The sequence below is a fragment of the Protomyctophum parallelum genome (genome assembly GCF_964188405.1).
Source record: "Protomyctophum parallelum genome assembly, chromosome: 19".
Lineage (NCBI taxonomy): Eukaryota > Metazoa > Chordata > Actinopteri > Myctophiformes > Myctophidae > Protomyctophum > Protomyctophum parallelum.
In genome coordinates this window covers 36,789,793-36,906,922 of record NC_139717.1, presented here as the reverse complement: position 1 = coordinate 36,906,922, position 117,130 = coordinate 36,789,793, and the positions used below count along the sequence as shown (strand labels likewise).

The 117,130-nt window shown below is 44.3% G+C and overlaps 2 protein-coding genes across 3 annotated transcripts; both read right to left on the bottom strand.

Annotated features, from left to right (window-relative positions):
* Positions 1-1,199: 1,199 nt before the first annotated feature.
* LOC310877255 (pleckstrin homology domain-containing family G member 1) lies at positions 1,200-53,961 on the bottom strand. 2 transcript variants are annotated; one of them, XM_083791058.1, is made up of 16 exons: positions 53,751-53,961; positions 30,752-31,371; positions 21,540-21,640; positions 19,526-19,595; positions 14,633-14,679; positions 12,501-12,651; positions 11,098-11,229; positions 9,676-9,858; positions 9,005-9,100; positions 8,180-8,266; positions 7,474-7,594; positions 7,318-7,379; positions 6,909-7,097; positions 6,407-6,526; positions 4,462-6,307; positions 1,200-4,270 (listed from the first exon to the last, which is right to left on the bottom strand). In XM_083791058.1, exons 2-16 carry the CDS (start codon positions 31,214-31,216, stop codon positions 3,312-3,314), a joined length of 4,629 nt encoding a protein of 1,542 aa, XP_083647184.1. In that variant the 5' UTR covers positions 31,217-31,371; positions 53,751-53,961; the 3' UTR covers positions 1,200-3,311. The 2 variants fall into 2 exon arrangements, with proteins under 2 accessions (XP_083647184.1, XP_083647183.1); XM_083791057.1 differs by lacking the exon at positions 53,751-53,961 and adding an exon at positions 43,100-43,554.
* A 48,499-nt stretch (positions 53,962-102,460) lies between these two features.
* On the bottom strand, positions 102,461-109,929 carry ostm1 (osteoclastogenesis associated transmembrane protein 1). Its single transcript, XM_083789919.1, has 6 exons — positions 109,463-109,929; positions 106,811-106,925; positions 106,247-106,362; positions 105,463-105,573; positions 104,903-105,068; positions 102,461-103,809 (listed from the first exon to the last, which is right to left on the bottom strand). Exons 1-6 carry the CDS (start codon positions 109,853-109,855, stop codon positions 103,754-103,756), a joined length of 957 nt encoding a protein of 318 aa, XP_083646045.1. The 5' UTR covers positions 109,856-109,929; the 3' UTR covers positions 102,461-103,753.
* Positions 109,930-117,130: the final 7,201 nt, after the last annotated feature.

Sequence of the window (117,130 nt, the reverse complement as noted above, 5' to 3'; positions counted from 1 at the left end):
TGGTGGACCCTATTGTAAACAAGTGTAATGCTTTATGGTGTCGTCCATAGTTAACAGTTTTTGTATTGAGTTGTGCTTGAAATGTACTGTAATTCTGCAAACTGTTAATAAATACTTCAATCAATCAATCAATCCCTACCTAGTAGGCTACCTACCTGGACTGCTCCATTACAGTCCCTACAGCCGTTACACTGCCACCTTTGAATGCTTATAGGATGCAACAAGAATATAGTTTTCAACAGTCCCTGAGTCAGACAAGATTTCATTATTAAATGTGTGCAAAACCATACCTATAATCAATTGTTTATAGCCTGAGGGGTCAATATAAGTAAATTAATATAACCCTTCCACAGGAGTAGCTTTTTCATATTTTGTTATCACACATTTTGTTATTTTCACGTATACTGTACAATGTACATAGGTGAATAGAAAAATAAGAAAAATAAGAAATAGTTATCACCATGAGACTTTCGCAGTTGATTACTTACATGAAGGGTGCCCTTTCCATATACATTTCCACATAACTAATTCATCTTACTTGATGAAACAAACTCATATGTTAATTTTCACTTTGGCTACCAAAACGTTTTTCCTGTATGCCTGCTCACAGTATTTTCTTATTTATGGAGTGATACATATATTTAATATTCCCTCGTATGAAACCTTTTGACTCCAACATGTAATCAATATGAAATAAGATGGGTGACTTATCCATCTACGCTTATTGACGCATTGACACTTTATCCAATTTTCTGATTTCGATTCTAGAAGGTTATGCAAATTCAGGCACACTTTCCTTATATAATGCCTAATTTGCATATTTAAATGTACAATTTCAGAAAACTTGTAATACAATAAATCATTGTCTTCAAGTTAAGTAATCAACTGCAGACTTTTCATAACTATTTCTTAAATTCTTTCATCCTATTCACCTATAATGTATATAGGTGAAGATAAATATGAAAAAGCTATTCCTGTGTAAGGGTTATCATACATTAATTTACTTATATTGACCCTATAAACTAAATAATATGATATGTCTTTGCCCTCTCATTTGAAAATCATGGCTCACTTTTGGAGCTCTGGCAATGTGTCACCTGTGACATCTAGAAGAAAAAATTATAAATGGTGGCAGTTGGATGCTCCATCAGATGCAATATTTACAAGAACTTTCATAATCAATGGCAACATAATCTGACAATGATTTTAAACTTGAATTTATTTATTACCTCCAATACATTGTGTACTTGAGCAATGACAACTAGGCAGTTAAAAAAATACAGTACACTTAACTTAAATTTAAAGCATTATAAAGCATACCTATGGCATACAAGAATAACTTTCCTAAAATGTACATCTTTACAAAGTGTTTACAGGTAAAATGTAAATTAAAAAAAGAAAGAAAAGTGCAAAAAAAAGAGTCAATGAAGACCGACAATCCCCACCAGTGAAACAGAGGACCAACATGTACAATGAAAATATAAAAAGAAACATACTTCATATTCTTAAGTTGTCTTTGATGCATATTTCTTGAACTGAACATTAGACGGTGAATTGTGCATTTCCAACTTTGCAGTGTGTGATATAAAACATTTTTGATAATATTCACAGTATTTTAATTAAATTTGGCAAGTGCCCCGGCATCCAAATAAAAACAGCCTTTTTTTAATAAATAGATTTTACTTTCATTTACAAACTGTCTGTGACTTGTGCTAACAGTGAAATGGGGCTGGGATCCGTTCTTTCAAATAAATAAGATGTTTTAAGTGACTTGTTCAACATGAACTAGTGTTGGTTGTAAATACTGGGTTTACTTCAAGGGGAAAAATGAAACAACTAACGTGTTTATGTGAACACCATTTAATTTAATTTAATTGAAAACCAAACTGTGACTTTGTTCAGAATTCGAACATAATTCGGTCAATCAGGGATAGTGTGCATGCAGTATCAGTAGTGTGACAGTAGGGAGTGTCCCATTAAGTAAACAAAAGTAAACAAAGCATAAAGTCTATTTGTTTGAGTTTGGAAAAAACTAAACAAAAACAAAAGTACACCAAATACAGTACTGTGGTTTAACTTATACTCCTTAATGTGCTCCTCTGTGGTCCCTGTTGAAGGTCAACTTTGCCGACAATGTCACAATGTTAAATAAAATGTGTCATTTTACATACACTGTTGGTGGCATTTTACCAGCGTCTAGAGACTCTCAAGACACAAAACACATTGAGTGCTTTTATGACAAATGTTCACATGTCCTCCTCACAATAGACAGGTTAAACAAGAATAGGTGAAATGATCTGAAATCACACTTTAACAACAAAGTAAAAAAGAAACATTCTCATGTTGAGATACACATTTCATTTTTTTGACGGAAGCCCGGGACCGATTCATCTTAAAACAAAAACGAGTTACTCGATTCAAAATAAATATGAAGTCCTACCTCGCTTACCAGATCTGAAATATCAACATCTTGTATCCATTTTAAAGCATGACACCCTATGGATGGTGGAGGTGTTGGAGCGCAATACCATTGACAACAAATAGCACAACTTTGTACATGCCCATTATTAGTTATATTCAATCGAGAGGATCTCATAATAACCTAAATGTTGTTGTTTTTTTAAGTTGCATTGGTTGTTTTACCATTATTGCTGAGCTGTAAAATAGATTTTTGCTACATTTCTATCCTGAGTAGCAAACTGCAGATTTCTCAAGCTGCCTGTTTGAATTGTTTGACAGTGTTATAACATTTAAAATGCTAGCTACCACTGAAAATTAGACACAAGGAGCATCTCTCTTATACAGGTTAAGATTAACTAGCAGCGTAAAAATGCTTAAAATAATCTCAATGGTAATTAAAGGGTTTGTTTCAAAATCGAGGTTCACTGGGGTCAAACTTCGTAAAGGAGACAACATGATCCAACATCAGTTGAAGAGGACTGCATAAACCTTTTCCACCTGTTATTTAACCCTTACGGTAAATCACACAGAAGATAGTCGATGTTGGAAGTGCTAAGGCAGCTCACATGCAGGATTTGGCATGTGCTACTCTGACCGTGTGAAGGTCAGGCAGTAACTGTATTGCATGTAACAGCAAGGATATGTAACAATGCAGGCTTCTACATATAATCTGGCAGCACTCAAAGGAATTGCAGGGGAAGCATCACATTTGTGCAGTATCAGTAATTAGTAAGTCTTTTGTATTCTGCTGTGTTAGTAATGGCACAGGCATCCAGGCAGAGCTGCAGAGTCCCTTTTTTGTAATTTATTGTATTATTGCTTAAGCTGATACAGGTTTGGCTTTCACTTGGTCAGGCGAAGCTGCTGGAGCTCAGACAATGGAACTTGTCCCTCAGTGATTGGACGATATTGGGCTGGCTCTGCTGGGGCTCGCTCCATAAGTATTTCTCCAGTTGCTTCCGCTCCAGAGAGCTCAGCGGGTGACAGGAGTGCGCTGGCGTGCACGGCAGACTCTGGGACTGCAGAACGAGCCCCCGGCTCTGATCCAACGTGGCCAGCCCGCTCGGCTCCCTCTCGTCCTCGGAGCGGATCTCCACGTAGTCATCGTCGTCGTCGTTGTCCCTGAAGTTGGCCAGGTAATTGTTTGTGGCCGTCAGCACAGCAGAGGCCCTGTTCAACACCACCACCTGCCGACTGTCCTGCAAGGTGAGCTCAGGCTGCCCGTGGCTGGACCGCTCCGGGAGGCTGCTCTGCCGTCCGGCCTGGCCCAGACTGGGGGTGTGGAGTCTCTCGCGGGACAGTGCGGGAGCAGTTGCAGTGGTGATCGAGACAAACAAGCCGCTGTTGTCCATGTCCTGCTGCCGGTCGCCCAGAGCATTGACTGACTTACAACGACTGGGGGAAGTCTTTGAGTTGGAGGAGGAGGAGGGGGCATTAAAGGTCGGATGTCTTTTTATGGAACTGTACACGTGATCCTCTTTGTCGCTGGGCGTCGGCACGCAGGCGCTCCACCTCTGGGTCGGTGGCGTGGTGGGAGGGGGAGGGAGGGTCTTGAAGGCAGGGTCGGAAGAGGAGGGTGTGAGTTTGCGCTGGGGGGTGGAAGAGGCACAGGCTTCCCCAGCCTCACTGGTCAACGACATGAAGCTGGCAAGCTCTCCGTTGCTGTAGGTGGAATGGAGCCAGTCGTCCTCCAGGAAGGACTCTGGCATGGAGGTAGAGGAGGGCAGGCCTGAGTGGCTGTCCTGTAGAGCTGAGGAGGTCTGGAACCCCACCTGGTCATAGAGCTGGGAATACTCTGCTATCCTGGCACCTGGAGAAGCAAGAATCACTTTAATTCTTAAATATTAAAATACATTTTATTCTCAAACAATTTAGTTAAGCCATGTCTTAATCCCTCAAACATAACACCGATCATTTAATTTGGAGAACCAAACACACGTCATAATAAGAAGTTAAAATGTGTACATTATTGTTAGAAACCATAACATTTTTTAAATCTACCTATGGCTGCGCCTCCCTGCTTCTTCTCTTCTAAAATGTCTGCCAGGTCTTTCTGCTTCTTCTCAGCCCTGGACCGACTGCAAGGGTCACCTGGGTCCATACTCCTCATGCGCAGCAGCTGGTTGGTTGGCTCCATACTCTTCATGCGCAGCAGGTGGTTGGCTTTTTTGATCTTCTGGCTGTACTGCCGCGCCATGTTGAACACACGGTTTTTGGACTTATCCATGAGCTCCTGGTCCACGGACTCACCCAGGAGGAGAGAGGAGGAAGCCAGGGGTGAGTGCAGGCCCGCCAGTTCCCCAGGAAACAGGCTATGGAAGTCCCCGAGGGAGTTCTCGTTCTGTGGGGCGACCGGGGAACTCTGGGGGAGCTCTACCAGATCTTCGTCCTCCAGGCGGAAACTGCCGCTGCTCAGACGGGCCAGTCTGGTGCGCATGCTCTTCACAGTACCAGGTGTGACGGGCAGCGGAGGGGCAGGGAGACCGCTGTCCTCTCCTTCTACAGTGCCTTTTAGGGGCTCAGGGAAATTGATGACTGGGATGTTGAAAGTGGGCATTGTAGAGATGGGCGGGGGAGCAGGTTGATGTGACGGAAGACTCTTGGTAGGGGACGAACGCGCCTGGGGGAAAACTTCAGAAGGTTTCTTTTTAGGGCTGCTCTTGGCTGCAGGTGCCTTCTTCGGCGACTCCCGACTGCTGACGGGGAAGGCGGCAGGCAGTCGGTCTGCTTTCTTCTCGTTGACCTTGATGTAGTTTTCCAGGTCGTTCCAGATCTCGTCGACCTGCTCCGACATCTTGTCGCCGGCGTGTGAGCGCTGAGAAAATGTCTCTGAAGCAGACGAGGAGGAATAGTCTGGTTCTGACGAACACGTGACAGGATGAGAGGGGTCCGTTTCTTCAAAGTCCCCGAAATGGAGGCTCTCCTCAGACACGAACCCTCCGAGGCTTTCAGTCAGGTCTGGCTCAGAAGCCAGCAGACTGTCCCTCTGTTGTTCCTGTTTGTTCCCGTCACTAATTCCCTTCAGATCTTTTGGTGGTGGTTCCCTGAAACATATGGTGTCGTAGATGTTTTCCTCCTCCACTATCTTGAGCTCACATGTCCCAAACGGTTCTGTCTCCTGCGTGGAGGACCGGTTGCTCTCTGAGGAAGTGTCCGGTTCTATCCTAGATTCTGCTGCCTGGACCCCTGGAACATCATGTACCCCTCCTGTCTTGACCTTGGCACCCTGTGTGTCTTTAGAGGCCTCATGGTCCCTCCTGATGAGCCCCATGCTCTTTAGGTCCTCATAGCTGATGTTGTCGTAAACGTTCTCAATGTCATCCATCGTGAGCTGTTCTGCAGAGGACGACCCAGAGATTTCATTGCTGGATGATTCGGTGTGGATCACTTCAAGGTCGGCGAGATGGGGCTGTCCGTCGCCAGGGCTCTGTCGGCCCTCGGTGGCCTTCTCCCCCGCGCTGCTCGCCCTCCGCAGAACTCTGCCCCCGCTGGGCGGTGGGTCTACCTGCACGGTGGGCACTTGCTCCACGTGCCAGCTGCAGGGCCTGGCCGACCTGGCCGGCGAGGAGGTGGCCTCCGATGGCGCCGGGGGCGTCTCCGGCTCCATCACACTGTGCTCGGTGGGCACAAACATCTGGTAGATATCCTCTTCCTCGTCGTCGGGTTGCATGGTGAGCTGGCGCGTGGGGAACATGGCCCTGCGTGCGCTGTGGTCAGCCCAGATGTTCCTGACCGACTGCTCGCCTCCTGGGACCATTAGCGGGGTACGTGGGGACTCAGGAACGTCCTCCATCACGTGAGGAGTCCTGATGAGTGGCGGGTGGTTCACCAGAGTCTCTCTCGCTCTCTGAAAGGAAGAGTGAAGAGCATCAGAATGAATTCTAAAAGGTAGAACTACTAGTATATTTTGCCTAGTAATGATCAGGCATACAGTATACCAGTATACCTGTAGGTCTGAGGTACTCATATTGAAGGTCTTCCATTGGTCTATGCTATCGACAGATGCCTGAGGATTCAGTCTCTTCCTGCTGCCCTTACCAGGGACTCGCAGCCTCTTCCCTCCTCCCTGAAAAACAGACTTACATTCTTAACAGAAGCACTCAATTTAAGAGACGTTACTTTATTAATGTTAATTTGGTCAGGACAATGCACATTCAAGTTTATTTATGTAGGACATATACAGTACACATGATTAAGTGTAAATATACCGGATTTAGCGTAAGCTCATTTCCATCCGTAGGACCTCTCCAAAACATTAAAACAGACAGACTTACAAAGCTTAACTAGAGTATAACTACTCTATAAAATGTTATAAGTGGTCTGGTTACTTTTTTAACCACTGTTTTAATTGACCCTTGGATGTTGTGGGGGTGGGGCTTTCCCTTAGTATAACTGGACTTGGTCAGTCTAATTGAGTCACAATCATTGTGGACACAGGCCTCACTCACCAGGCCACTGTCGTCTTCATCGTCAGCGTCCTGCTGATGTGGCTCCTCCCCTTCTCTGTCACTGTGGTCATAGTGGTCACCAGGGTCCAGGGACTCCTGTGATTGGTTGATAAGGCTGCGACTACGACCAATAGTGCCCAGAGCCAGCTGGGACACCGGAGACAGCAGGGTGGCACCAAGACTCGTCCGCTGTAGAGGAATGAGTTTACAGCATTTTGAGAGTTATTATATGATACTGTATACACAATATATATTACATGCCGTCTGCTAAATGCCTATATTGAAATGATATAATATGAGTGTGTGTGTGTGTGTGTGTGTGTGTGTGTGTGTGCTGTACATGTGTGTGTGGTACATGTGTGTTTGCGTGCATGAGTGCAAATGTAGCAGACTCTAACTCACAACTCACCTTTTGACCGTCTGCGTTGGCACCGCTTTGTTTTGGACCCTTCAGTAATTTGGACAGAGGTTCTGGAGGAAGGAGTTGAGAAATGTAATGAGTGATCATTGATCAATGGACAAAAAGTGTTCTGTTCTTCTGTCGGAATGAAAGCCGGCGTCTCACCTTTCCTGCGGGTCCTACGCGGAGTAGGGCCCTCTTTTGTTTGAAGGGAGCCCTTTTTGTCACCATCAGGGCTGTATTGAAAACCTGGCATGGCATCCATCTCCAGAATGGCTCGTTTGGCCTAGGGTTTAAGATAACAGAAGAGGGCATAAGACAGAAGTGGTGAACATGCGGAATGCCTCTGCACTTCAACACTAGAGGGCACCAGAGTACAGTCTTCAGTCAGCCAAATAATGATGAATTAGTTTTCATGCATCTGTGTTCATGTTTTGACACTGTAAAGCCTTTAATGCGCTGTACAATGAGCCGCCTCAACAACTTGCTTTGGGCCAAAGTGATCATATTTCCACCTTTCCAAAAAACAAAGACAACAGCTGCGCAAACATTACACTACTAATAATGTACTTGTAATGGAGAGTGGAAAAAAGGAAGGAAAAAAGGACAGAAAAACAGTAGCAGAGAGGAAACAAAACAGCGGGCAACATTCTACGATAGTTCCAAAATATCCCACTATCAGTGGCGTAGTCTACCGTTATACCCTATATACGTAGTACACCATGCCGAGGTTTCGGAAAAAAGGCATATCCTGTCTGCTAATCATTTCATAGATTGACCACGTGCGAGCGTCTGAGAAAACCTAGGCTCTACAGCACTTCCCACTATGTAACTGTTCACATCATCAGAGATGGAAAGCACCGGCGCTGACCTTGGCTGGGATTTTGGCCGGATGGTTTTCAAGTATCAGCCTCTTCAGGTGTAAGATCCACATGCGCTTATCCTGCTGTGATTTGGCCTGGGGGAGCGGAGAAAAGAAAAGAGACCACCACGACACAACACAGATGAGAAGACGATAAGACGTTGAGAACGATCATGAGGAGATTAGCCTGAGAAACATTTGGAACATGCCCTTCTTGTGCTCCGCTCTCTTCTAAGGCTTCCTTATGTAACACAGATTACTTCTTCGGGCGCTTCTGCAGAACCCTGTGGTTACGAGACAAGGGCTGACATTAGACCCTAAACACGTCGACGTGTCTGAGCACTTGGCCGGTCTACTCAACAAAGACACACCTGTGAACTCTTGTTCACTTCGGCTTTGCAGCTATCCATCTTACACACTAGACCACTGTTTCCCAAACAGAGGGTTGGCATGTTTGACCCATTTGTATGGGTCACGGCATTATAAAAATATATATTATATATTTTCAAAAAAGTAAAAAAAAGAATTATAATAATAATAATTAAAAAGACATTTCAAAACTTTTGTCAAGAGAATTTCATGAATTAAAAAAACAAATCAAAGAAATGCCATTAATAAAAAATAATAACTTAAGTAGTGAAAATAGGTGATTTACGAGCCAATCAGAAATTTTCACTATAATTTGGTTCCCATGGAGACATCAGGTTTGTGAGCCCTTGCAGTAGACTACTGTACAGGGAATGACAGTAAGTTGACTGACTTTTGTGATGCTGTGTGCGCTTGCTTTGTAAATCTATTATGCACACTGTATATTTAAATATGTGTTTACTGTACCTGTACTGTGTGCTGTAGTTTGGGGTTTTTGTAATGGAACACGCTAAAACTCAGTGGCTCTTTAGGGATGACCTCCACCAGCATCAGGTTACAACACTGCAGAAACAGAGAGGACAGGTTGACAGGGTGAGAAAAACAAGTCAATAAGAGCATATTTTCGCTGTCGTGCGGAAATGTCCAAAAACGCTACTTTTCAAGAAATGCTCCAATGTAATTATTATTTACTCGCAACACAAGCTCTTGTTAATACTTTGCATTGGTGAAATATTTATAAATCCCATATACACACTTTCAAAAAAAGAAAAAAAAGAAAAGAAGAAATCACACCTGTGTGAACTGAGTGCAACTCCCCTCTCCCCCTGCCTCCCTCTCTCTCTCTCTCTCTCTCTCTGTAATTATCACTAGGCAACAGTGCAACACTATCTCTCTCTCTCTCTCTGTTTCTGGCACAACAGCGCCACTTTTGTCCCTACTGGTACTCGTAGCCACACACATAGGTTAACACATAGGTTAACACTTAATCGGACATTGCTGTTCCTTGGAGTGGTTGCACCACTCAAAAACTGCATAATGTTTTGATCTTGGAGATCTCTCTAGGTTCCTGCTGGACATCAACGATGTATAAAGTGCTCATGGTGCGTAATGTTGTCCAGTGAAGTGAGTGAACTGACCAGGATGTGAGCCTTGTATGTGTAGGACTCCTCGCGCTTCTTGGTGATGAGCAGCAGCTTGTCGAACAGGAACAGGCTCCTCTCATTCTTGGCCCTCTGCAGCCGGAACGTCCCCTCCAGAACCAGCTCTCCGTAGCCGATCAGATCAGGGCCCTTCCAGTTGGTCAGCAGGCTCTGGATCTCCTACAGAGAAGAATAGGAGAGAGGGGAGAGAGAGAGAGAGATACAAATGAAAAGAAAGTAACAGATGCTTATAAGTTTCTAACTTAATTGTAAAACCAAGTAATTCAATTTGATTGGACAGAAATTACATGGAAACAATAAATTGAACGGCAGAAAAAAGAACAATGTCAAAGGTAAATGTACAAGGCAAAATAAAAGTGAAAATACCCAAAAACTAGACAAAAACACAAAAACATTTAGCCCCACCCATTTTTCCAGACAGTCTGAGTAAATGCTTCCACAGAATCCACACACATTCCTGTAGCATTTGGCCATTCTGGCTCCCAGCTGATAAAAGAAACAAGTTTCCCTTTTATGTGTCGTCCTTATGCAAGGCCTTCATTAGCCCTGGTGGAAAACGCAAGGTCGTTGCACAAGATGTGGGGAGGATCAGAGGGACAGGCTCATTTAAACCCGTTGTTCTTTGTGAGGCTGTATAAAAATGTTTTGCAAAGACTTTTGTTTCATCACAGAGATAATTTGAGCCACAGCAAATCTCTGAGATACAAAATGAGGGTATTGCTAGTACACACTTCTCTTGCCGTACAGAGCTTAAGTTTCTTTTCAGTTGGAAGTTTAGCTCCACCAGTGATAAGGCTTGGCAAGTTAAAGGAGAACTCCGGGGTCGCTGATTTCTTATGATGATAACTTAATCATTAACATCTCTAGCGTGTTGAAGCTCTGTTTGCTAGCCCCCCCCCCCCCCCCCCTCTCTCTCTCTCATATTAGCAAACAACAGTGCAGCACTATCTCTCTCTCTGTAGTCATACTGGTGCTCACAGTCACATAGGTGCATGGGTGGGTTAACGTCACATAGGCGGACACATAGGTGAACACGGACATTGCTGTTCCTTGGAGTGGTTGCACCACTAAAAAACAGAGAGATGTGTTGTGTAAGCGGCGACCACCGTTGAGTGACGTCATGTTGTAGTTTTCGGTGGTCACCTCTTCAAAAACTGGACTATCAATAGGCCTTTAGATGGAAGCCCACTTGGGACACATTTTTATGACTTTTTAAAAAATAGCAGATCTACAAGCTCGTAGCGCTATTTTTTCAATAGTTAAGGTATAACCTAATGCTTAAAAACGCCAAAAGGGGTTCCCGTACAGAATGGGTCAATGATGGAATGGAACTGACTGAACCACAACACACCAACCATTATGATTGGTTCTGGGTGTCTTAAAGACGGATTTCAGTACCTGTAGTCTAACGGCGTGCTCGTGCTTTCTCTTCATGTCGTTGATGTGCCAGGCCACTCTCTGCATGGTGTCAATGGCCTCCTGCACCACCTCGTATGTCTCTGTGTCCTTCTCCATGCGGTTGGCTATCTCCTGCACGGCACACACACACACACACACACACACACACACACACACACACACACACACACACACACACACACACACACACACACACACACACACACACACACACACACACACACACACACACACACACACACACACACACACACACACACACACACACACACACACACACACACACACACACACACACACACACACACACTCAAAGTTAACACTTTCCTTTATGATTAGGACAAAAAGACAAAAAGGCAGACATGTAAATCAGGAGCTTATGTGTCTGTACATTGTGCACGCACGCACACACACACGCACACACACACACACAGTACAAGCACAGACAGGGCACCAAATATTGTCTAAGCAATTTGGCCTCTCCACTGTAATCATGCCATGTCCTCGATTGCCTTGCAAACCATCTCCTGTGTTTAGTAGGGTGCGGGCAGCAACCAGAGGCCAGTGAGGGGAACGCAAAATGGGGGCGACGTGAATATTTTGGGAGATTGAATGCATGCAAGTGTGCACATGTGTCCTTTAAAACTAATTTACTGCCACCCGTGATTCAGTGTAATGTCCATCACCGCTGCCCGTAGCAGCAGGTTCTTTTAAAACCCCAAAATTCACCCCAAATGAACTGAATGAACAAAATCGCCTACGGCTAATTTGGCGATCGTAACTTTAAAAGTAATCACAAGCGTTAATATTGTAACCACGAGGTAGATCTTTGTAATGATGTTCTGTTCAATCACCTCAATCTGAGCCTCAATTCAGATAAAAACGCGGCCAAAGATCGCACTTATAATGGAAGTGGACGGCGGGGAAACATTTAATTGACGGACCACAGCGGAAGAGAGTGTCGCCTGGTGTCGGAGAAGCTACTATACGGTAGATATAAGAGGCAATTCTGAAAAAAAGAACGAAAAAAGAAAACCTGACGTCAATGGCAGCGAGCGCCATTGGCAAAAAAGACGTCATCGGCAGTAAATGAGTTGTGTGAGTTGAGTTGGTCACTTGGGAATCGGAAGGTTGCCATGTTCGATCTACTACCCCCCCTATACTGAGTTAGTGTTGTCCTTGAGCAAGGCATTGAACCCCTTAAGGCTACTGATGAGCAGGTCGGAGCCTTGCATGGTTGCACGGTTTCCCCCCCGAATGAATGTGTGTGCGAATAAGTGCAGTGCAGTACATTGCAAAGTGCTTTGGATAAAGACGCCATATAAAAACCTTTTGGCATGTACGTGCGTCAGACAGACAGACAGACAGACAGACAGACATACGTGTAGCAGTAGGTGGTACTTGAGAATCCTCTGCACTGGCTTGAGCAGGTAGGAGCCCAGGGGTAAGGAGTGCCTCAGAGACTCCTGGCGCTCGCGGAAGAACTTGGCCAACGCCTTGTTCCTCATGCACTCTGTTAACACAGCCACTGACCTGGGAGACGCAGGGAAGAAAAGGGAGATGTGTCAAGACAGACAAAAACAAACCCACTGAAAGCAGTACATGCTGTACTGAAACTATTTGATTTCATCCCCATAGAAACCTTGGACTTTAAAAGAAGAAAATGTAACCGATGAAGCATGAAAGGCCACACACACACGCACGCGCACACACACACACACACACACACACACACACACACGGTCCAACAGAGCGTGGTGTTTTGATGCTCTATTGAGACTCTATAGTATAGAGCCTTGTAAGATCAGAGTATTTAGTGGTCAGTGGATCTGCGTTACTGTGACCTACTGGGGAAGAAAGAGCCTTTTTTACTGGACAGGGGAGGCAGGTCAAGAGTGACCGTAGCGTTGTGTGAGTGTAGAAATGTGACTGCAGGAAAAAAAGAGAAGTTTGAGAACGAAAGTTGTGAGCTGTCCAAAAGTTGTCTGCGTGCGCGAGTGTGTGTGTGTGTGTGTGTGTGTGTGTGTGTGTGTGTGTGTGTGTGTGTGTGTGTGCACGCATGTCTAAATTCCATCAGGCTCCACACAGGCCTCACATTGTTCTGGAGGAAACCCGACCTTAAGAGCTCAGTGTGACCAAGATACATCTGCAGCCCTGGCTTCTGCGGTGGCGTGCACGTGTGTGTGTGTGTGTGTGTACACTCATGTGCATGTCCTTATGTGTGTGTCTGTCGTGTGTGACCTTGGTGGGGGTCAGCAGCTGTGCGAGGGTGTGGGAGAGGGTCTATCTCAACCCGTTGACAATGGCCCCTTTACACACGTGCACACACGTGCACACATGCGCACACACACACACACACACACACACACACACACACACACGCACAAACACACACACACACACACACACACACGATCTGCGCTCAATTAGTCATCATTAAGTTGTAAATAATGACTTGTATGTTTTGTCAAACTGCCTACAGAGCCGATCTACTTCAAAGTAGCCCGAAGGGAAGGTGTGTTCTCTGCTGATCAGTCAGCATTGTTGTGAAATACAGTGGGAGCATTAAACCGGAGTTATTGATTGAGTTATTGAATACTTTATTAGAAATGTCAGACATGTAAACAGCACGGGGTACAGTCAGACATTTAGCCTAAAAGATAACACAAAAAAGTCCTGGGGACTTGTTTCCATTATATACTCCATATATACTTTATATACTGTATATACGTTTGCACAACAAAACTGCCGATCTGTAAAATCACAAGGCAAAGGCAAATCAGGCATTATGTGCTAGCGCAAAGAATATTTTTTTACTGTGTGGGCACTTGTGCACATACAGTACATACATACAGGTACACAAACAAAGTATGCACGCACGCACGCACACACACACACAGTAAAACACACACACACACACACACACACACACACATCAGGCTGAGACACCCACACAGGTGGCCCACAATGCTGCGTTATTCAGACGACGTGAAATAAAACATTAAGGCCTTGAGGTACGATAAAGTGTCAACTATAATACCCATCTGTCAGTGTGTACGTTGTAACTCTGTCAATGGGTCCTGTATAAAAGAAGAGACAGGAATAGAGATAGAGAGGGAGGGAGGGAGGTAGAGAGACCCTGGGGCATAATTGTCAGTAGACACTTTGACTCCTGTGGAGGTGGCCTCTATAGCATGTGTCAGTCCTAGGGTAGGGAGCGTTTGACTGTGTAGGGAAGGGTAATGCCGTGGCTCAGTCAGTGTACACAATAGGCCTATAATGTGAGACGCTGGGAATGAGGAGATATCGGGATAGGGTGACAGGGAAGACGCAAGGATTGGGTATTATGCAGCGACAGGGCACCATGTACAGTATTGCCCTGTCTAGAGTGACAGGGCAATATAGCAATAAATGAATGTGCAAAGGAGTACAGTACACATTGTCCAATGCAGAGAGTGAGAGACAGTCAGGCTTCATGTGTGAGATAGACATACGCTATAGGTTGCCGTCTTACCGTGGATAGTTGGTGCAGTACTGCGTATAGATGTGGAATTCTTCACTCTGACAAACGATAAGCATAGAATTAGTCTGTGCATGCCTATAAATAAACAGCAAACACATAATAAATAAATAAACTACAACTGAAGAGTTGAGGCCTTTCAAAAAGTTGAGTGGGGAAAGCAAGATGACAGTGTGTTACATCCACTTGTGGTAAATCATTGCATGTTTGAGCTTGCAAGTGTGTCTTGCTCTGTGTGTGTGTGTGTGTGTGTGTGTGTGTGTGTGTGCGTGTGTGCGTGTGTGTGTGTGATTGTGTGCGTGCGTGCGTGCATCCACTTGTGGTAAATCATTGCGTTTGCAAGTGTGTCTTGCTCTGTGTGTCTGTGCGTGCGTGCGTGCGTGCGTGAGTAAGTGTGTGCGGTTGTACATAATGTCATGTGCTGAAAATGTTAAAGGTTAGAAGTTGTATGCTTTCACGTGTGTGTGTGTTCAAGCATGTGCGCACTACCTTAAATACTGTGTGTAAGCCCATGCATCTGTGGTCTATTTGGCTGAGCGTTGCTTTGGTGAATGGTCCATTTTGTTTTGTTTACAGGTCCACACAGTTCCGAGCCGGCAGACAAAGCCACCTCTCTCTAGCATCGGTAATTGAAAGTCCACCCTACAGTATAAGCTTATGATTAGCCCGTACGTCCCTACCTTTAAGGTTATGTTGCTACCAATAGTCCAGAGAGCTGGGATTAAATATCCCCACGTAATCCGCCCCTTTAATTGACCCCCTTTTCACCTTGCATGCCTGCCTCCCTGAACATCAAAGACATCAGGGACCGCACGACTTATCAAAGCTGGAATGAACGACGTGTCTCCTCTGTTCTCCCCCCCCCCCCCATCCATCCATTCTCCTTTTCATTTACTCCTTCCATCTGGATATTTACCTACCCATCACGATCACGTCATCTCTGGATCTTTTACCCATAAATATCCCGTATTCCTGCCTTATTCTAAATGCCTTTCCCTATACATTTTCCTTGAAGTTTTCTCCCACATCTGTTTGTGTTAAATCGCCTGTCCTTTCACAGCCCCCCCGGGCCCCGGCCCCACACACAACCTCCTGCAGGGCCTCCGCACAGGGTGCCCAGGGATGTCGCCCCCATGTGTTGCGTAACACAGGGAGTAAAATTGAACTTGTGTGTCTAAAAATACAACAGGCTTGGTCTGACACAGGAAGTGGTTGCTGGTTATCACAGGAAAACGGCATTATGAACACCCAGGTCAGATGATGGAAGACTGTCCTGATTCACCTTCACCCCCCCACCCCACACACACAGCCTATGGGTCCGATGCATGTGTTTATACATTTCTATTTAAACCGCAGCAAACAATCGCGTAGTTAATAATGGAGCAAAAATAGTGCTTCCGGCCACAAGATAGAACGAACACACACACACGTTGCATCTCTGAGGTGCTCCATGGGAACCGTTCTAAACATCTCTGAGGTTCTCCATGGGAACCGTTCTAAACATCTCTGAGGTGCTCCATGGGAACCGTTCTAAACATCTCTGAGGTTCTCCATGGGAACCGTTCTAAACATCTCTGAGGTGCTCCATGGGAACCGTTCTAAATTGAAGAGCAGAGCTCTCTCTTCGTCTCCAGCAGTCTGCTACCACAGACCAGGCCTAAACACAACCAGATGTGCCACCATTGATTTCTGATGACACACGCACACGCACACACGCCACACACACACACACACACTCTCTAATACCCCTAAAGGCATCCAAAACCACAGCAGGACTGCAAATTTGTACCCAGCATGCATGCAGGCACAGACTATTTACACACATGTGCGCCCACGCTTTGAACCCGGAGCTTTGAAACCAACCAGAAATAACCCACATCTTTAATATAAATCCCTTGTAAAATGACATGAACTTATAGGCGAGCTGCTGTATCCAAACACTGCATGAAAGCGTTCTTTTGCATCGTTCTTTGCATCTACATTCTAAACGTTTATGAAGATTGATGACCTAACCTTGAGTCCACTCTAGAAAATGGAGCCAAGAACAGCTCCGGATATGACTTTCTTAATGGCTTGGCTTTGATTGGTGGGGGACAAATCCCTTAAATGTTATGACATTGCACAGAAATAGATTTCTTCATGGTCATCACAGCAATAGGTTTTGCTGGTATATGGATTTGTCCCTAGAGTCTGGACATGGCGAATGAGTTTTAAAATTAAGTGCTGAAGCCATTTCATTTGTTGGTGCGATAAGGCCGTGATCTTGTTTTAATTGCGTTCTCCCTGCTTCAGTCAGCATGTAGCGACCCATAAAAGCCTTAGAGGCTTAGTCAACACATTTCACTGTAGGAGTGGAACTTGGGATCACCAGGATGGCCAATTATCTGAGAGGTGAGAGCAACAGATTTATGATCAGTATTCAGTACAATCTACTTCCCCTGCTTCAAACACTTTTCCTGCTCTGTGATTCTTGTCTGACTCCCAAGTCTGCTGAAGCAATTGCAGTTTGTGTGTGTGTGTGTGTGTGTGTGTGTGTGTGTGTGTGTGTGTGTGTGTGTGTGTGTGTGTGTGTGTGTGGTTTCTCTGGGTCTGTGTGACCATGACTAAGCTTCACAGAACACTATAGGTTCTCGTATAATTCAGCCCCTTTACCAGAAGTCAGGCTGATAAGAAGACTTCTGGTAAAAGGTAAAGAGTGAAAAGAAGACTGTTAACGCACGCATACGCACACACGCACACGCACACGCACACACACACACACACACACACACACACACACACACACACATGTCTCAGATTCACAAGGGCGTGATGGCCAGTGAAGACTACACAGATTTCCAGGCAGCGGTCTGGCTACTGACCTTACACAAGTGCATGACCTCATTAAACTCACTGACGCATCCATGCAAATACACACACACACACAGTCAGTCACACACATGTACACACACACACATACATACACACACACACACACACACAGAAAAATGCACACCCACACATACTCCGATGCGCAGAGATACCTTGAGCCAAGGTCTATCTACAGCTGTGTTATCAGAAAGGGCCCATAACATTTACTACTATTCCAAAAGCTAATCACGAAACCCACATGGGTCTCACAGTGCGTGTGCCAGATTAGCCCCAATAAAGTATTTCAGAACTTTATGACCACAACGTCAACACCATAATGACTTTTCACTCATTTGTATAGTAAATACCTAAAGATCACCAGCACCTCCAATAGGCCAGAGTAAAGCTAATTAAGCTAATTTAATATGGAAACGGATTGGCTGACTCACTGGTAGTAATCAAGCAAACAACTCATTAGTACCGTGGCCTTCTTTGCCCTTTACCAATTGGAAACATTCTCCCAAATTGGGTTTTAAATGGTGGCTTGCATCATTGTCTGCATCTTGTTTTGTTTATGGATTCCAGTTAATTGCGTAAGATGGCGGTGTGGTTAGCAGTAAAACAAGCATCTCGACAACAGCTACTGCATTTAGGAAGCCTGCATGACTGAACGACACTCACTTTATACGTGGCCAGACAGCTACAGTTACAGTGTGTTATTGTGTGTAATTGTGGTAGTAGAGAGTAGAGAGAGGGAGGGCAGTGTTTTAGAGGATGTGTTGGAATGTGGCTTGCGAGTTATCGTCATGGGACATGAATGATGATATAATAGTTTTTATGAGACTCGGAGGTGGCGAGACGCAGAAAGGGGAATTGGAGCCAGTGGGATATGTCAATATTTGGAACGCAAATATACGTATACGAATAATGGGGCAGCAGTGGATGGAGCAGCCGCCTGGGAAAGGGAAGGTCATGGTCATGGCCGCGATATAATGACCTCAGCTGCCTGACTCAGTGGCGAAACACCTGACTCGGTGGCGAAACACTTATCTGCATAAGCATATCGATAATCATGATATGATGACTGTCCACTACTGTATCAGAGGGACTGACTGTGTGTGAGATGCATGCTTGCTCATTTTGTTCTTATCTTTGTTTCCATAATCTGTTAGGGGTGTCATAGATCCACTGGTCTTACTGTAGCCTATATATTCCTGTGTGTGTAATAAAATGTTGAATGTATGTGTAATACGTTGTTGTGTTGGTATATGTTCTGGAACATTCCTGAAGAAGATCTGTTGATCGAAACGTCGAGCGCCCAATAAAACCCAGTGGAGCATTTCTAGCCAGTGTGGGGACTTTATTTTAATTTTATGCCAACTGTTGTTTGTCCTGCACCTGGGCACGGCAGTGGGCGGATGTGCGTGCGCTATAGAAATGCAGACCATATAATCCAGTACACAAATACAGTATACAGAGAGAGGAAGAAGCTGTGATTGCCTGTGAGTCCATATTTTCCTTCTTGAAGAACTACTTAAAAGTATCCAGTAAAGGGAGATGATTATACATTTGGACAGTCCTTAAAATTCCTCTGAAATTCTCCTTTTCCCCCTGCCAGCCCTCCTGCACTCGAGAATCGCATTCCACTCGTGCGCCTGTCCACTGTAAAAACACAGACAACACGGCTGGGCCAGACAGCTTTCCCTGACCTTATGCAAGGTTAGACGCACTGAATTATGTGCCAGTAGCACCCATCAGTATCCATTCTACATTTGATTTAGGCAACCGATCATGTTAAAGTTTTACAATTGCACAGCCAGCCATTTTCTTTATCCTAGTGTGTGAGTGTGCGCGCGTGCGTGCGCGCCTGTGCGTGCGTGCGCGCGTGCGTGCGTATGTGTGTGTGTGTGTGTGTGTGTGTGTGTGTGTGTGTGTGTGTGTGTGTGTGTACCAGCTGTTAGGACAGGTCTCAACAGGCTGGGGAGGAGTGCGACTGTGTGAGCAGGAAGTAAAGACAAGGCAGATTTAGTTCCTCACCTTGGCTACGAAGCACTCTGCGATGGCCACAGGGTCCGAGTTGCACTTCTCAAGGTCATGGAGCAGGTCTCTGGAACACACATTGACATGATAAAACATCAGTATTAGAGGTAGTACCTGCATGCTTGAACACACAAGCACAAGCATAGAACTGCTAAACCATTAACATTTACAGCACATTATGTAGCTACAATCTCTCTCCCACACACACACACACACACACACACACACACACACACACACACACACCCAATTCATCTGTCAGATTCAATTGTGGAAATAATAAAAACTGTCAAAACGGTTTCCTCGTCGTTCATTGTTCCAAACAATGTCACTAAATGTCAGGGACAAGAGTCACCATGAGTATAGAAAGCAGGTCCTAGGGCATCTTGCTCTAAACAAATAAGTGACTTCCATGTATTGAAATCAGGAGAGAGAGAGTGTGTGTGTGTGTGTGTGTGTGTGTGTGTGTGTGTGTGTGTGTGTGTGTGTGTGTGTGTGTGTGTGTGTGTGTGTGTATGCGCGTGTGTGTGAGAGTGCGTGCGTGCGTGCGTGCGTGCGTGCGTGAGTGCGCATGCGCATCTGTGTGTTTGTTTGCCTTTCCTATGGAAAACAATTGTGAAGTTATTGTTTCATGGTTGTTACATGAGGTCATTGTGACCGCTTTAAACAGCCTTTTATGTTCCTCTTTTCCAGGTTCTCATTGTGCGCCAGCTGAGAAATGAATAGGGTAGCGAAAGAGTGCGCGTCTGGACCACCATGGCTGATACTACCGTAGCCACCCAGAATGAATACCTAGACTCACTGAACTCATGCAAAGTTCAGCGTGGTGCCGTGGAACCAAATATGCAGACCGAGCCCGCACAGACACACAGACCACACGTGCACACACACACACCTGACTGCAACAACAAAAAATGCCCACAGCTGAAATAAACAGGTGCTTTGACTGGGTTTCAATGGCAGGAAGGAAATTAGGATGCTGGAGTGAGGACAGACAGGAGGCCGCCGACAGGCGCCTACTTGTGATATACATTACAGGTCTTTTGCCTACTCACACTGCGCTCCTCATGTGAATAGAGGACTGTTCAGCACTGTGTAGAGAGGTGGTTCTGAAACCTTTTTATTTCATAACTGTGAGTGTACAAATGGAAAAGGGTTCCATTTGTATACTCCCAGAGTTACAGACATGTACTGTATGTGTTCATTTAGAACCAAACCCCCCCCCCCAAACCCCCCCCCCCCCCCCAAGGAACCACAAAGAACCACGACTGTAAGGGAAAAGTTCAACCAGGCAGAGATGGTATAAGTATGCCTAAATTCATATTTAGAACATTTCTCAGATGAACAAAAAGGAAAAGGGAACCTTCTGAGAGCTTCATGGGCAAAGATAATCAACTTCAAAATCTCAAAATGGGTCAGAAAGACCCCACAGACACTCGAGTGTCTCTTGGCGAAACCGGGCGGGACACCATCGAGAAGCCCAGCGCCTAAAAAAATTGGAAAATCGTCTTCTATTCTTGAAAACAAGCGAAGAAGTGGCCTACAGTACACATCCGACACGATAGCGAGGTCTCTCAGTGCGTTTCAACCTAATCAGGCGTTCGTTAACACGAGTTTCCCGAGATGGCTGACACTAAACTGTGTGTGGGGCGCCGATGGCCTACAGTGGTTAAGGCGCATACCACATAGGCTTTAATGCCCGACGACCTTTGCTGCGTGTCACTCCCCGTCACTCTCCACTGCACTATCCAAATAAATACAGAATATAGCCCGCAAAAATGTGTGTGAGACGAGCACGTCTTCACGGGGATCGTGCCCGCTTGTCGCTCCGCCTGTCATGTCGCCGTCCCCTCCCTCCCTGCCTGCCCCGCTCCCCCTGGTGAAAATGAACCTCTAGGTGTGTCAATTGCTCCGCCACGCACAAAGACTATTACGGCGATATTACCATTATGCTTGTGATACACTATACTGTACATTATGGTGATGCAGCATTAACGGGGCTGTGCTGTACCTGTTAAAGTGGTGGATGTCTCGGATGTTGCCGAATAGAGAGCCTTTATCCTCTGCGCTCAGGGCCAGGCGAGACTGGTTACTGATACATTCCAGATAGTCCTGCAGACAGAGGGGGGGGGGGGGGGGAGACGGTGTCAGGAGTGGTACACATCAAAGTATGAAGAAGGAAATCCAATCAGCAGTGATGTGTGAGCGACTGTACACAATAAAAAAAGCATTGGCGTTAACATAACTCTGAAGAGTGTACACGTGCAACGAAGCAGCAGCTGGAAAAAGTACACAATTCTTTTTACTTAAATGTAAAAGTATCAATACTCTAATGTAGTAGAGTATTGTAGTAGAAATATTCTGTTACATGTAAAAGTCAGGCATTTAAAATGCACTTGAGTAAAAGTACAAAAGTATTGGCATCAAATTAAAGGTATATTCAGTGATTTCACTCAAAAAACCTTAGGTTTCGTTTTTGGCTGTGGGACCCAGCCTTTCGTCCAATCAGGATAGAGTCAAAAACGAAACCTAAGGGTTTTTGACCCCCAGGGGTTAACTGGGGACAGGGAGGAACTCCTTATATGGCCAGCACACTCTATAGTAGGGAGGATTATCACAACAAAACAAAAAAAAAGTGATATTTGAATTAAGTGAAATCACTGAATATACCTTTAATGTACCAAATGTAAAAGTACTCATCATGCAGAATGTCCCCTTTTCAAAATATTTTGGAAAATAGCAGATCTACAAGCTCACTGTGAGCTTGTAGATCTGCTATTTTCAAATGGCCCCGAAATGTATTAGCCTGGCCGCAGCCAGACCTCATCTGCCGACTGCCCCTAATGCATAATTATGCATATTGCCCGAGGCAGCAGCGCAGTGGTATATTAGACTGAAACTTTGTGTATACATACAGTATAAAACGGTAGACTACAACAATGCCAACGAGACGGACGGTTTGCTGTGTTTCACGGGGGTGCTTATTTTTGTGGAAACAGATTTAACTCTCCGACTTATCTCTAGCAGATCACATGCTATACACGCCCAGCTTTCTCTCTGCGAGACAGAGACGGGTAGACGAGGCAGGTATTTCTGTATGTGGCATCATTTGCAGCTTTTTGGAGATAAAAGACAAAAAATGGAGAGGAAGGGAGAACGTTCCCCCCCCCCCCCCCGACAACTACCCTTTCCTTTTTCTCTTCCTCCGTCGTGTCTCTCTTTTCGTCTGTCTCGCTGACAGATGGGTTAAGTACTGATAGCATCTATACCTGCAGGCTATTAATTTAACAGTTACCAGGCGAGGTCCTGCCCCCAAAACACATCAACGCGCCAGAAACAAAGGTGCCATTGAACACAGCCACACATTGAGTATCAATCAATTCATTCACTATTCTTTACACTTTCAGATTTAAATTGGTACTCTGGATTTAGCTGTGCACACCCCAATCATGCAGTTGAGTTTCAAGCACAGTAATGGTTTTCAAACCACACAAACGTCTGCAGTTGGGCAGGACCAAGACATTACAACATAGAGAAAAGTACTGGGCTAGCCCACAACATGTACAAACACACACCCGCAGATCACTTAAACACGCACATGTCTGTCTGTCTCTGTGTGTGTCTGTCTGTCTGTGTGTCTGTGTGTGTGTGTGTGTGTGTGTGTGTGTGTGTGTGTGTGTGTGTGTGTGTGTGTGTGTGTGTGTAAAGGCAAAATAAAGAAAATGTGAGAGAGAAACTGAGTGCGTATGGCTGCACCTGAGTGGTATGTCTGCTGCTGTGGTTACGTTTCCCAGTCATGGTTTTTAGTTATTATTAGTCTTCATTATTAAGAGTGTGGAATATTGTGTGCCTCACCCTGGCACGCTGGCACTCAAATCACTGGATTGTGTTATTTGTTGGGTGATATTCCCACGAGCAGGGAGGGACAGACAACAAGAGAAAGGAAGGAGAGAAACAGAAAGACAATGAGAGGGAGACATATAGAGAATGACAGAGAGCATTGAGCAACAGAGACTACTCATAGTGTAATGTGGTCCCTGTTGCTGCCGAACCGTACCCCGTTGTCCCGCACAGGGTGAAGACAACCTCTCCTCCGAATCCTTTTCACTGGACAGCATGCCTTTCACTGAGAGAGTGCAAGCGTGCAGACTGCAGAGGTTCCTGCCATCTCCCTTCCCCACTGCACAAGGTGCACAAGGTGCCCTGACTGACTATAGTCTCGCGTAGCCAGCCTTCAACAGTCTCCGAACGCTATATAGAGACTGGAACTACACCTCCCGAAATCCGAGCAAGGAAGCTATAGCTATATCTAAGCTATAGCTAGCAAGGGGGTGCATACTTAGTTTAGACTAGTCATTGGTTAGACATGGGTTAAGGTTAGGTTTAGGTGTGCTGCCCCGTGGGAGGTTAGGTTTAGGGTGAGGGTTTGAGATAGGTTGTAGTTGTAGGACTAGTAATGACTGGTCTAACCAATGACTAGTCTAAACCAAAAACTGTCTAAACTAAGTACTGCACCCGCTAGCTCAAGCTATAGATGCTTAGATGATTTCGATTTATATTAGGATAGATTTGTGCGACTGTAAAGACAAAATGGAAGTGGGGAGGAGACTTCACTTCCGCTTTATCGGCTTGCTCATGATCAAAGCTTCCGTTCTCCAGACTGTATGATCGAGGCATTTGAAAATTGTCTTTGTTCCCCACTTAGAATAAACCTAAACCAGAAATCTAACCTAGTAATTTGAGTAATTCTAGTAAGTATTTTAGCAACTTAGTCTTACTTTTAGTAGCACATTCTGATTTAAGCTCAGTTTTTGAACAGTCCATTGAACTTTAGTTCTAAACTATCTAGTCTTAGCCAACAAAAAATTAACACTGGCATAAAATAAAACATAATTGCTCAGACTCTTCTTCAACAAAGATGGCAAAAGCAAACATTCTTTGTTCTGTACATACAGTTGTATGGTACAAAACACTGAAGTCCTTAAAACCTAACGCTAACCCTAAACCCTAAGGTAGGGTACATAGAACCTGGGGAACATAGGGATGACCCCTTGTGGTGGCCTAGTGTTTTAACTTTTAACCCCTACACCACCCAGACCATTCACATGCACATGTATTTCACATACTGATGGCGGCAGCAGCTATGCAAGGCACAAACAAGACACTTCAAATTGAAGGCTGTACTAAATAGCAGGGAGTTGACTGCAACACCCTCTGACGTCGAGTCTGCATTGACGCAGCGTTAACGCACACACACAACACTACCCCTAATGAACTTATCACACTGGCTTTAAACTAAACCACAGCGTGTGGTGACGTTAAAACTTTGTTTACTTTTTTATTAAATATGCTTGCTGTGTGAGGTTTTAAATGATTTGACATTTACTCATGCTCATCGTGACAACAGCTGGGCGAGAAAAAGCCTTCCTCAGAACAAAGATTTATGATGAGCCAAGTTGAAACTTGCAACAACTTGAAACAGAATTCCAAAAACTGTGGTTGGCAACATTATGAAACTGGACCGTCAACATCAAGGCACATTTTAATTCATCACCTCCATTATAGCAACAGTTAATTTCATGTTGTGTAATGTACTTCCTATTCTCCTGAATCTATTTAGCTGTATTCCGCTGCATTTATTTATATTAATATGTATTGTAGCTAATCAACTAGCAACTCTAGCACAGTCTCTGGGATATAAACAGCTGATGGGCCGTCCCTCCCAGATATGGGGATGAAAATGTTTGTGAAAAGTCTGACAGTAAATCCTGATAACATATCAATGTGCTTTGTTGTTTTCCTAACACTACATGAACTACAGTAAGGTGTTGTGATTCCATTGAACTACAGTAAGGTGTTGTGATTCCATTGAACTACAGTAAGGTGTTGTGATTCCATTGAACTACAGTAAGGTGTTGTGATTCCATTGAACTACAGTAAGGTGTTGTGATTCCATTGAACTACAGTAAGGTGTTGTGATTCCATTGAACTACAGTAAGGTGTTGTGATTCCATTTCGGACTTCAGTGCTCTGATTCTAAAAGGGCATCCCTGTGGCATATGGGAATATAACAGTTGCAAGAGCAACCGATAAACAAGATAAATGTGAATAGTGGTATTAGTGGTATCATAATACCCTCTGAAACTTAAGAGGGTAAGTGGAACATCATGAGACGCAATCAGCCTGCGTGAGACAAACTGCAACGGCCGACGGAATAATTCAGGCCGATTGTTCTCTATAACGGTCTAAGACGACTGTTGTCGTGGCTCGAGTGTCATGGCCGTCCATACCCTCCCCCTTGTTGAGGAGTGATCTCTAGAGACACTCTAGTAATGTGCTATAGCGGGAATGGACCCAAAACTGTCAGAAATATGTTTTATTTCACAACGTGACCAATTACAAAACAAATGCATATTTGCAGGTTAAGTATCGGGTTTGAAGTTTGGCCCTTTTTAGCAATGCTAGCGGTTACGTTTGAGGGTTGTGTCAGGGGGTCATGTTTAGGTTTTGGTTGGCCATCGGAGGTGATGCGTAAAGTGATGCTTTATTAGCCATGGGTCACCGGAGATGACCTGGCCTGCCCCTCTTCAATCAACACACTCAAGCAAGGGCCTGATGGGGGCATGACAATGAGCAGTGTTGTTCAGCTGCAGAGACACACACACACACACACACACACACACACACACACACACACACACACACACACACACACACACAACACAGGTGTGTGCAAGCGTGTGTGCAGCTTGCACACACAGCACACTCATGCAAAATCATGATAGATACTCACACACACTAGTCACACACACATGGGTACTGCACTCCCTGCTATAGTTATAGCCTAAGACGTAGCGTGAGTCTTTCACGTGTTAAACGTTAACCCTCTACAAAACAAATACACACTTTCTCCGATTCTGCCTTTCATTTCCTGCACATGCAAACATATTCCTCACTTCGCACCACAGTGGGAAGTCCATTCAGTCACACAATGCAAAGTTCAAACATCCCTCTCCCATTACTCAGAGCCCACAGACAGCCTCTCTCCCTCCCCGAAGCCCTCCTGCCCTAAACACTGTTTTGAGTATTCCTGCAAGGTCCATGGTGTTCCCACTTTAATCCCAAATTCCTGGTCAACATCAAACCGCCAGGGCAATGGGTTCCAGGTCTGAGAGGGTGAGGGAGGGGCTGGGTGGAGGGGAGAGAGAGAGGGAGATCAGAGAGGTTTGTCTCTGAGGTTGTTTGGAGAAGACTGATTGGACTCATTAGACACATTGATCCAGTCAGGGAGTGTGGGTGATCGCACTGAACTAACAAATAGCTAACAAAAGCCTGTATGTACAGTACACTACATTGGATCACTCTCACACACACACACACACACACACACACACACACACACACACACACACACACACACACACACACACATGAATAGACCATGTGATACATGCATGAAAGCCAATGTATATACATCAATACACACACAGATGTCCCGCCCATTGACAGATGGAACACAGGTGAGCCCACAGGAGTCTGGGTAAATATTTGTATTTTTGGTCGTCAGTCGTCACACCCTCTTCCCGCGTCCCCCGACTTTATGGGACGCAGTCTGTCGTGCAAGGGATTCTGGGAAAAGGGAGCAGGAGGAGGGTCAGCGCTAATATGGTATGGAGTGTAAAGTGCTTATTGTCATCATGGATATAAAGGGTTGATCCACTGCACCACACACCAGCAGCGCACAATGGCAGATTTATTGATAGCGCAGCCAAAGTGCAAATGTTAAAAGCTCCATTCATACAGATAAGTGGAACCGGTCCATCGCCGAGGGAGGCGTTCGTCTGGGAGGGCCATTCACGGTCATTAATAAAGGGCTAAAGAACAGCCAAATGGATGGGTCTGTCTCAAAGTATCCATGAAGAATGACTGGCATCAAAGTGTGCACAGTAAAATCCTCAGTGTTAGTTTAAGTCTGAGAGTTAACAGTTCACCCAAATTGACCGACCGGCCGAGTTAAATGAACACAAAGGATTTTAGCGTGTGGTGCAGGAGTGGGTGGTCTCCTCAGGCAGCTAATGGTGATTGAGAGGTGTGGGTTCTGGTTTAGGCAGACGAGCAGCGAGAGGGTATTATGTGCAGTTCCGCGGCTCTGCCCGATGTTTTGTTAACCCATTTTTAGACGGTGTTATCTAAATGTTAAATCCCTCTCCCATACATAGTAGGCCATCTGTAACTCTGTTGAGTGTCCAAATGGAGCCTTAAGTCTGTTCGGTTCCATTTGTACACTCTCAGAGGGAAATGAACACCGATGACTTTACTGCGTGACTGCGTCCTTGGCCCTGAACTGGGGGTGGGGTGGACAAGGGCAAGGACCAGGGGTGACAGGGGGGGAGGGGTGCATGCTGACACGGCCAGACCCCACCCCACCACCCCGAAGCCTCACTCCACTTCCTTATCCCCGTCCCCTGGGAGCCTGAGAGCTTCCTGCTAGCTGGGACCCCCTTTGACAGCAGCCGTTCTCGTTACAAACCTTTCCTAACCTACCACACGCACTCAACGCAGAGCACACAAAAAGCACGTGCGCACGCACACACACACAATCGCACCTTGGCCTGTGAACCCGCAGCCAAAAACTAGGAGAGGAAGCAACACAGAGCAGGGGATATGGGAAAAGTGCATGGGCTAAGTTCCAATGAGTGTGAAAGGTCACACACACACACGCACGCAAACACGCACACATCCGTCTTACATTGTCTTTTCACTGTCACACAAGAATAAATTAGAGTCATAATAGTGCACTGATGCTTGCATGGTGCGTTTCAGCAGAAGTGCATGGTAATACAATAAGAGAGGGGGGGGGGGGGGACAACAACCTTTGATACGAACCACTACACCCACTCTTTGACAAAAACCTTACAAAGCAACTAAAGCACTGAATGAAAGAAAATGTCTCTGTATAGTTCAAAGCTGACCTTAAACCGTGTGTGTGTGTGTGTATGTGTGTGTGTGTGTGTGTGTGTGTGTGCGTGCGTGCGCATGCAAGCGTGCATGTGGGTGCACAAGTGGATGTATGAAGGCGTGCCTACGCCCGCAGCACAAAGGCACTGGTGTTGTGTGTCTCGGCCTAACCCCGCCTGTGCGCGCAGGTGACCTTATTGTATCTAGAGGTCCCCACCGGCAGGCAGGCAGGCAACGAGCTGTGTCTGTCACGTGTGTGAGGTAAAGCCCTGCAGGGAGAAACATGAAGAGGTAAAAGCCTGTCTGTTATCTAGACGGTGATTTAAACCACCCCCCCCCCCCCCCCCCCCAGCCCTAAAACACGACCAGGGGTCAAACAGCTATCCTAAAAAACACATTCATGTCCTGCTACTCCATCCTGGCTCAAGTGGGTCATGGACTTCGGACATGAAGGCGTTGGTTTTTTGGAAACGTTTTAGTTAAAGTTTCACAACAACCATAGAGAGAGGGTATAGAATTGGAGTAAGGACAGGGGTTTGGTTTCCATAAAAAGGCCTTTGCATAACTTAAACCATGAACCTTTATTTTATTTTTATTTGCACACCACGCGTCGTACATGCTTTGGTCCGTTCGATTGATTAAAGTTTTATAATGTAAGGGTCTGTGTTCAATGTCCACCAAGATGTCTTTTCCTGTGCAGCGTATGTTTTAAAGGTTTTCAATGGGAGCGCCACATATTTACACTATGCTGGAAACGGCAGCAGCATGACGAGGCACTGGGCACCTATTCTGTGCGTTAACAGGTATTTTCAACTGTAGGCATTTTGGACGAAAGCGCCTTGTGTTTTCAGCTGGTAAAAATAAGCTTTGGATCAACACCCGTCTTAAAGCACGCTTCGTTTCATTTACACCTTTTCCAATTAAGCCTAATCAACACTACAAATGAGGCAGGCGTGAACTTTGAGTTTCTGCTTCTAGGTGTTCTGACAGCTGGCGAGATAGTAAAGTTACTATACTGTGTGTGTGGTCGCCTGGTAGCTCAGTCAGTCAGTGCAATGACCAGGTCCTCAGCGAGAGTTGAGAGGACTTGAATCCAACTCCTGTCGTCTCTCTCTCTCTCTGCCCTCAGCCGTCACTGTATGCGGCATGTGCAGTTTGTGAAGTGAACAGAATTAAAACACACGACACAATGCAGTGACAAAGCCACACTAGAAGGAAAACAATCGCACCCGTGTGAAGTGAGGGGCACTCCTATCATCACACGTCATCATACATCTCATTCTGGCCAATGTCAATTTGGGTCCTCACTTTTGTCTTCAATGTCTTTCGTCTTCAATGTTTGTGTTTACACAAACCCTCAAGGCTGGAAATAGGAGCCCCTCAAAAATCCAGATGGCATCCTCCTGACTCCCCGCACTCAAACTGGCTGCTTGAAGGCATTTTGAATAGTGGTGTAAACAGTGGTCTTCATAAATACCTCACCTCATCTCCTCTCCTTCAAAACCTCACTCAAAACACACCTTTTCAGAATAGCCTTCCCCAGTTGAGGTCTCGTTTATCCTTTTATCTTTTTAACCCTGTATCTGTTATGTTTTAGCTTTGATCTTTTTTTTTCTTAATAAAGTCTGTTCCTGGTGTTCCCATGTAAAGCGCTTTGGGTATTTAGAAAAGCGCTATATAAATCTGAGCTATTATTATTATTATTATTATTATTACACATACTGTGTAGGTAGTACAGAAAGTGCTTCTCAAGGACAACGTTGGTGTAACTAGTTTTTACATCCTACATGGATTATCAGCTATTATTACTTTCATTCTTTCATCCCTTTGCCAGGCATTTTGTGGTTGTACCATCTGTTCATGCTGTATTCCTTTATGTCCAAGAGGTGGGCTGTGATCTGTTATTGGTCTCCCCAGCGCAGCCTTCAGCCACACAGTGAAACTCTTGAAGCAAGCGTAATTATTAATAGTTTAACTCTTGAAGCAAGCGTCATTATTAATAGTTTAGAGTTAAGTAATCATCACATCATCAAAACACTTCCAGATTAATGATGAAACGCCTCATGCGGTTTGTTCAGTGTTCAAGCGTTATCACGTTGCGATCTGTAAAATCTTTTAAAAGCACAATTTCCTACGGGATTACATTACATCCCACCAGCTCCTCCGCATTGTGTGAGTTCCCAGTATAGAATGGGCATTCAACTGGATTTCACCCATGAGTGTGTGTGGGTGAAATGTACAGTGTAGGATGGAAGTGTTCCTCACCTGCACAATGCTACGCAGGTCCTGGACATACGTCCTCTCCGTGTCCAGTATCTCCCGCACCACCATGTCCACATACGTTCTTGGTCCCTGACCCGGTCCTCCGTCTGGGCTCAGTTCTGGCTCTGAGTGACCCGTCGAGGTCTGTCCGCTGCCCTGCTGCCTCCCAGATCCCCTCCCTGTGTCCGACTCTGGACTGACAACCCCTCCTCCTCCTCCTCCTCCGCCGTTCCTCTCCTCCTCCTCCCCCCCCCCACCCCCTAGCTGCCGGGCCGGGACCAGCTCCAGTCGAATGGCCCCGGAGTCCCGGTCCGAGGCCGGCGGCGGGTGGTGACAGTGGGGCGGCGCGGGGCCCAGCAGCGTGGTGCGGCTGCCCAGCGAGCAGTGGCTGTCCCGGGACGAGGCGGAGGACGACGTGGAGCTGTAGCTGATGGGCCTCTCGGCGGCGCTGTCGGGGGAGGAGTCCATGCTGAGGGCGGAGCAGTAGCGCGAGGGGGCGCGGCAGAAGGCGGGGTTGCGCAGGCAGCGGGCCGGAATGTCGGTGGTGGAGCTCAGGACCGAGCCGGAGTCGCCCGGGACTTCAGGGAGCGGAGGCAACGCATCGGGGGGGTAGTGATAATCGTCTGGAGGGAGAGAGAGAGAGAGAGAAGCTGTATTAACATTGTGTGTGCCATTGTGTTGCATGTCCAGGGTTTTCAGTCATGTTATTCAAAGCGTTCAATGGTTTTAAGTTCCACTTCTTGGCCGATTTCTAACAAATTGCAGAAATTATCCTAAAAAGGCTGACAGACAGTCCACAACGGAGCACCCTGCCCCCATCACCCTGCAGCTCTGAATCTCTCCCACTGTATCCTAGTGCTAAAAGGACTCACTGTGTCCAACCGGTTACAATACCACCTTCATGTTCTTTACAGTGTCCATCTGTTCATGGGCCCAATTCCTCACATTCCGCTTGACCACGGCAACACTGACCACCGGCCATGTGTGTGTACCACTCACTGTCCAGCAGCCTCCCAAACACTGACCACCGGCCATGTGTGTGTACCACTCACTGTCCAGCAGCCTCCCAAACACTGACCGCAGGTCTGTCCTCGGATCCACCCTGCGACACTTCTCACACAGAGCCCACATTTTGATTGACGGCACAGTGAAAGCCAAAGCTACATAAGCTGCATGTAACATAACACACACGTATGTGTATGTGTATGTGTATGTGTGTGTTAGAAGGAGAGAACAAGCCATATCGGATTTAATGTCCATATTAACAGTGTAATACTACATATTCCTCTCTGGAGCAATGAATGAAAGCCCTATTTCTGTGGAAGAGAGACAGGGTTGTGTGTGTGTGTGTGTGTGTGTGTGTGTGTGTGTGTGTGTACATGCACATGCGTTATAGTGACTACAGGAGTCTGTTGGGCGTCAAACTGGTGCCAACCCAGCACACAACCGTGTGTCTGTGATGTGAAGACGTGTGAATGTGTGATTACTCTCCCACTAGTTTTAGGAATGCAAAGGTGAAACCACACATGCAGTTTCAAACTGCACAGTTTGATACTTGAGTTACCCTTTTTCCCAGAGTTTCATTTCAAATGAAGCCCTGTGTATGTGTGTGTGTGTGTGTGTGTGTGTGTGTGTGTGTGTGTGTGTGTGTGTGGTTTCACACACACGTGCATCTATTGAACTGTGACTGCGCGTGCGAGAGAGACAGAGAAAATGAGGAGGAGAGAAGGAAAAGAGTTTGCCAGTGTAGTCAAGAGTTTGACACAAGTCTTTATTATCAAAGCCAATAATGCCAGTGACCCGGTGAGGCTGATGTTATGGCAACACTGAGATCAGATGCCCTGCCAGGAGCGCTAGCCCATCCTCATCCTGGCCCGTCTCACCATCAAAGCATCCCAGTAGATCACACACACATGTTCAAAAAAACATGAAATGTGAAACTGGGAACATGCTCAAAAGAATTCCCGACAACATCTTTGCTCTTTCGCCTTTCAAAAAACCACTGGAAGGTCTTTCTGGTTTGCACAATGCTCTGTGTGGCGGCAGGATGGCCTACTGAACACTGGCTTGTAACTGGAAGATCACACGTTTGATCCCTGACACAGTGTCGTTGAGCAAGGCAGCGACCGAGTGCCCCTCACCCTCTTAACTACAGAGGTTGTTGCAGGCGAGTTCAATTGACTCTTACTATTGTGTGTGTCTCAGTACTTGAGTGACAAAGAAAATACCTAATTAGCCAACACTGTGGCTACTATGGTGACTATCGCAGTATACATAAAAACATCCTCTGAGACGCCCGGAATCATCATTTCTTTACAATGTTTTTCTTCTTTCAAAGGTTTTTTGTTGTGCTAAGAATAGCAAGAGTGAAGTGAAGCATCCAAAACTGAAGTGACATGAAATGTCATTTGTCTCATACGTTTGGAACCGATCCATTTACCTTATACGTTTGGAACCGATCCATTGTGTGACTGTAATCGTGTGTCCAAATGTTTACACTCACATGTGTGACCCACTTTTTAACTATTCCAGATCTGTGAATTAGATGTAGCGTCCAAAACAACACAGAGAGAGCGCACTCTCACATGAGCGCGCACAGTCCGCGCACACACACACACACACACACACACACACACACACACACACACACACACACACACACACACACACACACACACACACACACACACACACACACACACACACACACACACACACACACACACACACACACACACCTTTAAAGCATCTACATCTATTCAAGTAACTATACACACACTGCACAAAGGCCTGCAGTGTGTCACAACATTAATGAGTAACTGCACAACTTCATATCTATTGACAAATAGTATATGCTTCCTTATCATATTAAGTAAGGTATATGCCACACTGTGGTCTGTTTATGCTTTAGTCTAAAAATGCATTAGCTTTATCACTCGTGAGATAAGCCTGTGATAATACTGCAGCTTAATGGTCCCGACGTTGGCGTGCGGACGAGTAACACACACACACACACACACACACACACACACACACACACACACACACACACACACACACACACACACACACACACACACACACACACACACACACACACACACACACACACACACACACACACAAACTGTAAATACAGAGCAGCCATATGTTTCCGTTTGCAATGAAACCCAACCATCAGAGAGAGAGCAAGTGAGAGAGAGAGCTACAGAGACAAAGCGGAACTGATCTAAAGTTTATAGAGCAATCTTTCTCTCTCACTCAGAACTTTAGAGAAAACTTCTGTTTGCGCACTGCCTGCTAAACATCAGAAGTTTCTTCTGTTTGACCACTGCTTGCTAAACGTCACTGCTTGCAAAACGTCAGAAGTTTCGAGTTTCGAGTCTAAACGTCTGTTTGCACAGCCTCTCCTTCCCACTTTCATGCTCCATGTTTGGGACACACCCTGGCAGCTTCCTGGGCAAAAACTGCCACGCGTGCACGGGTACGCGACACACGCGCACACGCACACACACACACACACACACACACACACACACACACACACACACACACACACACACACACACACACACACACACACACACACACACACACACACACACACACACACACACACACAGAGAGCGAGAGCGAGGAGAAACAGTCCCAACCTGCAGGCTTATAAGACCATAATTAGAGATCATTTACACGGATCAGGTTGAACATAATCTGGACAGAAGGTAACTAAAGCCCTGCTCTCTCTGTGTGTGTGTATGTGTGTGTGTGTGTGTGTGTGTGTGTGTATTTAGGGTATTAGGTGTGTGAGCTCTACCTTGGCTGCCAGAGCAGTGTGAGTGAATGAGAGTGCGGCTCTGCTCAAACTAGCCTCCATGTCTGGCCTTCATTTCACTTTAAAGAGACAAAGACCTGGGTCGCTGGGTGCGCGCATACCTCACCGAGTCACCGTGCACTTCACATATACCAGGCAGCAGGACCATAAGGTCCACAGCGAGCATGTACAGCGTAAATACAGCATGAGGACCATCTGCTCTTTTCCTGAAAGAGGATGGACGCAGCCAGGCCGTCGGGATCGGGCCCTAACCCACGACGTCAGGCTACAAGTGGCCGGACTGCTACGCCAGTGATCGGGGCCAGTAGTTGTTTCTTTTGGTATACGTTATAGAAGAGTTACAGAAAACAATGTATCTAACACCACATTACATTTCATACGTTTTTTTTGCCCCATATACAGTATATTTTTGCCAAACATGTTTTCAAAACATATTGCTGATTGAGCAAAAAAAACACACATTTTTGTACAATAAATTGATCTCTGCATCAGAAGCATCTAGGACTGAGGTCTGATTCCTCCGTTGCACCCTGCCACAGTTCATGACTCATGGTACACTTCAACCCCTCCACTTCATCCGCCACACACTTTATGGTCACCTGAAGTGCTCTTCACCCTGGAGTGGTCAGCAAACAGCCACGAGAAGCCGGTCTCTTTACGGCATCATCACCAGCGGCTCAAACAACTCTGCGAGTGGCGCTCAGTAGGCCTACAGTATAGGAGCTTGGAGAGCAGCGATTCAGGAGTCCCAATTCGGTGTTGGATTGACCGCACTCTCGCATTGCATGTTTAAATTGCTACTCTGAGGGCAGCTTTTGAATGCTGATCTCAGGGCAGCTCGAATGCTATACATAGTATTTGTATCCGGGAAGAAAAAAAACAGATTTGTACTCGTAGAGGCAATTCGTAACAAAGAGTTACGTAAGTGTACATCAGATTTGTACTGTGGCGTTCCAGACGGGTGGCTTTTCCTGAGTCAGGACACAAGAGTCACATGACAAAATCACAGGCACGCATACGAAATCAACTTACGCTTTGTCGACACGCTGTAGTTCACAGCATCACACCCCTACTGTATGTGCACCACAAAAGCCTGAGTGTTCATTTAACTCCTTTCATACTCGAGTATCAAAAATGGACCAGCAAGAGTCCATATTTGACACACTCTGTGCGAAATCAACACTCAGGACTGGAGTTTGCCGTGTGTGACCAAATAGGCCGAGACGAACCATAAGAGAATGATTCTCAACACTTACTGTAAACCTGTTCCGGTCACATGATGAGGTCTACGACGGGTTGCCACCGAGGCTACAGGACACAAATAAGATCAAGGCTAGCGGTGGCGCACAGAACAGCTGCTATGGCTCGTCCACTTTCTTTATCTCTCTGCCTCCCTCTCTCTCTGTTGGCCCCTGCCTCCTCCCCTCTTCCTTCTCACAATGCACCCTGAGTCAGCTTTCATCCATCAGATCTCACATAGTAGTAGTACAAAAGGAGCTACCCCCCAGACACACGCATTTGTGCACACACACAGCCCCACAGACTTAATACCACACACAAACAAACACACACGCACACACACACACACACAGCCCCACAGACTTAATACCACACACACACACACACACACACACACACACACACACAATCCCTCTTTAAAAAGGTTCTAATTGACCCATGTCATACAGCACAGTGAGCACACAGAGCAGGATATTGATATTGGATGATATTTAGGTAACTGAAGTGTAAACTGAGAACAAGGAATGGTCTCAATTATTGTTGCAGACTATAAATTACTTAATTTTTCAGAAAACTCAAGGTTCGACTCCGATGTTTGCGTTTCACATTCTATCCAGTTGCTGGGTCTTTATAAATCTTGATCCCACCCAAAAGAAGTATAATTAAACCACAAAAGCATTTGAGGACAGAGAAGAGAATGCAGTGGTGACTCAGCTTTCAACCAGATGGATGGGCATTGGGTAATGAAATGAAATGATAGGAATAAAGGAGAGGGGAAAAACTGTGATCATAGAACAGAGATGGAGAGATGGAATGAGCGCCCCCCCGCCCTCCCCTTTCTCTCTCTGACACTTGTTCTGAGCGTTAACTTACTGCTCCGAGAGTCACTCTTCAACATGACATCATTGAGCTGAGTGCAAGACAATAGATCGGCTTGTGAACCGTGCAATCCTCTCCCTCACCCCTCCCTGCTATCCTCCGTCCAATGTTCTTCCTTACTTCCCTCTCTCTCTCATTCTTTGTGTCCCACTCGTTCACTTATTTATTTGTCTATTTTTCTGGACATTTGTACATTTGACATTGTTCTGTCTCGAAGAAGCTTGGACTTCTTTGTCCACGGCCTGGCATTCTCCGTGTCCGTCTTCATATTGCCGACTTGCCTATCATGATTCTGACTGCCGTAATGCACAGCAAAAAGTACAATTATGTTTAGGGAAACCATATAATAATTCCACTCCAGCGCTTTGCCAAGTCTGATGTGTGTCGTCGTGCTTATAAGCTTCACAGGACATTCCTAAGCCTCAACAAGCTTATACTTAACTATATGAAAATATACACCCACTGGCCAGTGTGGCCAGTATATACAGTATGCCTACAGACCACTGGTCTGCACAATCTATGTAAAGCGCTTTGAATAAAGGTTGAACCAAGGCTCATTTGAGCATGACAGATGCATGTGTCCAAGACACCCCTTTTTTACGCCCGGGTGCTTCTGTGTTTATTCCTGCTTAGAACAAACTATATGTTTAAAGCAGTGGTTCTGAAAGATTCTGCTGATAGTAAAATCTGTTGTGAGAGATTAGCTCACAACAGACCGCGCTGCAACGTGTTGGGAGCTTGCAGATTCGCTATTTCCGATGCATGACATCCACGTATCCAAGTATAACTCAGGCTTTAGTCTTAAACTTGGACATGCATGTTACTCCCAAGTTTCCCAACCAAACACGAGTCTCCTGGAACAGTTTCAAGAGGACGGCCGCAATTATCACTTGTATATTATGACTCTATAAAAACTCTTATAATAGCGCTAGAGAATGGCCGTAAAATCGTAATGATACATGGACATAAAGCACAGTGGAAAACCTTTCCACGTTGGAATTAATGTGGGCTTCCCTTTTTCTGTGAACACACTGTCTGTGAACACACTGTCTGTGCTTCCTATGAATGTCTAAATGCAGTCTGTTTGATTGCTTTTTGTATGTGTGTGTCTGGTTGAATAATAACAGTAATACAACTTTAATTATATAAATATATAGCACCTTTCAATTCAGCCTGGAGGCCCTATTTGTCGACAAGAATTATGGAAGGGCTGCACCGATACCAGTGTGTCTGTGTGTGTGCGTGTGTGTGTGTGTGCGTGTGTCATAAGTGGAGGAGTTATTTGCCATATCATTGTCTGCTCCTTGATAGCTCATGGCAATGGTTTCAGCTGTGATTAAAAAGATAAGGGATCAAGCAAACTTGTCAGAGGGAGGACACACGCGATCATGAGAGAGAGAGACAGAGATACAGTGGGGTCAGTGGACTAATTCACTAATAGAATGAAAGTGGGAAGAAAGGAGAAGAGGAAAGGTCATGCGTCAAATGCCACCCCCTCCTCGACTACTGTCCCGTCTTTCAATCACCCACTCTCTTTCTGTCTCATCTCGAAGCCTCCCTTTGTCGGCATCCTGCCCTCCCGAAAAGACTCTCTATCTCAAATTGATCTTCCACGTCACCCTCAGCTGTTCTCCACTAGACCAGACATTGTACGTTAGCGCTAGGTGACAGAATCTCGTTTTCTCTGCCACGTGGAGAGCTTTTGTCCCCCTCACAAGCCGAGCGCCGCCTGAGCAGCTATCTATCCTGTCTGACTGGATGGTTTAGTTCCAGCTTCAGAAGCAGAGCCACACAGGCCCCAGTGTCCACTTTGAGGTCGACCTCGATCCATCTGATAGAGACGCAGGCTTGATCTCTGCTGACGCTAAGGACCTTAAAATGTCACGCAGGATTTCACACTCGAGGCGCCAACAACCTGGGAAGGAACAGAGAGACTCAAGGCTCCAATGACTGGGAAGAAAAAAAAAGAGAGAGAGAGAGAGAGAGAGAGAGAGAGAGAGAACTACAGGCAGAACATTTTGGGAAACCGATATGAATACATCAATCAAATGTTATTAAAACATCTGTTGTTTTCAGAACAATTTCAGAGGAGGAGGAGGAGGAGGAGCAGGTAAAGGTATGGGTGGAAAGAGGGAAAAGGCCAGAGAAGAGACATTGTTTACTTTAAAAGACCAAGTATTCCCTCATCTAATGCTTTAGCCGGGAACAAGGCTTAGCAGCACATGCTGCAACGATCACACAACCGTATTTCAACCTCCTGAAGGCAGGCGGTGAAAAGAGATACGCTCTTTAACAGAACCTCTGTGGGTTTCACTGGCCCATAGACAAGAGATACTTTCTTTAACAGAACCTCAGTGGGTTTCACTGGCCCATAGACAAGAGATACTTTCTTTAACAGAACCTCAGTGGGTTTCACTGGCCCATAGACAAGAGATACGCTCTTTAACAGAACCTCTGTGGGTTTCACTGGCCCATAGACAAGAGATACGCTCTTTAACAGAACCTCTGTGGGTTTCACTGGCCCATAGAAAATAGATACGCTCTTTAACAGAACCTATGATAAGATGACCCTTTAACACACACACACACACACACACACACACACACACTCTGCCTTTAACATTTATGAGATGTCAACCACAAAAGATATAGACCTTTATTGATCCCAAGGGAAATTCAATTCTCATAGAAGCACCACAATAGAGGGAAGAGTAAAACACACAATAGTAGTAGTACAATAACACAAATTAATTAGAAATAAGGCACCTTTTTCTCCCCAATTCAGTTGTTACCGCAATGATTTCCTCCCCTCACACATTTCTGTGCGGTGTCACTGCTGTTGTATCCTACTGACCATCTGTGTTCTTTCTTATATGTAGAGGCTCCATGGTGGATTCAAACCCCCAGTCTGTGGTGGTGGACAGCTACGTTACCACTGCGCCACCCGAGCGCCCATATAAATAGACTTAAGAACAGGCCTGGCCCTCTTATCTGCCCCTGGACTGATCCAGTCCAGTTTAGCATAAGGTAATATTGACCATTATAACTAGTTAGCCTAACTAGTTATAATGTTTAGCATAAGGTAATATGGACCATTATAACTAGCCTAACTAGTTATAACTAGTTATGGCCATTTTTTGCCAAACATGAGCCTATATTAAATTTAATGCGGCCATGATCCAAGGAAAAATACATTTTGATTGTGCAAAACTATGGTTCAAAGGTTATAAAGCCAAAATGCAAAGCTGGCTGGCATAGCGAAACCATGACTCAGGGAGATTTGAAAATGTTTTCCTTTAAATGCTCGACGCCGAACTGTCCGGCGATTTGCTAAATTAACTCCGGACTCACAGTGTTAGTCACTCACTCACACACACACGGACACTAGTGGCAAAATTATCACAACCTCCCGACATGGCAGAGATAAATGTACTAATATCTATGGCATAAGTATCATGCACAATCTATCACCAGTAAAATGGGCATATAGTAATAATAATATCTGGGACTTATATAGCGCTTTGCATAGGAACTCAAAGACGCTTTACATGTGTGGGGGGACCAGGGGAGGGAACAAAGATATGTAGGCCTACAGATCATCAACAGTAATATGGAATGGGTCAATATGTACATGTAGGCATGTAAATATAGGCATGTAAATGCTGCCTCTGTAATCCTATGGATTTTTTCATTGTGTTCCTACTTCCTAACACAATGTGTGATCAGCTGGGAATGTGCAGCATAGTTTAAGGGTTGGGGAGGTTGGGTGTTTGGGCTCTGTGGGAAACCCTCCATCCGTAAACTAACACCCCCTATTTTCAGACGCACGCACACACACACACACACACACACACACACACACACACACACACACACACACACACACAGAATCTCAGTCCCTGTGGGACACCCCCCACGACCCCTGCTGCACACACCCTGGCCCGCCCTCTGAGGGTGACACACTAGCCTCATTCTCCGACCTGATTGGATTTCAGCTTACAGAAAAAAAAACACACCACTAGACCTGAAATAGTTCTGCATCCACTTCTCCTTCACTGTCACTCTATAACCGCACGCGCACACACACTTTCTATCTATCTGTAGACTGCAGAGCAACCCCCTGCGTGACACATACACACACACACACTTCAATGGGCTTTATTGGCATGAGAAAACATACGTTTACATTGCCAAAGCAGAAAGCACAATACAACAATACAATCAAAACAAAAAAAGAAAGTCAGAATCTTCAATAGATCCATTTCTATGTACCAAGATCACTGGATGCAGGCATAGTGCAGGAATATACACAATGATTAGTCTTTAGGGTGGTTGTGTTCCGTTTGATAATGATATCCTTCTCCTATCACAGCAACTCACGAATCTTGCTGCTGTGTTTGCACATTGTTGTACTTCGCCCAGCAGATATGGGAGTTTTTTGTCATTGGTCATGTTTTCAAAATCTCTGTGTGTGGTTGTAATCTGTGGGAAGTATGTGTCCACACACACACACACACACACACACACACACACACACACACACACAGAGAGAGTAGACTTCCCCCATAGGCTGCCACCTCACAGCAGTTTGGGCTGTAGGTCTTATAGCGTGGCTCTTTTCAACTACCAATGGTAACCCAGAACCTTCCAGAACCAGTGACATTATAACCAGAACGGTACATCATAAAAAACTAAGTAAAGAAGCTAAAGTAGCCAATAAATTGGAAACAAATCCAGATTCCAGAACCTGAAAATAATACATTTCACGCCAAGGCTACGGTTCACTTCATTCTTGTTGTTTAACCACTCTAGCTGGGCGTGTGGAAAGTGGAAGAGGGTCCATTGTCTCCAGCATCTCCAAACCAAAGACTTCACTCAAACAGTAATTATCCCCCCCCCTCCCCCCACCTCCCAAGTTACCTACCACCCCATCCCCACCCCCCCCCCCCCAGTAACATCCCCCGGCCTTCAGGGCTCTAATTTGGGTCACAGGCTGCAGAGAGGCATCTTAGCACTCCCCAAACAGCAGTCAGTCAACGTGACACTCAGCGAGAGCAGACTGACACATGCGTTGACTAATGGCTTTCTGAGAAATGAGGAGGATTGAGCGCTTTAGTGATGCCGATGGAATACAAAAAACGTTATTAATTTTTTTTAAATAAATGTATGGTGATTGATTGTATTGTATTGTATTGATTGTATTGCTGTATTGTTGTACTGTTCTTTCTGCTTTGGCAATGTAAACGTATGTTTTCTCATGCCAATAAAGCCCTTTGAATTGAATTGAAATTGAATTGATTGGTGGCTAAATTGCAATTGCAATTATTTTTTTGTTGTTACTTCATATACAACTAGCAAAATTAGTTAGTATATGTATAACATGACCTTGTTACCTTTACATTTTATTTTACCTTATTTTATTGTCTGTTTTGGTCCTGTATTTCAGTCTTTAAAAAATATATATATATTATTTTATTTTTCTTAATGTATTGTATGCTTATGTGTAGTCTAGTTGTGTATGTGTGTATGTATGTTGGTGTGTGTTGAAAAATCAATAAAAACAATTTAATAATAATAATAATACTCTAATCTGCAATCATGTTGCATTTGCATTCATAACACAGCACAGTTATCAAAGATAATAATAATGTGTGGGCGCTGGACCCCCCTGGAGCCACAGCATCAGCAGGAAAACCTAACCTAACCCAGAGTCCTCAGCGAGAAAGCAAACACTTTCTGGTCAGTTGCAGCGGCGAGAAAACAAGCAGAAAACACAGTTCAACAGGAGAACGCTGCAAAGGCACTTCACACAACTCTGACAGCAGCAGGAACAATATCACAACGCCGCACAAAGGACCTAAAATACTCAACTGACAACTGTGAGGAGGGGGGGGGGGGGATTGGGGGGGCAAGACAAACACTACGTACTGTAGTACTGTAAAACCATCAGAGGCTATAGAAGGGACCTCGTCATTACCGGAGAGGGTCGATTAAGTCACTTTCTCAAGTTCTGACCGCAACAGGTAAACGTTTTCCACTACAATAGAACCAGTGTGTATAAAGCAACATCATATCCTCATGAATAAAATCCAACAAACTACATTCCTAACAGGATACTCAGCAAACAGCCTCCTAAACTCCAGTCCTTTCACCACAGAATATTTGAAACAATTACACTGTGAGGAAGAGTGGTTAAAAATCCCTTTGGTGAGGTTTGCGCAGACTTGCAACACTGTACCTTAAGCAAGATATGAACTGCCATCACCCGACATCACCACATTAATAAAAAACACCTTTCCTCTGTGAAACCCTAGATGAGAAGTGTCTACGCCTACGGCTTGCTGCAGAACAGGAGCTAAGTATCAAAAGCTGTGTAGAAGACGGTAGATGTTCCTGCTTACCAGTAGGCATTGCGGCTTGGCTCTCCTTCAACGAGAAATCAAACCGAGGGGAGGTCAGACGCTCAACAATCACATGCGGGGTTGGGAGGAAAACGGCACTCCTGAGGAGGTCACATTATCCAGGGTATAGTCCCGGGACTGCGGTAGGGATGCAGACCTCCCTCAGCAGACAGACAGACTCCCTGTGTTCCACTCAGCCAGTCCTCATTCTGATGTCCTACTCCTGGCAGTAAGCGTGCCATCCGCTGTACTCCCAAAACACAAACAAAAACGCGTGTGCGCGTTCCACTCACTCGTGGGAGTTGTGGAAAGTGACCCTTGCTTTCTTTCCTTTCTTCTATCTCTCTCTGTAGTTTACTGAGAAATCTGTTCCAACTGAGTTTCTGTCTGTTGCGCTGTGTCTCAGAATGCCTCAACGCCCCTCTCCCTCTCTCCTGCGACAACTCATCCACACTGTGCCGTCTTGTGTGTCTCAGAATGTGCATGTGTGTAGGTCCGAGTGTGTGCGTGCGTGCATGTGGGTGTGTATGTGTGTGTGTCACAGTGAATGGCCTATGCTCCCTCCCTGCTGGGCATTCCCCTCCCTCTGGCTCCTCCCTCCTCCCTTCTGCAGCAAATTAGAAGGAGCTGAAGACTTCCACAGTAAAGATCTCTCTCTCTCTCTCTCTCTCTCTCTCTCTCTCTCTGAAAAATAAACTTCTTAGGTTGTCTCACACACGTAGGCTGACAAGCATCAGATACATGTTAATAGAACTAGTGTGTGTGTGTGTGTGTGTGTGTGTGTGTGTGTGTGTGTGTCTGTCTGTCTGTCTATGTGCGCGCACACGCGCGCATGTGTGTGACTGTGTGTGTGTGTGTGTGTGTGTGTGTGACTGTGTGTGTGTGTGTGTGTGTGTGTGTGTGTGTGTGTGTGTGTGTGTGTGTGTGTGTGTGACTGTGTGTGTGCGTGTGTGCGCTGTGCACACAGCCCAGCAGGCAGCTGAAGTGCCACTGGTCCAGAGATCACACACATACATGCACTTTACAAGAAGGGGGATGAACGATCAGTATCTAAAAGGTGCCCCGCCTCCCCAAAACCCTCTGACCCGACTAACCCCAGATTTCTCAGACAAACCCGATTTTGCAATTTTAGAGCATTTTATTTTAATTATAAGCAAACAAAACAACACCCGTCCTTGGTTCTAATGCGTGAGGGGGCCGTGATTTGTCCATTACTTTTTTTCATTTATTTTTTATATATATATTTTGTTATGTTTATTTGATTTGAAAGTGAAATGTCCCTTAACTTTTCACTTTAATTAGGGATGTCCAGCATGTCCTGATCCATTTTTTTGCTCCCGATCCAATACGCACATACACACAAATCATCTCTGTGTTAAATCAGCACAGCACAGGATTTAGCCTCAGACTGTGAGCCATCACCAGGACGACAGTCTCTGTGACTCTGAGAGGACACACGTCACCAGGAGGACAGTCTGTGACTCTGAGAGGACACACGTCACCAGGAGGACAGTCTGTGACTCTGAGAGGACACACGTCACCAGGAGGACAGTCTGTGACTCTGAGAGGACACACGTCACCAGGAGGACAGTCTGTGACTCTGAGAGGACACACGTCACCAGGAGGACAGTCTCTGTGACTCAGAGGACACACGTCACCAGGACGACAGTCTCTGTGACTCTGAGAGGACACACGTCACCAGGAGGACAGTCTGTGACTCTGAGAGGACACACGTCACCAGGAGGACAGTCTGTGACTCTGAGAGGACACACGTCACCAGGAGGACAGTCTGTGACTCTGAGAGGGCACACGTCACCAGGAGGACAGTCTGTGACTCTGAGAGGACACACGTCACCAGGAGGACAGTCTGTGACTCTGAGAGGACATACGACACCAGGAGGACAGTCTGTGACTCTGAGAGGACACACGTCACCAGGAGGACAGTCTGTGACTCTGAGAGGACATACGACACCAGGAGGACAGTCTGTGACTCTGAGAGGACACACGTCACCAGGAGGACAGTCTGTGACTCTGAGAGGACATACGACACCAGGAGGACAGTCTGTGACTCTGAGAGGACATACGACACACCAGGACTACAGTCTCTGTGACTCAGAGAGGGAGAGAGGACACACGTCACCAGGAGGACAGTCTCTGTGACTCAGAGAGGGAGAGAGGACACACGTCACCAGGAGGACAGTCTCTGTGACTCAGAGAGGACACACGTCACCAGGAGGACAGTCTCTGTGACTCAGAGAGGACACACGCCAGGAGGACACCAGGAAATATTATTATTTAAAAACATAAAAATGTAAAGTAATTTCTTGTATGAATCAAAGAAAAATCTAAAAAACTCCAAACAACAACAAATAGTTGAAGATGTGGTGAAAACGTGCCGCGGAGCGACTCGTTGTGAGCTTGTAGATCTGCCGTTTTCACAAGTTTGGGTCCCGGCCGGGTAGACTAAAAAGTTTGGGAACCACAGTCCTAGAGCATACATGGGGCAACATGCGGCCCTCACCTTCACTTAATGTGGCCCGCAGGTTAATAGCAGAGTACTGATATATTATTGATTTCAGCTGTTACGATTCCAAACATGCAAACATGACCCGCTTTAATTACTAAATTAGTAGCTTAATGAGTGGTATTAACACAATCCCTGCAACAACAAAAAAACTGTTAATATGCAACGTGGCCCTCTGGAGTGAGTTGCCCACCACTGTCCTAGAGCAGTGGTTCCCAAAGTGGGGTCCGGAGAGTCGGAGACCCCCAGGGGTACCTGAGGGAGTTCCAGGGGGGACCCCAGCTAAATGATCATTTGGAACCAAATGGACTCTTATGGGTCTGTAACTCTGAGAGCGTACAAATGGAACCAAATGGACCCTAACCCTAATGGACCCTAATGGGTCCATTTGGTTCCATTTGTACGCTCTCAGATTAGCATTTAACTGGAGGTCCTTGAAATTAAACGGGTTGAAAATCACTGCTAGAGACATACAAATCTTATTTTATTGGGATCCCGGGCATATCTTTTCAAATGGGGGTCCGCGGGGTAATTAGTGTCAATTTGGGGGTCCTTGACATGAAAACGTTTGGGAACCACTGTCCTAGAGGACACACACCAGGAGGACAGTCTCTGTGACTCGGAGACGAGGACACACACCAGGACAGTAGTCTCCGTGACTCTGAGACGAGGACACACACCAGGAGGACAGTCTCCGTGACTCTGAGACGAGGACACACACCAGGAGGACAGTCTCTGTGACTCTGAGACGAGGACACACACCAGGAGGACCACACGCTCCACACAATGGGCCCCACAGACTCACGCATTGAAACCGACGTGTCGACTATTTGTCGCCCATCTTTGAAAGACACAGACCAGTCTCAGCAGCATGGGGTCTCCCTAGTCCCGCCCCCCACCTTCTGTCTGACCAATACAATGACGAAGACCCCCCCCCCCCCGGACTGGCTTGTGCGCGCGCACGCATACAAAGCAGCACACACACACACGCACACACACACACACACACACACACACACACACACACACAACAGATCCCAAGAAGCGTGACCCCTCTCTGCGGACTGAGGCTCCGCTGACCCACAAAGTCCTCCGTGCTCCTCTCCAGCCCTCCACACATCCCCCCCCAGCCCTTTTAACAGACTCCCACATCCCCGTAACGAGCACCTCTCTGACCAGGCAAACAAACAAACACAGACCTCATCCGAGCTCCGGGCTCAGCCAAGCGCGGCCCCTTTGATGACGGAAACCTGCAGCCGCGCTATCCGTCCTATCCGATGACCCACTTCACTGGTGCAGAAAGAAAAACAAGCATTGTTGCATTCTTCCGATTTACTTTGTAAATCCTTGCGATGTTGGGGCAGAAGCATTGTGTATCTTTTGTGGGGTCGTTTCATAAATGAACGCCCTATACTTGGTCAAATAACAGTGTTGCGCAAAAGTAGTAGAAATAGTCATGTACCATGTTGCGCAAAAGTAGTAGAAATTGTAGTAATACAAGTTCACAATGCAGCATGATGTGACATACTGTAGCTGTACCACAAATCTGCTATTCGAGGATTTGGCCCGCGGTATAATCACACACCCAGAATAAGGACGTGAACGTGCTTTAACAGCACCATTAACTCTTTTGCAACCAGATCTTATTTTAAGGATGTCTGGGAGACGCTTTCCTGAGGGTTTTTTATGTGGGTGATATGTGTTTTTTTAGATATTTTAGTATTTCAAAGTGTCCATGGACACTGGGCTCACTTCCTTCCTGGACTACAATTCACATAATGCTTTGGTGCACTGCTCCTCCTTGTGGATAGGGGGAGGGCTGTCTTACTGAGACAACATCTAAATCATCAGTTGATTTAGTCAACTAAAATGTATTTTGGCGAGCATTGATGCCGTCGTAATGGCTCATTTTACACTTGCTGAACATAGCCGATCTACATGCTTGTGAGCTTGTAGATCTGCTATTTCTAGCATGCAACCAAGTGTAAAATGACTTGTGACTTTTACTTGTACTGGATCTGTTGTCCACTAGTCCCTTCCTAACATTAATTAGTCTAGTTTTTATTTGTTGACGAAATTGTCAATATATTTAGTCTTAGCCATCATGGCATTTAGTTTTCGTCAGTCCTAAAAGTTATAGTCATAGTATTAGTCAACTCAATCAACACTGGCAGTGGTTGGCATGCTTAAGTCCGGGTTGCCTTCCTCTCTAAAACTGTACCAGCTGGGGATAAAAAACCCCCCACATATAATCACAAATAATCAATTTTTACGATTTTTATACTTTTCTGATTAGCTCTAGTCGCGCTCCCCCCTCCCCCCCCCCCCCCCCCCCCTGTGCCACTGCCAACCATTCTTCCTTTTCTCGTGTTCCGTCTCTATGTACTCGTCAACTTGGAGGACATTTCACCACAGGCCTCTCTCCACTTCAAGGCCAACGACAGGCTATGACAAGAGAGTAAGAGTTTAAGTACATACACAGAGAGGCGCGCGCACGCACACACACACACCAGGGGTCCTGAGGGTTTGTGGATTTTCCAAGATGATCAGGGCCATAGTACTGTGGTCACTATGACAACAGCCAAGCGCTCATCCCAGAGTGAACGAGAGGGAGAGAGAGAGAGAGAGAGATTGCACGCAAGAGAAAAACATTGGGTTAATACAGGGGTTCTCAACGCTTTTGGCCGGGGACCCCAGAAATGCTTTGGCCGTGTCTCGCGACCCCCGCCCCACTTCCAATACAAATTGACCACTACAATGACCTTAATAATAGCGAAAATACATCATAAATAAATACTGAAACCAGATATAACTAGACAAAGTGCCAATCGGCACAGGTCTCCACCAGGGCAGGTCAGGTTGTGGCCTCATGGTGGCGCTATAACAGGCTGTTGAGGAAGATTTGGGCCGGAGGTTCGTGTTGGAGGGATGCAGGTACAATGTTTTTCCATGTGTGCATACATAAGTTGTATACAGATCGATGCAGTTATAGCTAAAAACAGGAATTGGCCTGTTATAGCGCCACCGTGAGGCTGATTTGGATGAAAAAATGGTGGCATGTCGTCCTCGGCCTAGTGGGAATATGCGTGCACAGTTTCATCGCAATCGGACGCTGCGTTGAGGAGTTGTGGCGATTTGTACAAAGCGGGCTACTCCCGAAAAGTGTAGGAGCCAATCGTGGCCAACCAGGATGGAATATGAGAAATAAAAAAAACCTGTCTTGATCACATGACTATGGAGATCATGTGTACCGATTTGCGTGAAATTTGGATAAAATCTGAAGGAGTAATAAGAGAAAATGTGTTTTACATATGTCGGCCTCCTGGTGGCGCTATAAAGAGCAGATGTGAAAAATTCCAGACAAAGGTTTTTCCTTGGCCTCTAGGGAGTTGGCATACAAAGTTATCCACAGATCCGTGCAGTTAGAGGTAAAAACACTTTTCGGCCAGTTATAGCGCCACCTTGAGGCTGAGTTGAAATTGTTCATGTGGCATTTCGTCCTCGGCCTAGTGGGAATGTGGGTGCACAATTTCACGGAAATCACGCGATGTGTTCATGATTTGCAGCATTTTGTTTGAAACTGAGCACTCCTCTGAACTTTGGAAGCCAATCTTAACCAATCAGGATGGAGTCTGATAAATCTGAAAGACCCGTTTCGTTGAATGGCTCTAGAGAGACTGTGTACCAATTTGCGTGATGTTTGGACAAAATCTGTAGGTGTACTGTGCAAAAACTTGTTTTGCACAAAGCGGCCTCCTGGTGGCGCTATAACAGGCCGTTCTGGAAAGTTTGGGGCAGAGGTTCATCGTTGGCATCCAGGGAGTGTGTGTGCAAAATTTGGCATCGACCGGGTTAACGGTGGCCGAGATTAGCTGCTCACGGACACACGGACGGACGGACGGACACACACACGGACGGACACACGGACGGACGGAGTGCAAAACATACTCTCCCCACATGCCTTCGGCCTGGTGGAGACAATCATTAAGGAAAGTTTATGCATGCACTATGGCATAGTGTATGCATAGTGACTATTTGTACTGTGTAAACTCTTAATTTTGACACCCCACGGGTTGAGAACCTCTGGGTTAATATACAGACTCTGTCCTTTTTTAATGCAGAGTACACACACACACACACACACACACACACACTGTAAACTCAAACTGAAGTTCAGACAGATAGTTACTAACTGTACAGTACATCCCTGGATGGAACTATAACAATGGTTGTTATTGTGCGTATGTGCATGCGAGCGTGCGTGCGTGCGTCATTCTCCTCAGACAAGCCCGACAGCTTTTTCATTTTCCCAGATGCCCCCGTTAAAAATGAAGGCCCTATACGTGTCTATGGCAACCTCTGGGTGTCAGACGGCGGGTCCTTTAATGTAAATTGATGGACTAGAGTAGAAGACGGAGGGGAAAAGAACATGAAGAGAGCAACAGAGGAGAGTGAGGGCACGGCAGACGGAGGGGAAGAGAAAGACAGAGAGACTGTGAGTGATGGTGGAAGTGGGGGAGTCTTCCCCCTCCCTCTGAGAGCCTGTCTGTCCTTACCATTGCCAAGATGGATTATCAGTAGAACACACACACAGTCTCACTCACACAGGAAATACTACTACTTGTGAGGACATCAACGTAATTACAGTACTGTATATAAATGTTAAGGATTTGTATAGTCGGCTATGAGTGGCCAAATGTTGTCTAGAGTCGACTGGAACCGTAGTGGACACTTTTTCATGATTGGCTTCCTCTAGGCTGTCTCTAAGCCAATATGAGACATACCCATGAAACCCATAGTCTGAATGGCATAAAAACCCATACTCTGAACGCCGCAACGCAGAGCGAGTGGCAAAAGGAGCTAATGTTATGAGCTAACTGGAGCTAGAGGAAAGCCTTAACAAAACAGTGTAATATAACAAATTAGGCCAATCTCTAAGTCGAATCATGCAACAAAAAACAAGCCCAAATTGATGAAATCAATTAATTACCAGCTGCATTATTCGTTCCAATTTCTTCTCTGTATCGTTCCAATTTCTTCTCTGTATCGTTCCAATTTCACGCATGCGCACACCACTCGTGCAGGCTAATGATCTCCAGTGTCTACTGTCTACTACCAGTGTGTACTACCCGGTCGGATATATAGCAAGCTCTTATTGATCAGCTTGCAGCTGGTAAAAAGAACATTGACTAATTGACTAAGAGATTGGTAGTCGACTAATACTCCCTCAATCGATTAGTGGACTAATCGAGGCCTAACACTAAATGTTATAATAAATACATAATATTTCCGGTGCACAACTATGTATCAATCATAACTCCAAACCCCTAAAGCTAACCATCTAAATGCCAAATTCTAACCCAAACCTGAACCGTTTCCTAATAGTAAGCCTAACACATGCACACGCCCACACACAGTTTTTTGTGGCACACCAACATCTACTTCAAAGCCAATTGTTCTGCCTGCCCAACAGATTCCTGCCTGCCTGATGTTAGCAACATGTGCCAGTTGTAGATGCAACGCACGGCACTTCGCAGTTCCATTTCTCACAGTTGAAAAAGAGAATGAATCCTTAGTCAGACTACCAGTGATTGGCCAACAACTACAAATATGCCAATCTGCTGTTAAAATAAATCAATTATAGTCTAATTGAATGACTATTAACAACCATGGCTAAAAACTCCCCAATGTCACCGATTAACATTTCCTGTCATTAACTCTCTTCCAGTTTTATGAGATTTCTGGATTCCTGGACGGTATTCCCTGGGGCTGCAGAAGCCTGGCCTCAGTGCCGGGACAAGTCCAGGAATGTCTGGCTGGACAGAATTCTGACTGAGGAGGCATCAATTTAGCCTTATATAAGAAGAGGAATCCCTTGGAATTGGCCGGAGGAGTTGGGAGTAAAGTCCAGGCCTTCTCTCCCTTACGGCAGACAAAACAAGGACTGGAATAGCAACAGCTGTTACATCGACAACAACAACAACAGACAAGAAAAGCATCTTACCAAGGAGGCTAATGTTATGTTAGTATGCTAATTTTAGTAATGTGGTACAGTGTTAGTTAGTACGTGTTCAAATTAGCAGTACTGTGGAAGAGAAAGCTAAATGTAAGAGTTATAGGGTGTGATAAATGGCCAGAGGAGACGGAAGGGGAGAACAAAAGATTTCTTCTGACAAGAATCATGACTTTGGTTTGGGGATGAATTCTTGAATACTAAATAGCTGTGGAGTTGGTGTACAGCCAGATAGACCACAACTTATTTAGGAGACCTCACGCCAGCTAGCCCACACACACACAATGCGCGCACACACACACACACACACACACACACACACACACACACACACACACACACACACACACACACACACACACACACACACACACACACACACACACACACACACACACACACACACACACACACACACACACACAATACACTGTCATGACATTAACATGCAAATTCCTGACTCATGACATGTTTATATACATATTCAATTATCAGTCTAGTATTATATACATATTCAATTATCAGTCTAGTAAACAGCTCAATTTAAGAAACGACACTTACTGTATAATGAACTGAGACAACCATTTGGGGAGGTATACTATCTAGCAGTGACGAATACCTCCAATTTGTGTTTATTTTTATGAAATGACACATGCCGTTTTTTGGGGGGTTGTTCGTTGTGACTATGCAGGACAAATGCGTATGTGAGGCGGATGGACAGAGGAAGCTGTGTTTGGCCTCAGATTAAAATGCAAGACAAGGGTCGGACAGGAAAGGAGAAGTGTGGGGTGGGGCTGGGGTGGAGAGTGGGGAAGTTTTCCTCTGCCTTTGCAATAAGGAAATGTACAGTCTATGTATTGGAGAAAATAACGAGAGTGAGAGATGGTTAATTGGTTCCACGGACCTGTATACAGCAACATAAACGAATGGACTGTATATAGACTGTTTACATTACCATTTTGCTTGGCTTTTCTTTCAGAGGCCTTTACTGAACACATTCTAATAGTGATAGAAGACATGATTTTAACTTGTTTTATGTTTTGCTGCTTATATGTTTTGAACATACAAGCAGCAAATGGATGCTGCTTATACGTTAGTGATACCATAGCATGAGATTTTTGTGTGCTAAATACGTTGGATGCTAAAGGTGAACACGAGGTAAAGTCATGTCATTAAGCAGGAAATCTAAAAACAACTAGCCTAATACTATCCGACCAAAAACTAGTTTAATAACAAATGTGCTCTCTTTTCTCGTCTCCCTCTCTCCCTGCGTGACGCATTTAGACTGGGTGATCTAGTTAGGGCCAACAGAATGAGGACGAGACGAGCTCTCTCACACACACACACACACACACACATACACACGCGCGCACACACACAAGCCCACACACACTCAAAAGTATTTTGTTCTCTTGGGAGATCTTCATACTTTTTTTTATTGTTTGTTTTGTTTTTGTTTTCTTTTTATATGATGTACATTTTGTAAAATGAAAAAAAAAACAATCAATTTAAATGTAAATAATACAAAAACAAGTGTCAAAGCTATACCTCTGCCCTGCATTACTGCATGCTCCCAGAATAAAACACAAACAAAGTAGGAGGTATTACTGGCTGGTTATACCTCCCAGTAGACAGAAAAGAACATGCACGCACAACGCACATGCACACACAGCAACAAAGTAGTGGGCAAAGGCTCCCAAGCTCAAACATGAACTTGCAGTCTAATAGCAGTGGTCTCATGCCATCTAATTAGAGCGCAGGGCAGAGCTGCCATTAGCGTCACACTAAATTGAAACTCTGGACAGAATAATTGGAGGTCCGAGTGGCTCAGCACCATCAGCCACTACAATTATGATTAGACGGAGAGCTAGACTTTTAAAAAAAGCCCAAAAATCCCGAACAGTAGTGCTTTGTAAAGGGCTGAAGCACAAACCCTGACATCTACAATACACCCCGATTTACAGCAGATTAACCCTAATTACACTCCATAACCTGCTGGTTCACAAACCTCGGAAATGAGTTAAAGCATCGTATCTTGGAAGTGTATATAGCTGTGCATGATTGTCCCCGACTGGCACAAAAACAGAATCCATAACAGAAAACGTCCAACTCACCTTAGGGACCATTCCAGCGACTGTACTTTTCTTGCTCAATCATATCCAGTATCCTTTCGTTGGCAGGTTATTCCCATAGGCCCATAATAGGTTATCTTAGACAAGGAACTAGGAAGGCTCGCAAGCGCTCTAAAGACACCGCGTGGTGTGGTCTAGCGAGGGCTGATGTCTGGACGCCCCATGTCAGGACAGCGTCCGCACCTCTATGAGGTCAGTTCTAGAGCGAGAGAGTTAGAGAGACAGAGAGAGAGAGAGAGAGAGGAGTGGGGGGGAACAGATGGAAGCGGAACACAACAGAACTCGTTGCCCACTGGGAGGAGAGAGCGAGAGAGGGAGGGAGGGGGAGAGAGAGAGAAGGACGAGAGAGAGAGGAGCATGTACGTCGGAGCAGCCTAATCCTGACCAGTTACTGCTACAATACTACTCTGTAGTCTCTCAGCCTCTCTCTCTTACTGTAGGTCCCGACTGCCCCCACCTCGCCCCCATACACTACTACCAAATTAATCTCTCTTCTCTCTCACTTTGTGTTGTGGGATGATCACTGCAAAACTGGAGAGCAGCCAACACTGCAGGCGACGGCAAATGATAAAAAATGACGACAGAGAGGTGGGAAGAGAGAAGGGTGTCAGCAACACTATAAATGAGGCTGCAGAGTACCAGAGACCACTTCCGCTGATCATTTTCCTAGAACTTTTGCATTTTCAAAAACACGCTCACATCTTGTGACATCTTGTTCTTCTGGATCGGCTAATTTGAGCTATTTTTGAAAGAGGGCTTAAACAAAGAATTGTCGGTGACTACACAAAACAGAGGGTGGACAGTGTAGGAAAAACAGGGAGAGAAAATAATGCAGAATGTAAAGCCAGACAGAGTCAGCAAGAAATAGAAAGAGGAGGACGTCCCAAGGACAAGCCGTCTTGCCTCGCCTCGCAAAGCACACGGACAACTGGGTCACATTGCCCAGAGCCCAGGGACATGGCACCACATCATAGCCTCAGACCTGCTTCCCTTTTCCATCCCACGTTTACCAATCTGTCACTTCTAGTTCTAGTTCTAGTCTGGAATCCAGACCAATCTGCAACAGGAAAGGAAAGAAAATCCCTGGGGAGATTGGTCTGGCGCTCCTCGGTTTGAATTAGATTTCGCTCACCCCAGAGTTGCGGGTGAGCAATCAGAGCCCACTATTATTGCTGAGACGTTAGAATCTGTTTGTAACCACCCCTTGGAAATAAATCCTCCACACCGACGTTCCAGACTAATACCTACGCAGTGATATTAGTCTGGCAATGCCAGGCTAAGTTCTCGTGGCATTAGTTCATTGAACAGCGTGGTGTCCGAAAACAGACAGGAGCACACTCAGCACAGATCACAGGACGGAGACCTCAAAGCGCAACCTGCTGTGAGGGTGTACGTGTGTGTAAGTGTGTCTGAGTGTAAAGGCATGCCAGAGCCAGTGGTCATAGTCGTGTGTATTGTTCTGCATCCTAACTGTCAGGCAGAGGAAAGTCCCCTTAGCCGGGGCCAGTAGCCCTTGTTCCTGCCTCCTGGAGCAAAGGCTTCCTGGGATTGATACAGCAGCTCTTGGCTCCTGTCAGCAGACACCACTTTCTCACTTCCAGGTTACTTTTTCAACAGGACTCTGGATGCTACGGGGAATACGAGACTGCACATGAAACCGTGCGAATGTAGCCCGCCTTGGATAACGCTGACCTTTTATGAGACGGTTATCAAAGTGCAGAAACAAAGACAAAATGCTGACAAACAAGCTAACCTTAAAAGCTGCAGAGAGAAACACGCGCACACACACACGCGCACACACACACACACACACACACTCACACGCACGCACACGTCGATGCAACTCAAGAAGCTTTCGTTTCTTTGGTCAGTCGATATATGTGACCTACTGAGGTAGTGAGCAGTAGTGGAAATTAACATTTACATTACTTGAGTATGTCAATACTCAATGTACTTTTACTTCTACTACACTACATTTTCAGAGACATACATTATCAGACATAACATACATTAACCACTTCTCAGCCCTATATACATTTCGGCCATTTGAAAATAGCCGATCTACAAGTTCACAATGTGTCGTTGCAGATCTGCTATTTTCAAAAGTATACATTTAAAAACTTGAAATCGGTCATTCTGCTTTTGGTACTTTACAGTTTGATGCCGACAACTTTTTACTTTTACTCAATACATTTTGAATTCCGGACTTTTACTTGCAACAGAGTATTTCTACATTGCTGTATTGATACTTTTACCCAAGTAAAACACGTGAGCATGTTTTCCAACACTGGTAGTGAGTGACCATTGTACCAGTGGACTCTCAGCTATCAGGACAGGCCTGCTGTGGGTCAGCGGCCAGCTGCGTGGTTATCTTACAACCTGGAACGTTTAACCCACCATGCCCAGCCCTCGCAGAACAGCCCCTGAACAATAAATTCACAACACCTTCCACTTTCACAGAAACCAAACGGTGACAGTGACACAAGACACCGCCGTTTATCGTGTAAAACAAGTAGATAACCAACAGTATAGTCATTGTTATCCTGCTTGGAGAACCAGATGGGCGGAGACATTGGAGTTTATAACGTCGTACGAGGACTGCTCAGGTATTGTTGGGACGAGTTGCCAATAACAGAGCAAGCATAATAAATTGCACTTTCAAGCACTTCTCTGTGCTTGTCAAAATGTTCTTGGTGCTCGACACCTACAAAAGAGCACCTCCAAAAACATATTTTGATGTTTGTTTGTGGCTTTCGCCTTATTTTTATATTTTTTATAGAGGGATAGACAGTAGGCTGACCGGACATGGGGAGAGAGATGGGGCGTGACATGCAGCAAAGGCCGTCGGGATCGGGAGTCGAACCCGCGGCACACTGCCAGACTGGACAACTAGCCAGGGTGCCTGGACCGCTGAGCCACGGCCAATATCTAGGCCAGGTTTTATGGCCATAGCCTTTATTACAATTGCCTTGTGCATGGACCGTGGACATCACAACTAACATGCCCATATGAGACCACTTTAAACTAGATTTTTATGTGCAGAATAATATAAATGTGCATTTCTCAAAGCGGGCTGAAAATGGTCACAAACGTCCATATGCCCACATATAGACTATTCTGGAGCACAAATTCCCAAATATCCATAAATTGAGTATTCTCATGTCATCAATATGACGTCATAGTGCTGACGTCATAGAGTGGCCTGCATTCCATATGGGTTAAAAAAGGACACAGACAGACAGATATAGAAATCTCCATATATGGGCTTTAAAGGGACACGGACAGACAGACGGGTACATTTATATCGTTCCCAACTTTGTGTGGTCCGGTTTCTAGATGCACCGGTCTAGAAACTACTGTCTTACAAGATACATCATAAGACACAAGAGCAAAATTGTGTAATGCATGGCAATATCAAATAGCTATCTAAAGTTTATGGTATCACCTCACATAAATAGCTCAGTCTGTGCTCTGGATTTACAGTCTGTACACCCGTGAGGTCAAAGATATACAGTAAACAAACTGAGATGTATAGAGAGAGAGTTCCCTTGACGCTCTAAACACAATGGGAGAATCTCTAGAGGGAGCAGTTTGGAAAGTAATATGAGCTCTAATTGAGGCTGATACCGTCGCTATATATGATGCATTTAACACTGGATAAGATCTTTCCTGACATTCAGCGCAAACAAATGATCTGAAAAGTTATAGAAACTCTTGTCTCCAAAGTAGGTTAAGAAAACTGAGCTCGTAGGGAGCGGACGTCACAGCCTATATTCAGGATGACAGGAAAACATAGCGGGGAACGAGGAGAATAAATGGAAGGTCCTCCAATCTCCAACTAGAAATGAATAGAAGTTAATTTATGTGTCCACAAAAGAAAAGAGAAAACCAAAACACATGATTGGATGTGATGGAAAAAGGGGCCTTATTGTACCTGGGACTGGCAGTGATTGGTCAGTTCCATGAGGTCACCGACAATACACATTGATAGCGGATTTGAATGCCATCAATGCATTGAAAAAAAATCACGTTTAATCAGAGCACTCAAGGCTCCAGTAGACGCGTCTACTGACCTACCGGTACCGTCTCCAGCGCCAAACGTTATATTGTGACGTTTTGGAGACATTCACTGGGCTGCATTCTGCATTCATCACGGCTACCGTTTAGAAAGCGGTCGACCGCCGCACGTTGTCTGACATTACAAACCCTAACACCAAATCTAACCCCAACTCCAACCTTAACAACCATAACCTCAGTCTTAACCGGCCATGTAAGTCCCCTATAACCTCATATGAGTTTTAACCAGCCCACGCAGTCAGTTGATAACGCGCGTTGTCGCTGGTAGCTGTGATCAAGCGCACAGAACGCAGCCTACTGAGATCTGGTAGGTCAGTAGACACGTCTACTGGAGCATTCAATGCTCCGATTAAATGTGATTTTGTCCCTTTCAATGCATTGATGGCATTCGAAACAGGTGACATTGATTGGCAGGTAGATTCTCCAGCAGGAAGGTAAGGGGGTGGGAATAAAGGGTACGTGTTGCGAAGTGTGCTGCAGCCTCTCTACCTCCATGTGCTGCACCTCCCCCAACCAAGCAAACAGGAAGAAAACCTCCCAGCCATTTCCTGTGCAGCTCCACTTTGTTTACAGATAAAGCAATCACTCAGGATGTGACATCATTTGGGAAATGAATCATTGGCATTTAGTAGCTCCGTCACTCCAAAAGATCCAGGAATTACAATTCCAACTTTATCTCTGATAATCTATGTCACGGGGCAACCCGTGCCCTATATATATATATACACATGAAACTGTTTCCTATAACAGGCAAGGACTATTGTTTTAACCTTTATTGAAATTGTAATCACTGATTGGTTAGTTGTCTCTCCTGCACTGCTGGTGGCATTTCCCTTGATGAGGAAGGGGCCAAGTGCTATGCAGGAGAGGGGTGTTTCTCTTGATGCTTTGAGTAATTGTCATTGAGTGTTCATTCTGTTTTATACTTGTTTAATTGTAACACATTATTTAGAATGTTTAGGTTACTTGTATTCAAGGTGTTATTTATGGAAGTATTTATATTGAAAGTATTTATTGAGAAGAAATGGTGCTAATTGATTCTGTGTCCTGTGGTAGGATCCACTCCTATTTAAGGAAATAGGGGACAGAGAAGTTGTTTGGAAGTTGTTTGGATGTGGGCATTGACACAAATAACATCCCTGAGGGAGAGCTACAGGGCCTTGTGTGATCAGGGTACAGCCTGAAGAGAGCTCTCATCCTGTTTGGGTTTTGTTAAGGAGTGTTGCCTAAGTATTTATTTATCTTTTTGTCCTTTATTTCGTTGCCAGTATTACAGTTTGCTATTGATAATTATTGCACTGAACAATTCTGGACGACTGGACTTTTGGTGGAGGTGTTTGGGGAGAATAAACGCCCTTAACTACCATTCCTGACTGTTCTTGGAGCCTTGGCCGTTCGGGCAACTTTACAATCTAGTTTATTTCCAATTGTGAACTAGTGAGTCAGATTCTGATTAAGTTTGATTGCGTAGAATTAGAATGTCATCATCAACAGAATGAGTCCTTGAATGAGTAAGCACGATGTCATTATGCTGTAGATATTATGCACACACACACACACACAAACCAAAGTGCACATACACTATTACATTTATGGAACAATTTTCTAGTGCCGTCTAAAATACACTGAATCCCACTTAGGCCTATAAATATGAATGGAACATCCAAGTCTGTGTGCATATGTTTAGTATTAAGATTTAAACCCTCAAGTCTACATTATAGTTAGGAACAGAAGAGAGGCCACAACTCAACCGCCGGGGCTGCTCTCATGAAAGCAGCCTGCTCCACAGAGGCACCGGCCAGAATATTACTGATGCCCAGAATGAGATGATGAGAGGAGGATGGAGCTAAACTGTCTCCATTTGATTCTACTGTAGCAGCAGGGAAGGGAGTCTGTGTGTGGACTGATGTCTAAATGATCTGTGTGTGTGTGTATATGAGCACAGAGCAGTGTGTGTGTGTGTGTGTGTGTGTGTGTGTGTGTGTGTGTGTGTGTGTGTGTGTGTGTGTGTGTGTGTGTGTGTGTGAGCACAGAGCAAGTGTGTGTTCTGCAGTGTGAGTGCTGTGCTTGCGTCTGTGACGCATTAGTACGTCTGTCCTGCAGCACAAAGAGTCCATGACCCTTTGTGCTGCAGGACTTCAACGTGTGTGTGTGTGTGTGTGTGTGTGTGTGTGTGTGTGTGTGTGTGTGTGTGTGTGTGTGTGTGTGTGTGTGTGTGTGTGTGCGTGAGTGCATGAGGGGGTGTGTGTGTGTGTGTGTGTGTGTGTGCGTGTGTGTGCGTGTGTGCGCGTGTGTGTGTGTAGGATTCTAGTTTGTTTATTATTTTGTGTGTACGCACATGCATTTTGCACGTGTACAATTATACACGTGCGCATGTCAATGGTTCTGAGTAGGATAAGAGGGGGTGGGGGGGGGGGGGATTTGTCAGCTTCCCTTTGACCTGCGGTGGCTTTCTCTTCCACATATTCATATTGGGCTTAAATACTCTGCCTTTCCCATGGCAGTGAAAACCCTGGAAGCCAGGCCCGCTCAGCTCTTTAGGGAACCTAAGATGTCACTGGACACAAAAGGAGCCGTGAAAGCCGTCCAACTCAAACAGGGGCTATTATTTACAGTACCAAAAGAAAAATCGCTCTTCTCTCCAACGGCACCCACACACCCCCTCCTCCTCCATTCTCTCCTCTCCTCCTCCCTTCTCCTCCTCCCTTCTCCTCCTCTCTTCTCCTCCTCTCTTCTCTCCCTCCTTCCTACAGCTATCCATCCATCCCGCTGAAATGCCATTATTCTGCCATGTTTTTGTGTCTGCCATTTGGTTTCTAACCTCTTCCTCTCAGTATTTTATTCCCATCCCTCTTTAAATTTTTTTGTCTTGCTTGGTCGCATTCTCACAAAGAAAATAGTGTGGTTTTGTTACCAGAAAGCCCAAAATTTGGAAAAAGTCCTCAACTGTGTTTTTTGTAGACCCCGGGAGAGCTATTAAAAACATGCGGACTATGACATACCGAACATAATGCAAACAAATAGTATTTCTGAGAAAAGAAGGCAATTGGAGAGAAACTATAATTTGCGAACCTCAGAACAAACTCCTAAAACATAACCCTCCGCCCCCAAAAAGCAGACTCTGATATGGCAATATTACTAATTGATATGCTCTAGTCCACAGTGGGTCGGGACCCATTTGTGGGTCACGGAGCAATTTCTATGGGTCACGACTCAAGTATAAATCGCAGTTTCTTTTTCGCACTTTATTAAAAAAAACACTGTTGTAAGGAGATGTATAGAGCAGCTGCGCGAGTACACAGCATGTCTCTCAGCGCAGTGACATTCTGTGATTATTTGCCATAATATATATCTATATATCTATATATATATCATTTTCGGCCAAATACAACAAGATTTAGCGGTGGGGGGTGCATCAGCTAGGTCAGGAGGTAACAGGGGGTGCGCGGCCAAATGGTTTGGGGACCGCTGCACGGTCTAGTCTATAGTAGGCAGTAGCCTGATTATCAGACTGAATCTAGAAGCATTCCACTCAGTGAGTGGTCTGGATCCAGGCTAATGCTCTACACATTCCCTACTTCTACTGCAGCTAGTTTGACAGCAAAACCAGTAATCCCATTAATACTGGCAACATTTATGTTGTAAATCCAATTTACCTTGCTTGCCTTGAGTAGATTTGCTAAACTTACAATCAAATGATGCACTTTTCACATTTTCCACTGCCTGATTGTCTTCTCATATGTTCTCTAACAGCTGCCAAGGAAGCCAAGAAAATCAATGTATTGTTGCCGTTGTCTGCTGACTATATACAGCAGTCTGAACTGCAGTTCCAGTTGACGGGCTGACATCACTACTGCCCAAATGACCGTGGCGGCCAGCATTTATATAGTGCCTTACAATGTGAATGACATTCACCCTTTCACACACCGAAGGTGGAGGAAACCATACACGGCACCAACGTGCTCATCAAGAGTCAGTGTTGCTCAAAGACACTTCAACATAAACACAATGGGAAGTGTACACATACAGTACGCACGCAGTATCTAGTACAACAATGCACAGAATGCATTATGGTAATGACTGTTCAAAGGAAATCCATGCAGCTCCGGAACTGCATAAACTGCATTGCTTTACACCCACATGCTTACAGCAAACGTAGATACTAGTATTAGTGACAGCTCTTAACCAGGCCCAGATGTGCAGGAGGATGGGCCCCTATAATCGCTTCAACACACACAGATGAAGAGATGAATTCTGTACTATGCATTAATTGCTTTAGCACATCCATCGTGGATGCGCTAAAGAAAATGCTGATGCACACAAGTTGGCCACATGTATGGAGACTCGAGATGACTAGGGACGCCGTGGGGGGCTCGTCTGAGGACAACGTAGACAGTGAACCCCCACGTTGTCTGAATTTTGCAGGGTTGCATTGGTGTGGTTAGACCTTAAAACGGTTTCGTCCCAAGGAGTCCCTACTGACTGTGACACTTGTGACTGTGACGCGTGACATTTTCAATGGCAGTAATCAATCAGTATCACAGCAAACCATGGGCCTGGTCTGACAGCTACTGTGGAAGGACACGGGCAGCACCAGGAGATCCGGTATACAGAGGGGAAACGGTGAGTAGTGGTGTGTGTGTGTGTGTGTGTGTGTGTGTGTGTGTGTGTGTGGAATCCCCCATTTTCACTAATGAATGGGTTACATGAGCCCTCACCCCACGACACAGTGCACATCCATCTTCAGACAGACAGCACACACACACACACACACACACTACTGGGGTCATGCTAGCCTACAGTAGACGTCCTCATATAGCTATTACACACTGACTACTGGGGTCATGCTAGCCTACAGTAGACGTCATCATATAGCTTATTACACTTTTGCACACTGCTGACTTGTGGTTTATCATGGCCTATCTATCAACAGTCAAAATCAGTGCTCGATATCATTTTCTTCAAACTTTCTGGAATGTGGAAAAATCCCAGTCTAATCATCTCTATCATTAGTATGATAGAACATTGGATGAATTCACGTTGGATCGACTACAACCAAAATCCGATCCACTGTCTGAATCATCTTGGTTCTTGTTCTTCACTGAAACATGCGCCCTTGTCCTACCTCCTTCTCCACCCTCTCATTATTTCCATCGCTATCTTTATCTTTCATTAGGTGCTCTGCAGTGCTAGCCACCTGTATTAAGTTTCAGCTGAAGTGTGCTGCTAATGTAGGGCATCACTGACTTCGATGGCGACAGCCAGCCTCTTAGACCCTCCAGGCCAGTCCCCACGGTGCTGTAACGGAACGCAGGATCTAGGACGACGAGCCAGAGGGAGAGAGAATCTAGAGCTAAGATGCGATGTTGATGTCAGACCTCTCTGTTCTGTTATCAAAGAAATGTTGAACCAAGCCTTTTCTAACCTGTTATGCACTAGCTTTATTCTCAATGTAGCTAGTCAGCAGTCGTAGCCCACAGACGATGACGAAGCAAGCAGCCACTTTGTTGGGGACGTCATGGATTTGATGCACCAAATGGATGTCCCTAGAAATCAGAAAACGGCACACGTGTCTGACACGTCGCAAGTGATATCCAAATGGACAAAGGATACGTAAAATGTAAAAATAAGGCATTTTCCCACATTCCAGTTTTCTGACTTTTTATTTGGCTGGGTCTGAGCACTATGTGTGTGGCTTGCTGGCTGGGTCTGAGGATGGATGGATGGATGGATGGATAGATGGATAGATGGATAGATGCGTCCGCAACTGGTTGTGGCCCCCATCAAGTGACCTTTTGACCAATGCGGCCCTCGCCCCAAGTTGAGTTCGACACCCCTGCTCTACAAGTTACAACCCGCAGAAAATGGAACAAGAGGACGTAACCTAAACTTCTGTGTATTTATGTACAGTACACAGGTGAGAATGTACCGTATATCGCTAGGCTATATGTGGCCTGGATACAGACAGACCAAGAGGGACGAAAGTGGAGAGGACAGGGGGGGTCTTTTATTTTTAGCTTTGTTCCCTATCACCGGGATGTGATTTAAGGTTTAGATTCTAAACATGCTTCACTGCTCATTAAAAAAAAAACACCTGCACCAGTGCTTAAGAAGAATTAGAACGGCCCAGGCCGTAGCTTAACGGTCTGGGCACCGGACTGGTAATCCAGTCGCAGTGTGCCGCGGGTTCGACTCCCGGACCCGACACGGCCTTTACTGCATGTCATCCCCCCATCTCTCTCCCGTTTCCTGTCAGCCTACTGTCTGTCCCTTCAAAAATCAATAAAAGGCGTAAGCCGCAAAAAAATATCTTAAAAAAAAAAAAAAAAGAAGAATTAGAACTACTCTTATGGTACACTGCCGCTAAATGACAGATAAAATGCGGGCTTTGGAGGTTAATCCAGGGGGACTGGGAGGTCTGGGGTCTGGGCAGAGAATGTCTAATGTTTTTTTAACTGGAGGACACACACGTGAGTTGGACAAAGAGATGACATTCTCAATGTGTCCAAAAGGAAGCACGCTCATCTCAGGTGCTACTGTGCTGAACAAAAGAATACGTACAATAAGAAAGAAGGGTTGTCCGCACACTGTATACACTGTGTATATACTGTATATACACTGTCTTCGTCATACCTGACGAAGACCCGGAAGGGTCGAAACGTACTTGTTATTCAATAAATATATAGATTTTAGAACCTTTCCTTGTGATTTAGAATGTTGCACCTGCAGAACATGCGGTGGAATGGAACTTCCCAACGTGGATCAAACGGGATCAAACAGGATCACACACACACACACACACACACACACACACACGCACACACACACACACACACAATGCACCATTTACACACGCACACACGCACACACACACACACACACACCATAGGAACTCCACTCATGCAGACGTAAGAGGCTATTTATATACCACTTCCTTTTATTTACCCAGCTCATTGTTCAGTCCACATCTGCTGAGGGCCAAGGGCACAATGGTCAGGCCAAATGACTGGCCACACACACACACACACACACATGCACGCACACGTGCACGCCGCACACCGTCACCTATTGTTCAGGGTTCAAGTTGTAAACTCCAATAGCTGATACCACCTGTTACACGTTCTGACATTCTTTCTTCTACCTCCCTCTTTTAGACATACACATGCAAAAAAATGTGAACCCAACAAATAAGCGCGATACCTAAAATGGCACATTTTGACACTTGGCTAAGTGATAGGGACGACAGCTCATTACAGCCTGTCTGTTTCATGTCAGCTTTAATTTAACAGGAAGTCAGTTAAAGACTTTAAAGAGCCAACACTCAGCTCATAACCCCCTAGAGCTCAAAGGCTGCTCGAACGCACGCGCACGCACGCACGCACACGTTTAAGAACAAACAATCATGAGTAGTCTTCTGAAGGACATTATCATAAACAAACATACATGACCAGGCACGCATGCATGCACACAAACACACACACACACACACACACACACACACACACACACACACACACACCCCCCCCTTTGGATTTCAGTCAATCCGAACCGTTTCCCCTGTGAGCCCTCTACTGTCATTTCCTGTGAGAAGGACTGATGCCCAAATTGTCCCCTGCAGTGTAAACAGCCCAGATCATTATCAGCACCTCACTCCCCACAACTACAGTACCACCACCCCAAGAGGGGGGGGGGGGGGGGGGGTACAGTACAGTAGTGGGAGTGGGACAGGGTATAAGACTACAAGACTGCAAACTTGATTTAGTCTTCAGAACCCCTACTAGCCACACAGCAAATATGACTTGCATACATAATGAAAAGTAAATTGTTCTTCATTAAGAGGTAGAGATATTATATTGTGCATACTTCTCTCATCCACTTTTTGTGTAGTACTTTTTAAAGATTATTTTGGGTCATCTAATGCTTTATTTCAGATAGGATAGTGTAACGAGACAGGAAACCAAGGCAGAGAGAGAGGCTAGACAAGATGGGAGTCGGATTCGAACTTGGGTCCTCACACTTACAAGGAGCATATTATGATAGTATGGCCTCTGCACTAACCGAGACACCATTTAAAACCCCTTTAAAACATTGGTTTACGATCTCAGTCATAAAAGCATCAGTTTTCAGCATCTCGTCTGTTAAGTACTGACTCTGAATCAGTTGCACAACAAACAAGCCAGCCATATGGAACAGCTGGGCAGTAAAGAGGGAGTCTATAGTACATAACGATGTGCATGCCATTCCCTAAACACAAATACCCAAATACAAACATACCCCTGGGGCTCTCCCCTTCTCCCCGAGTTGGAGATTGGCCTTTGGTTGGAGGGTAGAGGAAAAACAATCAGCATTACTGTTTTTGTGGGATGCATCATTTTGACGGGCACCACAGGAATGGCCGCTGCTGCCTTTTGCATCCACCACATATTTTCTGCCTCCCTCTGTACAGGAAATGGTCATTTTCTGAAAGCCTCAAATAAATGGTGTTTATTTCCTGCTCTCAACTGGAGATGTTATTTTTAAACCATACAGCCTTCACGTATTCCTAATCAGTCATAAATGATTCACATTCACATTCCTGAGACCTATTTTCCATAAACACTGGAAGATCATGGCCTAGACAAATAACAAGGGGTGGAAAGCATTGACAACATAGTATCTAAAAAGTTATTAAAATATAATTAAAAAAAATTGTAAGCGTTACAACTGTTATCACATAAATTAACAGTGTTATTACAGCGCACACACACACAGGCATCTGTTTCCAGTACAGTCCCCCGCTCTGTGACTGGGCAGCTGTTAAACTGGTGGGCGGGTTAAGTCCAACGGCTCAAAAAGCATCATAAAGCTTATTTAATATCCAAACATCCAGCTCGCCTCCTAATCCTCCGCTTATGTGGCTGGCCATGCTGCTGCCGTCGCCCCAGTACTCGGAGGGTTTCGGACCCTTGTCCAAAACTAGACGGGGGTTTCCCAAGCCAAATGCCCCACCTCCGCAGCCCCCAATAAAACAAAGCCATCACACTGGGGGGGCAGAGAGATGGGGGGGCAACCAGAAAGTGAGAGCAACAGCTGCTGAGTGGGAGAGTAGGTTTGGGGGGGGAGGCAGGAGAGAAAGAAGAAAGCTGGAGGAAGGAGGGGTTGCCTCTCTCTTTTCTCTCTCACTGAAATAAATTACTTTTATGTTTGCGCCCTGTCGAGGCTACGCTATCGTTAGTGTGAAAGAGCCTCCCCCTCCACACACACCCCTGGCTTCTATAGGCATACACAAAGTGACAAGCGTACAAAGACGCCGGCACAGCTTATGGCTAAGGCGTTCTCCAAAAGTATCGGGGAAAAGCCTGAAAGTGGTTCAAATTAAAACCACTCTAACATAAAACACAAAGATACATGGCATGCACATACTCATACACACATGCACTCATGCTGACAATGTATAACCACAAAGCACATGTGTGCGTGCGTGCGTGCATGCATGCCTGCATGCTAACATACACACACAGTGATAAAAAAAAAACACATGGATGGACGCAGACTGAGTCTCCTCTCAGTCAGTCCCCCACAAAGGAATGTTCCTTATTAGAATCCCTGTCAGTCCATGGCCTAGCACGAACAGTGATGACAGAGCTACTAAACACAGAGATGGAGATGACAAGCAGGACCTGCTTTTAAGTCCCGAGCTGGAAGTTTGGGGGAGAGCGGAGGACGATGGGGGAAGGTGGAGGGGACCACAGGTGAAACACTCACCTTTACCCTCATCGTAAAGGATTTAGGTTGCTACGAGGTATGGCATTAAAAGACAAAAGCATCCCTGTACCATATCCGTTGTGCTCTGTATGAATGTTGATACTGACTAAAGACAAAAGGCATGAAAGTTATAATTTTTTACTTTTTGATCCTTATTATTCGTATTATTTCTAAATATATTGTTGCATTTATTTGGATAGTCTAGTGGAAAGTGACAGGAAACAGGGAGAAAGACTGGGAGCGACACCATTTCTCTACAAGCCTGTGCCAAAATGTACTGACAAAATCCACTAGTCTGGTAGCCTAATTCCTGGTAAAGAACAAAACAATGGATAATAGCCTTTCCCATACTGACAAACAAACGTCTCGAGTGAGGAAACAATAGCACCTCTTTCTACTAGAGCCCTCATAAGAGTTCACAACACCTTTGACCGTGTGTTTTTCGGTCGTTTGTTCCTAAGAGACACTCCAGAGAGGCAAAGTTATGCAGTGGTTGTGCACCAAGACACACTTCAGACACCACCACCACCCACCCAGACCCCCCCCCCCCCCCCCAGCACTGACCTTAAAGGGTCACCCACGGCTGATGTGTTTGCGTGTTGGAACGACCAGGGCCACATTCAAATACAGCTGCTAGGCCTGCTCAGTTCACTGCTAGGAAAACACCCATCGGCAAATAAAAAAAGAACCGAAAAAGAACGGAGGAAAAAAAACACGTCATCTGAAATAAAACTTATTTGGGGTATTTTGGGCTGCCAGTTGCGAAGCTGCTACTTTGTCATTTAGAAAAGAAAAAGAGTGTCGGTTACAAAATGCCAGCTTCCATGCCCCTGCTGTTTATTTTTGTTTCTGCTTTACAGGCCATGCACTCTTTTGCGCTCTCTCTCTCTCTCTCAATCTTCACTCTCTCCCTTTCAAACCCCCCCCCCCCCGCCCCCCTTTATCTTGGCAGGGCTTTTCATATGTACATTAAAAAAAAACGGCAGGCTACCAAAAATAGAGCGGTTGTATATAAGAGACTGTAGACATAACAAAACCAGAGAGGAAAGAAGCCAGCCACATACAGGGCCCTGGGGACTGTGCTGGAGGTGGGGGGGGCTGGCGCTGAGGGCAACAATGGCTCACATTCACATTCTGGTTCAACCCAGAAGGTACTGGTCGCCTCATTATTCAGCAATCAGCAGACACGGATTAACCATATATGTTAGTCCTATTATTTGGACGTCTAAGCACCACTTTGTGAACAGCTCGCTCCGAGTAGAGGGTAGTACGACTGTATACTTGTGGTGTCAACAGTTAGGAGGTCTGGAGATGGTCCACAGGCGATGAACAGGAGTACTAATTTTGTGGGACCGCAGAATGTCTGAGTTGTTATTTTATGGCCGCGGCGTCAGTTCAGAACTAGAAAATGTGCCGTTATCCCGAGACCATATCGCTCTGGGTGTTTTCCATACTCTTCAGAGATCAGAATCTTGTCTCAGTCAGTTCATTGACAGATTGACACGTTTGGGCTGTAGCTCTCTGGTTTCTGTCTGTGGGAGATGGTCGTTAATGTTCACACATACTGATGATTCATTCATGTTACTGCTAGAACTAGTCATTTGACCAGGAAAATAGGAATTCAAAAGTTTGGCATTAGTCTGGTTTTTTGCTCATATAAAAATCAAAATCAAAAACATAATATGATTAAATCAAACATATGAGAGACTTGATAATCACTAGGGACAGGATTTCATTGGAAAACATCAGCTTGTGACTGACCGCACACAGCGGGAGCTGGGTGCGGGGGATATTAGTTGGGGTCAAAGATTCCTAACCTCACGCCTTTTCTCAATCACCGCAGCTTCCCACTGCCCATCTATAACGATATTTTAAAAAAACAAGGAAGGAATGTTCTTCTCCGCACACTACATTCAACTCTACATAGTTTCCCAGTGAAGAGTTCACCAACCTGATAAACTTAGCATGGAGGAATCTACCCCCAGTGGCATAAAAATGCCACTGGTTGTCATGGGACGTTTTCAGCCTTACGGTGAGCCGGTGACCCCTACACCCCTGGACCAATTCTGTCTCTCTCACACTCTCTCTCTCCCCATGGGTGAAATCAAATGGATCACTGATGGACGTGCATGGTGAATCTGGTAGAACAGGTCCCCACAATAAAGGACATAGATCTTGGGAACTTGGCTTTAACGCTTCTAGCGAGACTTCAGCGTGACCATCGCGAGGTAAGAATGGAAGACTATGCCTCCCGGTTTTGGGGGAGAACAGAAGGCGGGGCTTTTCAGAGTAAAATCTGCCATATCTGCTGGCACTCTAAGCGCCTATATTTTTATATATGACTTTATAATGACTGAAAGGCAGAGAGTGAAAAAGTTTTGGGTGGACTGAAATAGTTCTTCTGAATGTGAACCGAGGACCCGTTAGAAATGCAAGCGATGATGAGATGTCTCGCTAGCGGAACCCCCCCCCCCCCCCCCCCTCACACAAAGATACAATGAGTAAAAAGGATCTTTGGGGCCCTGATTTCAATGAGATGTTTAACTGGCTTAAGCTGCTGTGTCGAATTGTGTCACCTGACTAACACACTAAACTAATGACTACTTTATAGGCACATACATACATGCACACACAACAGATGACCATAAACACCACATATATATATATATATATATATATATATATATATATATATATATTTATTTATTTATTACACACACACACACAGAAAAATCTTCTATTTCCCCAGCTTAATGAGAAGAGTGAGAGAGCGCATGCATACTGTAAGAGTGTAAGTGAATCACTGTATTTTCATTTGAACCAGACAATCCTAGCCAATGTTCTAGACCATGGGTTTTCAACAGGTGGTCCGTGGACCACTGGTGGTCTGTGGAGGTATTGCATGTGGTCCCTGACCATGCATTTAGTAATGTATAGGATTTGTTGATTTGTTATAAATGTTCCACTAGTGAACTGAATGACCTGGTGACCTATGATGAGTCCATCCATGTAGTCATTTACTGACAAGTTGGAGTTCAAGAAATTCAACAGAAAAAGGGAGGGTTAGAATCTCAAGAAGGGGGAAGTGTCTGGTTGAGTCACTATTATTAGGACATTTTACCAGTAGTAGTCAACGTTTGAGAAACAGTGGGATGTATACACATGGGATGCATACAGTAGCAAGTGCTAACTTACAAAAGCACTAATCTTATAGCCCATATCCCCACCCAACACAATAGTGGTCCCCAGGTTGATTCTAAGTCAGGGTTCACAATCAGTTGAAAACATACAGGGCCCATGGATGATGAACAGGGCAGGGTTATGGTCCATCCACACCAAGCACTACAACTATAAAGGCTGTCACGCTAACACACACAATCCCACAGACGAGTATTAACACATACACATGAACTGACAAGACATACAGCCAGTCAGCCAAATGATGTCAACGCTGTATTCAAGCTGTCATTTAAGCTACATATTTATGTAACTTAAGAGTAATTGTACATGATTATTAAAGAGACACACACACACTTTACATGCCCTCCACGTCTAGTACATCATGGCTTCCCACGTAATACTGTACAGATAAGTGAGTGTGTCAACGGAGCACCCCTTCCTGTATATATAGCCACTCATATTAGCATTCCATCCTCTGTGTCTGGAATTAGCCTGCTCCACGCAGAGGGGCCACAGTGTATTTCAGTCTCACCCCGTGCCCAACCTCCAACCTTTCTGCCTTGAATTTACACGGCCACGACCTGTATGGAGCAGTGAGCCAGAGACAAGTGTATGTAATGTACGTCAACTCACACACACACACACACACACACACACACACACACACACACACACACACACACACACACACACAAATTATTATTAAGCACAATTGTTGTGTATAAATTTAATTGAGCCAGGCTGGGTCTAATTTTACATTCTTAGCACTGGCTGTAGAATTATAACAATAATAATCATTCAGTCATTGGGCAAACACAACAACAAAAAAACAACACATAACCATAGATAGCACCTAAACAGCATATCACACGACACAACACCAAGACAATTGTATAGCGTCTCATAATTCTGCGACAATATATTAATATGTATCCAATATGTTAACACCTCATTGTAACAGCATGAACTGTATGACTTTATGCTTGAGTGACACCTTAACTATGTGGCTGTTTTGGTAATCTGCCTCTTAAGAACTGCTCGTGTTCAACAAGGATAAGTATGCATGTCACCGTGAAGGTATGCATTAAAGCATTTTCAAAGGTAACCATTTGAGGAGCTAAATTCATCGGGCCCAACTTTCCCTCTACCCGTCGCCAACCGTGCAATTACATGAACCTGTTTTTACAGTTGATCTCCTACAAGCGCGTTAAGTGCCGGTTAGTACAGAAAAGACATGCACGCACGTACATGCGTACGCTCACTTAAATCACAGCCTAGCTACGTCTTTAGATATGTCTGTCCATGCTAAATAAACCCAGACAGACAAGGCGTTTACGTGCATTGATTGTGTTTTTCGCCGCAGCCACACACGCTTTGTTTACTGCGATTATGTGGAACAGGCACGGTGCTGGGATCAGTGCGCTCGGTCATGCTCAGTGGGATTGCACTGACACACGAGTGCAGTACAGTACAGTACAGTACAGTACACAGTTACACACTTGTCAGAACACCTTGTCACACTCACGGCAAATCACACTCACGGCAAATCATTAACGAGTTCTGTCAACAACATGACAGATTGGACGCTGATTTCCTCAAGTCCTAGTTTGACTTTAGATGAAAAAGAGATGAAATTATCAAGAGTCGGCCTCTAAATAGACTCAATCCCCACCAAAGGCCCATGTCCTGCTATAGCCACTCAAAGATATGGCTGGCCAGTTTTATGGGTGTGTGAACTGTACACTATATGCACGTGCGTGTGTATGTACTCACACAGATCAGCTCAAGGATTTCTATGTGGGTTATCTGTATTTAGCCCCCCCCCCCCCCCCCCCCAAGGTAAGGGAGGAGGTCAGGCTAGTTTTTCCATCTAGGTCAAGTAAGTCTCGACAGAGGACGGCCTCAGACCTGATTGGCTGAAATGAATCTGGACAACATATCTCCTATGGAACACCACAGTGAATGTTTTCTTCCTGTTGTCTGTCTGTTAGTGCACCAATAGAGCAGCTCTGCAACTTGGCGCACAAACAGCAGCTGTTTTAGTGCGACCAACGATTTCCCCCGGCATAAACACTTTAATTATTTACAAAAAACCGCTGTCCCCATGGGACATTCCCCACTCCAGGCCTCACTTGGTTTCCAACAGGAAGTTCTAGGAGTTTTTTGGACAGACAACAGAGGGCCCTTACTGTAACACAACAACCTAATGAACAGGCCTCTGCATGTCAACTAGAGCTCTGGTCTGGGCCACGGTAATATGGGCCCGAAGACATGTGCAAACACACACGTGCACGCACGCACGCACACACACACACACACACCCGAGTCCTTCAGGAAACACATGGCGATATCCATCAACCTTTTGTCCTCTGACATGCGCACACGTGAGACAGATGACAAAGCATTAATTTTGGAAACTATAACAGGAACAGGAAGCGGCGATCACAAACAGCACAAGTTCGCCAATCAAGGTCACAGCAGTGACAGCAACACCACCAATCAACTCTCCCTCCCTCCCTCTCTCCCTCTCTCTCTCTCACACACACACACACACACACACACAAAATCACGTGTTACCCTAACTATACTAACTTTTCAAAGAGGGCTACACGCACAGTGAGTGTGGTTACTGAATCTCACCCACTGTGTCATTGAAACATCTGGTTGGCATGGAGGGACCAATTTCCCAATCTGTGCTCCGAGTGGCTGGTGTACCACTTTGCATGATGTGGAAAAGGGCATGCTTTGCATTAAACCCCCAGCCCCAGGACATGTTTGCATGTGCAGTCACGGAATAGAGATGTGTTCTCTGCCTCGGGCTGTCTTTTACGCGGACATTATCTATGTAGACAGGCTTTAGATCAAAAGCATTTTAATGGAAAGGGAATTACTAAGGATTTCGACAAAATATGAAGTAAAGGTTGACAGCATTGCCTAAAGGGCTGTGTTTTTGCGGCTTATACAATATGCGTGACTGTGTGTGTGCGTGTGCGTGTGTGTGTGTGTGTGTCAGAGAAGATTTTGTTGTGCACCATAACCTTTGACTCTATGTCAACAAGACATCACATGTTCACGATGTGCGTGTAAAATCAAAAGCCCAAATGTGTCTCTGACAGGTACAGTGGTGCTCGTGTTCAAGCCGAGTACCACACATATTGGCACAGCTCATTTCCTTTTCCCATACAGCGAACGGGAAACGTCCTTCAGCTACTGTAGCTGTGCAGGAAGCGTCATGGCCGACCTGATGGGGGACCAGGGTGGAGAAGGGAGGTGGAGTGATCTGGGACATCTCCAGCTTTCAAGGGCAACCAAAAAGGCAGTCTCACAGCCTCCTTGGAGAGGACTCTTGCAACAGCAGATTTTCTCACTGCTTAGATCCAGTTATGAAGAGGAAGTGATTTTTACACTTTACAAAGTTATCTTCTTGCTGCTATAGGCTCTGTGACACAAGACACCCATCTACTTAACAACATAAATGTCTCCTTTGGTTGTTGTTGGAGATTATTTGTTGCCAAGTACCAACCAAGTACATACGTGCATGCTTATTCAGCCTCTGCATTTGCCCCACTCTAACTATTAGCAGCAGTGGCCAACTAGTGAACAAGGAGCAATTGTCAATGTCTTGCTCGAGACATTTTGAAAAGCCAGGAGGGGCCGGGGATCGAATAGGGCCATGTTGCCAAGTGGCAATTACAGTATATGTCCCGAGTAGGGATGGAGCCCGAAAATCGGGTCCATTACAAACCCGGTTCGGCATTTATCGAGACCTGAGTATCAATAAGCGTCGAGCCTCTTATCAGGTATAGCCGCAGATAAGGACCCGGCTCAATAAGCCTGCTCGATAAGGTGATCGTTATCAATAAAACCTTAACGAGCTCCATCCCTAGTCCTGAGCCACTGCTGCCCCACTGGTTGTTTTGTGATGACTACACCACAAAAGAAACCCTGTCTATTTTCACACTCAGAGTTAAAACAACACTGAGGATTTGTTTTGTTTTTGTTGTGTAGACATATTTTCTGACCGGATAAAAACAATACTTACCTTTTACCAAGAAAGTTGAGGACCATAACTTGCATTCTTATGGTCCTTGTTGCAGACTGCTGCGAAAACATAAAACTGCAGAAAGTTGCAGAAAAATACACCAGTCTGCAGTATTTTCCCTTACGAGCCCTTCACGCCTCACTTCCTGCATGCAACGTCCCTGCAGGCCAGGCTACCAGTGGCAGGTGAAAGGTCATGACCTCCTATAACAAAGCCTCACTGCGCCTCCTTCTGTAGGCAGCAGGGTCTCAGCTCCAACCTCCAGAGGAGATTAGGGAAGACGAAGAAGGGGGATATATCTCATCCCATCCCTCAACACCATTGATTTAAGGGGGAGGATGGATCGTGGCACACAAAAGCTCTCCCTCAATAAAAGATGGACATTCACCCAAACCCATCTTCAAAAAGATATTAAACGCACAAGCACCACTTTAAGAAAGGGATTTTTGTTGCAGCTTTGTCTAGTGAAGCCAACCCATTACTCTCTGGAGTGTCAAGTCACAGTGCCTTCTGTGGCGTCGCCGCAGTATCATGTCTACCATTTAAGGATACTACCATGATCTGGTTGTAAAAAACATAGGCTAGTATCCCAGATATTTGTTTCATGTCGCCTATAGAAAGAGGAGCACAGTGGGGTCTCTTCCGTTTACTGTGCATACTGAGCTCCACATGGAATCTGGAACTCCTTAAGGCAGAACAGATAAAACATATTTGGTTACACTACACATCAGGGTGTTGTGGTCTTGTGGATGTCATAGTCATGCGCACACCCACAAAGTCATACAGTTATTCAACAGAATTTACCAGGACCATGCGTGCACATTGAGACTAGTACACACACGCAAACACACAACCCTTGCCCTCCATCTGAACTTCCTATACAAATAACACTGGTTGAGGAGTGATTTAAGACGATCTTCAAGGGAGAGAAATATGATACAGTGCAGGACTAAAGGCCATCCCTCGGAGGCTCCTCCAGTAAAAACATCAACGCAGGTGACAGAGAGAGTGATAACTGTAGTGCAGTCTGATGATCAGAGGCAGAGAGGCTACAGTGATTATTTTATTAGTGATAATTCTATCGATTACCATTTTCATGGTAATCGATAATCTAATTCATTTGCTGCACAATGGTGCAGCAAATCTGTGATCATGTAGAATAGATCATGTACATTTCTATTAAACATTTTTAAACTTTTTGCCGTTAATGACATGCCCAAAATAGAGATGGGTTATTAACCGATTACTTTAATACATGATGGACTATCGGTTATTTTTTATAATCGCTTAAATTGATTAGTTTGATTCACCCTCTACTCTCACATGAAAGGCATTGCCTCAGCATTTTTGCAGGAACCACAGAGGCATTGAGAGCCAATATGAATGCACTTGTTGGCCGTTGCTGCTAGTGGCCGTTGTCAATTTATGCTGCCATAAAACATAAAGTGCCGTACAGTGCCATAATATATATTGCATAGTAATGTCATTAAAATGGTTGTGTTGTCCACATCTCTGTAGACAGCCACATGACATGAAACTCCTTCACACATCACCAAGAGAGGCCCGGTTACTCAAGGCCACCACCAAACCCAAGGGTGCCAGGCCAGCTACTAACTGGAAGACAGGAGAGCATCTGGCCAGTACCGTTTGGCAGGCAGGGGTTTAGCCTTACAGAGTGGCACAGCAGGGTATGTATGGGGTGTGGGGAGCTGCTAAGGTCATCCCCACTCAGGTTACATTCTCACGAGAGTCTGAAGCCAGAGGGGACACCTGCCATCCTTGCTGGGATTTTTTTCTACAGCCCTGAATGTGAAAAATTAAACCTAATGCTGGTTATAATATTCGATAGCCAAAGGTAATTTCATTTTTTTATGTTGATATCTAATAAACAAAATTCCATCCAATGACATTAAAGCTGTTTCTTTTTTTTTTGCAGATAGATCATTGCTTATGGTCACTGATTAATTACTAGTGTGACAAGAAAATCATTTTTGAGTCAGCTATAAGTGGTGAGTAGAGGAACCTGTCACAAAGTAACATGGTCTTGCTTCACTTGAAACTTTGCTAATTTTGACTGAGATCATTATCATTCATCAATCATGCTACACTAGACATTGTGTAAGATGATGCTAGTGCTATGCAGGTCACAGAACTGTCAGACAATCCATCCTGTCCCAATAGGACCATAATTCACCTCAGAGGACTGTTTCTAAAGTATACAACACACACACACACACACACACTTCCGTAAAAATGTACTTTGTAGTCATTGTGTTCGGGATATTAAACATGTTTGTAGTAGGCATATTAATCAGTGAATGTCCCGACGCTGTTAAATACCAACAAGTCGTCCATCCTCAAAATCGCTTATACGCTTAATATGATTTATGTATCTGTCTGTCGATAAAAAAACGGTTACTGAAACAAAACATAGACATGTTTTTCTATAAATATCATAGATACATACATAAATTTGCATTTAGTAGCCTAGTATTCTGTGTGCATTTTGTGCAGTTATATCACTCACTCGCTTTCATCGGCGTCTTTACAGAAGGCAGCCGAAGTCTTCGAGCCTCTGACGCAGCACGTTTGGGAGTAGGCCTATGCTCCCCAGCATGTTTTGGAGAAAATATCTTCATCTTCATTCATTCGGTTTACGAGTTTTTCGAACTACTCAGACTTTGACCCACTTGACAACTCCGCTGGCACCCGGACTGCCTGGTGTGTATTGTAGTGTTGTTGGTTAGAACCTGGCTTCTTTACTCATAAAACCACTGGTCCAAAACAAAGCAACTGACTTCAGGTGTCACTGTGGAGCATCAGTCGTTACAGCCGTACCACGTGACAATGTCAATAAGGAGTGCTATTTTTTGGCCAGTCAATCTAAAAAGGGGTGTGGCCGAAAAGAAATTGCAATAATATATTGTTCAAGGTTTGTTATGATCCTATAAGGCCCAAACCACACCAGCTGCAACTGCTTGCAATTAGGCCTACTCACAACTCCTTGCAACAAAACAAACCAAACCAATGCAACTCATTAAACTGGCCTGCCATTGGGAGTAATATAATGGTTTCAAGTATATTGCATTATGCATGTTGCATGGCGACCCTCTGGTGTGGTTATAGGGCTTTAGGGTCATCCAAATAACAAATGAAATAATTAGTGGATCATGGTCAATTCAGGTGTTGAAAATTGGGGTACCATTAACAACTTATATAAACCTAAGGCACAAAAATGTTTTAAGTAGCATGTGACGTGTCAAACTAGGGGTTTTCAAAAACGGCCATAGTCATCACAAATGTGGTAGGTCATCATCACATTTGGGCAAGTGCAGGCTATATGGCCTAATTTAGCCCAAGGAGTGTTTTTCGTGCAAAACTAACGCTTGGAATGGGTTCAGAATCATGAAAACCCCAGTTAGACACATCACATGCTACTTAAAGCATAATGATTTTTTTTTTTTTTTTTTTTTTTTTACTTTAATTTTTTTTTAAACCTTGCTTCCCAGGCCTCAGAGTGTGAGGGTCATCTGGTGTGAGGGGTCTCTCCATATCACCCAGTGAGTTGTCTTCTGTTCTGGTGAGGTGCCCCGGGTGCAGGGCTAATTAAAGGCCTCCCCACCAGTATACCATAACTGAACGGGTAGAGATGCCGTGTGGGAAACAGAAGGACCCTAGTTCACCCCCTGGACCCATCTGTGTGTCAAAGTGTCCCTGAGCAAGACACTTGACTTGACTTAACCCCTAACTGCTCCTTATAGTTCTAGGATGGGTGAATGCAGAGGACTAATTTCACGTATGCAAATGTACAGTCAGTGACAAAAAATACCTAAAGGAGTGGAGACTAAATTAACTACAGCGCTTTTGAGAGACCCCTTTCTTCCACGATAGGTCTTAATCCCACAACCATAACTCGTGTTGTCTCGTCCTCCACGCCAAAACACTTCATCCCACTTCCGACGCCAATGGGTTGGAGATCAGCAGGAAGGGACATGGCAGCATCCAAACTCAGGAAACAATTTTATTTTGATCTTTCGCAAGTCAATTCGCTCCTACAAAGTTCTAAGCAATCCAACAGAAAGCAGGAGGGGTGGGTTGGGGCGTTCACCACAACCTGCAGCCCTATTGCCCGTTTTGCAACCAAAGTTACACACATGAAAAGAGATGGCTAAATGAAATAACATTATACAACAATATTAATCACAATAAGCATGCAAAACATTCCCTAAGTAAAAGAAGTAGCACAATTAATATAACAATAAAACAACTCGGGCCTTGAGGCATGTTAATCCCTCCAACCACATTGGCACTACCAGAGCATATAGAGGGTATGCGCATGCTTAAAGTGAATGGCACATCGAGTGGCAAATCGAGTGGCAAAGCAACATGCAAAGTGAGTTTAACATTGTTTAATGCAATCAGATATTACTTTTCTGTGTGGATGTCTGGGCTGTCAAGGCCAGAAAGTAGTTTTTTGCCACTCAGTAGGCGTTCCTGCATAACCTCCTGGTTTGATGATGATGTCAGGCGCATACCCTCTATTAGCATGGATATAATTCATCCTTTGATGTATGCCAATTATGAAACTTCAAAAACGTCCTTTCAAACAACTCATGGCTTGTTCTCGGATGCCAATGTCCTATTCAAGACTGAGGAGAGACAAAGGAGGGTATGAATCTAAAAATAAAATCTGATAATTTCAAGCTATAGGGATTTTATTCTTGTGCACAGGTTTATTGTTAACCAGCAAAGTCAGTTGATGTTTTATTTGAACATATGTTTATAAGATGTTGACAGTCGCTTTAATAATACCTTGGTTGCACCCTCTGTGTACCATAATCTGTTTGGTTTATATTTTATATATATCATTTATATCAATGATATTGATACAGTAGTTGTATTGATTCTTTACCTGTGAAATGCTCAGGGTGATCTGAGAAAGAATGGTGTAACCCAGGGTTAACTCATTCCGTGCTCAGCCAATCAAATCATCACAGACACACAAAGCTGGCCAAACAGCTTTGTGTGTATCCGGAGTCAGACTCCATTTGCATGTATGGAAATGCGCCGAAAAGTGGATCGAGCAAATCATAACAATTTACTCGTCGGGAGTTCAAAGGTTAGAGGTCTTTTGATGAATGAGTGTGAGCTTCAGTTCCTGAGGGATCCTTACGGCCCTCTACCATATTGCCGAATTTCATGAAGAACTGCCAAAACTGCAAAAATGGCAGAATTTCGCCCAGGCCGTGGCGTAACGGTCTGGGCACCTGACTGGTAATCCAGTCGCAGTGTGCCGCGGGTTCGACTCCCGAGCCCGACACGGCATGTCATCCCCCCATCTCTCTCCCGTTTCCTGTCAGCCTACTGTCTGTCCCTTCAAAAAATCAATAAAAGGCGTAAGCCGCAAAAAAATATCTAAAAAAAAAAAAAAAATTGCAGAATTTCCATGGAAACAATAGGGCTTTACCTCTAATAATCTGTGAGTCACAAAGTGCTTAACAAAAGACTCGGTTTAAATGCTCACAATGTACCTGTGATTGACCCCAGTAATTTCCTTGTTTTGTTTTAAGGTATCTTGCTAAGTGAAGACAGAATGTAAAGTAAATCCAAAAATCAAACCCTTCCTGACTCTGTATTAATAGCCTATCATTAGGACTTTGCAAAAACACAGTGAAGGGATTCAAGGGAAGGACATGTCTGTTATCACTGACTAAACTAGCTATGGAAACTGGGTCACAGATTCACAGTGAGACACCCAGTAGGATGGATGTAGCAGTATAGTCTATACCTACACTAATATCTGCCACTCCCAGTTATTCTTCTACTATTCACCTGCACGGAAAATAGATTTGACGAAAGCAAGCCCTGCAATTATCTTCTGTCGTGTATTGAAAGGATAACTGCATTAGCTTAATTAGATTTGCATCATCCACTTGCTTATGCATGTAAAAACAAATCCTAACCCTTTTCAAGGAAAAAGGACACCACCTGTGGTTCCTATCATTTGTTGTGGGAAAGGGCAGCACTTCTACCATCCTGTCAGGACAACCTTGTCAATAAAAAAGAGGAGGATCAGGTTTCATCTATCCTGACTTGTGTAGCTGGTGGGTGATATATTTCGGTTGGTGCTAAGGACTGCGCCTAAATGATTGTCCTCCAGGGGATAGGCCTGGCCTCAGAGCCTTTTCACGGTATATCATCTTTCCCCCAGTCGGATGACTTCATTGTCAACTGAGCCTGTTAGAATACTGAAATTCAGCAGCCCTGACAAGGGAGGACATTTCCCCCCAGGGAAACAGACAAGCGATGCCAAGCTGGCTATTAACATTGCTGTCCTCTCAGCGTGTCAGAGTCTAGCCTTCCAGTTCGAGAAATTATGGCATGGTAATAACAGTTTTTTTGCTCGTTCAGGTATAGGCATGCCCATTCATTTTCAGTTAGTGGAAGTCCCACCGTCTAAATACTTTTGTGTTCAGCTAGATGATGAAGATGATGATGATGATGATGAACCTCACTCCCAGTGCAGCAATCAAAGGTCTTCTTAGGTACATTAATTATACTGAAATGTACAAGTCAGCAGTCAGTTATTGTCTAGTAAAACAGGCTGACAGCCAACTGCTATGTAACACATAGATGGTCGTGTTGCATTCTACTGTTGAGGGCCCTATCTCACATTGCAGTCTCATCATGGCTTGGCAGTCCAATGCCTATCACATTGCATTACCATCACTATACAGGTTAGGTAGGTAGGTTTATAATATTAACTGACTGTCTGACTGTAATGTTGTGACTCTGTAATGACTGCAATGTTGTGCAATACAGAATGTAAAAAATAATAAAGAAATAAAATGTCTATATATATATATTGTCTTAGATGACTAAATTGGATCATGGGACCCAGAAATGACTTCCTGGACTCCAGATAAATATTTCCTGCATTTAGCCATGTTTATGCTTCTCTGGTCATTTGCCTGCGGCGACAGTAGTTACGTTGTTCAGCCATTAGTTTCTGGCGTCTGTTTTGATCTGTATGGAACTTACTGACGTTTTTCCTGGACAGTCTGACATGCATGCAGAGTTATTATGGCTGCTTCTCTGTACTCATTAGGTTTATCTGCATTCAGCGTCATCTCCTCAGAAGAACTGTGTTCCATGCAGGCTGTGACTTGAAGACTCCACTTTTGTGTGTGCGTGCGTGTGTGCGTGCGTGCGTGCGTGCGTGCGTGCGTGCGTGCGTGCGTGCATGTGTGTGTGTGTGCTGTGTATTTTATAATATATACTGTATACAGTGTATACAGTATATATTATAAAATCCTCAGTGTCAGAGTTAAATTAAGGATTCTGTGTTATGTAAAATTCCTTTGACAATAGCAGATCTACAAGCTCACAAAGTGTTGTATCGCATTGTAGATCGACTATTTTCAAATCGACACGGTATAAAATAGCGCTTAATCATGTTTTCTAGCATTAATCTAAATCTGTAAAGTAAGTAAGTAACTAACTGAAGTTGTCAGATTATTGTGGTGCAGTAACTGCAATAGGCCTACTTATACATAATTATTTACTTTCCACCACTGAACACATTAAAACAGTGTCAAACATCCCTGTGCAGTGAGTGTGCTTGTGAAACTCCTGGAAGGTTTATTCAAGACAACAATGAAGGCAAAATAAGGATAGCTGGGTCTGTGGCTTGGAAAGCATGCAACATAAGCATTAAGACATGTGCACGGTGCGCTATACTAGTGCATAGAGATCGGTGTGGTCATGAGTGGTCATGAGTGATGGAAGCACAGTAATGCAAATTATATGCTATCCAAAATCCAAATGCTCACTAGCTATTATCAATTTTTACTGGTTTGTCTTTGCAAGAGTAGATGGCGAGAGAAGGAGAAATTCCTCTCTTCTCTCCTCTCCTCTCTGTATGCATGTTTTTAGGGATTGGTTGCGTGTGTGCATGTGTGTGTGTGTGTGGGGGGGCAGCTGCTTGTACGTGTGCACGTATATGTGTGTTTACAAGTTTGTGCGTGCGTGCATGCGTGCCCATGCTGACTGATGATCTTGTGGTTGTGGGGAATGGACAGAATAGGCCTCGAGGTGGTTAAGGGGACAATTATCTGTAGCAGAGTATGGAAGAGGCATTGGCAAGGAGGCATCTGGGCTTGTTGAATGAAGCTATGCTAGGATATAAACTGTGGTCCCTGGTGAAATGACTGCATCAGTTGTCCAATCCAACGCCATAGCCTTCTCCTCCCTATTGGCCCGACGCCTTATTCTGTTCAATTGGAAATCAGCTACTCCCCCATCACATCGACTCTGGGTCGGAGATGTGATGGCACACCTAAAACTTGAAAAGCTCAAATATTCTACCAGGGGCTCCGCCCAGAAATTCTTTAAGGTCTGGCAGCCATTTTTGGACTACTTTAAACAAAAATTCCCGGCTGAGGATGTTCAGGTGTAGGACTGCTGTCTAAAGGTTTAATTATTCTTGTTTGGCAAGTGACGATCTGATTGAGAACATTGTAGTGTAATGCAATATGACATGACCTTGTTACCTTTACATTTTATTTTGTCCTATTTTATTGTCTGTTTTGGTCCTGTATATTTCAGTCTTTTTTATTTTATTTAATGTTCTGTATGCTTATGTGTAGTCTAGTTGTGTATGTATGTATGTATGTTGGTGTGTGTTGAAAAAATCAATAAAAACAATTTAATAATAATATAAGGTCAAAGCACCAAGTATAATGCTTGAAAGATGTACTGAGACGCGGCATACTTTTTATATTGCATTGTATTGGGAATACATGCATATATTATTCTTGCTGATATTTATGACACAAATTCAATGCAGCTCCTTGGCATTGGCATTGCCGTTTCCCACACTGTTTTAGGGGCTTTTTTGTATATGGGCCTCTCTCTCTCACACACACACACACACACACACACACACACACACACACACACACACACACACACACACACACACACACACACACACACACACACACACACACACAAAACAAAGCTTATCTCCTTCATCGGCTGTGAAATACTGGGAGCCCGGGTTCACTGCTTTCAGAGTGAGACCAGTCTGTGTGAGTGAGAGAGAGGGCCTTTGTGATATCAGACCCTGAGACAGAAAGAGTTGCGGAGAGCTTGCCAGGATTAATGGATATTAGCACATGAACTCATGAAGTAAGCAGGAAACACCAGAGGAAATGCCTAAGTGGGTGTGTAAGGCCTCTCTGATGATGCTCATAACGTATGCCGATATGGTGGGAAAATGCAGCCGCGCTTTTCTTTAGTACAGTACGTTATGGAACTGTACTGATGTTTGATACAGTTTGAGAAAAGAATGCGTACAGTCGCTGTTTGTTTCATTTGGTTGTTTTTTGACAACACAGCTTTGATATCTACCAGTAAGACACCTGACGGCGAGAAGCGACCTCGGAATCCCACGCATCCGCCTGGGTGACGGCAGACTGCTGGGCGAGCACTGGCGCTTTGGCATGGGGGGGTCAGATCAACATATGGAATGAATTCTGTACTGGCCAATGGAGCATGTCTTGAGTGTACAGGGTTTGATGAGGTCAGATCAACATATGTCAGAACCGGTCAGCTCCATATATGGAGAACTAAGGGTTTCAGGTTTGAGGTCAGATGTAGAGTTGCTGGCCAATATTGATGACATCAGGGATCTCCATCGCTGATGATGTCACGTGATGTCATGCACGTGATGTAACTAACTGACGGGAAATGTATGTTTTCATAGTAAATGCGACCTGGGGTCGCAATTAAACCTGTGAGTGATGGTAATTATGTTAATATGGATTGGCCGGACTGATAAAAGCTGAGTTTTTACAGGTACAGTATACTATAATTCATACACATAAAACTCTATTGTCAAAAACCATGTTGTCATGGTCATTGTGCAAGTATAGCTTCTAATATTGTACCGTTTCATTTCACCAGGTCACCCCCCCCGTATTATCCACCTAGTTTGCGTTTTCCAAAACCAAGCCAAAATTGCGATTTTGCTCATGATTCAAAGAATGATATAGATAAGATCTTGAATGTTATGTGATGGGATCTAAGATGATGTCAAACATTTCTTTCTGCAGGAGCAGCCAGCCAGGTGTCTGGAGTTAGCTTCCCCTATGTGTGCTTTTTATACTCAGAGCACAGGAAGCAGCTACTGTACCATGAAAATGTCATCGCTGTCATTGGACGAGAACACTCCCAAATGTACAGTGGGTCATTTGGCTGAGTTGGCACCTCGCTGATTAAAACAAAACCTTTCTCTCCAGCTCATTGGTTGTGAAAGGCCTGACATTGTCAAGTTGGAGTGTAGCTAGTGCATTTATGCAGGCGCACAGGTGGTAAAATGTCTTCAAATAAAATGAGAGTTTCTGTTTTGATAGCAACCAAGGTGTCCAAATACCAAAAACATGTTCTAAATCCACCATTTACAGCTCATTTCACTTTGGTCCAGTAATCCGCCTTTTTCCTTTATGAAAATAATCTTTATCACCCTGGATGCTATTACTGTAGCCAGCAGTAGTGGAGCCTCTTGTGGTATGAACATGATTATTTATGTTTGACATATATACTGCTGTGAATGTTAATGGTCCTGTCAGTAGCGTTACATAAAAGTATTATGAGAGAGGAGCCAAGGGAATGCAGGGACACCGGAGGGCAGGTGTTCCATAAGCGTTTGATCATCCATCACCTCAATGCAGAAGTGAACACATATGTGTCCTTTAGCATAGATCAACCTGCACTCCCGGCCATGTCTGCTCCGAACTTGTCCTTCTTTTTTAGGTAACATATTCACAAAGGTGTTGTCTTTCCACGGATGATGGTGTCACATGGATAACTTACAGTGACTTTATAACACAGGTTTTCCTTATGTAAGGAGACCTCAGTGTCTGTTGTCATGCCAACAAAATATTTTGATCAGAGCACCGGGTTTAGGTTTTCATTATGACGAAAACGCATAGAAAGTAGATTCATAATGACTTGTATTGGCTTCAGTGGCTTGTAAGAACAATATTTTAATGCAGAAATTATAGCCTAGAATGCAGTAAGAACTTCAGAATTCTCTCCCCTCTCTAATTAAACCTGTTGCTATGTGCTGACTTCTCTCTGTTACCTTGCTGAGAAGGTTCAGTGTCCAACAGTAACCTACACCATGACCTCTGCTCTATGACCGCCATTGAATACAGCCTTTCAATTTGCACATGTGTGTAAACCTCACAACAGAGTGCCACTGTAGCAAGTAGCAACTCTCATGACTCAGGCCTGTACACGTTCCCTTTAAGAAGTAGAAATTCTTGCCTACATACTGTACTATTATTATTATTCCATTTCTTTGTGTATGTAATACATAGTATCTAGCTTCGACATAATGCGTCTATCGCTCTCCACCTACTCTGAGTATACTCTCCCCTGTCTTCTGTTGTTTTCTCCATTCCGTCTCGCTATGTCAGCTGACATTTGATTCAAAAGAATGTACAGCACACACACTTTAACTGTGGGGACCCCTCACAGCACCAGAAGGGTCCAGGCCGAACAAGGGAGTCTGGGTTCTCCTCAGGATTTGGGGATGAGGGGAAGTCTGGGTCACCAACTCCCAAGAGCTTGTTCCTGCACTGCACCTCGGACAAACTTCGACTTCTTCTGTCACAAAGGGACTTGTGTTTAAAGTTTTAAAAGCTGAGAAAGTGAAAACGTGTGTGAAGTCTTTGAACCTGCAGTGTCTGGTTGCTGACGATGGCCTTGCAATGCTTCAATTATGCTCCATTGTACAATGGTGTAGCACACTGAAAATAGCCTACAATCTACAAGCCTAGGTGTGCAATACTGTTGTACAACAAAGTATAAATTGGGCTGTTGATGCAGAATGTAGTGAGTGTTTTTTTCTTTTCAAAATCTTTTTATTAAAGTTTTTGTGACAAACCCAGGGGCAAGTATTAAACAGAGTAGACATATCAAATATGAAAATTAAAAATTAAACTCAATCCCCTATCCCACGCACCCCCCACCCACAATCCCAAGGATAGTGAGTGTTTTTCTTGTTGATCTACCCTGTATGCTGCAGTTGGTTTGTTCTCATTGACATCTCGCAGGCTGCATCATTGGTATATTTTCATTTATAAAGCCATGGCCTGTCAGCCTGGTGTCCCTATTATTTTGTGTGTCAATGGTATCGTTTTCCCTTTCACATGAACAAACATTATGGCTGCAACAGGAGAGGCTGCAGTGCATAGCTGTCACTGATGGTCAAAGTTCTTGCTAGAATATTCTAAAAAGAGCCACCAGGAGGCAAGCTCCCTCAACATCCTTTATAAAGCATGAACAGATGGAACTAGGCTGTCAGTAAGCTATACATAGTCTTGCAATTAGTTCACACACTAATTAGCTATGAGAGTAGCAAAGGCGGACCAGATTTCCCTCGAGTCTGAAACCCGCCTGAATAGGAGTAAAATGAGGTCCTAGCAGCAGCAGGAACTATCTCAAAATAAGACAGAAAAAACAGCAGCTGTAAAGTTCAAGCACTTGCTGATGAAATGTCAACAACTCTGTAAGGATGCAATGTCATGCATAAGAAGAACCCATCCCAGGGAATTTGAGTTCTTCCATTCATGCTATAAGAACATTTACTTCATAAAAAACAACTCATCTTCATGCACGTCAATCTTTTGTGTGTGTAAATAGTCTACTAATTAATGATATCTTAAATAGAAGGGGGGAGGGGGGAGTTCAGTGGCCTTGTTTGTTAGAGTGTCTGCCCTGAGACTGGGAGGTCGGGGGTTCGATCCCTGACCAAGTCATATCAAAGACTGAAGCAGTGGGACCCAGTGGCTCCCTGCTTGACACTCAGCATCAAGGGTTGGATTGGGTTTAAGTCCCTGCGACATACTAGCGTCATGTCCAGGGGGTGTACTTGTACATCAAGCTGCCTCACGCAACAGGCCCCATGGGCCTCATGGCTTGGCAAGGCTACTTACTTACTCTCCTCTCTACTCGGCCTCTGCTTGGATCAAATCTGGTTTCACTTTGGGGCCACAGGGTTCTTGAAACGGCATCATCTTCACATACACATACATATACTACGAGCATCTTACCACATGCTCATGCATCACCAGTCAAGCATAGACCTTCATTGTGGAAAGAAACCCATAAAGATCCAGTCAATGTTCCTCAATCTGTGTACATGTGTAGTGCACACGCATGCACATGCAGATGTACATGCACACCCTAGTGTGCACTGAGATGAAACCATGTGGTTAAGAATGTGGGGGAAATAAAACAATTAAACCTCTGTTAAGGGAGTGCAGGGCTGGCAGGCATCTCACATCAGGTGCAACGGAGACCCAAACAATGGAGCACTCTGGACTGGTGAACGGAACGACGGATCAATGTCATATGTATCGTTTATCATGAACAGGGCCAAACGTTTCACTTGACAGACATTCTGGACACATTAAGCATTCAAAGTGGGCGAGAGTCATGAGAAGGTCAGCTTGATACGTTCCACCTCAAATTACATCTTTGTAATCCAAATAGAGTACTCCTTTTACTTAATTTCAGATACGGTAATTATTTTTTTTTTATGGTCATTTCCCATGGTCAGAAACAGATTGGCCTGGGCCGTGGCTGAGTGGTCCAGGCACCTTGGCCGGTAGTCCAAAGTCTGGCAGTGTGCCATGGGTTCCACTCCCTATCCCGACGGCCCTCACTACATGTCACCCCCCCCCATCTCTCTCCCCATTTCCTGTCAGCCTACTGTCTGTCCCTCTATAAAAAAATATAAAATAAAGGCGAAAGGCACAAAAAAAGATTACAAAAAAAGAAACAGATCTGGGCCCTGCCTATACTGGGCATGCAATCGATACCATTGTATTCCACTGTATTTGTATGAGTCAGTCTGTTGAAATTCTAAAGGCAGAATGAATCACACATTCTCTGCATTTTGGGTCTGTTATTCTAGGCAAATCAGGATACAGATATCTCTCACGGGACAAAGGAGTAGCCTATTATTTCTGCATCTGAAACGGTCTCTAAAAGTTTTAATATGTAGATCATTGAATACCACACTGTACCCTTTTAACTGCTGATTGTTCAATACTGTCTGTGGTTAACACTATCACCCTGAAACTGAGGAATACCGGTACATTTTCTGGCATCTTATGAAAGCTGCAGTCCTTGGAACATTAACTATTCATGCACTTGTAGTCCCCTGGAGGGACGGGATTGGGAATCCCGCCAGTTTACCAGAAGGAACGTCCCAGGGAAACAGATCCAGATCTAAGAGCTCAGGGTGGAGTACACAACCTTGCCGTTTCCCTTCAACTTATAACTGCTCTGTTACTACAAAAACATTACTTCTGATTTATATTTCACGTTTTGAGAATTTATTGGATAACTATTATTCAGAGCAATTACGTTTCTTTACAGAAATTACCATATTAGAGCATTTCTATGGGAAATCACTTCATTGCCATGGGTTAGAGTTAGTGGAGGAATTTCTTGTTTGTGTAGATCATTTATACCCTCCAAATGTACACACACATTATTGCAGGTAATTCCTAACTCATACCAACTTTTGACCTCCTACTGCCCTGATTTTAAACTCAACCTTTATTCAGCTTAAACAGCTCCACCCACATCAATTTCCTCCCTGCCACGCCGCACGCACGCGCACGCACGCACGCACACACACACACACACACACACACACACACACACACCAGGCAATTCTAGGCACACACTTCTAGGACTCACACTCCAACTAGGAGTCCCTTCAGGACTTCCCTGCCTCAACCCATCACCCGTCTGTCACCCTGCATTAGCCTTCTTTACACCGCAACAGCAGCCATGATCAATCTGGGAGTGTCCCCATGGAAACCTGTGGGTGTAGTCCCAGTGCAGGATCTTGAACCTGGTCTGGAGAATTTGATCCAACCAGGAGAGAGAACTTGCAACAGGATACAGATTAAACAAGTGAAATTGGAAGAAATGAGCAGACACAATTGGAAGTGGAAGCTGAACATGATTCAACCCACCTGAAAATGTATTTTCTGTTTATTTAAGAGCTGGTAGAGAAGGGGAGACCTCTGTCACTGAACAAACACTATAACAATGATTATTTGATCAGAATATATAGTGCTGTAACCGTTTTACTGTTTTAACCAAAGAGTATCAGTTACCCTACTATACATTGGCTATTTGAAACATTTTAACAGGACAAATCCTCAATGGGGGTCCCCATGGCACCACATATTTTCAAATGGGGGTCCATGCACAGCCAAATACATATAATTTGGGGGTCAAATTACATGAAAAAGATTGGGCGACCATAAATCGGACGAGGCAACTGAGTGGGTCACACTGAGCATACCTTAACTCCCTCATTCTTTAGTGACAGAGGGGCTTTTTATGTTCTGTTTTAGTCCTGAGTAAATTATGGAAGCGAGAGACTTGGATACAGTTATTCTATGGCTGTGGCTGCCCCTGAGGTTGTGTGGGTTGTCTGGACGGCCTCCACAGAGACAAACCAGATGTCTACTTGGGGGCCGGCTGTGTAGACCTGTGTGTGTGTGTGTGTGTGTGTGTGCGTGCGTGCGTGTGTGTGCGTGTGTGTGTGTGTGTGAGTGTGTGTGTGTGTGTGTGTGTGTGTGTGTGTGTGTGTGTGTGTGTGTGTGTGTGTGTGTGTGTGTGTGTGTGTGTGTGTGTGTGTGTGTGTGTTGCGTGCGTGCGTGTGCGTGTGTGCGTGCGTGCGTGCGTTTGTGTGTTTGTGTGTGAGACAGAGAGAGAGAGAGAGAGAGATACTTGATCACATCTGGGTCAAGTATTATTGGCAGTCATACAATTCTTAGCACTTTTTTTCCTGCATGGAGTAGGCTACCAGAGGTGTTGCCTGGATTTCTACATTGGACAATGCATATGGAGCGCTAGAAGTTCAGACGATCAAAGTGAAAGATAAAATGTGCTTACACTAGGTGACTTTATTACCCGAGACTATACCCTTATTACCCTGCCAAAAGAAAATATCTAGAAACATTTTTTTAACTTCTTTTGATCTTGATCTTTGATCTTTTGATCACATCCTTTCTGTTTGAAGACCTTCATTTGGTCAGCTATTTTCACTGCATTGGGTCCCGGGTGGGGAGACATCAAATGTCTCTTTTGGGTCTCGAGCCAAAAGTTTGGGAACCACTAGCTGGCTGCCCGCCTGCCCTACACCACCCAGATCTCCTGCAGCATATACAGTATGAATTGACACATTTAACCTCTCCACTACTATAATAAAGGTTCAAGCATGGCCATAGTCTATGGGGCCGTGCAGTTGTTGCAAGCGTGTTTCTGTTAAACCCCCATGAGTGAATCTATTTTCCGAGGCACCTCTGACACTCATCTGGACAACAACAATGTCCCCTTTCTCTACTCTGCCTCACGCTTGGCTGGACTCTGTGAATACAGCCCAGGGTATGATAATCTAAACCCCTGAACCCCCACTCAGTCAGCCAACACATACTGCGCGCGCGCGCGCACACACACACACACACACACACACACACACACACACACACACACACACACACACACACACACACACACACACACACACACACACACACACACACACGTTGGAGTTCACAAAAACTATACAGGTAAGTGTTGCTTGTACAATAGAGGAACACAGTATGCACACACGTGCATGTGATCAAGAAAACACTATCACAATTTACATGATTCTAATTACACACACACCTGGGTGAGGAGCAGACACAACAGCAGCTTACACAGACCAAACAAATCAAAATCACCCATTCAATCAACAACAAAGTTACAACATTGCCCCCATGTGGAGATAAGGAGATAAGGAGCAGAGGTTAGAAAACTAACTTCATGCATTCAATTGAACAATGAATAACATTGGTGGAGAGCAACACCTATACCATATCAGCTGCAACACCTATACCATATGAGCTACCAGTACTTACCCGCACGACTTAACCATCCATCCATCTTCAACCGCTTGTCCGTAGTCGGGTCATGGGGGCAACAGCTCCACCAGAGAGCACGACTTGCCACACCCAAACCGTGCTACTCCTTCGCTGAGTTGACAGTATCGAACCTATTGTGACCAAGAGGCAATATATATATTATATATTTATGGACTGAGCTATCACAGTCAAATGTGCAATGGAGTCAGCCTACTGTATATAAATTATCTTGACTGAACCTGCTGCCATAGGTTGACATAGATGGCATAGACCAGGACACTATAGCTGAAAATAACAGCTGTAGTTGCACAAATTTGATGGAAACAATAGTGAGATTGTAATTGTAAACAATGAAAAGATGACAGGGCGGTCCTTCATTTGGCGCAGTGACAAGACAGGAGGCGTAGGTTTGTTCGCTGCCGTTCTCACTGCTGTTTTATTGAATTTAAGATGTCACACCAAACAAACAAAAAGTGGCATACTGTGTTTTACATCTGAGTATGAAATGAAAGTTATTTTCGCTAGCCTGGCATGACAAGACTAATATCACTACGTAGATATTAGTATGGGCCCTGATTTCGTGCCCCAATCCAATCACAACCGAGCGGGGGCAGACCAAATCTGACAAGAACAAATTTACAGTATTTCTTTCACTGGCTCGTCTGGTTTCCAGACTATATATTTTTATTATTGTATTATATATGTTATTTTTGGTGAGACCGTGAGTGACCTCGGTTGTAGAATGAAGCATGAATTGGGCTTAAGACATCAGCGCTTGTGTTAGTTACACACTTAGGCTAACATCAGCCCGAGGAGAAGTGGTAAATTAGGAGAGTAGCGTAACAACAAGGTGTTTGAACATGCCTCTTCAAATGAAGGGTAATGAGGCCTGACAAAAGAAACATGCTTATTTCTCTGCGAAGTCAAGCTAGCCACAGCAGGTCCTTAAAGTACACGTATAGGCTACGACTTCCGCGTTAGCATTTGCATGGAATGTGGGTCATGTGATACACTTACTGCATCCCGACTGGCACATTTCACGTCCGGCCTACAGTCAGACAGTGTGTTTGTCCTCAGCTGTGGAACACCGAACATCATGATTAATACTTCCTCACAATGTATTGCATCCGCAATGTGTTGCATGTGCATGCATGTGTCTGTAACCATGCCATACACTGCAGTACTTCTAAATAAGGAAAGTGTGTGAACAGTAGCCGTGTTGTCGGTGGAATGCCTCGCCTCGGTCGTGTTTGGGCAGGCGTGACATTGCTGCCCAGCAACAACACAGGCATCAACTGAACCAGAACATCAGGGTCAATTCACTTTCAATCCATGCAATTCAAAATAAAACCTATTATTTCCATGTGGAAAGAGATCAAATCTTTTTTAATTCTTAAGAAAAAAAACCTTCATTAAACAGGAAGGGGGTTGACCCCAGCCTGTTGAACATGCATCTCTGTCTCCATCTATCATGCCTCCATTTTGCCTTTTACATTCATATGGAATTTGAGCAGACAGGAACAGCTAATGCCATTATTAATGATGTGTGAACAGACAGATGGGTCTTAAGTTTGAGTCAACACACTCTGAATAACATTAACCTGTCCCTCATGCAGCACGGTATGTCTGCACTTAGCCATTCACTTCTGTACACATATACACAACTGTTGATTTCTTTAATGGCAATTATTGTTATCTCTACCAGCAGATCATGTTTTCACTGGTGTGTGTGTGTGTGTGTGTGTGTGTGTTCATACTGGTGCACAGCTCCAACATTGTCATCACATACAGAGAAAAAGATGGAGCGAGGTAGGGCAGGCCTCCTGGCAGAGATTTGCGCTCTACTGAGTGCCCCTTTTAGTTGAAGGACTCCAAAGAGAATGATAATATAGTTTTGGGTGAAAATGGTCAAAGTCACAATCAAGATGACAAAATACATAAAAGAACATACATGAAAGGATAGCTGAAATATACATCACAATAAAATACAGTAGGCCTACAGTACCATAGTTCAGTAGTGTACTGTACATACATTGATATTCTGAAAGGTCCATTTGTTTTAAAATAGAACACATACAATTAAAGAGTAATTTACAGTATGCTGAGTGGAGGAGATGAGTGAAAGTTAATTTAGGAAGAAAATCAGTGTCTGGATTTATGTAGCTGTGTGTGTGTGTGTGTGTGTGTGTGTGGGGGGGGTGTCTTGTGTGCCTATGTTGTGTGGCATGTGGGTCGGCCTACTTTTGATGTGTTTGCCTTGAACTGTCAGTGCGTGCACATACTTCAATCTCTTTTGTTACAGGTGACAATTTAATTGCTGGCCTCGCCCTGTCCAAGATTTCTTACTCCCTGATACCCTGGTGGCAAATTCTGACAGGTCTGTCTGTGCATCATCTCCTCAGACTCGGCGCTAGCGGCTAGTCCCAGCAGTACTACCCCCCGCCCAAGCCTTTGATTGGCCATGCATGATCCAACACATTCCTCTATGTTTGTGTCCAAACAGACATGAGGCAGAGGGGGAGTTCTGGTGTTGACAGTTTGACTGATCTGTGTCTTCTCTGTCTCTGTAATGTTATTCCCGCCTTCGGTCTGATGAATGCAGGAAATCGCAACAATAAAATCCATTGGTGTCAGAAGACCCACCATGACTACAGCGGTAGCTCAAAGTGCTTAACTCTGTGCTGATATAAATATAATCATATTCGTGTGCATTTAGACGGTCTATGTACACATGTTGAGTGTAAAGGATGGATGAGGCTTTACCTCTTTGTCCATGTCACAAAGAGACCTCCTTAAACGGGGGTCCCCCAGGGGTCTGTACCCCTTTAATTTATCTCCATATTTGGCCATAAAACACATACACACACACGCATGCACGCACACACACACACTCTCGCACGCACAGACAGACTCACTGATTGATTGATTGATTGATTGATTGATTGATTGACAACCCGACATGGACAAACATAATGCCTCTGGGTTCCAGCCATAGGATTAAATGTTAAAATACTCATAATGTAGTGAAAAAGTGCTTCTCAAAGTGAGGTCTGGGGACCCCCAGGGGTCCTAGAGGGGATACCAGGGGGTCCCCAGCTAAAAAACATTTAATACAGTAGCCTATAGAGCATCAAAACGAGTTCAACTACTTTAACTTATACAGTATTTTGGCTATTAAAAAAACAACAGATCTACGGCTCGTAGATCTTCTATTTTTGAACAAAATTTAGAAAAATTACAAACTTTTATTTCAATTATTACTATTTTAACATCATTAATCTTCTCTTATGGGGTCCCTTGTACTTGCAACATTCCCTGTGTTTCTTCACTAGTCTGATCCAGAAGAACACAGTTTGCCGGCCACTGCTACAGAGCTGACAATGAAGTTATATCTTCCCTTCTTCTCTGGAATCCTGCCTCAAAGCAGACCAGAGGTATAAAACTGTCGTTAGAAAACTGTCGTTCAACCACCAGTGGTCCTTGAGGCGGTTCCAGGTGGTTCCCAAGTAAATTATGGAAAGTTTTTAACCAAATCGTCCCTTTTTTTAACTCTTGATTTCATTTATAATTTGGTTTCATTTTACGCTCTCAAGACTCAAGATTACATTATTGTTAAACATCATTACTTAATTTACAAGAAAGAGTAGAATAATTGTTGAAATTGAGAACAAGACATTAGTTTTGGGTCTGAGTCTAAATCTCATCAAATGGTGATCCATGGCTCAAATGCTGAATATAATGAGCCTTGATATGAAAAGGTTGAAAACCATTTAGGAAAGAGGCTCACAGCTCATACACGTTAGATAGGACAGTGCTGCCATCTACTGGCAGAGTTCAAGCCTTCAAACATTTGCACAAGCATTCATTTGTGTGCAGTACAATGCATTGTGATTGTATGCAAGCTGTTGATTCAAACAAACTGCAAATTGTAGCATACTAAACTGAATAATGTGTGTGTGTGTGTGTGTGTGTGTGTGTGTGTGTGTGTGTGTGTGTGTGTGTGTGTGTGTGTGTGTGTGTGTGTGTGTGTGTGTGTGTGTGTGTGTGTGTGTGTGTGTGTGTGTGTGTGTGTGAATAATGTGTGCGTGTGTGTGTGTGTGGGGGGGGGGGGCTGCGGGCTGGACGTGTTTGATTGATTGATTGAAATATTTATTAACAGTTTGTAGAATTTACAGTACATTTTAAGCACAAACTCAATACAAAGACTGTCAACTGTGAGTGGACGACCCAATTAAGCATTACACTTGTTTACAACAGGGTCCACATTGTTCAATTCATCAAAACATTTAAAGACAGACATTTAGAGACATACAAATAGACATTTCTATGTAGCTAAAGTACAGAACAGGAATTCATCATATGGGAAGCAAAAAAGGGAAAAGATACAATATACAGTGAGGGAAAATGGGGGGGGGGGGGGGGGGGGGATTCAGATTTTACAGAGGCCAGTTTCGAATTGCAGCCATCCGTAGGTGCCCTTTGAGAGCGGTTTTGAAGGAGTCAAGGGATTCACATGTCTTAATGACTGTTGGTAGGGCGTTCCACATTTTGGTGGCATAGGAGCGAAAAGAATTTAGTCCCTTGTTTGTGCCGAATCTGGGTTGTACATGGTTTGTTGCACTCCCTCTGGTGTTGTGGGTGTGGACTTCGTTTACATTAAGGAAGTATTTAGACAGGTACATGGGTATCTTGGTGGTGTATCGAATCTTGTGGACCAGACCCATTGCAAGATGCTGTACTCTGTCGTCGACCCTAAGCCATCCCAGCCTGTCAAAGTGGGCAGGGGTGAGGTGGGTTCGGGGGGTGAGGTCAAGTAGGAGCCTGACCAGTTTGTTTTGGGAGGTCTGGAGCCTTGTTTTAAGGGCCTTTGAGGTGCTGTGGTACCAAGAGGTGGATGCATAGTCAAAGAAACCTTGTACGAGGGCTCCTGTTAAGGTCTTCAAGGTGTTTTTGCTGACCAGTGAGGAGATCCTGTAAAGGAATCTTGTTCTTTGATTGACTTTTTTGATTACGTTGGTGGCCATTTTATCACCGGAAAGATTGGCCTCCAGGATGGAACCTAGGTAGGTAATTTCATCTTTTCGTGTGATAATATTGTCACCCACTCTAACCAAGAAGCCATCTGCCTTGCTGAGTTTACTATTTGATCCGAAGAGGATGGATTCAGTTTTTCCCAGGTGTAAGGATAGTTTGTTATCAGCGAGCCAGGTGCAGATTCTACCGAGTTCAGAGCTGAGGGTCTTTTCAACCTGCAGTTTGTTCCTGTCCGAGACCAGCAGTGCTGAGTCATCTGCGAACAGGAACAAGTTGCAGTCACAAGCTGAAGTCATGTCGTTAACATAAATTAGGAACAGTAAAGGCCCTAGTATGCTTCCTTGTGGGACGCCACAGCTCACTGGGAGGGGAGGGGACAGTGTTCCGTTCACCTCCACCATCTGTTCTCTCCCCTCCAGGTAGGATTGCATCCAGCTCACTGATGTGCTATCAAAACCAATAGCTTTAAGCTTGTTAACCAGTATGGAGTGGTTCACGGTGTCAAAAGCCTTTTGGAGGTCCAGCATGACCATGCCGCAGTATTTTCCAGCATCCACCTCGTGTTTGATGTGATCGCTCAAATAGAGGAGGCATGTGTCAGTGGAGTGGGATGTTCTGAAACCAGATTGGAACTCGTACAGCAATTTATTAGAGGCAAGATACTTTTCAACCTGTTCATAGACTATTTTTTCCATCACTTTCGAGATGGAGCTTAGAATAGAAATAGGGCGGTAGTTGCCGGGTTCTAATTTACTCCCTTTTTTGTACAAGGGGGTTACTTTGGCCAGTTTAAAATCTTGGGGGACCTGTCCCTGTTTGATGGAGAGGTTAACTATGTGGGTGATGACTGGAGCTATGGAAAAGGCTGAGTCTCTGAGAAATTTGGAGGGAATATTGTCATGGCCAGTGGCCTTGTGGGGTTGGAGGGCACTCAGTTTTTTAAGTACCTCCTCGGTTGTTACCATTGTCATTTTAAAATCATCTTTACAAACACCAAGGTTTTTGTAGAAGGCTTTGATGTGCTCTACACCAAAACGCCCAGAGTGGGAGGGCAGTTTGCTAACCAGCTTTGTTGCAATGTTTGTAAAGAAGATGTTCAAGTGGTTGGCTACATCGAGTTTGTCAGTGATGAGGGTGTTATTCGATTTGATGTTTATGTTAGTAAACCTGGTTTTTAGTTTCCGACCACAGCCTAGTTGATTGTTTAGTAACTTCCATAGCTCCCGAGGATTGTTTTTGATTTCCTCGGCTTTATCATTGATAAAGTTACATGTCTAACTGTGTTCTGTAGAATTACTAGAATCATAGCCAGGCAAACCGTCATATTCAGATGTTGACTATAGGTGGCGCTAATGTTTCATAATCTGAATTATTCTCAGTTACCTCAAACTGATTTGTGGCAGTGGACATATTTCAAAGATTATGGAAATCACATAACATAACACGCACATGAATAGCAAACGCACGCGCACACACACACACACACACACACACACACACACACACACACACACACACACACACACACACACACACACACACACACACACACACAGTATCACAAAGGGCAATACAACATGTCTCTTCAAGCTGATGGAAAGATGGGCCCTCCCTGGCTACCCACATAATACAAACACAAACATGGGTCAGATGTTCCTGCCCTAAAGAGTGCCCCCCACCAACCTGGCCCTTGGCAGCCCTCGCATCCGATCTCACCCCCTGGGGCACCTACTGGCCTGAAGTGGCCTCCTTACTGCTGAGCCAAAAAGGGATACAAGTCATCCAGGGAAGGTTTCTGACATATGATCCAGCATCTGTGATGTCATTAACAGCTGACTTGTCATAAGACCTTTGTGAAAGAGGGGAGAAGAGAGGGGAGGGGGGGGGGGGTTGTGTTGGGTAGAGGGGGAACGAGGAGAGGGCCTTATGTTCAACAGACCCTTAGTTGGAATGCTGCAAGATTAAACTCAATGACTGCCATCAGAAAGTGATTCTATAATCTATCATAATACCATAATCTAGGCCTGGGGATTGACAGACTTTGACCGTTCTCACAGGTGTATAATAAACCCCATTCATCCTTCCACTGTGTATTCCCTATGTGTGAGTGAGTGTGCATGTGTGGGCACAGAAGTGGTCCTAAACTTGGAGTGTTGGTCCTAGAAATGTGTGTGTGTGTGTGTGTGTGTGTGTGTGTGTGTGTGTGTGTGTGTGTGTGTGTGTGTGTGCGAGCGAGAGTGCGTGCGTGTGCATGTTCATGCACATTTCCTTCTAATTCCTACCCCATGGGCATATGTTTACTTCTTGTTCAACAAAGCATTATATTCATTGCTCAGGGGTTGAGAGGCAGATTATCTGAGCCTAACCTTTAGCCAGTTAACTAACTGACAGCTCAAGGGGCAGGGGTTGCATAACACCTTACGCGCTAACTAACAGTTTCTTAATATTGGAATAAAAAGGACATATTCACAGGCTGGAGACATGGGACACCCAGGATATACCAAGCACATGGTGTGGGGACGGGGAGGGGGTGGAGATGGTAGAGAATATCAGCCTGGAAGGCATTCACCTCCGTCTCTGTGCAAAGTTTTGCAAGAATTTGGTTTAAAAAGGAAAAAGGAAGGTCAGGTTGAGAAATGACAGAGGCATGGAATGTAGTGCCCTTGCATCAAGGCTACACGTCATTGACTGAAGCATCTACTGCCAATGGGCGCACATTTTCCTTTCAACATAGTCAATGCATTACCTCTTCAGTATTCACATGCAGAAGTGTAACCTTTAGATCAGGGACAAGTAGAGTGACAAAAGAGCAAATCTCTAGGTATTAACATTTAAACAAAATGATGGTTCTAAGAATGTATGTTGTCAAATGTCAATGTCAAATTGAAAGCCAAATTGTAAATCCCATACAATGGGCTTTAAAGGTTCACAGGGGTCAACTTACAACTTCACACATTACGAAAGCAGAGAGCTCAAGAATAATCCTTATTTGTACCCCATTCTTTGTAAGCATTGTTGGGCCACTTTCTTAGGTGTATTTCATACCCCCGGGACATATCTATATTTCTGGGAAGTACACACCATGCAGCAGTTGTGCCGGCACATTGGCTGCTAAAGACTAAACGAGTTCTTAGGCATGCCAGACAGCATTTACAGTCATGGTATATGAGAATCAATAATGATGTCAATGGAGTCATAGAAAAACCAGACATCTGTAAATAACAACTTGAAAGTAATTATCTTTAGACAAGTTATTAAAGCTGTAAATATCTGTTCAACTGCTGCTGCCACATGGGAAATGACTGCATGAGTCCAGGGACTGTTAGATGGGAAACTGTGCTTTTGCAACTATCTTATTCCATCATCATTAATATTGTGAATTCCGCAGATGAGGTCATAAAATGGATGCAGGATGTCTGTTCTTCATCCCTATCCTATGACACCCTATAGGTTGCTTACCTGCCAGGTAAGTGCACCCTCTTCCCCAACCTGGCTTCCAAGCTGTGGAATGACCTATCTGACTCAGTCAGCACTATAGACTCACCCAATTTCTGCTAGTCTGAAAACTCTCCTCTTCAGTTTCTACCTTGCATAGCGAATGTGGGGCAGAGAAAACCAAAACCCAACACTTATGTCAAATCACACATTTTCGTTGACTGGTGAATGGTGATACAAACATCATTATTGACTATTAAGGAATTAACTTTGGAGATTACAGAGATTGTTTTGTGACAGAAATCAGAAAGACGGAGAAAGGTAGACAATGAATGCAAGAGGCAGGCAGACATACAATATTATTAGGGCATGCCTGCTGGTGCTACTTTGCATGGTACTGAGTGCACCTTTTTACTATTCCTTGTGTAACAACATTTGTGCTTGTGTAACACGTAATTGTTTCCTCTTACCCTGTTGTTTGTTGCACAGCATTAATGCCACTAAATCCAATCTTGCATTTTGCAAGTCACTCTGGAGAAGAGCGTCTGCTAAATGCCACTATTGAAAATTATAATCCGTTCTATAGCGTGTTATATTCTGTAACTCATAGACATTTGTTTTATATACAGCCTGGAGTGAGAGATACTGAGTTGATACTGGTTTTTCTTTTTAATATATGGTGCATTTATTTTATTTTACAATATCATACGTTAACGGTATGCATGTAGGATCTGCTTAAAGACTTTGGTCATACATACAAGTATAGACATGAAAAAAAGGATGAACATTGATGTAAGTCTGCCTATATGGAATCATTTAGAGGCAAATAAAACATTCACACTTTATGCTGCAGTCCACTTGTTGTTACATAGGCTAATACAATTCAAATGTGAATGGAATGGAGAAATCATATCATCCACGCGCGCACGCACACACACACACACACAACACAGTCACACACGCACACGCACACAACCTATTGCCCTCCAATCCAGATTCCAGATGTGGTCTGGAAAAATGAGTAGCCTAGGGCAGGTTTATACTCGTATGGTTCTGCAGAAATGGCTGCACCAGTGGACCTCACACAAAAAGCATTTGATTTGGCCCAGGCCGTAGCGTAACGGTCTGGGCACCGGACTGGTAATCCAGTCGCAGTGTGCCGCGGGTTCGACTCCCGGACCCGACACGGCCTTTACTGCATGTCATCCCCCCATCTCTCTCCCGTTTCCTGTCAGCCTACTGTCTGTCCCTTCAAAAATCAATAAAAGGCGTAAGCCACAAAAAAAATATCTTAAAAAAAAAAAAAAAAAGCATTTGATTTAATGGTCTGAACTATTTTTGCATTTCATTATGGTAATTTCAAGTTGATATAGGCGAATGACCCAAAATGCCTCTTATAATGGGACTGATGCAGAAGCAAAGGCAATGGACATTGATGTAGCCTACATAAACATCACTAAATCAATGTAGCACAAAGCACACACTGCAGAGCTGTTTACCAGGTGGAAAGTCTGGTGACACGAGGTAGTTTAGTTAGTTCTCTCAGTCACGTGATGATCTCCGCTCCACTGGCCCGTGCGAACAACTCAAGTGTTTCTGTTTCCTGACTTTCAGCCCTCGAGCTACACAGCTTAACGGAATCCGAATCAAAGCTGTCATTCCCGAGCTTCGTTCGAACTCTCAACTCAGTTTGCTGTGTATGAGCGCAGCTGAAGGTCCATGCTTGAGCCGTTCTGCTGGCTGCTGTGGGGTCATATGACTCGGCGTATATCTCAGTTAATGCTATTAGAAACGCTGAAGGTCAGCAGTGGCTGCGCTCCACAAGACCAAAAAGCCAAGGGAGTTTTAGCGGATGTGTTGCTGCGATTATTCGGCCAAGTATCTTTATCCCACATTAGCTTAGCTAATGACGGAGGAAAAGCCGATCCCGTTGCCAGAGCAAGAACGCAACGTGAAAACAAAAGCTATGCCTGTATGGGGAAATAAATTGCTTTTTAACCAGAATACAAAAATGGACTTTCATTATTGCAGTGATAATCTAGGTGCCACATGTCCTCGGCTATATAGAAACAGGCATTTCTCCAACAGGGAAACTTTAGGTAGGCCTATTTAACTTAAATTTGTAACAATTTATTTAATTATGTTCCAAAAAGCTAGAAAAGTTAAACAATAAAACCAAAAGAATATTTGGGTTGTATTGTTTCCAAAACAGAATAGCCTATTTGACAGGCTACATAATGGATACATATTATGTAGAAGTAAAAGGAGTAAAAATTTAATAGACAAACTGCAAAAAGTCAATTAATAGCCAAATATCAGTATTTATTCATTTACAAAAAGATGGCACATTAAATGCATGATTCCTGAAATAACCATGATATTAAATGATATTAACCATATCATAAAACTAGGAGCAATTGAAATATTAACCACTTGAACCCTGCTGTATAGCCTACTATACTTATAGTTGACCATATCCATGGGAGTCCCATGATGGGACACTAAATATCTTCCTGAAAATACCTACAGTAGCCAATCAGCTTGCAGGTCTGCTATTTTTGGAATGTCTTGGGACGGGAGTGCTAGGATTCAAGTGTTTAATGCTATAGTAGAAAATTCAACAAATATATCAAATTAAGCCATCTGAAATATATATATATTCAAACAAAGATTTAAATAAATCCCGGGGGGGGGGGGGGGGGGGCAATTATGAAACAACCTAAACAATTGAAACTGTTAATCAATCTCTTCACCCGTCTCCTCTTATTACCACAAACCATCATGCCTGAGCATAATAAAACACTTCACAAATTAAGTTAAAATATCATAGGAAAAGCACAACAAAAATAAAATACAAAAAATAATACTGGTTGGAAAACAGGTAACATCAGTGTCATACTTTGGAGTGCTCTTACATTATGTTTCTTTGTTATAGGAAATGCACCCCGCTTCTTTTCTTACAGCACATACGTGTCCACACTAATGGACATCAAGTGCTTCCTGGCTGCAGCTCTCTGCTGAACTCACATTAGAGGCAGAAAGGCCGTTTTTCAAACCCAGAAAAGGTGTGTGCGCACACACAAACACACTCACACATGCACTCACTGACGTTAACCCTTTCAGCAAGCCACCTGAGCTAGTATTGTGGCAGCTATAATGCACCTTCATATCAAGATGTGATGTCATTCAAATAATAATTATTATAATTATTTATTTTATTTTTAATTTTTATTTCGACCAATGGGCGGTCGCTGATCTACAGCAGGGTTTTTTTTTTTTATATCTTGTGATATGGTGTCATGTTTTCCAATAAATATTTCGGAATGCTCTTGTTGAATATTCTGTATACTACTAAATTTCTAAATGATCTTCAAGCTGAAGGCTTGAACAAAGCAACTTAAAGTTATTAAGGATACTGTTTATAGGATACTTGTTTTCTTCCATTTTAGCCATAATACCACTTCTCAGCTGAACTTGTCCTGAATGTTCATAAGACTGGTCTTGGACTTGGCTCGTTTTGCTGCAGAAAGAGAATTACATGTATTACAAATATGTACTAACAGACAAGTATGACATCCAGAAATGATTTACAATGTTTCACATAGTATTAAATAGTATGGTTAGTTTTTTACATTTACATACCATTTACAAAGCAAACAACTCATCACTAAACACTAGCTTTTGTTTTAGAATAAGATTACTTCTCGGTAAATTAAAACGTAACAATTAAAACGTAACATGGCAGACAGTCAGAGGACTGCAATAATCTCACTCAAAAAATATAAAATATGTATGACCTTCTTTCTAACACTGTAAATATGTTTTGCTCCATTGCCCTTAATGGGGTCAAGGTCAAATCTTTAATGAATGTGAACATAATGGATGGCCATGAAAAAATAAATAAAACTAAAGATCAATGAGAACACCGTGTTAAACTACAAGACAACAAACTGTTGGAAATACATAATTTATGTGTAATGCTATATTTCAATATATAATTCCTCCTGTTATGCATTTAAAATGTCAGTGAAAGACCAAATGCTGGTAGAGAATGCACATAACTTTGGATACTACATGCCACTGGATATTGGAAGCTAATAAATCCATATATAGTAGGCCTAAGTATAAATCGAACATTATGCTTTTGTACAAAATTTAGTTTATAAATAATTAACTTAATTAAATAATTAACCCACTCTTTCATACCACTTATCACTTACCATTATCATTATCATTATCATTATCATTACTTTATCAAACATTAGTTCTTGAGTTTCGATGTCTAAAGTGCCAAACCCATTAGTTATAGATTTAGCATCCACCTAAGCTTCACACCCATATAAAATCTCCCTGCATTTCTCTGAAACCTTAAAGAGCCCCTGTGGTCACTGACCTCTCGTGCACCACCCAAGGAATCCTTCAACCTCGATGATCCAGAGGTTTGCTAGAGGCAACCGTGCTATGCTTTCAGAGCTACCCAGGATACCCCTCTCAGCTAGACCCCCAAAATCACCCACCCTCCTCCACAAAAGACACAACACTCCTGCACCCCTCAAAACCCCTGTCAAAAAATCTCTCTATGCGACAATGGCCGAATTAAGCTGGTTACTCACGGTGTATGAGCTTGCGTTTCTTTTGTTCGGAGTGAAGGAAGCTGCTCAAGTAGAAGATGATGGGCAGAAAGAGCATGAAGCAGGACACAGCGATGACAGGAACCGTCTCCTCGCGGGGAAAGGAACAATTGAAATTCTTGCTCCACAGTCTGCGGGTCACGTTCATCTGAAACGAAGGCAAGGTGTCGAACAATGCTTCAGATGACCACAGTGAAGGGGCACACTATCAAGTTAAAGAATATTTTATTAGGCGTTTTCTTTCCATAAAATCCCTTAACTAAAATGAGCTATAGAATAATTTTCTCTAGTACCTCTTATTTGGTGTATTTTCCTGTTTTCTATAGTCTTAATCAGATGAATCCTAGTGCCTCTATTCTGCGCATGTCATAATAGGCAAACATTTGGTGAAAATAGAAGATCTACAAGCTCACAAGCTATTTCTGGCAAAGAGATTTGATATAGAGGGCAAAAAGGTACAGACTCCTGGGGGACCGCTGTCAAAGTATAGAGTTTAAGTGATTAAAAAGCATTTTGCGATTGCCAAGTGCACAGATACATACCGCATCCTCAATGTCGATACAAAGAGTTCCGTTCTTATCCATACGACCATACAGCTCATTCAGGTCCCTATATGTGATCTTACACTGCTTGCACAGTTCTGAGTGGTTTCCCTGTTTGACAAGAAAAAGAACAATCCTCCATATAAATACATGACCTCTCAGCAGAAATAAACTCAATATTGAACATAACTGGGGGAGGGTGGGGGGGGATTTCATCCAACCGAAAAGATATGCGGTATATGCCATGATATACGTATATTCAGTATTCACAAGCAACATGAAACAATGGGCAGTGCTATAGTGAGTCTGAGGAATAGATTTTTCTGTACATGTACAGTATGTACATGGGTCATTCAAGCAATTAGCACTGGCAATCTGTGTGAAAATAACAGCTTATTTACTAAGGCAGGAGCTAATTACGCCACCAGCGAATGGACCGCCTTCTTTACACATTTTTGCACATGAAGCCGAGCTTAAAAGGTGAACTTGAACGGTTGAATCTTTGCAACATGTAGCTCTCTACCAGCTCAGGAATGAGAATAAATTCTGAAATATAAATATAACCCTAAACCTAATTAAGTAACAGAACAGACCCATTTTAGAGGGACCACAATGCAACTCCAACTGTCTGAAAGAAGTGGAATGTGGGCAACTGTTGCTCATGAAATGAACGCATATAGGACTCATAAAAACAAAAAAGTGCATAAACAGAGTGCATAAAAAGAGGATCGAAATAAGTTTGGAGTTTCATTTTGGACCCAGTTCTTCCACATTCACACCTTACCTGTTGAAACTTCTCAAAGCAGGTGAGAGATTGGTTGAGAGCCTCCATGAAGTACAGCGTGTCAGTGGTCAGGCCTTTGTATAGATAGTCTTGGGTTTTGTCCTTGATGACACAACCTTAAAAACATTGTTTTTTCACATACTTTTTTTTAAATGGAAAATACAAAATATGTTTAGATAATATGCATTATCATTGTACTTGGCAGCTGGAGATTGTTAAAGTATGGAAATTAAGGGGTTTGGTGTCTGCAGTGGCCACTTTTGCCTATTGTCATTGAGTAAGACATTGAACTCTTATTCACCGTCCACAATGACAAGGCACTCCTTGTTGGTGATTATTGGATGTGTATGGCTCTGGCTGTCATAAGCCCAGTCTGCACCAATGATTTTCAACTTGCTACCAGCTGCAATAAATTGATTTGACCTTTTGTAGTAGGTCGGCAAGTTGCAACGAGTTGCATTGTGAATCATTGGTGTACTGTGGACTGAGCTTTGTGTGGACAATTCCCTAGTTATTCTGTGGGCAATATGGTGATTGAATGCTTGTTATTCAAGAACAGCTTACGATCACAGACTGCTATGTCCCATATGTCTTTCAGGTTACTGTACAGCAGATAGACCAGCATCAGGCGGTCACTCCGTAGAAGGCTATCCTTGCAGCTCACGTTGCCGGGCCCCATCTGAAGATACACAAGCACATTTAAGAAAACTGTTGGGACTGGCATGGCATGGCCTACTATTTGTTGATTTATACAAATATAAAGAACAATAAAGTATGTTTAGAATAAAATAATAATAATAATAATAAAGAATGGAAACTCCTCACAAAAAGTTTGGAAACTTCATTTTGGTTGATTATTTCTCCCCTTTAATAATACCAATTGGTATTGAATTTTATATTGTTTTTATCGTCTTTACCACATCCGAAACATGTGTGGATAGCACCCCCCAAAATAATTGATCAAATCTGGCCGACGTGGCAACCTGCCGTGTGGGTGGAGCTTCTTTTCCATCCACCAAGCTGTCTAAAAACCTGGAAAAGACCTCTGGAGTCAGCTTCCTTTGGCCGTGCATGGAATCTTAGATGTGCCCATAACCTGTTAGGGAACTGGAACACACCACAGCTTGGCTCTCTCTCTCACAGGCAAGACGGAACTACTTATCAGCAATCTCAAGTGAATGCAGTGAGATATCAGGATGATATTTTGGAGCCAGTGGCAATCCCAAATCTTCAGAATCTGGGACGCCATCCTCCAGGATGACAACGCTTGCCCCCACAGAGCCCATTTTTTATAATGGGATGAATCTAGAGTTGCAATACCCTCCATTAACATCCCATTAGATCCAAATGCATTTCCGATCTGCTTGTATTAAACAACGTTAAACTCACCACAATCTCACACCGTGGCGGACTGGCGGTGGATCAGTGGCTGGACGGGAACAGCAAGGTTCCAGTTAGAACCTGGGCGCTATATAAATGCACCATTTACCAATATTGCAGCTGTAGGGAAAGCTTAAATTATCCTCTACATGTTACAGTATGTGCTACTTTCTGTCAAGAAATTATGTGCAGGTGATTCTTTTTCTAAGTGTTAGAGATTGTAAGCGCTTGTCGAAGTCACTGAACGGCCCTGCATACCACCCGTTTCAAATTTGCACAGAATGCAGGAGGCAGCTGCACGACCGGTTAATAAAAAAATCTAGTGTTGCAAATTGCGGCTAAGAGTGGAGAGGATGGAATGGCCTGTCGTGAGTCCAGACCTCGACCCAATTGAACACTTGTGGGTAGCCCCAATATGTTCCCTCAGCACTACGCTCATTCTGTAGGGAGAGGGCACATATGGAACACATTAGCCCCTCTCGGAACCCTACATGAAGCTTTTCTGAAATTTTGATGAGTTTTATGTAGGGTCCCTGTTCATGACTATATTTTCGTATGGGAATTCTGGAACGCGGATGATAAACATGCTCTCTAAGATCGAATCTGCGCCGTTTGACGGCCTTTTTTAGTTTAAGTTATTCTGAATTCGGGAACTTTAAGTACCTATACATTCCGCTGCGAATATCTCCTGTGGCGCGGAAGCCGTTAAGTATTTTTAATCTTTGTTTGACCGATTTGGTCGCTTTATTTCTTCTTGTTTGTTTACCGTTTATTGTACCGCCTCCCGGTGTGCGGTTGGCTTGTGCGGCTACGTCCCTGCCTCTGATCTGCTCTGTCATAGCTATAGCGCCACTAGCTAGCCAGATAGGCGGTACAATGAGGTGTCAATAAACAAGGAAGGAAGAGAAGAATCAAAGCGACCAAATCGGTCAAACAAAATACTTAACGGCTTCCGCGCCACAGGAGATATTCGCAGCGGCATGTATAGGTACTTATAGTTCACAGATTCAGAAACCCTCACACGAAAAAATGTCGTCAAAGAGCGCAGACAGGCGTTATACATGTTGTTTATGTTTTATGTATGTCCGCGTACCAGGTGGCATGGTACTGATGCAACAGGACCCCATGCACTGGGTCTAACAAATGTCAGAAACTTCAGTAGCATTGGGTTCTGCTTGGAGGGCTAGGAACACATATAGAGTGACCAACTCTAGCAACCACGTTGGCTGACTTGCAACAAAACCTTGTTGAGGGATGGGCCGAATGCTTGGTCCTTACAAGCTGTAAAAGGTGACTAATCAACGATAAAAAAAACAATAAATACAATACCAATCAGGGGAGAATTAAAGGGGAGAAATAATCGACCAAAGTTAAGTTTACAAACTTTTTTCCACCTCTCCAGGGACCCTCAATGTTTCTTCAGCGGTTTCTAAATGTACTGTACAGTTACAGGTCTAACTCCATGAAATCAAAACGGTTTGAGAAACACTGACTGGTGGTAGGTGACGGCCTTTTCAAAAACACAAGCATCTACAATCACACAACATGCACAATCACAACAGTGTCACTCATGGACGAAAATAGATAACCGCAGCATGTGAACTGAAATATGGTTCTGCATGCCATTTTGAGAACAAGTCGCAATGTCGCATGATCCCACGCCACTGTTACAGCAGCTAGACATGCAGGCAGCATCACATGATCTCGTGACTGAAGAGATGGGGGGGGCGTACTTTAACTAGTCCAATCTAATTTGCACATGCAGGCAGGCTCTATTGTACACACACATTCAACGGTGTCAACTTTTTTTTTGTACTTTAAGTATATTTACTATACCTCAGTTGATATATTGTGGTAGATGGCACCAAGGCTACCATAACTGGCGAAACAGTTCTGGCACAGTTTGACAGGTCGCGCGGAGGGCACCATGCAATTCACATACGTGACATATCGTTGTCCAAAGAGATGCAGGAGCGCCGTGCAATAATCGCTGATCTCCAGATCTTCTGGAAATGCAGCGAGCAAGTTTAAGGAGGAGGAAGACCCCGCAGGCTTGAACACGGGCGACTCGGCCAACACTGCATGGCTCGACACGGGGATTTGTTGTGTCATTTCTCCGACTAATTCTGAAGCGGTAAGGTTCGCTGTGTCGGAAGACGCGGACGCCCAGCCGTTTAGTAGGCCTACCACCAGCGCCATCAAAAACAAGTTCACGTTGCGCGGAGCCATTCTGTAAAACGGAGATGTTAACTGGGCTTCTTGCTTCTTTCACATCTAAGAGCCCATTACAACTTGACTTCCTTGTTTTCGCGATGTGATCATGTGACAGTCAGCCCAGATCTCGCGAGTGTTGACGCGCAGCTCGAACTTGGACTTGGGGTGGTCGAGCTCGATCTCTCTCTCTCTCTCTCTCTCTCTCTCTCTCTCTCTCTCTCTCTCTCTCCAGTCGCAGCTATCAGACCAAGTGTGAGCATTAGCAGTGTGAAATGTGAATACTGAATACATTACTAGTGTGATGGATGTTTACCCTGTATAAGTTATAACATGTATATAACGACACGATGTAGCATATAGCTCTTATGCTGTACCCCCTCAGTTTATACATTTTAACAGTTTTTATTATATTTTGACAAATGCTTTGGCAAAGTAAATGTATGTTTTTTCATGCCAATAAAGCTCATTTTAATTGAATTGAGTGCCTGTCTGAGTATATGACCATGATGTAGAGCTCAATGTTATAGATATAATAGCTCGCGCATGCTCTCCCACTCATTATTTGCACACTATACGGTTTTGACACCATACAATTTTCGAATGTGCGTGTGCTGCATGGTTCGGAGCAAATAATCACGGAGTCAAGGTAAATGATTTGGGTTCAAATTCTGATTGTGATAATTGTCGAAAAGCCCTCGAATCAAACCACTGCAGTCAATGGTCTTTAATGTGAAATTAGTGGCTCTTGATAACTCGCAGGCCGCGGCAATCGCGCAGTCATGAGAGCCTAATGAAAATGAGGGGGAGAAAATGCGTGGCATTAGGGTCTATTCTAATACTGCTCACAAGTCTAGCGGTAAATATGCCGTTTTTATATGGATTTTGGCCTCTATACTCCACTCGCGGCACTCGATACCGTCAGCTCATTAACTCTTCTGTTCCTGTCCAGAGTTCAGCTAATTGTTCAGATGTCCCCCCCCCCCTCCTCCCCCTACCATGCAGTGCATCCCATCTCTAAAAGAAAGATGATTAGGCTACACACTGTACAGCTTTGCCTATAGCTTTGAAATTCTTTCTGCATCCATACATGGGGGTTCACTTTGGTTGGAAACATTTTTTGGAAGGAAAAGTAGCCTTATATGCATGCAGCAACATAACCATATACAAAATATATATAAAAAAATCACACCCATGTGAAGTGAGGGGCGCTAATATATTAAAGTCAAACAAACTCTCTTTATTGTTAATGGCATTTAATGTTTGTGTTAGGCACAAGATGACATACATTTTCCCTTCATTGTCAATGGCGTTTTTAAAAACAAACATTGAACTAAAAACAAACATTAAACCTGTATATAGGCTAAAAAAAACATAATAATAATAATAATAATAATAATCAATTATTATTATCATCATCATCATCATCATCCAGGTCCAGGCATATTATTATTTGCACGGTGTAGGCCAAATCTATAGGCAGGGCTATAGATGCAGGACAATGGTCTCAATTAATGTGCAAAATAATAAAATACTGATAATACTCAAATGTATATTCGATTCATTGAATTGTGGAATGTGGAAATAGGCCTAAAACGACATTTATATTATCATGGATCAGCCTCATGGCAAATCAACAAAATCGGCATGTCATAATTTGAGATGGCCGTTCATTTCAGAAGGAAAAAAATATAGCCAAATGTGCCTATACCCAGATAGTGAAATCGGCCTGACGAGGACAAAAATCACTTTAATTAGGCTCAGAGAGAGAGAAAGGCCGCCACGAGAGCTCTTCAAGAGGGTGACGAGGACATACAAGATAGCCTACGTGAAGTAGCCTGCAAGTGCGAAACCTGAAAGAAACCTATCAATAATAAAGCTTGTATGACAAAACAGAACGGTGCACCTGCGGAAAGATATGCAAGCTGCATGCACTCAAAGCCAACAACAAACAAACAAAAAGTATTACTTTCCCATGAGTCTATCACAATCACGCCATGCATTAAAATGTGCCCAAAACGACATAGCCTATATTAATATAGGCCTATCTTGGTCCGATAAGGAATTGCTACAGCCTATTCTTGTCTATATACTCGTGAACTGGACACCACAAACGGTTAACTTAAACCGATTCAGTCTTAAACTTGGCTCTACAGCAAGGGAGAAAATAGCTGTAAAGTTATGCAGAAGTTATTCTTCATCCTTCGGGCCGTCCCTAATCCGCCAAAACCTCATTCTTTCATCAGAGAACTGTGCCTCTTTTCTTGTTTTCTCCTCTCTATACAACATAAAGTCAGACTGCATTTAATGGTTATGTCGGGATGTGAGAGGGCTTTCCCAAATGCGAGGCCCCTTTCTCCGGAATATTGCCCTCTTCGTCGTGTGAGTCTACCAACCCACAGCGACCCCATATATTCTTCCTTCGCGTCTGACTCGAATAACAAACTAGCCTGATTTTCACATTCCATGGGAAATGCAGAGGGTGATAATAGAGATTTCGCTTTCATTTTTTACGCTTGACTTGGTTATTGTTGCTTTTCTCTTCTCCCGTGATTCCCTTTCCAGGGATTAGCCCTGACTTCGCCCATATACTGGCGGCCAAAGTGCCCTAAAACCCCGCGATGACAATTGATGCAGATCAAGGCAGGTCTATTCTGTGCTATTTCAAGTTGAAAAGAAATTATCTGAGCAAAGAGAGACCCATCAAGTGGAGTTTCGGTGAGGCCGCTCACCAAAGGGAAAGCCACTCTTTAGTGGAAGAAATGTAAATTAAAGTATATAGGCCAGACTAAAGAGAAAAAAGGGGGGAAAAAAGGTGAAAAGTTGTCAAATGCAGGCAGGCCTATAGCCTTCTTAGGCAGGTGCTATTATCAAAGACAGGTCAATATCAGAAAGTGGACAGTCGCATAGCCTAAATTAATGCTGGATTCGGTGACGGTATGTGTTTTGCTAATAGCCTATTATAGCCGATCGATTAACGATTACGTTTGGTGTGTCGCCTTCGCCTGCTGAAATACAACATGATACATGCATGGGGGACGTTGTTTGACTCAGTGCACTGAGTGCAGCGCTGCAGCGCAGCCCTTTTAGCAGCATTTAACACGAGAGGGGTAGGCTGGCTATAGGCTGTAGCCTATATTGCTGTGTGACTGTCTTCCCCAATCAAGCATCTCTGTGGCACTGTGAGAAGTTAATCTTTGTTGACGGTATATTGTGCACTCTTCCATCGGCTGGTTGGTTTGGATCTCTCTTGGAACCCAAGTCTGCGCACACAGACAGGATAATTAACAAACACGCAGCCGGCAGTAGCGACACAAAAGCGGCTTTGACTTCCTCACTGCTGGTCGCCTCTATGGGGCGGCCGTGCGCGGGGAGCGCGCGCGCTCCCATGCGCGCACATGGCCGCTTCTCGTCGCTCCTGCTATATAGCTCAGATGCAGTCAGAGAGTGGAGGAGACGTCTTGTTTCATAACAAGACACGAAGCTGACTTCTCTCAGCTCCAGTGAACTGGACATAAACCTCGACTGACAACCTCCAGTGCCCAAACAGAACGAGAGGGCGGGTGGGCCGGCAAGGGATGGAGAACAAGAGAGAGAGGAAGGGGGGCAGCATGCAGACTCGGACTCGCACAACTTAAGAAATGTTATTATTCGGCAAATTCTTGCATCTTTTAAAAGAAAGAAAGACTACAGCCTATATCACCGCCACCGGCTCTTGTATTGAAGCAGAAATACCCCATGGCCATGGGGCAGTTATTTTGTCCTTGCCAGTTCAGTATCATAGGACCAAACATTGAATCCAGCTTTTTCCTTTTGACTGCAGCACTGCCTGGCATAGAGAATAGATTTGTTGTACAGCTCCTTGTTAGTGGCTAACTCATTTTTGTGAGAGTTGTTCTTTGTTGGCCTCTCAGAGCCATCTTCCCCCTCTCAGAGCGCAGTGCGTTACACCAATTAAAGTACGACGTGCTGTAAATGTAATGGCCCGGGCGGTGATTGTTTCTGACAAGCAACAAAACACATAGGCCCGCCCCTCCTATTAGCCCGCAGGAGGGGGTGGGGTGACGGGTTCACGTCGGCCGACCTGAGACGGGTCAGGGCTGCGTGTGTGGCGCGCGCGCACGCGCGTGCATGTGACATGGATGTCACTTTCAAGAATTTGTGGGGAGTCGGGACCGGCAGTGGGGATTGATCATCATCATCATCATCAACAAACAACATCTTAAAGCCATATAATTCAGAGCAGTGAGGCCTACTATAGATTCTGTGTTCAAATATAGGTTTCAAACACACAGGACATTCATATTCCCATTTGTATTCATCAAATTATTCCCCCTAGTAAATAAAAACCACACCCGTGTGAAGTGAGGTAATGATGATGTAAACAAACGGTGACAAAATAACAAACATTAAATTATCTTTATTATGTCAATGGCGTTTTTAAAACAAACATTAAACCTGCACCCCTCAATAATTTGTTCTGCCTGCATGGTTAAATAAATGTTATATATAAAAAAAGATATAGGCAGCTAATGCCTATATTTGGTATAGTATAGCCCTATATAGGCTAAAATAAGCTACCACAAACTTTTATGCTGTGATCTAAGTCACCTTTACAGAAAATGTTACAGAAAAAGGCAGGCTATGTCGTACAGTATTATGGAGATGCCAGTTTGCTTGGGTTAATTATTTTGCTCTTGTGGAAACTGGAAATCTGGAAAACAAAAAACTGCATGCCTGGAACATAAATAAATCAAAATCAGAATAACTGGTGCTATAGAAATAGAAACATGCCAACTGGCTTTTCAACTAAATATCCTGTATATTTCTTATGAAGAGGAACTGTTAAATTGACTTAAGTAAAGCTGAAATATATACTAGAATTATAGGCTATAACTTGGCTGTGTCTCCAAAGGCAGTTAGCTTGTTAGTTAGTAAGAAGTTATCTTTAAAGTGAGCTCAGATTTGTAAACGAGGGATGCTGGAGGGCTTGGTCCTCAGGAAAGCCTCTCCTGGCCCAGAAGAAAAGAACTTGGCCCAGATGCAGGCTGCAGGCAGCGATGTTAACTTTGAGTGGCCCCTGTGGCTCCAGCGCTGTGCCACCCCCAACCCCACCCCCCACACTTCCCACTTCCCAAGCCCCCAGGTTGCCTTTGCATGACATCATCCCCAAACTATGCCCCCCATACCCATGTGAATTTGAGCTGTCACAATCGGCAGCTCCCCCATTAAACTGTACTGCACCCCCCCTCCCCCCTTTCTCTCTCTCTCTCTCTTCTCTTGGACCAATCTCCTCCCTTCTTCTTCTTCTTCTTTTTTAACCCCCAGAAAGGCATTGTTTGAGTCAGGGCTTGATCAAAAAACTGTTGCCGGCCAACCATGGGGCTTTCTGTAAATTCAATAAGGCCACCTTAAAGATTTTCCTAATTAATGGATGACATCTTTGGCTGGAGGAGAGGCGAGGCATTCTGCTCCAGCTCGCTCTTTGTTCACCTCCTAATTAACTTTCCTAGGTCACTCAGGTCCCCGCAACCTGAGAGTGAAGAGCCCCCATTGAGGAGGGAGTTGTAAACTTACTTTTTTTGCCTCGGCACTTAAAAGGGGAAAGCAACTATAGGGAACAGAAAATATCCTATTTAAGTCCTTTGTGCGTGAACTGCTTGCACATGTTCTAATAAAGGAAGTCTTCTAAATAAGCTGCCATGTTGCTCTCCACTCCCCCTCTCCCTCCCTTATTCCACCTCTTTCAATCCCAGGTCCCAACAGAAAGGTTATGAATGATAGCTCTAGGTTGAGGGGGGTAAAGGACGAAAGGACAGCATCTGGGCATTGTTGAATTGTTAGCATCTGAATCTTTGAGGGAATCTGAGGATGGGAAAGCACTGAACTGCCAGACGGCGGATGGGCTTGATGACTGAGAGAAATGCAGTGAATATGAGTAGGGGGGGGGAAACAGTTTCTTCATCCTTATCTTTGTTAAGAGTATATTTCTAAAAGACCGTAACGGCTGTTTTTCCACTGATCCTTATTTTTCAAGCATTAAAAAAGGTCCCACAACCATTACGTCATTAATCAACGGTACATGCAATCAAAACTGAAGAAGCTGCAGAAATGTACGTTGTTGGTGATGTAATGTGTACATAATAAGGGCAGTGATGTGGGTGCGCAAAATTGCTAAAAAACTGAAATGGCTTGAGGGGAAGAAAAGTGATGGTAAGAAATAAGAGGATCTAAAGATAAATTAATTTAAGATTTTCACATTATTTCACATAGAGGAAGAATTTGTAGTAGTCTCTCATACCTTGCCTGATCACTTGCTATGGTGATGTCTTCAGTTTCATTACATTGAGTCACAATTGACCACCAAGCCTCCGGCAGAAAAGGTACAAGATAAACTTTATTATGCCTTCAGCACATTTATAGCGGGCAGGTGTGTTAATGGCACACAGATCATATAAGCATGGAAATCTTCACTTACCCTCACACTTTTTCAAACACCCGTAGTTCTCTACACACAAGTTCACAACCAACCACCCACCCACCCACACTCTCGTGCACGCAAACACACACACACACAAACAAACACACACACACACGCACGCACACACACGCGCACACATAAATACCAGTAAGACGCCCTGCCCTGTCTTACTGGGTCGCGTGCACACATCCGCCTGAGTGACGGTGGCGCTTTGGCATGGGGGGTCAGATCAACATATGGAATGAATTATGTACTGGCCATATATGGAGAGTGTCTTGAGTGTACAGGGTTTGATGAGGTCAGATCAACATATGGAATGTCAGAACAGGTCAACTCCACTTATGGAGATCTAAGGGTTTGAGGTCAGATATAGAGTTGCTGGTAGGCTGCAGATCTAGGTGATGATCCAGTCCATCTCCAGAATTAAGACCTCCTTGTGAATGCTGATTGGTGTCAACAAAAACAAGTGTGTATTTGGGATGCTAGTAAAAACATTGCATGCACAACTAAACCAAACCGGTAACACTCTTGAATGTTTATACATTGCAGCACTGGATGGCATATATTTTCGAACTGCATCAACAATATTGTCGTGGCGAGCCATATTACATTTTTTTTATGGTTTATACAGAGTGGAGGGTGGATGTCGGAACTCGGGATACCAGATTGACAGATTGTACTTGGTTGGTAATACTTGCAGTCTTGCTTTGATGATGAATTTTAAAACATCCTCCCAGTAGCAAATGTATAGACCCATATAATGGCTTATTAAAGTTGGTGTGAAATACAAAAAACAAAAGCAAACATTTTAT

Bases quoted from the DNA above. Each gene is read 5' to 3' on its own strand.
- LOC310877255 (XM_083791057.1), bottom strand. The intron at 12,652-14,632 runs GTAAGACGGCAA...TGCGTCTCCCAG, and splicing joins TACTGCACCAACTATCCACG to GTCAGTGGCTGTGTTAACAG. The intron at 7,380-7,473 runs GTGAGACGCCGG...TCCTTCCTCCAG, and splicing joins GCGTAGGACCCGCAGGAAAG to AACCTCTGTCCAAATTACTG.
- ostm1 (XM_083789919.1), bottom strand. From the start codon at position 109,855: ATGGCTCCGCGCAACGTGAACTTGTTTTTGATGGCGCTGGTGGTAGGC. The intron at 106,363-106,810 runs GTAAGCTGTTCT...AATGTTTTTAAG, and splicing joins GGACATAGCAGTCTGTGATC to GTTGTGTCATCAAGGACAAA. The intron at 105,069-105,462 runs GTATGTATCTGT...CCTTCGTTTCAG, and splicing joins GTATCGACATTGAGGATGCG to ATGAACGTGACCCGCAGACT.